The following is a 144,179-nucleotide window of genomic DNA, read 5'->3' as shown; positions in this document are numbered from 1 at the left end:
GGTTGGTTGGCATCACCAACTCAGTGGACATGAGTTTGAGCAAGCTCCAGGAGTTGGTGATGGACAGAGAGGCCTGGCGTGCTGCAGTCCATGGGGTCGTGAAGAGTAGAACATGGCTGAACGACTGAACTGAACTGAACAGCAAAGGATGAAGAAACAAGAACAAGTACATGAAGAATTTCCTCCTTCTCACTGGTGAATGGTAAACTGTTACCCGTAGTTGTAGCGAGACCACATATCACTTCTCTCATGCTGTTCTTACAAAGTGATTGACACTCTTCCACCCAGGATGGGATATGTGTCCCCTCCTCTGGAATCTGGTTATTGAGATGGGATCCGTGTTGTATAGAAAATGGTGGAAGCAAATTCTGTGTGATTTTAATGCTAGGTCTTAAAAACATTACAACTTTTGTCTGACTTTCTCTCTGTCACATTACCCAGCCATGGCACCCAATCACTGTGCTGGGGGAAGCCTGGACCAGCCTGTCAGGAGAGACCACATGGATAGGCACTGTGAATAAAAACTGAGGCCCTTATATGACAGGCAGTATCTATCACCACATTTGTCAGTAAATTATTCTTCCAAAAATTCTAGGCCCCAGTCTCTGGGGTTTCACTCGAGGCCACTAAGTGTGGAACAGAGGCAAGCTGTCACTTCTGTGCCCTGTCTGAAATACTGATCTCAGAATCAATGGCTGTTTTGTGCCAGTGATTTATATAATAATATGCTATAGAGCATTGGATGACTGGAGTAATATTTAATATTTTTAAAGAAGTTGGTGTATCTTAGAATAAGATACATAGTAGATCAGAATTTTTTTTTTTTCTGTTCATGAGATTTGGCCATAAAATTAACTTATATCTATATAGTTGAGTTTGCTTCCTGGTGACTCAGTGGTAAAGAATCTGCCTGCCAGTCAGAAGATGTATATTTGATACCTGGATTCTGAGGATCCCCTGGAGAAGGAAATGGTAAACTACTCCAGTATTCTTGCCTAGAGAATCCCATGGACAGAGGAGCCTGGCAGGCTACAGTCCATGGGGTCGCAGAGTCAGACATGACTTAGTGACTGAATAACGATAATTAGTCTTTATGTCACTAAATAGAATAAACCATTTAATTCAGTTTTATTGTTAGCATTTCTAAATTGGTCTTAGTAGTTGAATTACCAGTGAGAAACCAGGTAGTAGAGTTTGCCCATTCCTGATCACATGAGCTGATAAGAGGGACCACAGTTAAGGGTTTTAGCCTTGTTTGGTTATCTTTGTTTGGGTTGGCAGTTTCTTCCTATTTCGGTGTTTTACCGAGATCACCAATCCCCTCTGATTATGATTAGTTGGAGTCATGGTAGTAAAGTCACAGTCTAGGACCCTGAAATCCTCACTTTCCGGGAAGAGGGTGGCTGCTTTGTGAAAGCAAATTCGCTGTAATTGGAAAGAGGGAAGACAGAAATGGGAAGTTGAGCCTGCTTTGTTCTTTAGACTTATTTTGGTTTTAATGTTCCTCCAGTGGGAAAGTGAAAATATGCACAAACTAGTTCAAATACTTGAAGCCTCAGAGAAAGCATCTTTCTTTTCCTGTTAATAGTTTTGTGATTCAAAGCCATTTATTTCACATATCTGAACATGCATATTTATTTCATGTGGTTAGTAAATCAATTGTACAGAGATGTTATTGATTAATAAATGAGATTGTAAATGTAAAGTATCTAAGACAGTACAAAACTCGAATATATACGCACGTGTGTACACCCACACGTCTACGTGTGTGTATATGTATATATACGTGTGTGTGATTGAATGAACTAGCTGCAAATAATAACCCAGGGTGCACTCATTCCCTCTTCTCTGCATCTTTGCCTTTCTTTGGGAGATCTCATCTAGTCCTTCAGGTCTCATCTGTATGGTAAATTTATACCTGTATCCCAGAATTATTAGACAAAGGCAAGAGAGTGTGCTAGAAACAGTGATGATATATCTTAGCTGAATACAGTAAAGAGTGAAGAGAAAGAGAAGCTTGGACATAAAAATGATAGAGGATTCCATTGTCTTGCAAATAGGGCTTTGGAAAAACAAAATTCTGGGCATGAAAAGTGTTGCAAGTTACTTAGGAGCAGCAGTTTTAAAGGGCAAGTCAGTGGATTTGTATTAGAAAAGAAAAGCATTATGGTAGGATAGGAAGGGAAAGCAAAGCACCATAAACAGAAGAATGCAATGGGGAAAATTCTTGCCAAGGGAAAATGGTGCTGAAGTAAATAGAGATGTGAAGCCTGGTGAATTTGGTGCTGTCATCACCTGGAGCCTGGTGAGTGTTCGTGACTCAAGAGTGCGCAGACAAGGCCTGTGGTCTAGGGACAATTCTCTAGTATGGGTTGGTGTTCCTTGTCACTCTGGTTACAGTGGTGGGTACTCCTAACCACAGGTGGCAGCCAGTGTCGGGCCACGAGAATTTTGTGGCTTGGCGCAGGGAGTTCAGGTGCTACAAGGCAGCAGCTGTGTTGTGTGTCACATGTGGATGAGTGACAGAGTACCATGGTTGTGCTTGAGAAGATTCAGTTTTAGAACTATTTAGGAAGATAGCTTGCATGTATAGTTTGTTTTGCAGATGGAATAACACCTACCCTTTAGGGTTTGATTTCTGGTAGAACTGCAGCATGGTCATGGAAGATGGCAGAGTTTAACCTCACACTCATGAACATAAGTGGCTCCATCTTCCTATTATAGAGAGTGTGGAAAAGAGAACAAATGACATTGTAGTTTGAAAATTGGGTAGCTTACATCTGGTCATACCTAGAAACAGTGGGTGGTGAGATGGGAGGAAAAGAGGTGGAGAAACTCAGAGGAAGACATTGAAGTGGAGCTTCAGATCTAACAGGAGAGGGTGAGTCAAGACCTTTAAAATATTGTCACTTTTTAAAAAATCTTAGGCTAGTTTGGAGCAGAAATATGGGTAAGTAACATCAACAAATATTTGTTTCCAATTTATTCTTAAGATTTGCAACCCATCCTACAGTTTCTGTTTATGTATTTTTTTATGCTTGTTTCTTCTTTTTCTCTAATCATCTTTTTCTCATTAATCTGTGTCTACAGTAGAAAATAAAACAATTTCCTTTTGCAATGAATGTTAGTTTTCTATTTATTAAAAGCTTTCTTGAGATTTCTCCCATTCTAGTTATGTAGCCAATTTGCATGTTAATCTTCTTCCTTTTAATTATTCATAGCTAATATTTGAGGTTGTTTTAAATTATTCTCAAAAATTTTCTACATTGTTTGTGTGTGTATGTTTCCTATAGAGTGGTAATTTCTCAACTCTGGCTATAGGTTGTGGGAATATCTGTGAGTAGTATTTAACCCCATCCTCAGAAATATGATTTATTTAGGAGATCTAATTTCTGACAGTCTTGAAAGCTCCACTAAGTGGTTTTAATATCATTTTAATGTACAGTGATGAGAATCATGGAATTAGATTCTTCTTATTTCTGAGAAGTTTTACAGGCCCCCTAAGTGATTTAAATACAGCTTTAATGTTCAGATAGGGATAAGAATCGTTCAATTAGAATATTTGATTGGAAGTTAGACATTATCTTAGACACTACACTTTTTATACAGATGAAAATTTCTGCAGTGGAATTTAGCCAGCACTCTTGCAAGTTTCACTGAAGGAGGTGTCATGAGGATGCCAACATCTGACCATGCTTGTCACATGGTCACAGCATTTCATGTATAAGGCACTTAGCAACAGCGTGTCAGAACTTTGTATGGCTTCTAACATCCTAAAAATTCTGTTCTGCATTAGGCAATCCATCTATGTATTTTGAGTGATGAGTCATAGGCAGCTTCTTCTTGAGCTATTTCATCACTAAATGCAGGTTCTTGTCTCAGTAAGAATTCCTGGGATTAAAATGAATCTCGTGCACTTAGGCACCTGGTAGGGCTGATGAAAATCTTGGTTGTTTTGTTTATATGTAGTTATCGAAATGATCTTTGTATATAAATAGTCACAGGTGGCCACATTTATTGTGTGTAAACATCTGGAGCAGTTGCTAGGAAAATCTTATTTATAATTTGATTTATTTCTGCATTTATTTAACACACCATCTGCTGATGGATAACATTAATAAATTTTTCCTTATAATGTGGTTTGAGAATAATTAAATCTGTTTACTATTCCCAGCAAAAGCCATCCTGAACATTTGAATATTGTTGCTTTCAATTGATATATTTTAGAAAGTTACAATATCTTTTCACTCTTTCAGGGTTATAATTCCTGTTTGTTTTGTTACTGCTTCATTTCTCCCTTTAACAATACTCACTATGCAGATAGAGCCATGCAAGGTGCTACAAAGCATTTCTCTGATAGCTCAAAGATGTCAGATCTATTCTGCCCGTACAATGTTTGCAAACTCCACGCTGACTCTCCCAGACTGGTAAAGTGTCAGGTGCAGATTTATTCACTATAGAAAGGAGGCATTTGTGTTCATGACAGCCTGTGTGCCTTGAGTTGATGTCCAGATACGAAAGTTGCAGCTAGTTAACTGAGATATAGCTGATACACAAGGGAAGTTGTATGAAGGAAAGAGTACCTATTTTCACTGTTTTGTAGTCAAATAAATATAAAGACGAATTCTGTTGCTAGCTTTAATATGGAGAAGGCAATGGCAACCCACTCCAGTACTCTTGCCTGGAAAATCCCATGGGCAGAGGAGCCTGGTAGGCTGCAGCCCATGGGGTTGTGAAGAGTCAGACACGACTGAGCGACTTCACTTTGAATTTTCACTTTCATACATTGGAGAAGGAAATGGCAACCCACTCCAGTGTTCTTGCCTGGAGAATCCCAGGGACGGGGGAGCCTGGTGGGCTGCCGTCTATGGGGTCGCACAGAGTTGGACAAGACTGAAGTGACTTAGCAGCAGTAGCAGCAGCAGCAGCTTTAATATGCTGACTGGCAGTAGATGTGGCATTAATTCTTTCTAAACCTAAATGGTAGAGTTGTTTTGAGGATTAGATCTAGCAGTTTATTGAAATTTTCCAGTACAGTGCTCAGTAATAACAACTGATGTTAGAAATATCTCTTGGTGGTGTTATTGGTATTAAAGGATAATCTACATATGTTTTTCCATTGGATGTTTTTGCTCAAGTAAATATCCTGTCTTTGGACTTGGTAAACTGAACTGAATTTTTATTAATATTTTGTTTTTTCTTTTACCATAGACAAAGGAGTGTAAGCTCACACTCCAATCTCTTTCTTCCTCTCTGTAGGCTCAACATTGATTAGATCTCTTTGATTTCAGATTTTGACTTTAGATTTGAGAGAAGGAAAAGTCACTTCATATCTATTATTAATTGCACATTTTTTCATTTCAACTATATTTAGACCTTCCATTTAAACTGTGTTCCTCTGTGATTCCGAAATCTATACTTCAGTTTGCTCTTGACTCGCAAAAGAGAAAGATGACTTACGCTCCACCTCCCCTGAGTAAAGAAGTGCTGAGGAGTTCTTCACTTCTGTAGTTGGTAGGACTTCTGCAAACCACAAGCTCTGGAAAAAAGCATAGGAACCGCAAAGAGGACTGGTCCTGAAAAGCACTGTGAAATAAGCAGGAGAATTAAGTAAACAGAAGACCAGTTCTCAGTTTAAGATTTTGGTCTCATCTCCAGTCACAGAGGTGAGAAGTGTTGTTTGACAGAAAAAAATGTAAGTTAAATCCTCTTTGGTGAAATAAAACTATTTGGGGAGAAAAACTAGAACAGGATAAAACTATTTACAGGATAAATAAAACTATTTGGGCAGAAAAACTATATGAGGCTAATTCATAATTTACTTAATACCAGACTTTTTTTTTTACAGTTTTCTGTGATGACTCCTTCACAGTCAAGATTTAGAAGCTGTAGGACCCTTACTGACACCTGTCTTAAAGCTCTCTACCTTCAGTGTAGTAGTCTGAAAGAAGGTTCCCCAGTATAAGGTCTTACTTTTAACTTGAAAAGCCTCTGCAATAAATAGACAATATGGAAAGAGAAACCAGGACATTTTTTCTTTAGGTTTGAGAGTTTTTAAAATTTTTTTACAAAACCTTTTTTATTTTGTATTGCGATGTAACTGATTAACGATGTTGTGATCGTTTCAAGTGAACAGCAAAGGAACTCAGCCATTCACACACATGTATCCATTCTCCCCAACTCCCCTCCCATCTAGGCTGCCACGTAACATTGAGCGGAGTTCCCCGTGCTGTACAGTAGGTCCTTGTTGGTTAGCCATTTTAAATATAGCAGTGTGTACATGTCCGTCCCAAACTCCCCAACTATCCCCTCCTCCATCCTTACCCCCAGCAACCATAAGCTCATTCTCTAAGTCTATAATCTTTCTGTTTTGTAAGTTCATTTGTATCATTTCTTTTTAGATTCCACATATAAGGGATGTTGCTGTTTCCCAGGTGGCATAATGGTAAAGAATCCACCCTCCAATGTAGGAGATACAAGAGACGTGGGTTCGATCCCTGGTTGGGAAGATCCCCTGAGTAGGAATGGCAACCCACTCCAGTGTTCTTGCCTGGAAAATTTCATGGACAGAGAAGCCTGGCAGGCTACAGTTCAGAGGGTGGCAAAGAGTCGCACATGACTGAGCACACACGCACCCTTCTTGGGAGGAATAGCAAGGGATGTGCACACATGTTGATTTCTCACAAACCCTAGTGGTTTTTCTGACATGTCTTCAGTACTGATTCTGCTAAGTTTATCTTTTGAGAGCTCAACAGGAGCACTTGAAAGGAAGACTTTACAATTCTCATTTATGTTATATATTATTAATAGTTCATTTACATTAGATAAGTGGACTATTTTCATTATAGTCAGCATGGAATGTTCTTCTATGCAGAAGTAATATTTGTTGTATTTTGTTCCAGAATTCAGAGGAGCTAACACATGAATTCCAAAGAAGCAGACTTCATTTAGGTAAGAAGAAATAAGCACTGGATAGTATATCAACATAAAAACATTCATTTATAAGTGCTCTATTTTACAAAATTACTTAAGTATTCAGTCAATCAAATTCTGGACTTGCTTCCTAGAAATCTACATCATTACCCCTGCTTTCTAAAATCCTGATTCACTAGTGGAAGGAGGAATAGAATAGAAAGTTGTATTTTGCATAAATATCTTTGAGACTAGTTTATGTTTATGGAAACCCACTTCTTATTATTTCTTTAAGACTAAAAAAGATAACCAGCCATATAAAAAATGTTTTTTCAAAATATTTCATTTTTTCATTATTTGGAAAAGGTCCTTGGTGGGTTTGTTTGATAATATCTAACGTATTCATTTGAGACTTCCCTGGTAGCACAGTGGTGGGGTCACAGAAGAGTCAGACAAGACTTAGCAACTAAACAACAACAGTGAATTCATTTTGCTGACTTTATCATTAATAAGTTCCTTTAGAATGATAGTTACAAAGCCTAGAACTCCTAGCTTTTAATTAGCAATACATTGTTACCAACATGTTCCTTTGGCCATCTGAATTTTTAGTAAATTGGCCACTTATTTTTTTAAACTCATCAGTATTTGCAAACAACATGTGCATGTGTGAATGTTAAGTGTTAAGTCAGTTTAGTCATGTCCAACTCTTTCCGACCGTATAGTCTATGGTCTGCCAAGCTCCTCTGACTATGGAATTTTCCAGGCAAGAATACTGGACTGGTTGCTGTGCTTTCCTTCAGGAGATCTTCCTGATCTAGGGATCAAACCAGCATCTCTTCCGTATCCTGTATTGGCAGGCAAGTTCTTTTTTTTTTTTTTTTTTTAATATTAATTGTATGGCAACAAAGGTCTGTTTAGTCAAGGCTATGGTTTTCCCAGTGGTCACGTATGCATGTGAGAGTTGGACTGTGAAAAAAGCTGAGCCCAGAAGAATTGATGCTTTGAACTGTGGTGTTGGAGAAGACTCTTGAGAGTCCCTTGGACTGCAAAGAGATCCAACCAGTCCATTCTGAAGGAGATCAGCCCTGGGATTTCTTTGGAAGGAATGATGCTAAAGCTGAAACTCCAGTAGTTTGGCCATCTCGTGTGAAGAGTTGACTCATTGGAAACGACTCTGATTCTGGGAGGGATTTGGGGCAGGAGGAAAAGGGGACGACAGAGGATGAGATGGCTGATGGCATCACTGACTCGATGGACGTGAGTTTGAATGAACTCCGGGAGTTGGTGATGGACAGGGAGGCCTGGCATGCTACAATTCATGGGGTTGCAAAGAGTCAGAAACGACTGAGTGACTGAACTGAACTGAACTGAATTACTTCAAAATATTGTGGTAGTTTTTGCCATACATTGACATGAATCAGCCATGGGTGTACATGTGTTCCCCATCCTGAAGCCCCCTCCGACCTTCCTCCCCATCCCATCCTTCTGAGTCATCCCATTGTACCAGCCCTGAGCACCATGTCTCATGCATTGAACCTGGACTGGAGATCTGTTTCACATATGATAATATACATGTTTCAATGCTATTCTCTCAAATCATCCATCCTTGCCTTCTCCCACAGTGTCCAAAAGTCTGTTCCTTACATCTGTGTCTCTTTTGCTGTCTCACATATAGGGTCATCATTACCATCTTTCTAAATTCCATATATATGCATTAATATACTGTATTGGTGTTTTTCTTTCTGACTTATTTGCTCTTTATAACAGGATCCAGTTTCATCCACCTCATTCATTAGAACTGATTCAAATGCATTCTTTTTAATAGCTGAGTAATATTCCATTGTGTAGTTCTTTAACCACTAACACCTTAGGTATGACACCCCTAGGCAATATTTATAAAATGTAATCCCATTTACCTCCTCAGTTCAGTTCAGTCACTCAGTCGTGTCCGACTCTTTGCAACCCCATGAATCGCAGTATGCCAGGCCTCCCTGTCCATCACCATCTCCCAGAATTCACTCAAACTCACGTCCATCGAGTCTCTGTTGCCATCCAGCCATCTCATCCTCTGTCGTCCCCTTCTCCTCCTGCCCCCAATCCCTCCCATTATCAGAGGCTTTTCCAATGAGTCAAACTCTTCATGTGAGGTGGCCAAAGTACTGGAGTTTGAGCTTTAGCATCATTCCTTCCAGAGAACACCCAGGGCTGATCTCCTTTAGAATGGACTGGTTGGATCTCCTTGCAGTCCAAGGGACTCTCAAGAGTTTTCTCCAACACCACAGTTCAAAAGCATCAATTCTTTGGCACTCAACTTTCTTCACAGTCCAAATCCAGCATGCATACATGACCACAGGAAAAAACATAACCTTGACTAGACGGACCTTTGTTGGCAAAGTAATGTCTCTGCTTTTCAATATTCTTTATTATTATTTTTTTTGCAGTTGTTTGTTATTCTTTTATTTTTTTTTAATTTTTATTTTTACTTTATTTTACCTTACAATACTGTTTTGGTTTAGGTTGGTCATAACTTTTCTTCCAGGGAGTAAGCGTCTTTTAATTTCATGGCTGCAATCACCATCTGCAGTGACTTTGAAGCACCGCCCCCCCCCGAAAAAAAAAAAGTCTGACACTGTTTCCACTGTTTCCCCATCTATTCCCCATGTAGTGATGGGACTAGATGCCATGGTCTTCGTTTTCTGAATGTTGAGCTTTAAGCCAACTTTTTCACTCTCCTCTTTCACTTTCATCAAGAGGCTTTTTAGTTCCTCTTCACTTTCTGCCATAAGGGTGGTATCATCTGCATATCTAAGGTTATTGATATTTCTCATGGCAATCTTGATTCCAGCTTGTGCTTCTTCCAGCCCAGCGTTTCTCATGATGTACTCTGCATAGAAGTTAAATAAGCAGGGTGACAATATACAGCCTTGATGTACTCCTTTTCCTATTTGGAACCAGTCTGTTGTTCCATGTCCAGTTCTAACTGTTGCTTCCTGACCTGCATATAGGTTTCTCAAGAGGCAGGTCAGGTGGTCTGGTATTCCCATCTCTTTCAGCATTTTCCACAGTTTATTGTGATCCACAGAGTCAAAGGCTTTGGCATAGTCAAGAAAGCAGAAATAGATGTTTTTCTGGAACTCTCTTGCTTTTTTGATCATCCAGTGGATGTTGGCAATTTGATCTCTGGTTCCTCTGCCTTTTCTAAAACCAGCTTGAACATCTGGAATTTCACAGTTCACTTATTGCTGAAGTCTGGCTTGGAGAATTTTGAGCATTGCTTTACTAGTGTGTGAGATGAGTGCAATTGTGTGGTAGTTTGAGCATTCTTTGGCATTGCCTTTCTTTGGGATTGGAATGAAAACTGACCATTTCCAGTCCTGTGGCCACTGCTGAGTTTTCCAAATTTGCTGGCATATTGAGTGTAGCATTTTCACAGCATGTTTCAGGATTTGAAATAGCTCAACTGGAATTCCATCACCTCCACTAGCTTTGTTTGTAATGATGCTTTCTATGGCCCACTTGACTTCACACTCCAGGATGTCTGGCTCTAGGTGAGTGGTCATACTATCGTGGTTATCTTAATCATGAAGATTTTTTTTGTACAGATCCTCTGTGTCTTCTTGCCACCTCTTCTTAATCTCTTCTGCTTCTGTTAGGTCCATACCATTTCTGTCCTTTATCAAGCATATCTTAGCATGATATGTTCCCTTGGTATCTCTAATTTTCCTGAAGAGATCTCTATTCTTTCCCATTCTGTTGTTTTTCTCTATTTCTTTGCATTTGTGGGCGGCTGGACAGCACAAAAGCAAGGGCGGCTGCGAAGGCACACAAGCGCGGCCGAGAGGAGCTACCCCACGTTTGAGGTCAGGGGCAGAAGCTGGGAGGACCCCATGCCCAAGGGGCGGCAGTCAAGAGGAGGTACCCCACATCCGAGATCAGGGGCAGCGGCCGAGAGTGCCAGGCTTCGACGGTGCAAGAACGCCAGAGAGGAGCTACCCTTATTCAAGTTTAGGGGCAGCCACCAGGAGGAGCTAACCCTTGTCCGAGGTCAGGCACGGTGGCCAAGAGGAGCTACCCCTTGTCTGATGTCAGGGGTGGCACCCGAGAGGAGCTACTCCTTTCCCGAGGCCAGGGGCTGCAGCCGAGAGGAACAACCCCATGTCCAAGGAGTGGTGGCTGCATGGGCGCAGGAGCGCCTAGAGGAGCTATTCCACATTTAAGGTCAGGAGCAGCGGCAGTGAGGAGATACCCCTCATCCAAGGTAAGGAGCAGTGGCTGTGCTTTGCTGGAGCAGCCGTGAAGAGATACCCCACATCCAAGGTAAGAGAAACCCAAGTAAGACAGTAGGTGTTGCAAGAGGGCATCAGAGGGCAGACACACTGAAACCATAATCACAGAAAACTAGTCAATCTAATCACACTAGGACCACAGCATTGTCTAACTCAATGAAACCAAGCCATGCCTGTGGCGCCACCCAAACCAGGTGGGCATGGTGGAGAGGTCTGACAGAATGTGTTCCACTGGAGAAGGGAATGGCAAACCACTTCATTATTCTTGCCTTGAGAACCCCATGAACAGTATGAAAAGGCAAAATGATAGGATACTAAAAGGAACTCCCCAACTCGGTAGGTGCCCAATACGCTACTGGAGGTCAGTGGAGAAATAACTCCAATAAGAATGAAGGGATGGAGCCAAAGCAAAAACAATACCCAGTTGTGGACGTGACTTGTGATAGAAGCAAAGTCTGATGCTGTAAAGAGGAATATTGCATAGGAACCTGGAATGATAGGTCCATGAATCAAGGCAAATTGGAAGTGGTCAAACAGGAGGTGGCAAGAGTGAACATTGACATGCTGGGAATCAGCGAACTAAAATGGACTGGAATGGGTGAATTTAACTACTGTGGGCAGGAATCCCTTAGAAGAAATGGAGTAGCCATCATGGTTAACAAAAGAGTCTGAAATGCAATACTTGGATGCAATCTAAAAAATGACTGAATGATCTCTGTTTGTTTCCAAGGTAAACCATTCAATATCACAGCAATCCAAGTCTATGCCCCAACCAGTAACACTGAAGAAGCTGAAGTTGAATTGTTCTTTGAAGACCTACAAGACCTTTTAGAACTAACACCCAAAACAGTTGTGCTTTTCATTATCAGTTCAATTCAGTTTAGTTGCTCAGTCGTTCCGACTCTTTGCAACCTCATGAGTCACAGCAGGCCAGGCCTACCTGTCCATCACCAACTCCGGGAGTTCACTCAGACTCAGTGATGCCATCCAGCCATCTCGTCCTTTGTAGTCCCCTTTTCCTTCTGCCCCCAATCCCTCCCAGCATCAGAGTCTTTTCCAATGAGTCAACATGAGGTGGCCCAGGTACTGGAGTTTCAGCTTTAGCATCATTCCTTCCAAAGAACACCCAGGACTGATCTCCTTTAGGATGGACTGGTTGTATCTCCCTACAGTCCAAGGGACTCTCAAGAGTCTTCTCCAACACCACAGTTCAAAGGCATCAATTCTTCGGTGTTAAACTTACTTCACAGTCCAACTCTCACATCCATACATGACCACTGGAAAAACCATAGCCTTGACTAGACGGACTTTTGTTGGCAAAGTAATGTCTCTGCTTTCCAATATGCTGTCTAGGTTGGTCATGACTTTTCTTCCAAGGAGTAAGTGACTTTTAATTTCATGGCTGCAGTCACCATCTGCAGTGATTTTGGAGCTCCCCAAAATAAAGTCTGACAGTGTTTCCACTGTTTCCCCATCTATTTCCCATGAAGTGATAGCACCAGATGCCATGATGTTAGTTTTCTGAAATTTGAGCCATTATAGGGGACTGGAATGCAAAAGTAGGAAGTCAAGGAACACCTGGAGTAACAGGCAAATTTGGCCTTGGAATACAGAATGAAGCAGGGCAAAGGCTAATAAAATTTTGCCAAGAGAATGCACTCGTCATAGCAAACACCTTTTTCCAACAACACAAGAGAAGATTTTACACATGGACATCACCAGATGGTCAACACCAAAATCAGGTTGATTATATTACTTGCAGTAAAAGATGGAGAAGCTCTATAGAGTCAGCAAAAACAAGACCAGGAGCTGACTGTGGCTCAGATCATGAGCTCCTTATTGCCAAATTCAGACTTAAATTGAAGAAAGTAGGGAAAACCACTAGACCATTCAGATATGACCTAAATCAAATCCCTTATGATTATAGAGTGGAAGTGAGAAATAGATTTAAGGGCCTAGATCTGATAGAGTGCCTGATGAACTATGGAATGAGGTTCGTAACATTGTACAGGAGACAGGGATCAAGACCATCCTCATGAAAAACAAATGCAAAAAAGCAAAATGGCTGTCTGGACAGGACTTACAAATTGCTGTGAAAAGAAAAGAGGCAAAAAGCAAAGCAGAAAAGGAAAGATATAAGCATTTACCTCCTACTATTATAGAATGAGCTTCCCTGATGTTTCAGACAGTAAAGAATCTGCCTTCTGCAGGAGACCCAGGTTTAGTCTCTGGATTGGGATGATCCCCTGGTGAAGGGAATGGCTACCCACTCCAGTATTCCTGCCTGGAGAATCCCATGGACAGAGGAGCTTGGCAGGCTAAAGGCCATGGGGTCACAATGAGTCGGACATGACTGAGTGACTAAAACACACACTTTCACACTATAGAAAATCTATGCTGCTAAGTCACTTCAGTCGTGTCCGACTCTGTGTGATCCCGTAGATGGCAGCCCATCAAGCTCTGCCATCCCTGGGATTCTCCAGGCAAGAGTACTGGAGTGGGGTGCCATGTACATAATCCAAAACAAACTTATCTAACGAACAACTAATGGGTAGTATGGAATTACAAAATTACAGCATATAAAAATGGAAGAATTTGTTAACACAATTTTTCACAAAAAATTTTCTGAATATCTGCTATAGAGCTATGTACCCATGTCAATGTATGGCAAAACCAATACAGTATTGCAAAGTAAAATAAAGTAAAAATAAAAATTAAAAAAATTAAAAAAAAGAATATGCATTTTACAACATTAACAAATGGTACGTGTCAGTTGTACTCTATAATAAAAGTTGAAAAATCATCATATATTAATCACAATTAAGAGTTAACCAATAAAATATTCTAGAGTTATGTAACCTAACAGCAAATAAATAAAGTCATTCCCAGCCTTCACAGAACACTTAAAATTCTCCGGTTCTTTGGCTCTAAAAAGATATGTAATAAAGAGCAATTTGTAAATTTATCAACTAGGGTCAGACACAATGTTGATTAGCATAAACTGGAGATGAAGAAGATACAAGATGTGATGCAAATTAGTATTATAATAAACATGACAGAATATTAATATAACTATTTCTAAAAAGTAACTTTTCAGGTTTCCGTGGTGGCTCAGTGGTGAACAATCTGCCTGCCAATGCAAGAGATGTGGGTTTCACCCCTGATCCAGGAAGACTCCACATTCCTCAGAGCAACTAGTCCGTGTGCCACAACTATTGAACCTGTGCTCTAGAGCCTGGAAGCTGCGACTACCAAAGCTTGCACTGCCTAGAGCCCTGCTCCACAACAAGAGAAGCCGCAACATGAGAGGGCCGCACACAGCAGCTAGAGAGCGGCCCCCGCCCTGAGAACAAGCACAGGAAGCAATGAGCAGTCAGCACAGCCAGAAACAAATACATAATTTTTTAAAAGCAATTTTCAATCATGATTATAAAACATGCGAGAGTCTAAGCCATCAAAGAACACTGATTTGTTTCAAAAGGCTTGTTTTTAAAGTTTTAAAAGGCATGAGGTAAATCAACACACGTTTTCAAATCACAGGTTTGACTCACAGATTTCTATGCATGACCACAATTGATACAGAAAGTACTGAGAGACACAGGATTTGAACCAGAACTTTCAAATAATAACAACATATTCTAAAGGATGACTGCTCACCCCAGCAGTACAGATTACAAAATATTAAAACAAATACCAGGAGTTGAAAAAGAGTATTCCAAGGGAGACACAAAAGAAGTCAGCCATGTAACTAATAATGTTATTTAGCCACCCTTCCTGAAAATGGTTTTTTTTAAGTCTTCACAGCTACACATAGTGATTTTGGTCGTGTCATGAGAATGTCGTACAACAGAAAAAGAGGGACCATTTTTACACTGAGTGATGTGGAAGGTAGAGTGATGAGTGAAGGAATGCTGGGGAAACTGGGATGAAAATAATGATTTAAATATGCGAGCAAATGACAGTCTTCCCATCCACATAAAAGCAACATGTGAAGAAAGGTCCAGAATGAGAAATGGCATGAGTGGAGCAAAAGGTATATGCATTTGTGGGAGCACAGCTAGTGATTGTATATCTAGATGAACATAACTGTACCAGAGAGCAGCTAAGATGGTGGAGCAGATGTATCCTATGCTCACTTCCTCTCATGAGCACAATCATCTCACTTTCTGTCCTGAGCACCAAAATCACAATAATCTGCATTATGACCATCACTGACAAAGACTAAAATCTACCAGAAAATATCTGCTACAACTAAAGCCATAAAGAAAGAACCACAACAACACAGGAGGGATGGGGCAGACCCATGATACAATCAAAGCTCATACTTTGTGTGGGTGACAGACAAACTGGAGAATGATTACATACGCAGTTTCTCCCACAGAAGCCCCACATCAGACCCGCCAAACCAGGGGTCCGACATCAGGAAGAGGAGAATGTGAGTAAAGTTGTCCTGGAATAAACTCCTACATCGTTTCCTCTGGCTTATAGAGGATGGTCAGTAGTATCTGGAAACAAGATTGACACCATGTCCTTGAGATGGGCTTTCATGACAGTCCTCAAAGCCAAGAAAAGAAAAGAAAAAAAAAAAAAAAAACAGTGGGGAAAGACTCATCAGTGAGGCTCTCATGGTACTTTCTATCTCGTATCCTACAACATGCTGACCAATCTACTAAGTAGCTTCAAGTGGTGACTTAGTACACAGTAGGAAAATATTAAAACACTTAAGGAAAAGCATTTTCCATCAAAAACTTTCTGTTAGGAAATTCACCCCACAGAGAGTCCATCTGGAGCTGTCTATGACAAGTGGATTATCACAGTAACAAAACTGGATAAATTATAGACTCTAGGAATATCTATCTCAAAAGCAAGTTTCACACTCAAGATTATAAACTTTTCTACTTGAAGGCAAGAATGTGCTAGTTTTTATATTTCTCCCAGAGCCTAATGAAAGCCAATAAAATAATTAATCTATTTATTTATTGTTTATTTAATCACACACACAAAACCCCTCAAGTTTCAAACGGTAAAATTCATGCAAAGGTAGAAGAATATGGAATCAGGAAAATATACTGATTAGGTACAGCCATAGAAGAGCCATAAAGGAGTAGAAAAAATACAAAATTTGGTGAAGAGATGAAACCATGCACTCAACCCAAGATGCCAAACCAATAGCTTGAAAGATACACATATTTCCCTCATGAGGAACTAGGAAGTGAAAGAAGAGGATCTCTGTCCACTGTCCTTGTAGTTTTGCCATGTAAGAATTAAGCAAGACCCAATCTACCTCCCTGTTTCACACATCCCTGAAGTGTGTGGCAAAAATCAGAACAGAAGAAATGGCTGCAAAATCTAAGCAAGGGGAGGGGGCTTGAGACAACAGCTCCCTGAAGGTGCCACATGGAATCAAAAAGCATGTGCTTTTGATTTTGATCAAAAGGCATTTTGATCAATACCTTCCCATCTTCTGATTAGATCTTTTAAGAACGCAAATGGGGATGAAAGAGAGAAAAGCCCAGGGAGTGAGTCTAGAAGCATCAACTTTTATTTATATAGACTGAGAACTGAGCCTCCAATGAAATTGAGTCCAGAGAGAGAAGTGAAAGGGGGTAAAAGACCCTTTTAAAGCAGCCCTCTTCATGGTACTCAAAGTCAACCAACAACTAGTTCACAGGGACTTGGGTAGGTATCTGTATTTTAATACAATCTAAGCACTCTACCAAACTTATTCTTCAGAAATTAAACAAAAGAATTAACAAATGTTTAAATCAAGAATAATCAGATTAGAAGTTATTTTATTGCCAAGAAATTGACTAACAAAGAACCCAGCATTGATATTTTAAGGTCCTACGGTAAAAATGGCATTATCTGTTTATAATTAGCATAAGAAACTCATCCATATACTGATGTTCTTTATAAGCAATTTCAAGGGGATTACTATCAAAATTCAATTTTGAAATGTTTTTGTTAACTTATTAATGAAAGGATTTCAATTTGTTTCCCCTGAGGAGGTCAGAAACACTGGTAGGATGTTAGATCCAAGAGTTGTAATGTTTTACGATGGTTTTATTTTCAAAGCACTGTGTGCCAAATTAAACCTTGGAAGGAAGTTGATGTACCATTTGATTCTATAATTACTGACTTGGCCATGGACAAGCTGCTTACTCTAGATAGTTACAACTGAAAGTAGATTGCCCAGCTGTTACAGACTTTAAGGGACTGTATAACAGAACAGTATTTTCAACCTTCATCTCAGGTTCTCTATTCTAAACAAATATGATAGCTTGATGACATTTTTTTTAACTTTTTTCAACAGTCTATGAGGAAATTCCTAAATATATGTTTAATAATGCATTTATATTGAAAATTCAGTTCAGTTCAGTCACTCAGTCGTGTCTGACTCTTTGCAACCCCATGAATTGCAGCACTTTAGGCCTCCCTGTCCATCACCAACTCCCAGAGTTCACTCAAACTCATCCATCGAGTCAGTAATGCCATTCAGCCATCTCATCCTCTGTCGTCCCCTTCTCCTTCTGCCCCCAATCCCTCCCAGCATCAGAGTCTTTTCCAGTGAGTCAACTCTTCACATGAGGTGGCCAAAGTACTGGAGTTTCAGCTTTAGCATCATTCCTTCCAAAGAAATCCCAGGGCTGATCTCCTTCAGAATGGACTGGTTGGATCTCCTTGCAGTCCAAGGGACTCTCAAGAGTCTTCTCCAACACCACAGTTCAAAAGCATCAATTCTTCAGCGCTCAGCTTTCTTCACAGCCCAACTCTCACATCCATACATGACTACTGGAAAAACCATAGCCTTGACTAGATGGACCTTTGTTGACCAAGTAATGTCTCTGCTTTTCAATATGCTCTCTAGGTTGGTCATAACCCTCCTTCTAAGGAATAAGCATCTTTTAATTTCATGGCTGCAATCACCATCTGCAGTGATTCTGGAGCCCCCAAAGATAAAGTCTGACAGTGTTTCCACTGTTTCCCCATCTATTTCCCATGAAGTGATGGAACCAGATGCCATGATCTTCGTTTTCTGAATGTTGAGCTTTAAGCCAACTTTTTCACTCTCCTCTTTCACTTTCATCAAGAGGCTTTTTAATTCCTCTTCACTTTCCGCCATAAGGGTGGTATCATCTGCACATCTGAGGTTATTGATATTTCTCCTGGCAATCTTGATTGCAGCTTGTGCTTCTTCCAGCCCAGCGTTTCTCATGATGTACTGTGCATATGTTAAATATTCAAAATTAGGCACTGCTAATTAAAATAATAAAATAGAGTATGAAAGTGAAAGTGAAGTCGCTCAGTCATGTCCAACTCTTTGTGACCCCATGAACTATAGCCTACCAGGCTCTTCGGTCTATGGAATTTTCCAGGCAAGAGTGCTGGAGTGGGTTGCCATTTCCTTCTCTAGGGTAATCTTCCCAACCCAGGGATCGAACCCGGTCTCCTGCATTGCAGGCAGACGCTTTACCATCTGAACCACCAGGGAAGGCGGTTAAAATAGAGCATACTACTTCAAAATAAGAAATTCAAGGTTATTTCAGACTTCCTATTGTAATAGCATATATTTAAAGTATCAAGTTATCAAAAATGATTGATTTATATGTGAAGGAACTAAAAAGCAATCATGGTAAAATTAACTGAAGTAAATATTCCTTAAGTTTAGCTTTTATGATTCATTTATATGACTGTGGTAAATTTCTCACACTGATCTTCTCAAGTGGAAGCTGAACTGTAATGAAGTAGTTAAAAGAAATTAAATTTGAAGTATTATTGTATCTAATGACATAGCAACTTGAGGATTGTATCACACTGAAGAATTTAAAAGTTCATCTTGTGTTATTTTGAGACTTAATATCAGTTATTCATTTAGAGTATCCTTTACATTTGGTTGTTTCAGTTAGCTCTTGCTGTGTAATAAACTACCTAATGGTTTTAAACAATGCATTTGGCTTCAAATTTTGTGACTGTAATTTGGGTTGACATAGGTGGGTACTTCTGTTCGCCTCTGTTGATTCACCTGTGTATGGATTTACTGTCAACTACCAATCAGCTGGGAAAGTTAACACTGTCCAGGGAATTTTGAAATCTGGCTAGGCATGTGTTACAAGGTCTGCTTCTCTGGTAACAAAGAATTATCTTCATTAGGCCTAGATTTTGCTCCCTGGAAGTGTCAGCTGTTACTTGTAACAACTTGCTTTGGTAAAGCAAGAGAATAATATGATACTTTCTCACAGGCTTTACAGAGCCCAGAAGAATATGCCTCACTAACATATGATTTAGATATTCAAATATTTTGGAATTGAAATTACAATTTTTTATGATGTTGAGACCATTTGGAATTCAATATATCTTAAATGTCATTTTCTTAGTAAGGATTGACATTTTCAATTTGGCTTTTATTTAATTTTGTCTTTACAACAAGAGAGCTCCTAAATTCTTGACAGAAGTCTCTGAAGACAGAGGCAGCTTTGATTCCCGTCTGTTTATGAAACTTTTTGAGAAATGTATTCATGAGTTGGCAGAGACAGAGCCCTTAAAGCCAGGCATATCTGATTATCATGTCATAGCACAGGAAGAGAACCCTAATGCATTAAGAATTCTCAGACATTAGTAGTGGTTTTCCCTAAAGGTAGTTAAGTAAACTGACAGTTTAGTAAAGTAGCACATCTTCTTGATTATCCTTTCACTGACTGACTCTGAAATCTCATCACAAATGCAAAGTATTCTCACTTCCTCACTGTTAGATTTAAAGTTCCAGGTTTCTGTTTTATATAGAAAAATGTACAGAGTGTGGGCCAATGATAACATGCTTTTTATTGTACCTCAAATAATAAAATTCAGTTCAGTTCAGTTGCTCAGTCGTGTCCGACTCTGCAACACCATGAATCGCAGCACACCAGGCCTCCCTGTCCATCACCAACTCCCGGATTCACTCAGACTCACGTCCATCGAGTCAGTGATGCCATCCAGCCATCTCATCCTCGGTCGTCCCTTCTCCTCCTGCCCCCAATCCCTCCCAGCATCACAGTCTTTTCCAATGAGTCAACTCTTCACATGAGGTGGCCAAAGTACTGGAGATTCAGCTTTAGCATCATTCCTTCCAAAGAAATCACAGGGTTGATCTCCTTCAGAATGGACTTGTTGGATCTCCTTGCAGTCCAAGGGACTCTCAAGAGTCTTCTCTAACACCACAGTTCAAAAGCTTCAGTTCTTCGGCGCTCAACCTTCTTCACAGTCCAACTCTCACATCCATAATAACCACTGGAAAAACAATAGCCTTGCCTAGACGGACCTTAGTCAGCAAAGTAATGTCTCTGCTTTTGAATATACTATCTAGATTGGTCATAATTTCTCTTCCAGGGAGTAAGCGTCTTTTAATTTCATGGCTGCAATCACCATCCGCAGTGATTCTGGAGCCCCAAAAAATAAAGTCTGACACTGTTTCCACTGTTTCCCCATCTATTTCCCATGAAGTGATGGGACCGGATGCCATGATCTTCATTTTCTGAATGTTGAGCTTTAAGCCAACTTTTTCACTCTCCTCTTTCACTTTCATCAAGAGGCTTTTTAGTTCCTCTTCACTTTCTGCCATAAGGGTGGTGTCATCTGCATATCTGAGGTTATTGATATTTCTCATGGCAATCTTGATTCCAGCTTGTGTTTCTTCCAGTCCAGCGTTTCTCATGATGTACTCTGCATAGAAGTTAAATAAGCGGGGTGACAATATACAGCCTTGACGTACTCCTTTTCCTACTTGGAACTAGTCTATTGTTCCATGTCCAGTTCTAACTGTTGCTTCCTGGCCTGCATACGGATTTCTCAAGAAGCACGTCAGGTGGTCTGGTATTCCCATCTCTCTGAGAATTTTCAGCAGTTTATTGTGATCCACATAGCCAAAGGCTTTGGCATAGTCAATAAAGCAGAAATAGATGTTTTTCTGGAACTCTTGCTTTTTGCATGATCCAGCGGATGTTGGCAATTTGATCTCTGGTTCCTCTGCCTTTTTTAAAACCAGCTTGAACATCAGGGAGTTCACGGTTCACGTATTGCTGAAGCCTGGCTTGGAGAATTTTGAACGTTACTTTACTAGCATGTGAGATGAGTGCAATTGTGTGGTAGTTTGAGCATTCTTTGGCATTGCCTTTCCTTGGGATTGGAATGAAAACTGACCATTTCCAGTCCTGTGGCCACTGCTGAGTTTTCCAAATTTGCTGGCATATTGAGTGCAGCACTTTCACAGCATCATCTTTTAGGATTTGAAACAGCTCAACTGGAATTCCATCACTTCCACTAGCTTTGTTTGTAGTGATATTTTCTAAGGCCCACTTGACTTCACATTCCAAGATATCTGGCTCTAGATTAGTGATCACATCATCATGATTATCTGGATCATAAATCTCTTTTTTGTACAGTTCTTCTTTGTATTCTTGCCACCTCTTCTTAATATCTTCTGTTTCTGTTAGGTCCATACCATTTCTATCCTTGTTTATAGTTGTGAAAATATTGTGAAATGGGTGGTTTTATTTCTTCAAACTATCAGCTATTCAAATACCTATAATCTTGCTTGTAAGCATATAACTTTATTAGTTTTGAAAGTGTGAAAGTGAAAGTGAAGCTTGCTAAGTTGTGCCCAACTCTTGGTGACCCCATGGACTATACATTCCATGGAATTCTCCAGGCCAGAATACTGCAGTGGGTAGCCCTTCCCTTCTCTAGGGGATCTTCCTCACTGAGGGATCATACTCAGGTCTCCCACATTACAGGAAGATTCTTTACTAGCTGAGCCACAAGGGAAGCCCAAGAGTACTGTAGTGGGTAGCCTATACCTTCTCCAGAGGATCTTCCCAGCCCAGGGATTGAACTGGGGTCTCCTGCATTGCAAGCAGATTCTTTACCAACTGAGCTATGAGGGAAACCCAAAGTTATTAGTTAATGGCACCCCACTCCAGTACTCTCGCCTGGAAAACCCCATGGACGGAGGAGGCTGGTGCACTGCAGTCCATGGGGTCACGAAGAGTTGGACACGACTGAGCGACTTCACTTTGACTTTTCACTTTCATGCATTGGAGAAGGAAAAGGCAACCCACTCCAGTGTTCTTGCCTGGAGAATCTCAGGGACCGGGGAGCCTGGTGGGCTGCTGTCTATGGGGTTGCACAGAGTTGGACAAGACCGAAGCAACTTAGCAGCAGGCTTAGCAGCATCCTCTTTCAATAATTTGACTCATAAGCATTTTAGACAGACAATATTCTTACGAGTTGCCTCAGACATGAACATATTCCAACACATTGATCCATAATGTTTTTATAAGTTCAAACTTTTTTTGCAATGGCTTTGGCATACAAACCACAGACATACTGATCAAATTATCCCCAGAGTATGTTGGGTAGGTTGGATAACAGAGTCAAGTTTCAGATCAGTGTCTCTTGCTTAGCATAAATACCTGTATTAAAAGTAACATACCTGTGTACAAGATAGGAAGAGTATCACATATGATAGCATGTGTAAAATAGGTACATTTTGGTATACTGAAATACTCTTATTAACTTAAATGTAGATTAAAACAATGAGGTAGAAACAATAAAACAATCTTTGCTTCTACTTTCCATTTAAATTATTTCTTTAAACTCTTTATTTTCTTAATCCTAGAGGAAAACATAAGAGATTTCCTTAGATTCTGTTCAGGTAATATGGTGTCCACATATGCCCCCCTGACTTCCCATGGAATACAATGATAAGATCTGGTCAGAATGCATGGGGAATGTATTTGATGATTGAAAATAAATAGGGTGCGAACATGGCGCTGCACGGTGTGGAGTGTGCGGGCCTTGGTCAGCCTGCGGGCCATCTCGGCACCCAGCGCGCACTGCTCGCTGCAGCCCTGGGGCCCTGGGCCTACGAGCGGGTGCCGTCCGGGAGCTGCGCACCGGCCTTGCTCTGCTGTCGGTGCGGAAATTCACAGAAAAACACGAATGGGTAACAACAGAAAATGGTGTTGGAACAGTGGGAATCAGCAATTTTGCACAGGAAGCTTTGGGAGATGTTGTTTACTGTAGTCTGCCTGAAGTTGGGACAAAGTTGAACAAACAAGAGGAGTTTGGATGCTTTGGTAAAGTGTGGAAGCTGCTAGTGAACTCTATTCTCTATCAGGAGAAGTAACTGAAATTAATAAAGCTCTAGCAGAAAATCCAGGACTTGTCAACAAGTCTTGTTATGAAGATGGTTGGCTGATCAAGATGACATTCAGTAACCCTTCAGAACTAGATGAACTAATGAGTGAAGAAGCATATGAGAAATACATAAAATCTATTGGGGAGTGAAAATGGAACCCCTAAATAAACTACTTTGAAACAACTTAATCTAGCATAGTTGTCTTAAATTAGTGGTGGATAGATATTTAAAAAGCAACTTTTAGCAAAAGAAACTACTTGTAACAATGTTTCCTGAAGAAAATAGCGCTTAACTTTCTAATGACTTCAGATAAACACTGTGCATCTTTTCCACAGCATCCCGTGATTTTTAGGCTAGGCTCCAGTTATAATATTCAGAATTCCTGAAATTATCTCTCGTATAACTAATTTCAAAAATTATGTAATTCAAGGATAACATGGTTATCTTAAACTTTATATGACACTGTAACTTGCTTACAGCTATCCTTGGATTTGGGTCAAAATTATCTTCCCACTAGAAATAACTGCCAGTGGAGAAAAGTTTGTTAGTTGTATAGTGTCCAATGAAGAATATTACTGTCTTAATTTTGCAATATACTGTGTTTGCTGGTGCTATTTTTATACAGTGAAGTAACAGCCTTGCAGGAGAATAAACAATTTAATAATAAAATATTCAACTTCTTAATCATGAAAAAAAAAAAAGAAAATAAATAGGAACTGCTTGACCAGATTCTAAGTAACCTATGTGATCTGAATTTTTTTATTTTCCTCCCTGTTCCCTCTAGCCCCCACACATGAACTTAGCTTAGTGGTAAACCCGGATAGAGCATGATGGTGCAGACAGGAGAAGCTTTCTGTTTCTGACTTAAAGAGCAGGAACCTCAACTTCTAAAGCTAACAGTAAGTTTAAAAAACCCTATAATTTGTTTTTTCTTTTGTATTTTTCTGTTCTCTCTATGCCCTGGACCATAGATAGTTCACTGGCATTGGTAACTGCAGTGGCAGCAGAGAGAGAAACAATGCATTACCTTTAGGGTAACAATGATTCAGATGTTAGAAATTAATAATTAATCTTTAATTAATAATTAGAAATTTCTCACCAGAAACCATGGAAGAAGGAACTTGCACAACATATTTAAAGTATTGAGAAAAAAGAGCTGTCAAGTGGTAAATTTTATAGCCAGTGAAAATATCTTTCTGAAATGAAGATGAAGTGAAGACATTTTCAGATGAAGAGAAACTAAGAAAATTCATAACCAACAAATAAGCTCTAAAATTATTGCTAAAATTTCTTCAGGTATAAAGGAGATGATACTAGCAGGAAACCTAGAACACTGAAATATCAGGAAGGATGAACAACAGAAGTGATATATATTTAAGTCAATATTTGCAATTGTTTGGCAATTGATTACACACACACACACACATTGTATACATACAAGCACATACTTGCTAAACATGCTTTAAGAACTTTAGAGGATAGTTTATACTATATGTGTATAGTTTATGTATGTGTGTGTGTGTGTGTATGTATATAATTTCCCTTGAAGTAGAAAGATATTGATTTTAAATAGCCTGTGGAAAGTATGCATTTTAAATCCTAGGGTTTTTTTTTTCTTTTTTTGCAAAGAGATATAGTTAAAATTACAATTGATACATTAAGCTGGAACATAATATTCAAATAACCCAACATAAAAGAGAGAAAGGGAAATGAAAAACAGGAAAGAAGACAGCAAAAAAGAATAATCCGAATCAGTCAATAACTACATTTCTGGAAGTTTATTTTAAAGCATCTATTAAAAAATATAGCTTGTCAAAAGGTATTAAGAAAACAATACAACTACATGCTGTCCATAAGAAACTCGCTTCAAAATTAATGATATAGATTGGTTAAAATCAAAAGGGTGGAAAAAGTTATGCTCTGCAGAAGCTAATCAAAGAAGGTTTGAGTGGCTATGTTACTCTCTGAAGTAGATCTCAAAGCAAATTACCCAAGGATGAAAGAAGGTATTATATATTGATAAAAGGGTCAGTTCACCAAGGAGAAATAACAATCTTAAATGTTTGTATACTTAAAAATAGAACCTTAAAGTACACAAAGCAGAAACTCAAAGAAATGAAAGTACCCTGGAAGCTCACCCATCCTTAATTGCATCTGCCACCTCTGTCTCTTGCAGTCACATCGTTTTTTTTTTTTTTTAATTTCACTTGTGCTTTCCCATTGTTATCCACATATGCTGTCTTAGCCCCACCTCAATTAAAACAATATTTTCCTGACCTCCCATCACTGTAGAAACTATCATTTTTTTTTCCTTTTCCAGTAAAAACTTGGAAGTTGTCTGTGTTCCCCCTGTCTTCACCTGCACTCCTCTCACTGCATATTAAACACACTTTATATGCCCATAATTCCATAAAAATTGCAGTTCTCAAGGTCATGAATGCCTCGACAGTGCCTAATCCAATGGTCATTCTTCCTTTCTCACCTTCCTGAACTTTTGGCAGCATTTGACAGCGCTGATCATTCCCTCTGTGGAGTGTTTTCAAACTCCGTCCTTTGACCGCACTGGCTGTTTTTATCCGCTGTTTTGCATCCACTTCAGGTAACTGACCTGTGAACAAGGAAAGACTCTACCCACCTCCCTAGTAGCAGCTTTTTGTAAAATTGGTCAATTTGCTCTATCTTCTAGTTGCTCAAGCCAAAACGAACAAACAGAAAAGCACAAGTTTATCCTGAATGTCTGTTCATCTTTCACATGAAATCCATTAGCAGATCTAGTTTGAAATACTTTCTGAATCTTACAACTTTTGAATAACTCCACTGTTTAGCCTGTGTTCATAGCACTGTCATCTTCACTTAGATTTTTGCGTTGACCTCCAAGAAGTCTCCCTTTTCTTATCCTTGTTTCCATATGCACCCACTGTATTTTCCACACTAATGTGAGATTGATCTTTCTGAATGTGAAGTTAGATCATGTCATATCGCTGTGGTTCCACTCTCTCAAGAAAAGCCAAGGACTTTTTATGTGCAACAGGGCTCTGCATAGTCTTCCCCTCCTGATAAGCCATCCTCAATTCCTTCTCCTAGCTCACTCACTCAACACCATCCAGCCACTTTGACCTCATTCTTTTTTCAGTGCACAGAAAATGTTTTGTAGGTCATCTGTAACTGCTTCTCTACAATCTTACTGAGCTGTTCCTCAGTTATATCTATGGCTTTTACTAGCAATTCTATTATAAATACTGTATCTCTTATCACTTTATGACCCTTAACCTGTTTTTTTCCCCCCTCATTCTTAGTTCTTTCTACCACTTGCCATAATGTGTATTTATTTGTATCTGTTTTATTTCCTGTTTTCCACTTAAAAGTGAGTGATTCAAAAACAGGCCTTTTCTCTTTTAAAAATTTTAATTGACCTATAATTGATATCATATTAATTTCAGGTATAACATGATTCATTATTTGTACATATTATGAAATAATCGCTACAGTGTCTAGCTACATTCTTTACTATACCTAGTTAAAAATTTTTTTTTTAATTGTCGTAATAAGAACCTTTAAGATCTGCTCTGAAAGCAAGGTTCAAATACACAACACAGTATTGTTAGCTATAATCCTCATGCAGTACTTTACATCCTATGACTTACTTATTTTATAACTAGCAGTTTGTATCTTTTGACCACCTCACATTTTTTATTGGCAGTGTTTCTATCAGTGAAAGTAAAGACTGGCACATAATAGCTACTCAGTAAACATTTGACAGCTGACTGGTGGAATGTAAAGGCGACCATTGTGCCTGACAGAGAATGATGATCAGGAGGAAGACTGGATAACCTATGAAAGAAAACCAAGGACACCGAGGAGCCACTCTGTGGCTTGAAGAAGAAAATTCATAGTACTTGCATTGGAATAGTGAGTGATCACTGTGTCTGCTGTGGCAAGAATGGATTTTAGGGAAACAGAATTTAGGAAGGTAGGTGCGTAGTGAACAGTCTGAGAGAGAATTGTGGCCTAGGCATGTACAGTAGGGTATTCCAGCATTAGCCACAGAGTGGGTGGTGGTGATGTGACCACTGTAACCAGGATGTTTTCAAGCATCCAGAAGGCCGTTTAACATGGGCATCTAAAGATTGCTGACGGTATGTAAGTGGGAGGCCACATCACCGTAGGTGAAAAGAGGGACTAGATGAGATTATTTAGATAAGAATAGATGCATGCACAATGTAGTCCAACAAATACATTTAGGTATTTGAACAGGGCTCAGAGAACAACAACAAAAAATAAAAAGAGAAGCCAATATCATGAGGTTAAGCCCATATTATAATGGTATGAACTAGGAGAGAGTGGTGAGCCTAAAGAAGCCAATAGTAGTATAAAATGTTTCAAAATGAAAACGATAGTTAATGGTGCCAAGTATTCCAGACAGAGAGTATGTAGGTTGAAAATATATAGGCCTAATATTCAAAAGCAGAGACATTACTTTGCTGACTAAGGTCCGTCTAGTCAAGGCTATGATTTTTCCTGTGGTCATGTACGGATGTGAGAGTTGGACTGTGAAGAAGGCTGAGCACCCAAGAATTGATGCTTTTGAACTGTGGTGTTGGAGAAGACTCTTGAGAGTCTCTTGGACCACAAAGAGATCCAAACAGTCCATTCTGAAGGAAATCAGTCCTGGGTGTTCTTTGGAAGGAATGATGCTAAAGCTGAAACTCCAGTACTTTGGCCACCTCATGCAAAGAGTTGACTCACTGGAAAAGACTCTGATGCTGGGAGGGATTGGAGGCAGGAGGAGAAGGGGACGACCGAGGATGAGATGGCTGGGTGGCATCACTGACTCGATGGAAGTGAGTCTGAGTGAACTCCAAGAGTTGGTGATGGACAGGGAGGCCTGGCATGCTGCAATTCATGGGGTCAAAAAGAGTTGGACACTACTGAGTGACTGAACTGAACTGAACTGAACTGAATATTATCTAATATAGGCTATTAGATAAGCAATGTGAAATTCCATAAGGTTCATAGAATTCATTCATTCAACAGCAACAACGACATGTAGCAGAACAGTGTTTTTGGAATGGCACTAAATTTTATCAAAGAAGACAGAATTACAGTGTTAATATTCTAGTAGTTTACACTGGCATTAAGTAATTGATAGCAAATCACTTTTTAATTTTATTTTTAAACATGCCATTATATAATCATTTTCCCTAGTAATTTTCATTCATGGAGTTGATTCCAGGTTTATTTGTACATACAAAAAGTAATATATGCAGGGTTATTTATTGCATTATTGCTGATTGTACCACTATTTCTCATGGCAAAATAATGTTGAAATAAGGTACTCATTCATTTACTGATAGATAAATAAGAAATGATATAGCAGTAAGGCTTCTGTGTAGCTGAACTGTGAATGAAGAATGGGTTTATGCACTGATATAAATTGACCACTGAGAGATACAGTTGTAAATATATGATGTATATAAGCATAAGAAATTGTTGAACATTGTTAATACTATAATGCTATTAGTGTAAAAAAATCAGAAAAAAACTAATACATGTGTTATCTTGAATAAGCATGCAGTATTTTCAGAATTTTCTGTAAGATGCTGTTTTTTATCCCTCATTTAGGTACAGAGCTACTTATTTGAGGTACAGGGATGGAAACTAGACTTGTATAGTGTACTGTTTTGTGAATTTTAGGTTTAGAAACAAATGTTATGCTATATAAAGTAAACATTTAAAAAGAAGACTTCTGAAAAGGTGTTTGCACCTTTTAAAAAAGTGATTAGTGTTCATTTCTTTTCATTGTTGATTTTATTTTTATTTGTTTTATCAGTGATCTAAAACATATACATAGAAGGAAACCCCAGTGGGAAATGAAAGAGGACACTTTGTCATGTTCCAGATGATTTATAGTTAATCTCTGGTCAGTGACGTTGATGTAGGAGAAAAAACAGTTGCAATAGTTAGGCTCATAAACATCTTTGAAATAAAATACAAATCACTTCCTAAAGAAAAGTCAGTGTCAGTAATTATTACATCAGTTCGTTTAAGTCTCTGAGTCATGCCTGACTCTTTGCAACCACATGGACCATAGCACGACAGGCCTCCCTGTCCATCACAAACTCCCGGAGTTTACCCAAACTCATGTCAGTTGAGTCAGTGGTGCCATCCAACCATCTCATCCTCTCTCATCCCTTTCAAATGAGTCAGCTCTTCTCATTAGGTGGCCAAACTGTAGAAGTTACAGCTTCAGCATCAGTCCTTCCAATGAATATTCAGGACTGATCTCCTTTAGGATGGACTGGTTAGATTTCCTTGCACTTCAAGTGAGTCTCAAGAATCTTCTCAAACACCACAGTTCAAAAACATCAATTCTTCGGTGCTCACCTTTTTTCATAGTCCAACACTCACATCCATACATGACTACTGGAAAAACCATAGCCTTGACTAGATGGACCTTTGTTGGCAAAGGAATGTCTCTGCTTTTTAATATGCTGTCTAGTTCAGTCATAAATTTCCTTCTAAGGAGTAAGCATCTTTTAATTTCATGGCGGCAGTCTCAATCTGCAGTGATTTTGAGCACCAAAAAATAAAGCCTGCCGCTGTTTCCATTGTTTCCCAATCTTTTTGGCATGAAGTGATGGGATCAGATGCCATGATCTTGGTTTTCTGAATGTTGAGCTTTAAGTCAACTTTTTGACTCTCTCACTTGCATCAAGAGGGTCTTTAGTTCTTCTTCCCTTTCTGTCATAAGGATTGTGTCATCTGCATATCTGAGGTTATTGATATTTTTCCTGGCAATCTTGATTCCAGCTTGTGCTTTCTCCATCCCAGTGTTTCTCATGGTGTACTCTGCATATAAGATAAATAAGCAGGGTGACAATATACAGCCTTGATGTATTAATTTTCCTAGTTGGAACAAGTCTGCTATTCCATGTCCAGTTCTAACTATTGCTTCCTGACTTGCATACAGATTTCTCAAGAGGCAGGTCAGGTGGTCTAGTATCCCCATCTCTTTCAGAACTTTCCACAGTTTATTGAGATCCACACAGTCAAAGGCTTTGGCATAGTCAATAAAGCAGAAATAGAAGTTTTTTGGAACTCTTTTTTTCCATGATCCAGCAGATGCTGGCAGTTTGATCTCTGGTTCTTCTGGCTTTTCAAAACCAGCTTGAACATCTGGAAGTTCAGGTTCACATTCTGTTGAACCTGGCTTGGAGAATTTTGAGCGTTACTTCTTTACTAGCATGTGCGATGAGTGCAAATGTGCAGTAGTTTGAGCATTCTTAGGCATTGCCTTTCTTAGGGATTGGAATGAAAACTGACCTTTTCCAGTCCTGTGGCCACTGCTGAGTTTTCCAAATTTGCTGGCATATTGAGTGCAGCATTTTCATAGCATCATCTTTTAGGATTTGAAATAGCTCAACTGGAATTCCATCACCTCCATTAGTTATGTTCATAGTGATGCTTTCTAAGGCCCACTTGATTTCACATTCCAGGATGTCTTGGCTCTAGGTGAGTGATTACACCATTGTGATTATCTAGGTCATGAATGTCTGTTTTATACAGTTCTTCTGTGTATTCTTGCCACCTTTTCTTAATATCTTCTGATCCTGTTAGGTCCATACCATTTCTGTTCTTTATTGAGCCCATCTCTGCATTCCCTTGGTATTTCTAATTTTCTTGAAAAGATCTCTAGTCTTTCCCATTATATTGTTTTCCTCTATTTCTTTGCACCAATCAATAAGGAAGGCTTTCTTAACTCTCCTTGGTATTCTTTGGACCTGTGCATTCAAATGAGTATATCTTTCCTTTTCTCCTTTGCTTTTTGCTTCTCTTCTATTCACAGCTATTTGTAAGGCCTCCTTAGACAGTCATTTTGCATTTTTGCATTTCTTTTTCTTGGCGATGGTCTTGATCCCTGTCTCCTATACAGTGTCATGAACCTCATTCCATAGTTTATCAGGCACTCTGTCTATCAGATCTAGTCCCTTAAATCTATTTCTCACTTCCACTGTATAATCATAAGGGACTTGATTTAGGTCATACCTGAATGGTCTAGTGGTTTTCCCTACCTTCTTCAATTTAAGTCTGGATTTGGCAATAAGGAGTCCATGATATGAGCCATAGTCAGCTCCTGGTCTTGTTTTTGCTGACTGCATAGAGCTTAACCATTTTTGGCTGCAAAGAATATACTCAATCTGATTTCAGTGTTTACCATCTGGTGATGTCCATGTGTGGAGTCTTCTCTTGTGTTGTTGGAAGAGGGTGTTTGCTATGACCAGTGCATTCTCTTGGCAAAACTCTATTAGCCTTTGCCCTGCTTCATTCCATATTCCAAGGCCAGATTTGCCTGTTACTCCAGTTGTTTCTTAACTTCCTACTTTTGCATTCCAGCCCCTATAATGAAAAGGACATCTTTTTTGAGTGTTAGTTCTACATGGTCTTGCAGGTCTTCATAGAACCATTTAACTTCAGCTTCTTGAGCATTACTGGTTGGGGCATAGACTTGGATTACCATGATTTTGAATGGTTTGCCTTGGAAACAAACAGAGATCATTCTCTTGTTTTTGAGATAGTATTGAAGTACTGCATTTCAGATTCTTTTGTTGACTCTGATGGCTACTCCATTTCTTTTAAGGGATTCTTGCCCATAGTAGTAAATATAAGGGTCCTCTGAGTTAAATTCACCCATTCTAGTCCATTTTAGTTCGCTGATTCTTAAAATGTCACTCTTTCCATCTCCTGTTGACCACTTTCACGTTACTCTCATTCATGGACCTAACATTCAGTGAGTCGGCACTTCACATCAGGTGGCCAAAATATTGGAGCTGAGCTTCAGCATCAGTCCTTGAAATGAATGTTTAGGATTGATTTCCTTCAGGATTTACTGGTTTGATCTACTTACAGTCCTAGGGACTCTCAAGAGTCTTCTCTTACACCGTAGTTCAAAAGCATCAATTCTTCTGCATCAGCCATCTTCATGGCCCAACACTCACATACATACATGACTGCTGAAAAAACCATAGCTTTGAATATGCAGACCTTTGTTGGCCGAGTAATGTCTCTGCTTTTTAATACACCGTCTAGGTTTGTCATAGCTTTTCTTCCTAGGAGCAAGCATCTTTTAATCTCATGGCTACAGTCATATCTGCAGTGAATTTGGAGCCCAAGAAAATAGTCTGTTATTAGTTTCAATTTTTTCCCCCATTTATTTGCCATGAAGTGTTGGGACTAGGTGCTGTAGTCTTAGTTCATTATTGTTTTTAATAATGAGTTTTAAACAAGCTTTTCCACTCTGTTCTTTAACCTTCATCAAGAGGCTCTTTTAGTTCCTCTTTACTTTCTGCCATTAGGGTGTTGTCATCTGCATATCTGAGAAAATCTTGATTCCAAGAAATCTTTATTCCAACCTGTGCTTCATCCAACCTGGAATTTTGAATGAAGTATTCTGCATTTCAGTTAAAAAAAAGAGGGTGACAGTATATAGCCTTGACACACTCCTTTCCCAGTTTAGAACCAGTCTGTTGTGTTGTTTCATGTCTGGTTCCATGTGTTGTTCCATGTTGCTTCTTGACCTGCATGCAGATTTCTCAAAAGGTAGGTAAGTTGGTCTGTTAGCCATATCTCTTGAAGAATTTTCCATAGTTTGTTGTTATCCACACAGTCAGAGGCTTTAGTGTAGTCGATGATTCAGAAGTAGATGTTTCTCTGGAACTCGCTTGCTTTTTCTAGGAGCCAACGGATGTTGGCAATTTGATCTCTGTTTCTTCTGCCTTTTCTAAATATAGCTTGTACATCGGGAAGTTCTTCGTTCACATGCTGTTGAAGCCAAGATTGAAGGATTTTGAGCTAACATGTGAAGTGAATGAAGTGAGCACAATTGTACATTAGTTTGAACATTCTTTGGCATTGCCCTCCTTTGGGATTGGAATGAAAACTGACCTTTTCCAGTCCTGTAGCCACTGCTGAGTTTTCCAAGTTTGCTGGTATATTGAGTGAAGCACTTTGACAGCATCATCCTTTAGGGCATGAAATAGCTCAGCTGGAATTCCATCATCTCCACTAGCCTTGTTTATAATAATGCTTCATAAGGTCCACTTGATTTCACACTCCAGGCTATCTGGCTCTAGATGAGTGATCATACCATCATGGTTATCAGGGTCATTAAGACTTTTTTTGTACAGTTTCCCTGTGTATTCTTGTCAGCTCTTCTTAATATCTTCTGTTTATATCAGGTTAATAGTGTTTCTGTCCTTTATTGTGCCCTTCTTTGCATGAAATATTCCCTTGGTGCCTGTCATTTTCTTGGACATCTCCAGTCTTTCTTATTCTATTGTTTTCCTCTATTTCTTTGCATTGTTCACCGTGATATATGGGAATTAACAGTTGGTCAACTCTTCACAGAGTGGTTGTAAGAAAACCTAAGTTTTGGTTTTGAGCTGCTAGGTGTAGAGGTGGTCAATTAGGAGAAGGAACCAAAGTGAAAATAAGAACCAAGACTTTATTCATTTACTACAACCTTGTAGGCAGGAAGGCAAAACAGGAGGCAGGAATGTTGCATTTTCCCCTGGATTGGTATCAGGCAGTGTCAGCCTGATGACACAGCACAAGTGGCGTAATCCTCTCACAACCAAGGAGCCTTGAATGAAAGTCTCCTGATGTTTTAGGTACCCAGGGAGCTTGGTGGTTAGAGTGAGGGAAGGGGTAGGAGTAGAAAAGTACTGAGTGGAGAATTATCTTAGTCAAACTCTGCACCCCTGAAAGGAGTTGTCAGCAGGAACTCCTGAAAAGTGCTTCACCCTAAACTTGCATCCCCTTCACTGGGAGGCCTCTGACTGAGGGCACTTAGGCCGGGAATAGAGGCAGGCCTGGAGCATGGCTGGCAGGGAGGGAGGAACTCTGAAGGGACCAGTGGGCCTGTGTTTACATCTCTCTCCAGAAAACTGACACACTGGCTGTGCAGTCAGTGTGGTGCACGGAGGGCCACTGTCTCCTGTGAGACTTGGCAGGTAAAGCCGTGTGCTCACCTGTGGTCAGGATCAAAAGATCACACACAGAACTTGGGCCTGGAGCCAGACTTTTTAATAAGCTATGTGAATGTGTTTCTAAAGCTATAAAGTATTATTTATATTTAAGACATACATATTATTAATGCTTTTTATGAATTAGACTTCCCGGGTGGCTCAGACGGTAAAGCGTCTGTCTAAAATGCAGGAGACCTGGGTTCGATCCCTAGGTCGGGATGATCTCCTGGAGAAGGAAATGGCAATCCACTCCAGTACTGTTGCCTGGAAAATCCCATAGACAGAGGAGTCTGGTAGGCTACAGTCCATGGGGTCGCAAAGAGCTGAACACGACTGAGTGATTTCACTTTCACTTTTAATATTAATGCAATTAAAAGTATGAGGGCACAAGCAGTATTGCCTTATACAGAGAAAATAATTCTATAAAATATTTAAATTTAAGACAAATGTCACGTTACTCTACCCTTGCTCTAATCCCTTGTTGTAGTTGACTACTGGGAAGAAATTGTTAATATGATAATTTAAAATATTTTGAGAAAGAATAATTATACTGATTAAAATGCAAAGAAAACTTTTCCTTGTTGGAAACAATGGATATTGGGTTGTGAAAATATGATTTAAGATCCAAGTATCCTGAGAAATTTGAAGTGACTCCATGAGCAGGTTGTACATAATGATATTGATGAATATATTAACATTTTAGATATTTCTGATAGAATTTGGTTTAGATTGATTTTATCTTTACTGTATTATGGATGTCTGAGTCTAGTTGGAAATAGTGTTTGGCCTCCTTATACACAACAGATGCACTATTTGCATAACTAAGATGTTATATGTGGGCTTGTTTTTTGGCTGCCTCTAGATTTATGACACCAAATTATGTTTTGTGCATACGGAAGAAAATCTGATGAGGCAATGGATGTCAGTGGAAAGAAGAGTTAATTTAGTTCCTCTTACAAATAGTAGGGGCTTCCCTGGTGACTCAGACGGTAAAGCGTATGCCTGCAATGCAGGAGACCTGGGTTCCATCCCTGCATCAGGAAGATCCCCTGGAGAAGGCAATGGCAACCTACTCCAGTACTCTTGCCTGGAAAATCCTATGGATGGAGGAGCCTGGTAGGCTACAGTCCATGGGATCAGAAACAGTTGGACACAACTGAGCAACTTCATTTCATAAATATTAAATAATTTTAAAGTCACTCTGATATAATTTTGGGTATGTGAATTAATTGCTTCATTCATGGATGTATATATCTTAATAGAAGGTTTTTAAAGTTAAAAAATGGCTATAATGTTTAGAAATAATCTGTATCTTTATTTCTAATTGTATTGCTTGAATAATATATTTGAACTCTTTAGTAACTATGTATTATTTTTCACTAAGATTTTGGATTTTATCTGCCAACTCTACAATTATATATCAGTTTAAATAATTTAAGCATAATGACATTTAAATCTTTTTAGAATGTGTAATAATCATATATTTAGATATGAAAATGCTTTCAGAGGATAAAAGTTAAAAAACAACTTCTTGTTTAAAATATGATACTGATTCATTTTTCTTATGACTTCATCTCATTTAATTCTGATACATCAGTTAGAAACATGTAACATTGTGAAATAAGCATTAGCTTATTTAGCTCAAGTATCCTTAGGTTCAAATCTGCTCTCTATTATATAGCTAAACAGAGACAAATTAATGAGCTCAGTTTCCTCAGTGGCATTTATATGGGTAATAAAACTATCACACACTAATGTTGAAACATATTAAAGTATATAATCATGTAGGTATACAGAGGTATTTATGTGTGATTATATACACACACACGTAAAACATTTTTAATATTGTATGTGACTATAGACATGTATTTGTGTATTCTTATTTGTATATTCAGTAGCTGAGATATATAAATTATCTACCCTTCAAATAGTTTATAATCTGATGATGGAGATAGGGAAAAGTAAGTATATAGAAATGTAGGGTACCATGGAGCTGAGAGTAGAGGCAGCCTGAGCTGAGTGAAGGATATATTTGGGAAAAAAAAAAAAAAAAAAAAACAACAACAGGATTGAATATGGTTAGGCTTTCTAGAAACAAGTGAGAAATTAAAAATAAAATGAAAAATAAAATTTAAGGAAAAAAGGAACATGGTCATTCATGTAGGAAGCATAAAGAGAGACACAAAAGAATAAAATAAAGTTGTTTAAGAAAACACTTTTTAATTATTGATGATGCTTAAGCAAGAAGGGAATAGGTAAGATGAGAGTGTAAATGAATGGCAGATTTTGTGTATTATGGAAGAAACTTTGGACTTTATTTGGTGACACAGTATATTAATCTAATAATTAAATAATTCCTTAAAAGATCCATCTGACAGACTAGTGGATAATGGATTGGTTAGGTTAAGTTTGAAATAGGAAGATGAGGTAGGTGATTACTGGCATTTTTGTTTTTGTTTTTTTTACCATGGACAGGGTGGAATTCTGAGCAAAGTATAAAATATAGATAGAAAAAAAAATAGAAAGCATCAGTAAGCCAGTTCAGTTGCTCAGTCATGTCTGACTCTTGCGACCCCATGGACTAGAATACCAGACTTCCCTGTCCATCACCAACACCCAGAGCTTGCTCAAACTCATGTCCATTGAGTTGGTGATGCCATCCATCTCATTCTCTGTCAACCCCTTCTCCTTCTGCCTTCAGTCTTTCTCAGCATCAGGGTCTTTTCTAATGAGTCAGTTGTTTGCATCAGGTGGCCAAAGTATTGGAGTTTCAGCTTTAACATCAGTCCTTCCAATGAATATTCAGGACTGATTTCCTTTAGGATGAACTGTTTGGATCTACTTGCAGTCCAAGGGACTCTCAAGAGTCTTCTCCAACACCATAGTTCAAAAGCATCAATTCTTTGGCACTCAGCTTTCTTTATAGTCCAACTCTCACATTCACATGTGACTATTGAAAAAAACCATAGCTTGGACTAGCTAGACATTTGTTGTCAAAGTAATGTCTCTGCTTTTTAATATACTGTCTATGTTTGTCATAGCTTTTCTTCCAAGGAGCAAGCATATTTTAATTTCATGCTGCAGTCACCATCTGCAGTGATTTTGAAGCCCAAGAAAATAAAATTTGCCACTATTTCCATTGTTTCCCCATCTGCCATGATGTGATGGGACCAGATGGTATGATCTTAGTTTTCTGAATGTTGAGTTTTAAGCCAACTTATAAACTCTCCTATTTCACTTTCATTAACAGGTTCTTTAGTTCTTTGCTTTCTGCCATAAGGCTGGCATCATCTGTGCATCTGAGGTTATTGATGTTTCTTATGGCTATTTTGATTCCAGCTTGTGCTTCATCCAGCCTGGCATTTTGCGTGATGTACTTTGCATATAAGTTAAATAATCAGGGTGACAAAATACAACCTTGATGTACTCCTTTCCCGATTTGGAACCAGTCTGTTGTTACATGTCTGGTTCTAACTATTGCTTCTTGACCTGCATACAGATTTCTCAGAAGGCAGGTCAGGTGGTCTGGTATTCCCATCTCTTGAAGAATTCTCCATAGTTTGTTGTGATCTAAACAGTCAATAAATTTTTAAAATATTATAAAATGCATATTTTAATATTTTTTAAAATCCCACATTCTTTTAATTTTGTTAGACATTTCAAAGTAGATATGACCAAATAAACTGAAGGAATCTCAGTTTTAGAAGTATAGTGTACAGATCGATAGCGAGATGGATCTGGGTACACATGCACATATGCAGTATTCATTTGTATATGTCTGTATCAATTTCAATTGAGTAGACTGAACATGCATGCTAGAACACAAGCTCATGCTCACAGTTGAGCCTGCAGTACAGAAAAATAGTGGAAATAGGGAAATTTACATCAGAGTTATTCAGTCATTTCAGGTCAAAGACACATTTTATTCAAAGTTATTGTTGGAGGATAAATATAGCTTCAAATTTTATGTTTTGAAAAGTTCCAAGGCACTTTTAATTCCAAGTTGCATAAGCTGCTTTCAGGAGAAAATAGAACTTAGTTACATAAGACAGAAAGCACATTAAGGTTTTGATCTTGGTGTAGGGAGCAAAGGTTTAGCTCTAGGTGAAAAACACATCCAGTTAACTGTACCTTCAGAGATATTTAAAAAATAAGTACAGTTTATGAGCCATCATTGTCCCCAAAGTAACCATGTTTCCCTGACTCCTGTGATCATTTAAAAATATTTGTCATTCTGTGATGTCTATATATATTTAAAGCTTTGTGATTCTAAGGGGTAAAAAGTTTCTGTATTAAAATATTTTAGTGGAGAAAAGTCTTTGTTGTTTGATTAAATGCAAAAAAATGCAGCAGAGATGTTTGTGATTTATGGTAGAGTACTAAGCCAGATTTACATTTTTATTCATCTAAAAATTTATTAAAACATTTCAAAGACATACAAGAAAAAATACTAAGAGAATACCATGGAGGTCTAGTAGTTAGGACTCAGTGCTTCCACTACAGGGGACACAGTTTGATCCCTGGTCAGGAAACTAAGATCCCACATGCCTTACTGTGGGGCCAAAAAGAAAAAAAGGTAATAAAAAATTAAAAAATAAGAGTGAATAAAGAACTTTAAAAAAGAAAAAATATTAAAAAGGTATCCATAAACTCATTCCTTAAATATAGCCGGTTTCAAACTATGTCATATTTGTTTTATATGTTTTAATTATTAAAGGAAAAAATAGAGAGCTAGATGAAGGAGATTAAGAGGTACAAACTTCCAGTTACAAAATACATGTGTCCTGGATATTAAGTGTACAATGTGTAATACAAATGTACAGTGTGGAATATAATCAACAATACTGTAATAACTTTGTATAATAAAAGATGGTAACTAGACTTACCTTGTTGATCATTTGATGATATACAGAAATATATCATTTCATTGTATACCAAGAAATAACAAAATGTTTTAGGTCAATTATATATCAGAAACAAATAAACCATTCATAGAGATCAGCTTTGTGAGTACCAGAGGGAGAGGGAAAAGAGGATAGAATGCAGCGATAAGGTACAAACTTACAGTTATAAGAAACTAGTACGAGGGGTGTAACAAACAACCTGATAAAGATAATTAACAATGCTCTATGTTATATATCGCAGAAGGAACTGGCAACCCACTCCAGTATTCTTGCCTGGAGAAACTCAGAGACGGAGGAGCCTGGTGGGCTGCCGTCTATGGGGTCGCACAGAGTCGGACATGACTGAAGCGACTTAGCAGCATGTTATATATAGACACAAATGGTGTTATATATATCGGTTCAGTTCAGTCACGTCCAACTCTTTGTGAACCCATGGACCGCAGCATGCCTGGCCTCCCTGTCCATTACCAACTCCCCGAGTTTATCCAAACTTGTCTCCATTAAGTCGGTGATGCCATCCAACCATTTCATCCTCTGTCTTCCCCTTCTCCTCCTGCCTTCAGTCTTTCCCAGCATCAGGGTCTTTTCCAGTGAGTCAGCTCTACGCATCAGGTGGCCAAAGTATTGGAGTTTCAGCTTCAACATCACTCCTTCCAATGAACACTCAGGACTGATCTTCTTTAGGATGGACTAGTTGGATCTCCTTGCAGTCCAAGGGACCCTCAAGAGTCTTCTCCAATGCCACAGTTCAAAAGCATCAATTCTTTGGTGCTCAGGTTTCTTTAAAGTCCAACTCTCACATCCAGACATGACTACTGGAAACACCATAGCCTTGACTAGATGGACCTTTGTTGACAAAGGAATGTCTCTGCTTTTTAATATGCTGTCTAGTTTGGTCATAACTTTCCTTCCAAGGAGTAAGCATCTTTTAATTTCATGGCTGCAATCACCATCTGCAGTGATTTTGGAGCCCAAAAATATAAAGTCAGCTGCTGTTTCCATTGTTTCCCCATCTATTTCCCATGAAGTGATGAGAACGGATGCCATGATGTTAGTTTTCTGAATGTTGAGTTTTAAGCCATCTTTTTTACTTTCCTCTTTCATGGTCATCAAGAGGCTCTTTAGTTCTTCTTCACTTTCTGCAATAAGGATGGTGTCATCTGCATATATATATATATATATATATATATAGTGATTGCAGCCATGAAATTAAAAGATGCTAACTCCTTGGATGAAATGTTATGACCAACCTAGACAGCATATTAAAAAGCAGAGACATTCCTTTGCCAGGAAAGGTCCATCTAGTCAAGGCTATGATTTTTCCAGTAGTCATGTATAGATGTGAGAGTTGGACTATAAAGGAAGCTGAGTGCTGAAGAATTAATGCTTTTGAACTGTGGTATTGGAGAAGACTCTTGAGAGTCCCTTGGACTGCAAGGAGATCCAACTAGTCCAGTCCATTTCAAAGGAAATCAGTCCTGAGTGTTCATCAGAAGGACTGATGTTGAAGGTAAAACTCCAATATATTGGCCACCTGATGTGAAGAGCTGATTCATTTGAAAGGACCCTGATGCTGGGAAAGACTGAAGGAAGGAAGGAAGATAAGGGGACAACAGAGGATGAGATGGTTGGATTGCATCACTGACTCAATGGAGACAAGTTTAGGTAAACTCGGGGAGTTGGTGATGGACAGGGAGGCCTGGCGTGCTGCAGTCCATGTGGTCGCAAAGAGTCAGACACAACTGAGTGACTGAACTGAACTGATGTTATATGTGAATACTGTTAAGAGTAAATCCTAAGAGGTCTCCTCACAAGGGAGATTTTTTTTTTAAATTTTCAGTCTATCTATGAATGTTCACTATTGTGGTAATCATTCCATGATTCATGTGAATCAAAGCATAATCATGTACACCTCAAACTTATGCAGTTGTATGTGAATCATATCTCAATAAAATGGGAGGAAAAACAAAGTTAAAAAAAAAAACATACACAGAGAAAGTGAAAGCACTCTGTCCCTCTTTACTCTTTCCTTGCTCTTTCCTATTTTCATCAGACTTATTTTATAACTTTTTCATTTCTTGATTTGAAAACAGATTGTTTTGCAATATTTTTATTTTTTTTAATTATTTTTTTATTTTTTAAATTTTAAAATCTTTAATTCTTACAAGCGTTCCCAAACATGAACCCCCCTCCCACCTCCCTCCCCACAACATCTCTCTGGGTCATCCCCATGCACCAGCCCCAAGCAAGCTGCACCCTACGTCAGACATGGACTGGCGATTCAATTCTTACATGACAGTATACATGTTAGAATTCCCATTCTCCCAAATCATCCCACCCTCTCCCTCTCCCTCTGAGTCCAAAAGTCCATTATACACATCTGTGTCTTTTTTCCTGTCTTGCATACAGGGTCGTCATTGCCATCTTCCTAAATTCCATATATATGTGTTAGTATACTGTATTGGTGTTTTTCTTTCTGGCTTACTTCACTCTGTATAATTGGCTCCAGTTTCACCCATCTCATCAGAACTGATTCAAATGAATTCTTTTTAACGCCTGAGTAATACTCCATTGTGTATATGTACCACAGCTTTCTTATCCATTCATCTGCTGATGGACATCTAGGTTGTTTCCATGTCCTGGCTATTATAAACAGTGCTGCGATGAACATTGGGGTACATGTGTCTCTTTCAATTCTGGTTTCCTCGGTGTGTATGCCCAGCAGTGGGATTGCTGGGTCATAAGGTAGTTCTATTTGCAATTTTTTAAGGAATCTCCACACTGTTCTCCATAGTGGCTGTACTAGTTTGCATTCCCACCAACAGTGTAGGAGGGTTCCCTTTTCTCCACACCCTCTCCAGCATTTATTGCTTGCAGATTTTTGGATCGCAGCCATTCTGACTGGTGTGAAGTGGTACCTCATTGTGGTTTTGATTTGCATTTCTCTAATAATGAGTGATGTTGAGCATCTTTTCGTGTGTTTGTTAGCCATCTGTATGTCTTCTTTGGAGAAATGTCTGTTTAGTTCTTTGGCCCATTTTTTGATTGGGTCGTTTATTTTTCTGGAATTGAGCTGCAGAAGTTGCTTGTATATTTTTGAGATTAGTTGTTTGTCAGTTGCTTCATTTGCTATTATTTTCTCCCATTCAGAAGGCTGTCTTTTCACCTTGCTTATATTTTCCTTTGTTGTGCAGAAGCTTTTAATTTTAATTAGATCCCATTTGTTTATTTTTGCTTTTATTTCCAGAATTCTGGGAGGTGGATCATAGAGGATCCTGCTGTGATTTATGTCTGGAGAGTGTTTTGCCTATGTTCTCCTCTAGGAGTTTTATAGTTTCTGATCTTACATTTAGATCTTTAATCCATTTTGAGTTTATTTTTGTGTGCGGTGTTAGAAAGTGATCTAGTTTCATTCTTTTACAAGTGGTAGACCAGTTTTCCCAGCACCACTTGTTAAAGAGATTGTCTTTACTCTATTGTATATTCTTGCCTCCTTTGTCAAAGATAAGGTGTCCATATGTGTGTGGATTTATCTCTGGGCTTTCTATTTTGTTCCATTGATCTATATGTCTGTCTTTGTGCCAGTACCATACTGTCTTGATGACTGTGGCTTTGTAGTAGAGCCTGAAGTCAGGCAAGTTGATTCATCCAGTTCCATTCTTCTTTTTCAAGATTGCTTTGGCTATTCGAGGTTTTTTGTATTTCCATACAAATCTTGAAATTATTTGTTCTAGTTCTGTGAAAAATGTGGCTGGTAGCTTGATAGGGATTGCATTGAATTTGTAAATTGCTTTGGGTAGTATACTCATTTTCACTATATTGATTCTTCCGATCCATGAACATGGTATATTTCTCCATCTATTAGTGTCCTCTTTGATTTCTTTCATCAGTGTTTTATAGTTTTCTATATATAGGTCTTTAGTTTCTTTAGGTAGATATATTCCTAAGTATTTTATTCTTTTCGTTGCAATGGTGAATGGAATTGTTTCCTTAATTTCTTTTTCTACTTTCTCATTATTCGTGTATAGGAATGCAAGGGATTTCTGTGTGTTGATTTTATATCCTGCAACTTTACTATATTCATTGATTAGCTCTAGTAATTTTCTGGTGGAGTCTTTAGGGTTTTCCATGTAGAGGATCATGTCATCTGCAAACAGTGAGAGTTTTACTTCTTCTTTTCCAATTTGGATTCCTTTTATTTCTTTTTCTGCTCTGATTGCTGTGGCCAAAACTTCCAGAACTATGTTGAATAGTAGCAGTGAAAGTGGACACCCTTGTCTTGTTCCTGACTTTAGGGGAAATGCTTTCAATTTTTCACCATTGAGGATAATGTTTGCTGTGGGTTTGTCATATATAGCTTTTATTATGTTGAGGTATGTTCCTTCTAGTCCTGCTTTCTGGAGAGTTTTTATCATAAATGGATGTTGAATTTTGTCAAAGGCCTTCTCTGCATCTATTGAGATAATCATATGGTTTTTATTTTTCAATTTGTTAATGTGGTGAATTACATTGATTGATTTGCGGATATTGAAGAATCCTTGCATCCCTGGGATAAAGCCCACTTGGTCATGGTGTATGATCTTTTTAATGTGTTGTTGGATTCTGATTGCTAGAATTTTGTTGAGGATTTTTGCATCTATGTTCATCAGTGATATTGGCCTGTAGTTTTCCTTTTTTTGTGACATCTTTGTCAGGTTTTGGTATTAGGGTGATGGTGGCCTCATAGAATGAGTTTGGAAGTTTACCTTCCTCTGCAATTTTCTGGAAGAGTTTGAGTAGGATAGGTGTTAGCTCTTCTCGAAATTTTTGGTAGAATTCATCTGTGAAGCCGTCTGGACCTGGGCTTTTGTTTGCTGGAAAATTTCTGATTACCGTTTCAATTTCCGTGCTTGTGATGGGTCTGTTAAGATTTTCTATTTCTTCCTGGTTCAGTTTTGGAAAATTGTACTTTTCTAAGAATTTGTCCATTTCTTCCACGTTGTCCATTTTATTGGCATACAACTGCTGATAGTAGTCTCTTATGATCCTTTGTATTTCTGTGTTGTCTGTTGTGATCTCTCCATTTTGCAATATTTTTAAATGTCTTTACTAAACTTCAAGATTTCATATCAGCACTCAGAAGACTTGATACAGCTTTTTCATGATTATTATTACTTTGCATGTTTCACTTAAAGCCCTTTACAGACTATGATCATAGTCATATATTTATAACGCCAGTAGACATTTATATTATCTTTCAATCATAATTTTATTGTATATAGAATACCAGGAGAAAGTTTTAAGAAACCAAAATTCTGCATCTCTATTTCTGCATGTTGAGTAAACCCGTAAAATCAGCACACAGATAAAGAGAACATTAGCACACCCTTGAAGGTCCCTTGTGTTTCTCCTTCCAGCCATTGTTCCCTCTGGTATAACTACTATCCTAATTCCTAATAATTTTCCTCATTGTTTAATTTTTGATAAAAAGGAATTATATAATCTGTATCCCTTAATGACTGGCTTCCTGCCTGTAATGCTGTGCATTTGATACCTATCCACTTTGTTGTGTTGGATAGATTTTACTCAGTTGCTGTATATTAAGTTGTATGAATATACTTCAGTTATACATGAAGAACCAGAAAATAAGAATGTCCTTTTAGCAAAGTAATGCTGTAGATGTACGGGTAGTAAAACTTACTTTTCTCTTGGGTTATTCTAGATTCTTCCTCAGAAGCAATTTTTATTTTAGATATGACTTGTTAAAACCAAGACCATTAGGTATTGAAATTTTGATTGTGTGGTCTATCTAAGTTAAATAGTACAGTAGAAAGAAATAAAAGTAGCTGCTAGAATTAGGTACATTGAGAGTATGAAGTAGTGAAAGTCTGGCCTAATAGAGAGAGGAGGGCAGAAAAACTGTATGGAACAAAACAAAGTTCTGGCATTTAATGATATTTCAGTACCTTTTTGAATCTCTCATCCTTTGGTGTTGCTAGACTGGTGAGTTATTTACTCTCTTTTCTTTAGGCTAGTCAAAGTCCATTATGAAGATACATTCATTGTAAGCTTGTTATGAAATCAGTATCATTTTTAATTTTATATAAGAGATGAATAACAAGTTAAAGACACTAAGAATTGGTATTTTCTTGAAGAGTGAGACAGAGAGGAAGAATAGAGCAGGGAAATGAGATTGAGGGAAGAAAAGGGCATTCCTGGCAGGAAAATGGCTAAGCAAAGGCACAGGGGTGAGAATGAGAATGAGTCAGTGAAGTGGAGGGAGATGAAGTGTCAGTCTTTCCACGGAAGACCTTCAGTGTTAAGCTAAGTAGTTTGCAGACTTTTCATTATGTGCAGTGAGAAGTCTGCATATGTCAGCTGATGTGTGATAAATTGTATTTCAAGAAGATAAATCTTTGCTTTTTTTTTTTTTCTCAGACTACTTATTTTTGTCTTCTGGTCCCCCCTCCCATTTTTTGTTAATAACCTATTATTTACACCAAAAGTTTATGACTGTCTCATCAGATCCAGCCCAACATAATTATGTCAGTTTTACTGCTTATTTCCACCTTTTTAATATCACTGCTCTAGTTCATGCCCTGCTTATCTCCTTCTAAGACGATTGCCGTAGGTTTCCTGTTTTCCCTGCTTTCATTCTTAATGCCACTCCTCCATTTTATCTGCTCTTCAAAATGCTCTCTATATAATAGAAAATGAAAATCTGAGCATATCTTCCTCTTGTTTAAGTGGCTTTTCATCCTCTGTGGGATAATGCCAAGACCAAATAACGTAGGGTGCCAAATAGGGCTCCTTTATAAGACCTGATTTATAGCTTCCTTTTTTACATTGCCTGCTTACTTGTGGCTTTCATAATGCTAATGTGTTATCTCTTGTGTACTCCAAGGACTGTTAACTCTTCTTTAAGCAGTAATACTTACATAAATAAATAATAAATAAATTTGAGTAGAATACCCTTTCCATCTTTTTGCCTGGATGATACTTAAAACTCAGTGGGAAGTTGAAGCATGTAGTAAAAACTTCAAACTGTATAGGAAAACTCAGGGGAAAAAAATCATGTTTTAATACTATTACCTAGCAATAAGCTGGAGAAGGCAATGGCACCCCACTCCAGTACTCTTGCCTAGAAAATCCCATGGCTGGATGAGCCTGATGGGCCAGAGTCCATGGGGTCGCTAAGAGTCAGACACGACTGAGCAACTTCACGACTTCACTTTCATGTATTGGAGAAGGAAATGGCAACCTACTCCAGTCTTCTTGCCTGGAGAATCCCAGGGACGGGGGAGCCTCGTGGGCTGCTTCTGTGGGGTTGCACAGAGTCAGACAGGACTGAAATGACTTAGCAGCAGCATACATATCTAAATAATTGTCAGTGGACACATAATTTTACTTCTGCATAAAGTAGAAGTATGCTTCTATACACACTAGAAAGATGAGTGTCTTTCAGGATTAGTGCTACTAAGAATATCTTCAACATGAATATTGATGCACATGTGAATGTATGTCCACCTTGAAGCAAAAATACTACACAGTTTTGTTTGCAGATGTTTTGTTGTAGTTGTTCAGTTGCTCAGTGATGTCCAACTCTTTGCAACCCTGTGGACTGCAGCACTCTGGCTTCCCTGTCCTTCAGTATCTCCCATAGTTTGTTCAAACTCGTGTCCATTGAGTTGATGACACCATCCAGCCATCTCATCCTGTGTCATCCCCTTCTCCTCCTATCCTCATTCTTTCCCAGCATCAGGGTCTTTTCCAATGAGTCAGATCTTTGCGTCAGATGGCCAAAGTATTGAAGCTTCAGCATCAATCTTCCCAATAAGTATTCAGGGTTGATTTCCTTTAGGATTGACTGGTTTGACCTCCTTGCTGTCCGAGGGACTGTCAAGAGTTTTCTCCAAAACCTGTTTGAAAGCATCGATTCTTCAGTGCTCACCCTTCTTTATGGTTCAACTCTCACATCCATACATGACTACTGAAAAACCACAGCTTTGAATATAAGGAGCTTTGTTGGCAAGGTGATGTCTCTGCTTTTTAATATGTTGTCTAGGTTTGTCACAGCTTTTCTTCCAAGGAACAAGTGTTTTTTAACGTCATGGCTGCAGACATGGTCCATAGTGATTTTGGAGCTCAAGAAAATAAAATCTGTCACTCTTTCCATTTTTTCCCCATCTCTTTGCCATGAAGTGTTGGGAACAGATGGCATGATCTTAGATTTCTGAATGTTGAGTTTTTTTTTTTTTAATTTTAATATCTTTAATTCTTACATGCGTTCCCAAACATGAACCCCCCCTCCCACCTCCCTCCCCATAACATCTCTAGGGTCATCCCCATGCACCAGCCCCAAGCATGCTGTATCCTGCGTCAGACATAGACTGGCGATTCGATTCTTACATGATAGTATACATGTTAGAATGCCATTCTCCCAAATCATCCCACCCTCTCCCTCTCCCTCTGAGTCCAAAAGTCCGTTATACACATCTGTGTCTTTTTTCCTGTCTTTAAGCCAGCCTTTTCACTCTTCTCTTTCACTTGCATATACGTTAAACAAGCAGGGTGACAATATAAAGACTTGATGTACTCCTTTCCCAATTTGGAACCAGTCCATTGTTCCGTGTCCAGTTCTGACTGTTGCTTCTTGACCTGCATACAGGTTTTCCGGGAGGCAGGAAAGGTGGTCTGGTATTCTCATCTCTTTAAACATTTTTGACAGTTTGTTGTGAACCACACAGTCAAAGGGTTTAGTGGAGTCAATGAAGCAATTGAAGGATTTTGAGCATTTCTTTGCTAGCATGTGAAATGAGTGCAATTGTGTGGCAGTTTGAGGATTCTTTGGCATTGCCTTTCTTTGGGATTGGAATAAAAACTGATCTTTTCTAGTCCTGTGGCCACTGCTGAGTTTTCCCAATTTGCTGGCATATTGAGTGTAGCATGTTAACAGTATCATCTTTTAGGATTTGAAATAACTCAGCTGGAATTCCATCACCTCCACTAGCTTTGTTCATCATAATGCTGCTAAGGCCCACTTGACTTTGCACTCCATTGCGTCTGACTCTAGGTGAGTGACCACACCACTGTGGTTATCTGGGTCATTAAGACCTTTTTTGTGCAGTTCTTCTGTGTATTCTTGCCACCTCTTCTTAATCTCTTCTGCTTCTGTTAGGTCCTTGCTGTTGCTGTCCTTTTCTATGTCCATCTTTGCATGAAATATCCCCCTGGTATCTCTAATTTTCTTGAAGAGGTCTCTGCTTTTTCCCATCTATTGTTTTCTTTACTTTCTTTGCACTGTTCTCTTAAGAAGGCTTTTTTTTTTTTTTTAATCTCTCCTTGCTATTCTTTGGAACTCTGCATTCAGATAGGTATATCTTTCCTTTTCTTCTTTGCTTGCACTTCTCTTCTTTTCTCAGCTATTTGTAAGACCTCATAACACAACCATTTTGCCTTGTTGCATTTCTTTTTCTTGTGGATGGTTTTGGTCACTGCCTCCTGTATTGTCATAAATCTCTGTCCATAGTTCTTCAGGCTCTCTGTCTATCATATCTAATCCCTTGAATCTATGTGTCACTTCCACTGTATAATCATGAGGGATTTGATTGATGTCATACCTGAATGTCTAGTGGTTTCCCTGTTTCATACAGTCCTATTGCAAATGTTTGGTCTGAGTTAATTATTACTAACTGGTTTTCTAAAGGATGTGTGTCAGTTTATCCTTTCATCTTCTCATCAAAATGTAGTGTTGTCTGTATTTTCGTTTTAACCACTCTAATATGCTATAGTGATGCAGAGATTTAAATTTCTATTTCCATGATATTAGGGTATTTAAAAATATCTTGACATATTTACCTGCCATTTGGTGATACTTCATTACGAAGCGCCTACCCAATTCTTACTCATTTTTTTCTTTTTTTGTGTGTGTATAAATATTTATGTATATATATCTCCTGTATACAATCTTCTTTTTGATATATACATATTTAAAATATTGTCTCTCACTATGTGATTTACCTTTTCATTGTCTTATGGTTTCTTTTTGAATAACAAGCTTATAATCTTATCAAATTTATCAATATATTTCCTTTATGATTAGCACTTTTGTGTCCTATTTTATAAAATCTTTGCTTACAATAAGAGAAATAATTTATTGTTTAAATAATTTACTTTCCTAGTTTAATATACAATTTGTTAAGAATTAATGTTTGTGTGTTAAATTAATATTTAATTTATCCATATGTACAATTAGCTGACCCAAGCAAAAGAATTGCAAAGACCATCTGCTCACTGCACTGAAATGTGTTCAGCTAACTGTGCATGGAGTTCGGTTTTGAGATTTTTCTATTCTGTTCTAGTCTGCTACCTTGGCATGTTTACCACCTTCTTTTAGTTTCTACAGGTTTTTTGAGGGTTTTTCTTTTAGTAGCTCTTCATAACTGATAGAAGAAATCATGCATCATTATGCTATTTCAAGACTGACTTTGACATTTTTGAACTTTTTCATTTTTATATAAATTTTTACCATTTTTTTTAATCAGAGAAAGAACATGCACTGTTGGTATTTTGGCAGGGAACACATTAACAGTATTGACATCTTTAAAATGTGAAAAGTTCCCACCAGAAATATGGTGTATCCTTCCACTTACTTGGTTTTCTGTTCACTATTGTCAAAATGTTCCTTTAGGGTGATACATTCACTGATAATGATAATATATTTTTTAAATGCTGTCAGCATGACTTTGATATGAATGCCAGTGAAAAATTTTATTTGCAGTATAATCTCTATTTCTCCTAGAATTTTAGAGTGTTAATACCTATGATATGATATTTATCTCTATTAATGTAGTGGTAAATTAAATGGGAAATGAAATAAATTTAATGATATCACCAGATATTCTCAATAGTGAACTGTTTTGTCTTCCTAGACCTTGACATTCTATATTCAAGCCAAATATATTTTAAAAATTGAAATGATAAATATTATGAAATACTACTAAAACAGTCCCATGATCATAGTGAAAGTAAATGACATACAGACTAAAAAAGCAATAGAAAAGATTGATGAAACTAGGAGCTGTTTCTTTGAAAAGATAGACAAAATGGAAAAACCTTTAGTCATACTCATCAAGAAAAAGAGAGAGAAAACCCAACTAAATAAAATCAAAAATGAAACAGGAAAATTTACAACTGACACTGCAGAAATACAAAGGATCATATAAGATTACTAGAAATTATTATATGCAAACAAATTATATAACCTAAAAGAAAAGAGATAAATTCCTGGAAGCATAATTTTCTAACATGGATTCAGGAAGAGAAAATTGGACAAGACTGATCATTAGTAATGAAATTGAATCAGTAATAAAACTTTCCCAACAAACACAAGTCCAGGACATCACAGAATTTTCACAGGGAAATTCTAGCAAATATTTAAAGAAGAATTTAAACCTATTCATTTTAAACTGTTCTAAAAATTTAAAAATTGAAGAAGAAATAAACACTTCCACACTCCATTCCAGGAAGCCATCATTACCCTGATAGCAAAACCAGATGCAAACTGTGAAATAATAAAATTACAGGCCAGTAACCACAATAAAGATAAATGCAAAAATTCTGAACCCAACTAGAAAATTGAGTTCAACAATGCATTAAAATGATTATAATCAAGAGGGATTTATTCCAGGGATACATGAATGGTGAAGTATCCAAAAATTAAACTGTATGGTACACTAATTTAGAAAATACACAAAAATCACATGATCATTTCAATAGATGTGGCAAAAGCATTTGGCAAAGTTTAATATCCATTTATGATAAAGCTCTCAACAAAAGTGAGTATAGAGGGAACATACCTCAACATAATAAAGACTGTATATAACAAGCCCGCAGCTAACATAGTCACAGTGCTGAAAAGCTAAAATATTTTCTGCTAAGATCAGAAGACAAGTATATCCACTGTTGTCTCTATTATTCAATATGGTATTGGAAGTCCTGGTCACAGCAATCAGACAAGAAAAAAGATGGACAGCAGAGCGGAGCTTGTGCGGTTAGGGTAAAATAGGTAAAGGGGATTAAGAGGTGCAAAATGCTAGTTATAAGCAAGTCAGGGTTGATGTAATGTATAGTGTACAGAATATAGTTACTACTTAATAACATTGTATAGTGACAGATCATTTCTAGACTTATGGTGAACAGTGTATAGTAACTAAATGAAATCACTATGTTGGACACTGAAACTAAACGATAAGTCAAATACATTTCAACTGAAAAAAATCCCCTGTTATGAAGGTCTGAGGAATCTGTGTCAGCTCTTTAGAAATGCTAGACCTGCAGGGATGCACATCAACACATGTGGATGTGGAAGAAAATTCAGTGACAGAGCATTTTTCTTCAGGCCAAAGCAGACCACTAACCATAAACACATGTTATCAGAAGTTAACACCTGTGTTTGTCTCAGACCTAGACTTTCCAGATGATATGATTTCTTGAGGCATTTGTGAAAGATGTAATGGACTTAAGCAGTGGCAGCTGCACAGTGCTGGAGAGACTGTGAGGAGATACCCCACATCCAAGGACAGAGAAGCCCCAGCAAGACTGTAGGCACTGGAGTGGCAGCTGTGCAGCACTGGAGTGACTTTGAGAAGATACCCAGCATCCAACGGTAAAGGAGAAGCCACCAACAAGATGGTAGGAGGGGCAAAATTGCGTTTAAAATCACACCTCATACCAGCCAGAGATGCTCAGAGGGCTCAAACAAACCTTGTGTGCACCAGAACCTAGAGACACCACGGAGACTGAGACAGAACTGTGTTTGAGTGTCTCATGTGGAGGTAAAGGTCAACAGTGGACTGTTGCTGGGGTAGGGGCTCTGGGAGCAGCAGACCTGGGTATGGCATAAGCCCTCTTGGAGGAGGTCACCATTAACCCTACCACAGAACTGCCAGAACTTACACAGGACTGGGGAAACAGATTCTTGGAGGGCACACACACACACACACACACAAAACCTTGAGTGCACCAGCACCCAGGAGAAAGGAGCAGTGACCCCACAAGAGACTGATCCGGACTTGCCTATGTGTGTCCAGGAGTCCCTGGTGGAGGAAAGGTTCAGCGGTGGGCTGCTGCAGGGTCGGGGGCACTGAGTGTAGCAGTGCCTGCATAGGACCTTTTGAAGGTCCATCTTCATTACCTCCACCATAGTTTGGCACCAGGTAAATAACAGGGAGGGAACACAGCCTGACCTGTCAACATAAAATTGGATAAAGATTTACTGAGCATGGCCCCACCCATCAGAACAAGACCCAGTTTCCCCCTGAGTCAGTCTCTCCCATCAGGAAGCTTCCATAAGCCTCTTATCCTTCTCCATCAGAGGGCAGACAGACTGAAAACCACAATCACAGAAAACTAACCAATCTGATCACATGGACCACAGTCTTCTCTAACTCAGTGAAACTAAGAGCCATGCCACGTAGGGCCACCCAAGACAGATGGGTTGGTGGAGAGTTCTGGCAAAATGTGGTCCACTGGAGAAGGAAATGGCAAACCACTTCAGTTTTCTTGCCTTGAGAACCCTATTAAAAATATGAAAAGGCAGAAAGTTAGGACATTGAAAGATGAACTCCCCAGGTCAGTAGGTACCCAATATGCTAATGGAGATCAGTGGAGAAATAACTCCAGAAAGAATGAAGAGACAGAGCCAAAGGAAAAACAATACCCAGTTGTGGATGTGACTGGTAATGGAAATAAACTCCAATGCTGTAAAGAGCAATATTGCATAGGAACTGGAAATATTAGGTCCATGAATCAAGGTAACTTGGAAGTGGTCAAACAGTAGATGGCAATAGTGAACATTGACATTTTAGGAATCAGCAAACTAAAGTGGACTGGAATGGGTGAATTTAACTCAGATGACAATCATATCTACTACCGTTGGCAAGAATTCCTTAGAAGAAATGGAGTACCCATCGTAGTCAACAAACAAATCAAAAAATGCAGCACTTGGATGCAGTCTCAAAAACGACAGAATGATCTTTATTCATTTCCAAGGCAAACCGTTCATTATCATGATAATCCAAGTCTATGCCCCAACCAATAATGCTGAAAAAGATGAAGTTGAATGGTTCTATGAAGACCTACAAGACCTTTTAGAACTAACACCCAAAAAAGTTTCATTATAAGGGACTGGAATGCAAAAGTAGGAAGGCAAGAAATACCTGGAGTAACAGGAAAATTTGGCCTTGGAGTACAAAATGAAGCAGGGCAACGACTAATAGAGGTTTGCCAAGAAAATGCACTGGTCATAGCAAACACCCTCTTCCACCAACACAAGAGAAGACTCTACACATGAACATCACCAGATAGTCAACACTGAAATCAGATTGATTATATTCTTTGCAGCCAAAGATGGAGAAGCTCTATACAGCCAGCAAAAACAAGACTGGGAGATGACTGTGGCTCAGATTGTGAACTCCTTATTGCCAAATTCAGACTTAATTTGAAGAAAGTAGGGAAAACCACTAGACCATTGAGGTATGATCTAAATCAAACCCCTTATAATTATAGAGTGGAAGTGGCAAATAGATTCAAAGGATTAGATCTGATCGACAGAGTGCCTGAAAATCTATGGATGGAGGTTCTTGACATTGTACAAGAGGCTGGGATCAAAATCATCCCCAAGAAAAAGAAATGTAGAAAGGAAAAATGGTTGTTTGATGAGGTATTACAAATAGCTATGAAAAGAAGAGAAGCAAAAAGCAAAGGAGAAAAGGAAAGCTATACCCATTTGAATGCAGAGTTCCAAAGAATTGCAAGGAGAGATAAGAAAGCCTTCTTCAGTGATCAGTGCAAAAAAATAGAGGAAAACAATAGAATGAGAAAGAGTAGAGAGCTTTCCAAGAAAATTAGATATACCAAGGGAAATTTTCATGCAAAAATGGGTTCATTAAAGGACAGAAATTGTATGGACCTAACAGAATCAGAAGATATTAAGAAGAGGTGGTAAGAATACACAGAAGAGCTACACAGAAAAGATCTTCTTGACTCAAATAATCACAATAGTGTGATCAGTCACCTAAAGCCAGACATCCTGGAATGCAAAGTGAGGTGGGTCTTAGAAAGCATCACTACAAACAAGGCTAGTGGAGGTGATGGAATTCCATTTGAGCTATTTCAAATCCTAAAAGATGATGCTGAGAATGTGCTGCACTCAATATGCCAGCAAATTTGGAAAACTCTGCAGTGGCCACAGGACTGGAAAAGGTCAGTTTTTATTCCAATCCTAAAGAAAGGCTATGCCAGAGAATCCTCAGACTACCGCACAATTGCACTCATCTCACAACCTAGCAAAGTAATGCTCAAAATTCTCCAAGCCAGGCTTCAACAGTATGTGAAATGTAAACTTCTAGATGTTCAAGCTGGATTTTGACAAGGCGGAGAAACTAGAGGTCAAATTGCCAACATCCCTTGGATCATAGAAAAGGCAAGAAAATTCCAGATCATCTACTTCTGCTTTATTGACTATGCCAAAGCCTTTGACTGTGAGTATCGCAACAAAGTATGATAAATTGTTAAAGAGATGGAAGTACAAGACCACCTGACCTGCCTCTTGAGAAATCTGTATGCAAGTCAGGAAGCAACAGTTAGACCTGGACATGGAAAAACAGACTGATTCTAAATAGGGAAAGAAGTACTTCAAGACTGTATATTGTATCCCTGCTTATTTAACTTATATGCAGAGTACATCATGAGAAACGCTGGGCTAGATGAAGCAGAAGCTGGAACCAAGATTGCCAGGAGAGATACCAATAACCTCAGATATGCAAATGACACCATCCTTATGGCAGAAAGTGAAGAACAACTAAGGAGCCTCTTGATGAAAGTGAAAGAGAAGAGTGAAAAATTTGGCTTAAAACTCAACATTCAGAAAACTTAGATCATGACATGTGGTCGCATCACTTTATGGCAAATAGATGGGGAAACAATGGAAACAGTGACAAACTTTATATTTTTGGGCTTCAAAGTCATTGCAGATAGTGACTGAAGCCATGAAATTAACAGGTGCTTGCTCCTTGGAAGAAAAGTTATGATCAACCTAGACAGCATATTAAAAAGCAGAGACATAAATTTGCCAACAAATGTCAGCTAGTGAAATCTGTAGTTTTTCCAGTAGTCATGTATTAATGTGAACATTGGATTATACAGAAAACCAAGCACCAAAGAATTGATGCTTTTGAACTGTGGTGTTGAAGAAGACTCTTGAGAGTCCCTTGGACTACAAGGAGATCCAGCCAGTCCATCCTAAAGGAAATTAGTCCTGAATGCTCATTGGAAGGACGATGTTGAAGCTGAAACTCTGTACTTTGGCCACCTGATGTGAAGAACTGAATCATTTGAAAAGACTCTGATGCTGGGAAAGATTGAAGGCGGGAGGAGAAGGGGAAGACAAAAGATGAGATGGCTGGATGCCTTCACTAATTCAATAATCATGAGTTTGAGTAAACTCCGGGAGTTCATTATATTCACGGAGGCCTGGTGTCCTGCAGTCCATGGGGTCACAAAGAATTTAACATGACTGACCCACTGAACTGAACTAGCAATGGTAAAGAATAAATATTTCTTGCTAGAATATAAACAATCTGCCTGGGTTTGAATGAAATACAAATGTAGAAGCTGAATCTTACTAGGAAAAAACTCAAAAACTCTAACCCTAAATTATTTAACTATATGTTGACTATTAGACTGTATTCAAACACAGTATGGTTGAAGGTCTATAACAGTGACCCACAGTGGGCCTGTATGTTACCAGCATTTCCACAGTCACCGTTAACTTGGAGGGATAAGTCACAAAGCGTGTGTTTGATAAACTTTTTCAGCAGCAACTTGGTTTTTTGATGGAAAAAGTACATCTTCATACATACCATCTTCTTACTCTCAGGAAGAAGATAAATTGCTGTGGATATTGATGATTGAAGGGAAGAAGAAAGCAATGAGGATCACCAAGGATTTTAAGGTAGGTATCTATCACCTCAAAGTTTCAAAAATTTTTTATTTCTCTGTTTCATATAAAATGCAGAGAAGGCAATGGCACCCCACTCCAGTACTCTTGCCTGGAAAATCCTATGGATGGAGGAGCCTGGTAGGCTGCTGTCCATGGGGTCGCGTAGAGTCAGACATGACTGAGCGACTTCACTTTCACTTTTCACTTTCACGCTTTGGAGAAGGAAATGGCAACCCACTCCAGTGTTCTTGCCTGGAGAATCCCAGGGATGGGGGAGCCTGGTGGGCTGCCGCCTATGGGGTCACACAGAGTCAGACACAACTAAAATGATATAGCAGCAGCAGCAGCAGCATACAAAATGAGTATGTCATATATTATACTTCTGTCTGAATTACGAAAAATGAAGGCAGTATCAAAGCATATAGTTGTTATCACTGACATTTTACTGTATCTGTATTCACAGTTACAAATTGACACCATTTTTTTAAAAATATCTTTTAAGAAACTATTAAAAGGTAACATTAAAGCATGTTACTTGTCTAATCGGCTTAACTATGAAGTCAATATGTTTTAAAATGACTTAGTTTTTATAAATTAAAATTCTTATATGTGGCAATCAGATTTTTTTGGATGGCCAATTATGCTATTTATTTTTGTCATATTATTTTAGAACTCTGAACATTAGCTTAAGCAGGGAAAGAGAGGCTACACAAAAACACATTTGTACAGCTATAAACTTGATTTAATTTGACTTTCCAAATTTATGAAACACTCTGTGGGTACACATATGGAAAGCATTGTGCTGTATTTAAATTACATTATGTTTCTCATCGTGTAAAATTGCTCCATGCAAATACAGAAAGACAAATATTTGGAGATGTTTAATATTTTTAATTGTTTGTATTGCATATTGAATCATAGTTTATTATTAAAATATAAACAAAAGTGGCCTACAGTTATTTTACTTCTAAATCAAACCCGTGGATGGCCTTATGTCTTTTACATTATATGCTGGTTACTCCCAAATGAAAACAGATACTCAGTTCCTAGTCTTAATTGTGTACAGCTTTTTCAGTTTTAGAGAATATCTAGGATCAAACTGGAGAAAAATATGATATTTTGCTAAAGATGTATTTTTTACTTTCAAGTATTGAATATCTCCCGAATACTAGTGACATGAATTCCTTTGTTAAATAAGTTAAGAATACACTAAATTCTATCAATCGAGTGTACAAAATGAAAAAATTTCATATACCATGCAGTATTTTACTTTCACCCTTTCAAAATAATAGAAAGTAATTCATAATAGTTATCTTCAAGTTTCTGTTTAGTTACTTTTGAAATCTGTTATTGTATATGCAGCCAAATTAAAGGTTCAGATTCATCATGTATAGGGAAAAAAACTGGTATACATAATTATTATGTCCAGTATTTCCATTTCAAAATGTTATTTTGAAAACTTTAAAAAATGTTATTCACATGCTTTTATTCGCCAAAATGTTAGAATACGGTATTTTGGTCATTAATGAGTTTTGTGCACATGCAGCTGTATTCACAGTGGACAGTGCCTTTGCGATCTTGATGGGAAGCCCTTTCTTAAGAGTGTACGGTGGGAAAAGCCATTAAGCACACTTGGGAGGAATTGACCTAGGGTCACTTACTTGGCACCCCACGCCAGTACTCTTGCCTGGAAAGTCCCATGGATGGAGGAGCCTGGTGGGCTGCAGCCCATGGGGTCGCAAAGAGTCAGACATGACTGAGCAACTTTACTTTCACTTTTTACTTTCATGCATTGGAGAAGGAAATGGCAACCCACTCCAGTGTTCTTGCCTGGGGAATCCCAAGGACGGAGGAGCCTGATAGGCTGCCATCTATGGGGTCGCACAGAGTTGGACACGACTGAAGCAACTTAGCAGCAGCAGCAGCACTTACTTTATCACCTGCTCATCATTAGCTGGAAATACACCTTTTAAATTACATAAAGACTGAAATGATATTTTAAATTATTTGAGCTTTGATCACATTCTTAATTGAAATAATTCTAATTATTTGATCTAACTCTAAATCTCAGATTGTGCTAATAGAGTTAGTCCTTAGGTTGATTAGAAATCCAGGGAGTCCAAGGAGGAGCAGAAAGGTGTCTGGGGCTCTTGAGGAGGAGAAAAGGGCAAACTTTATTTATTTATTTATTTTTTCTCTCTACATTCCTTCATATTAGTCACATAAGAGGGTGGCATATTGATGGATGGTAGATGAATGGATGGATAGATGGATAGCAGGAAAGTAAATAGATCGATCAGATTGCATGTGCCACAGTGAAGATGTCCTTTAGTTTTATTTAACACAGGGTTTTAGAGGAGGTAATGCTTTGGGGGAAAATGTACAATTCTTGCTGTGTTCTAGAAACTGTATGAAGGATAGAATTTGAATACAAAACTATGGTAATCTGATGAGTCAGAAACCCATTGCATATATCAGACAAAAAGGATAAGTTAAAACTAAAATACAGTAGGAAGAGAAAAAAGAAAAACTTGAAGAAAGATTTGTGTTGTATATTGGAAGAACATGTCAGTGATTGTGTGGATGAGGTTTGTAATAAAAAGTTAAACTCTGTTATGACATTTGGTTGCAAATTACTTTTAAGCCTCACATCTGGCTTTTCCTATGCTTCTCACCTGGGCACAATGAGAAAGAAGCCCAGGTGTTGCACCTTTAGTATGTGTAGGAGATTCAAACCACCCAACCATCTCAGTTCCTATGGGAATCCTCACTCAGGCCCACCCCTAACCACAATGAAAGCCTGAACCCAGACTGCTCTCTTTGTTTTCTCATGCCATTTTGGACCTGCTTGAGACAGCACGGCTCATCCTGGAGCTCTCAATTATGTAAGTCATAACTCTTTTCCTACCTTCTTGGTTTATGCTTGTCATCATCTGTCACCACATTCAAACCAAGTTTTGGGTGGAGGTTCTTTCTGTTTTGATAAAATGGCCTGGGTACAACAATGTTGAAAAGAATTTCATGGAGTGGAACATGCAGATTTTTACTGTAGGTTTCTAGGCATTGTTTCTTTTTTTCATTCTCAAAAAAAGAAAAGAAAAAATCAGAGGGGATAGGTCATTATGAACTTCATTAGGGGTCATGATTTTTCACTTTTATGTTTATTGAATTTAAGGTTCCTGTTGATGTTGTTTAGTCCAATTTTGGCTTGGGAAATTAAAAGAGACTGTAGAAATCAGTCATTCTAATATAAGGAACAGTTGAAAGCATGTGAAATGAATAGTTGAAAATGATGTTCAGCATTAGCTTAAAAGAAATTGCAGCAACAGATAAATTTTCTTATAAATATAGCACTTTTAATGCCTTTTAAGTTTTAAAAAGACTTCCGAACTAAACCATCAGCTTCTAGTAGTTTCAGAAGCAGACTTCTACCACATGTGTGCTTGTTTGGGGAGTTTGTGTTTTCCTCGGTTCTGTGTCGTTGCAACAAAAATTTGAAGTGACGGAACAGTATTGGAGCCCTTGGACGGACCAGTGTTGGAGCCCTTGGACAGACCAGTGTTACAGCCCTCGAATGGACCAGTGTTACAGCTCCGTGCTATGGCTCAGTTTTATTTAGAAAGTAAAGGAAAATACATACTCGATGTGTGAGGGCATGCCGACCCAAAAGATATGAAGAGAAGAGAAGCCCTCAGCCCAATGTTGGCTTCTCTTTTTATATGTTTTTTCTTCTCCCACTGGGCTTGCCTTATGTAAACTGGGCTAGCCAGGAGTGCTGTTCGTTTTACCTGAGGTCCTCACTCCAGTCCTCAGACCTTCCTTTGTTCTATTTTTGTGGGCTTTTCCCTTCCTTGTCTTTTAGCTCCACCATTCTGGACTCGTTTTTGCTATTCTAACTACCTAACATCCCTGCCTCAAGAGATGGGAGGCCCCATTTTTGAGAATAGGGGTGTTGAGGTCTCTCTGGCTACTTCTTGCTGAAATGGGAGGGCGAGGGGCATTGGGCCTCCCCCTCTTGCTAGTCTCAAGCCTCAGAGTCCTTATAGCAGTGTCCATCCAAGGTTAAGTGATATTTTACATGGTCAGCTGAAATTTTATATATCCTTGTTGAACTGGAATTGCATATTGTAGCTTTTGACCTGGGCAGAGACAAAATGGGTTAGACAATTGATAATACATGAATCAATCATAGGCAGAATCAATCATAGGCCGAATCAATATGGTATAACAAGGACTAGTGGGGGCATTATCCAACTCCAAATTCCCCCTCACCAGGAGAATCCCCTAAAGAGAGATTGTAACCATCCTGAGAACTCTCAGTTTGTTCTTTGAGATCCTGTAGGGTCTGAATGTTTTTCTTGAGGACTGTGACACTTTCTTTAACTTAGCTGGAGGTATTTACCCAGAAGTAACACATCTCATTCAGGATGGTTCAGTTCCTCCTTGTTCAGGGATCAGGAGATCTATCTCCTGTCTGTTTTGGAATAGAACCCTTGCCAAGCTGTGTTGACACTTTAGAGCTGTCCTGAGAAATCTTATTCTCAGAAACTTAATTTTGGGGGTGTTCATTAGAATGACAATCATTTTTAGTTCTGAATAGTTATCTGAGATCTCCCAGGGGCTCACAGGTGTATTGAGTGTCCTCTTCTGTTTTCTTCCATGACTTGACTCCTGAGTAGTGAATCCAGGAGTCACTACTGGTATTCTTACAGTGTAGGGGCCCTTCCATGTGGGCTGGAGTTGAGCCTTTGGGGACCCATCTTTCCAGACTTTAATTAGGACCTGATTCCCTGGAGCATATAGTGATGACTCCTTAGAATTTTTGGGTCCTGGTTGACACCCCACAAGCATATATCCTATTGGAATTGCCCAGTGACCATGGTATAAGACAGAGAGGTCATTGACATAAACAAAAGGTCTCCCATATAGCATCTCATAAGGACTAAGACAAACCTGTTCCTTAGGGGCAATACAGGTGTGAAGGAAAGCTGTCGGTAAAGCCTCCTTCCATCCCAGAAAGGTCTCTCCTGGGTCATCTTTTTTATCACTAATTTTAAGAATTGGTTGGCTCTTTCTCCTTTTCCTAAAGACTGAGGCCTCCAGGCACAATGGAGATAATAAGTAATGCCCAATGCTTTAGAGACCCCTTGGGTGACCTTAGAAGTAAATGATGTTCCACTGTCACTTTGCAATGACCTGGACAGACCAAATCTCAGAATGATTTCATGGACCACTCTTTGTTTGTTTGTTTGTTTGTTTTTTTAAGCACCTCCTCAAGTCTTCTCAGTGCAGGTGGGAAAGCCTTCAATCAATCCTGTGAATGTATCTATCATGACTAATAGGTAGTTATACCCTTGAAAAACTGGCATCTGGGTGAAGTCCATTGGCCAGTCCTCTCCTGGGTAGGTCCCATGTTGTTGGGCGGGCTGAGCCAGCTGGGGCCTTTGAACTTCTTAGGGGTTGTTTAATTGTCAAGTTGAACAAGAGAAGACCACTTGCTTTATAGTCATTTGGAGGCTTGCTCCACTGAAGGACCTTTCTAGTAATCTTTGGAGGGCCTTTTCCCCTAAATGACTGGTGGCATGTAACGAGTTAACCAACTTCCATTGGAGCTTTCCAGGCAGAAAAAGGAGTCCCTCCTTTGGGAACCACCCCATATGATCTTCTTGAAAGCGCTCATGCTTAGCTTTAAGAGTCTCACCTTCAGTGTATGAAGGAGTTCCTGGCAAATTAGTCTGTGGAACTAAGGTGGCAACCCCTCTTATGTCATTGTTCTGTAATGCTGCTCTCTTAGCTGCCTGATCAGCGTCTTGGTTCCCTCGTGCCACTTCTATGCTCCCTTTTTGGTGTCCTTTACAGTGGGAGAGTGAAACCTCAGCGGGCAGATGACTGCCTCCAAGAGTCTAAGGATCTGATCACCATATTTGATTGGGGATCCTAGGGTGGTCAAGTGGCCTCTTTCTTTCCAAATAGCAGCATGTGCATGTAGCACCAGAAAGGCATACTCAGAGTCAGGGTAAATGGCTACTCTTTTTCCTTTTCCCAACTCTAAAGCTCGAGTCAGGGCTTCAGCTAATTGGGCTGAAGTACCTGGTGGCAAAGGTTTAGCCACTACGGTCTAAATATTGAAGAGTACTACATATCCAGCTCTTTTTCCATCCAAGACAAAGCTGCTTCCATCAGTGTACCAGATTCCTTCGGGATTGGTCAGAGGATCTTCTGACAATCCCTCTCAGGGTTTTGTCCAGCGGTCCAAGGTTTCGAGGCAAGAGTAAAAGGGGAGAGAGCCCTCGGGGGTCGGCAGGAGGGTGGCTGGGATAAGAACCTCACAAGGGGATGTGGTGGTTTTTCCATCAGTACTGCTAGATATCTGATGATTCTTTGATCAGACATCCATAAGTGGCCTCTCCCATTTAAGAGTTGTTTCACTTGGTGGCTGGTAAAAATAGTTAGTTTGCCCCCAAAAGAGAGTTTAAAAACATCTTCTAACAGGACTGCAATAGCTGCAAGATTTTGAAGGCAGGGAATCCAGCCTCGGGCGGTTGGATCGAGCCTCTTGGATAAGTAAGCTACATGCTGGGGCTCAGGTCCCAACCTTTGTGTTAACACTCCCAAGGCTATTCCTTCTTTTACATGGACATAAAGTTGGAATGCTTTTTCTGGGTCTGGCAACCTCAAGGCAGGTGATTTAGTGAAGGCTTGTTTTAGTGTAGCCTCTGCTTTCTTGAGAGTCCCTTAGACTGTAAGGAGATCCAACCAGTCCATTCTAAAGGAAATTGGTCCTGGGTGTTCTTTGGAAGGAATGATGCTAAAGCTGAAACTCCAGTACTTTGGCCACCTCATGCAAAGAGTTGACTCATTGGAAAAGACTCTGATGCTGAGAGGGATTGAGGGCAGGAGGAGAAGGGGATGACAGAGGATGAGATGGCTGGATGGCATCACTGACTCGATGGACATGAGTTTGAGTGAACTCTGAGGGTTGGTGATGGACAGGGAGGCCTGGAGTGCTGCAATTCATGGGGTCGCAAAAAGTCAGACAGGACTGAGCGACTGAACTGAACTGAACTGCTTTCTTTTGAGGAATTCCCCTCATCAATGGAATTGAATCATCCTGTCCCTTCAAGCTTTCATATAAGGGCTGGGCAATTAAATATAGTTGGGTATCCAGATTCTACAATACTCAGCCCCAGGAAAGTTTGCAACTGTTTTTGAGTCTTGTAGGGCAATTGGAGGATTTCTGTACCCGTTCAAAGGACAGCCTCCTGGACCCGTGTGTAACCTGAACCCCCTGGTAGGTGACCTTTGTCTTGACCATCTGTGCCTTAGCACAGGGGACTTTATATCCCCTCTCTGCCAAAATGTTGAAAACCTGAATTGCATAATGTTGGACATTTTTCTCATCTGGAGAGCGTTTTAGTAGGTTATCCACATATTGTAATATTTTCCCATTAGGTCCCAGGTCCAGACCTAGGAGATCCTGGCTAAGAGCCTGCCCAAACTGGTCAGGGCTATCTCTGAACCCCTGAGGTAATATGGTCTAAGAAGCAAAAAGGTATTGGGATTCTTTAGCCAGTGGTATGCACAAGAATGCATCTTTGAGATCAAAGACTGTAAACCACTTGGCACTGGGCAGAATTTCTCCCAAGATTACATAGGGATTGGGTACTGTGGGATGGAGGGGGACTACAGCTTCATTTATGATCTGGAGATCGTGAACCATTCACCAGGTTCCGTTCTTTTTCTTTACAGGGAGGATTGGGGTGTTACCAGACTAATTGGTGGGGACCAATAGCCCACAGGCAAGGAATTTATTTGTTAAAGGCTGTAGTCTTTCCTGAGCTTCTCTTCTGAGGGGATATTGTTTCTGGTTAGGAAGTTGAGTGGGATCTCGGAGGACAGTGATGACTGGTTCAGCTTGGTGGGCTCATCTAGGAGTTCCCTGCTCCACACCTAGGGGTTAATTTTGTCCTCCCCTAGTTTTTGGTCTCTCTCTATTGGAGAAAGTGCATTGGATTGTTCAGTAGTAACCAGAAGCTGTAGGGTTCTAGGGGCTGAAAAGCTTCTCATCACAAAGGTGGTCCCCAGTTTAGTAAGTATATCTCATCCCAGTAAGGGAATAGGACACTCAGGGACCACCAGAAACTGGTGGGAAAATATTGGTCCATCCCACAAACAAAGCACCACTCGGGTGAATCTTTAAGTAATTGTTTTTCCTGTAGCACACAAAATGGTACAGGTTTGGGATTAGAAGGCTCTTGAGTAGGAGGTCAGGACAGAGTAGGTAGCCCCTGTGTCAACCAAGAAATTCTTGGACTTACCTGCCACATCCAGTTGCACCCTTGGCTCCAACCCCATGATGGTTATCTGTGACAGGTGGGCTCGCTGGAGTGGGCAGCTTCAGTCCTGTTGAACCATCATGAGGAAAAGCATGGCTCTTGACCTTGAGGCTCTTGGGTCCCAAAGGCAGAGTGCCACCCAATGTCCCAGTTGATGGCATTTGTAGCAAGCCATTTGAGGAGACTTGTCACAGTTTGGACACTCTGGCCCAATGCCTTTCCTGTCTAGAGATAAGGCATTTGCCTCCTGCCTAATCCTTCAAGGACTTGAGATTTGCCACAGCGCTTCCCTGGAGGGGAGCCAGCATCTGGGATGCCTTATCTCTTTCCTTTCCTCCCTCTTCTGGGCCTTGGCCTTCTTCTCCTGTTTTCTGTTATAAAAGGTATTGGTGGCTGCCTGGACCATCTCATCTAAAGAGGCAGCAGTGTCCTGCTGCTGTAGCTGCTGTAACTTTATTCTGATGTCTAATGAACATTGAAAGAGGAATTTTTCCCTTAAAATCACCTGTCCCTCCTAAGAGTCTAAGTCCAAAGTGGCAAACTCTTAGAGGGCCTCTTCTAGCCTTTCGAGAAAGGCAATGGTGTTCTCGTTGGGCTCCTGAGTTATTGCTGAGACCTGGGCATAGCTGATTACTTTTTGCTGGGCTGCTTTCAGTCCTGCCTTCACACAGATCAGAAAATAATCTCTTTCCTAGATGTGCTCAGGGTCATTATAATTCCAATTAGGATCGGAGGAGGGGACTGCAGTTTCCCCACTTATCACTTGACATGTGAAGCCCTGTAGCATACTTTTGGGCTTCCTTAAAGGCTCTAGCATGCTCAAGGTCAGATAAAGTTTGACTAAATATGACCATGATGTCCTTCAACATCAAGTCAAAGGTCAAGGTAATCTGTTTGGAATGTATCTATATATTTGCCTGGGTCATCTGTATAGCTTCACAAGTCTTGTTTGATCTGTCTTAGTTCTAAGAGGGAGAGGGGCTTATGGACCCAGGTTGGTCTGAAATCTCCTCTAGTTTCAACTAAGGGTCTTTTGTGGAGGAGGTGCTCCCAGATACGGGGTCACGTTTGGATACAAAGAAGGAGCTTCAGGCAACTCAGGAGCCATGGGAGGTGAGCCTTCACGGGGAGGTTCCTTCTCTTGTTGTCTGTACCTAACACCATTTGCCTAGTAGTCCCACTTTTAGGGCATACAATAATCCCATACTTAAGACAGAGTTCCTTCATATCTCTTAGTTGGAAGAAAATTTGGATGTAGGGGATCTCTGTCCATTTCCTTTGTCTTTTGCAGAATAATTCTAGCTGTAATTTTAAACTCCTATCCTCAGGCCAGTGTTCCTTTCCCCAAGAGGATACCATGGCAAGGCAGTGGCACAAAATAATTTTAAGCAATGTTTCCTTAGAGTTAGAGGATCTAAGAGCTTCCCGTTATCAAGGATGCATCTCAAGGGTTTCTGTCGGCAAGTGGATTGGTTATTTCCTATCTGAAAGACAGTGATGACAGGGAGGAAAAGAAAAAAGAAAAAACTAATAGGCCTCCTTCAATTTCCATGGGTGGACTTCCTTAGGAATGAATCTTTCTGAAGCTTATCCTACCCAGTACTGTTGCAGCCTGAAAGCCAGGCATCCCCAGGTCAGGGTGCAGATTCCCAGGCAGGCTGAGGTGTGACAGCCTCCTGGAGATTGAATCCCCAGGCAGGTCAAGGCATGTCGACCTTCTGGGACCCCTGGACTCGCGGATCCCTGAGCAGGTTGAGGCATGACAACCTTTTGAGGATCCTGGAACCCCTGGACTGGAGTTGGATATCCCCAAGGTCTCTAGTGTGACCAGTGCTGGGTAGGATTAAGGGGTTATAATTTTAACTCATTGCCAGTTTGTTCACTGCAGATGGGAATAGATAATCATGATGTAAAGCAATCCAAGCCTGTGCCCAGAGACTGGGAACCTGGAGAAGCAGCCATAAGCCTTATCCTCTTACTGCTCTGAGGGAATGTAAGTCACTGATTTCCTCCCCTAGTCCTCTATAAGAGCTGGTTAGTTTGTCTCCAATGGTAGACATTTCATTGTCATAGACCCACTTTAGGTAATATCAGAAGTAATGACAAAGGAATAGGTTATCTGGTCCTGCTAGGGGTATTAAAAGTTTTTTAATAATAATTGGGGTGGATCAATGTTCCCTGCAAGGGGGCAGGATCGTGGTTGTAGGACTTAGTGAGTGGCTTAAGAACAAATTGATAAGAGGCAACAGATGTTCCATAGAAGTGAGGTGGAGATTTGATCCTAGGGTATGTTTGTAACTTTAGGAGAAGGGTGGTAAGCGTTTGGGCCCAAATGGCCTGCAGGACTAAATCCCAAAGTGGCAAACATTATCCCTGGAAGCCCAACTGTGTTTGAAGGGATGCCAACATATGGACTTCTAGCAGGCATTTTGTGCCTGTCACCTGCCCCAGTGGGTCCACTGAGATATACTGTTCTTACACATGTTGTAGGAAACATGGAAGATGAAGGCCTTAATATCTAGAGGGATTGGGTATTATACAATAGTTCCCTCCTAAGGGCCGGTTATTTTATGGTTGTCCCTGCAGAAGATTGTAGAGGCAAGATTGTGGGTCCGTATGGGGTTCAGGAAAGAGCATGAAACAGGAGGGAAGGGGGCAGGGCACAACTTTTGAAAGAATGACATACCCCTAGGGCATAACATAAACTGATTAAAATAAAATGTGTCCAAGATGACAAGTCAAATTCAACTAAACCGTGATCCCCAATCTGCAAGCTAAATGACACACCCAGAGGTGGCAGGACAATTCCAAGGCACTGTCAAAGGAAGGAGGAGTGTGTGGTTCCTGGATGGTTGGGGTGATCCTCCCACTCATTAGCATATGAGTTCACCTAGCTGGAAAAAGCTAGCCACACCACATTCCACAGCCAAAGCACTTGCCCTCTGTGCTGGCCCGCACCCTGTGGAGTGTGCTGCTGTCTGAATCCTAACAAGTCCACCTCTTACCTACGGCTGAATCACCTATGGCTCACCTCACTGAACTGCATCTTCCAGTACACTGGGCTTCTTGTCTCTTCCACTGCACTGGCTTTTCTTCTCACTCTGCTTCCACTGTGGGAGCTTCCACTGTGGGAGCTTCCACTGTGGGAGCTTCCACTGTAGGAGCTTTCACTGTGGGAGCTTTCACTGTGGGAGCTTCCACTGTGGGAGCTTCCACTGTGGGAGCTTCCACTGAGTTGGGTCCTGCTGTGCTTGGCCTCCTTCTTGTTGGGGGCCGAGCTGAGGTTGTTTCAGCCGTGTTAAAAGTCACCGCACCAGAGATGTCGGGGGAGTTAATCATTTCCTCGGTTCTGTCTCGTTTCAACAAAATTTGAAGTGGCAAACCAGCATTGCAGCCCCTGGACGGGTCGACCAGTGTTACAGCTCTCAGATGGACCAGTGTTACAGTCCTTGAACAGACCAGTCTTACAGCTCAGTTTTATTTAGAAAGTAAAGGAAAATACATCCTTGAGGCATGAAAGCATGCTGACCCAAAAGACGTGAAGAGAAGAGAGGCCCCCCAGCCCAATTTTGGCTCCTCTTTTTCTGTTTTCATTTCTCCTTCCCCTGGGCCTGCCCTATGTAAATTGGGCTAGCCAGGAGTGTTGTTTATTCTACCTGAGGTCCTCACTCTGGTCCTCGGACCTTCCTTTGTTCTGTTTTCGTGGGCTTTTCCCTTCCTTTTCTTTTAGCCACTGCCATTCTGGACTCCTTTTTCCTATTCTAACTGCCCAACATGGTAATTATAAGTACTTTATCACTTAAAATGTCTGAATAGATGAACTTATGCACAGTTAGTTTTCTCACAAATTCATGTAAAGACACAGCCATTGTTGACATAAAATAAGACAAAAGTCACTGGAGACTCTTTCCTGATTCATGCCTACTGGACTCCTTATTTCACCAAACCATATTAAAAGGTAGAAGATATACAGGCTTTTAAAACTTTCAGGTAAAGCTTTCTTCCCAGACATTGCTTTCCTATGTAAGACTAAATACGTTTAGAACAGAGAGCCTTCTTCCTTGTTGTGTGAACCTCTGTTCAGCTGATTTTATTCTTCTGTAATTATTTTGGTCACTGATTTGTTACCATTATTTCAGCTACTTGATACCAGAGCACACCATCTTTTAGACATTATTATACTTGATTTGAGTAACCCAGAATTCTATGCTCTAATTAAGTTATTCAGATGGATAGATAATTTTATTTCTTTGGGCAATGAGGTCCTTTCAATCAACCAGGGAAGCACAGACAGCCATTGAAGTTAACTTTTAATTTTGTTACTTTTTAATGAACATTTATAAAGAACATGAAAATGTAAAATTCATTTACTCTGAGGGAAAAAATGTGAAACTTTAAACTTAATTCCTATTATCATTAAACATTTAGATTTATTAAAATTCTTTTATAATTAAATGACTCACTTCTCCTGTACTTATAATATTAACATTCATATTTCTGTACATCTTATTTGTCTTGAAGTTCAGAAATAGATTCCCTATTCTTTCTTCCTCCTTTTCAACTCACTTTCTTAATTTTTATGAACTCACTCTACGTTCATGCTTAGTCATACCCAACTCTTTTCAACCTCCATCCATGGGATTTTCAGACAAGAATACTGGAGCAGGTTGCCATTTCCTTCTTCAGGGGATCTTCCCAACTCAGAGATTGAACCTATGTCTCCTACATAGCAGGCAGATTCTTTACTGCTGAGTCATCAGGGAAGCCCATTATAAACCTACCACCTCTATTTAATCTGAATATTTAGGATCAAATTTTTCAAATTTTGTATATAAATTTAGCCAATTGTTGGGAACATTGAAGTTTGACCTAATCAAACACAGTCCTTCACTGTTTCCACCTGGAACTGTGTAATCTCTGTGACACTACAAGGCTCTATATCTAAGCCATTACTCACTTTGGTATATGAGATTAAAAATACTTGTTCAGTTATCAAGACCATGTGCCTGTTAATTCAGAATAAATGAACAGAGTTAGTATATCAGTTGCTGTCCCAGGGACACTGGCACATGTATTCTATCCGATTTGGATTTTAAAAAGCAACAGCTTCAGAAACCATTGTATAACATTATAACTGAAATCAACTGGCAATACATTTAGGAAAAAACATCACAATACAATTTAGTTCAGTCGCTCAGTCGTGTTCGACTCTGTGCAACCCCATGAACTGCAGCATGCCAGGCCTCCCTGTCCATCACCAACTCCTGGAGTTTACTCAAATTCATGTCCATCGAGTCGGTGATGCCATCCAGCCATCTCATTCTCTGTTGTCCCCTTCTCCTCCTGCCCTCAACCTTTCCCAGCATCAGGGTCTTTCCCAGTGAGTCAGCTCTTCACGTTAGGTGGCCACAGTATTGGAATTTCAGCTTCAGCATCAGTCCTTCCAATGAACACCCAGGACTGATCTCATTTAGGATGGGCTAGTTGGTTCTCCTTGCAGTCCAAGGGACTCTTGAGAGTCTTCTCCATCACCACAGTTCAAAAGCATCAATCTTTGGCTCTCAGTTTTCCTTATAGTCCAACTGTCACATCCATACATGACCACTGGAAAAAACATAGCCTTGACTAGATGGACCTTTGTTGAAAAAGTAACGTCTTTGCTTTTCAATATGCTGTCTACGCTGGTCATAACTTTCCTTCCAAGGAGTAAGTGTCTTTTAATTTCATGGCTGCAATCACCGTCTGCAGTGATTTTGGAGCCCAGAAATAAAGTCTGCCACTGTTTCCACTGTTTCCCCATCTATTTGCCATGAAGTGATGGAACTGGATGCCATGATCTTAGTTTCCTGAATGTTAAGCCTTAAGCCAACTTTTTCACTCTCCTCTTTCACTTTCATCAAGAGGCTCTTTAGTTCTTCACTTTCTGCCATAAGGGTGGTGTAATCTGCATATCTGAGGTTATTGATATTTCTCCCTGCAATCTTGATTCCAGCTGGTGCTTCCTCCAGCCCAACGTTACTCATGATGTACTCTGCATATAAGTTAAATAAGCTGGGTGACAATATACAGCCTAGACATACTCCTTTTCCTATTTGGAACCAGTCTGTTGTTCAATGTCCAATTCTAACTGTTGCTTCCTGATCTGCATACAGGTTTCTCAAGAGGCAGGTCAGGTGGTCTGGTATTCCTATCTCTTTCAGAATTTTCCACAGTCTATTGTGATCCACACAGTGAAAGGCGTTGGCATAGTCAATAAAGCAGAAATAAATGTTTTTCTGGAACTCTCTTGCTTTTTCGATGATCCAGCAGGTGTTGGCAATTTGATCTCTGGTTCCTCTGCCTTTTTTAAAACCAGCTTGAACATCTGGAAGTTCACGGTTCACGTATTGCTGAAGTCTGGCTTGGAGAATTTTGAGCATTGCTTTGCTAGCATGTGAGATGAGTGCAGTTCAAACATAGCTTAAATACATTGTCTTTCTTCTAGATATTTTGATTCTCCTGAATGTAGACTTGTTGAAGAGAACAGAGTGTTGTTCTCTTGGGTTTCAGAAGGGCTCCTTTCTGCCTTTCCCTGCTGGAAGTGTGAGGTGATTTTAGTGTAACAGTTACCGTGAGAACATGGTGGCACTCTTGGGAATGAACAGCAGAAACTTGTTTAGGTTCCTGTGCCTGGGTTCCCTTGGGGTTTTACATTGGTTTGCCTACACTGAGCCACCAACAGTGTGTCAGTTATAGTTCAGGAGTTCCTACCCTGGCGCAGGTTACCGCCATGAACTCTACCATGCTCTCAGAAAAATAACAGAAAATAACCTCTCATGCTTCCAGCAGGGGTGAGAAAGGGCAAACTTTTTGAAGTACATCAGAACACACCATTCTCCTTAAGGAGGCCTGACCTCAGGAGAAACTAACCAGAGCCTAACCTTTTGAATTTTCTCAGAGTCTAATTGAATCGAGGGAAGGGATATTTCTAACTCCAGCCTGCCCTACCCAATATGTCCCACCTATAGGAGGAGGAAAAAATTAACCATTGTGGAGCTTTTGAACCTGAGACATAGGCTTACCAACAGACTGAGACCTAATCAAAGAACTATAATATGCTTCCCCTCTCCCAACTCCTCAGCACCCCATTACTAAAGGTGCGTTTGCAGCAGTTCCTTTTACCAGGTAGATCATGTATGGATATCAAGAAATAATTATAAGGCATAATGAAAGGCAAAGAAAAAAAAATAAAACACTGCCCCCCCCCCCCACCAAAAAAAAATCTGAAGAGACAGCACTGGAACCAAACATGGCAAAGATGCTGAAATTATAATATTGGGCATTTAAAGTACTGTTATTAATTAGGTCTATGAGAGAAGGGCTCTAATGGATAAGTAGATAGCATGCAGGAGCAAAAGGGGATTGTAAACAGACATGGAAATCCTAAAAAAAATAATAATTAGAAGCAAAACACTGTAACAGCAAAAGGAATTGCGTCATTTTTTATAATTCACTGGATGTAACTGATGAATCTCTGAATTTGAAGATACATCAATAGAAACCTCTTCTACTGAAAAGCAGGCTTCTCAAGTGGCTCAGAGGTAAAGAATCAGCCTGTCAATGCAGGAAACTCTGGTTCAACACCTGTGTTGGAGAGATCCCCTGGAGAAGGAAATGGCAACATACTCCAGTATTGTTGCCTGGAAAATTCTGTGGACAGAGGAAACAAATAGGGTCATGATAGAGTTGGACAGGTCTTAGTGACTAAACAACGATAACTTAACTACAGGTTCAGGGGTCGCAAAGAGTCAGACACGACTGAGCGAATGAACTGAACTGAACTGAACAGGGGGATCAGAGAAAACCAAGCAATATAAATGGCAACAAATCTACACTTAGGCATATCACTTTTTAACCATCGAAAATCAAAAATAAAGACGAAATACTGGGTGCTAAAAAGCCAGGGTTTGGTGGGGGAAGGGTACTTCTTATAGAAACAAAGATAAGAGTTGCAATCTGACTTCTCTTTGGAAACAATGCAAGCAAGAGAGTGGAATTAACTATTTTAAATGGTCAGAGAAAGACCAAACAGCCTGGAATTGGAAAAATTCCAGGACAATTCCAGGGAAATTCCTGGAAATTATCTTTCAAAAATGAGGGGAAGAAGACTCTTTCAGACAAACAAAAATTTAGGTAATTTGTTGTCAGTAGATTGGCCTTGTTTAAATGTTTAAATGTTTAAAGTAGCTCTTTAAAGAAATCTTTATAGATAAGAGGAATAATACAGGTCAGAAACTTGGAACTCTATTATAAGAAAGTAGCATCAAAGAAGGGATAATGAAAGTAATATACATTTATCTTTCTTGTTGATCAAGCAGATAAGTTCAAAATAATAGCAATGTATTTGATTATGTGCTTATTATACAACTTATGTGTGTATATATCTGCTTGGGTATGAATATAAGTGAACTGAATGAAGCAGTGCCAAAAGGGGTAGCAGGAAGGAATTAGGGTGTTTTTTGGTGGTGTTATTTTAAGGTACTCTTTTCTACTCCTGTAGTAGTATAGTGTTATTTGAAGGTAGACTAGGATTAGCTATAAATGTGTATTTCCAGATTCGAGGGCAACTATTGAAAAGTAAATAATATCTCTATACACACATTATACAAAAATCATGTATAGGCACACATGTGCACATGTGTGTGTGTGTGTGTGTGTGTGTGTGTGTGTGTGTATTGATGCTTTTGAACTGTGGTGTAGGAGAAGACTTGTAAGAGTCCCTTGGACACCAAGGAGGCCAAATCAGTCAATCCTAAAGGAAATCAGTCCTGAATATTCATTGGAAGGACTGATACTGAAGCTCCAATACTTTGACCACCTGATGCAAAGAACTGACTCATTGGAAAAGACCCTGGTGCTGGGAAAGATTGAAGGCAGGAGGATAGAGGATGACAGAAGATGAGATGGTTGGATGGAATCACCAACTTGATGGACATGAGTTTGAGCAAGTTCCAGGAGTTGGTGATGGACAGGGAAGCCTGTTGTGGGACAGTCCATGTGGTCACAAAGACTCAGACATGACTGAGTGACTGAACTGGGTATGTATATCCAATATACTTACGGAGAAAATGGGATCATATATAATATTCCTTTATAATCACTAAAGGTAAAAAGAGTGAAAAAAAAGGAACAAAACAGAAAACAGTAATAGATATGTGAAATAATATTCTAGCTGTACCAATAAAGACTTTGAATATCAATGGTCTAAATGCACCAATTAAGAGACAGGGATTGTCAGAATGAGTCCCAGGTACATGCTGCTTACAAGAAACTCATTTTATACATCCACACACACACAGACACACATAGGAACATACTCCCAGGGATGCTGAGATGCACATACCCCCAGAGACTCAGAAATGTACAAATTGAGAGACACCCAGAATAACCCAAGCGGAGAAATAGAGATACACACAAAGACATGTACAGATACAGAAATGACACACCCCCAGAGATACTCAGACACATCCCCAACAAACCCCCAGAGATATCCTGAGACAACCACACCTATCCAGGGCCATAGAGACCCAGATACCCACATACACCCACACAAACTATAATTAAATGGGTTTGAGATACACCATGCTAAGTGTAATTTTACAACCGAGAAGTAGCTATATTAATTTCAGACAGTCCCAACTTCCAATAAGGAAAGTTTTCAGCTACATAATGATAAGCAGGCCAGTTTTCCAACAAGACATCACAATCCTTAACATGGGTACACCTAACAACAGTGTATGTGATGGAAAAACTAATAGAGCTTCATAGAGAAATAGATTAATCCACTATCCTCGTCTGATGTTTCAATACCTTCTATTCAAAATGAACATACCTGGAAGGCAGAAAGTCAGGACTTGATGTTTATTATCCAAAATACATAAAGAACTCTTAATAAGAAAACAAGTAACCTAACTAAAAACTAGTCCAAAGACAGACAGACAGACATATCACTGTGCTGTGGGATGCTGATAACAAAGGTACCTCTGTATATGGGGGTTAGGGTCTATATGGGAAATCTGTGGACCTCCCTCTCAATTTCCTTTTGAAGAAAAGCTAGTCTAAAAATAGTCTTAATAGAAGAAACAATTTTGAAAATGCCTACTCATGGTATTTCAAAGCAGCTTAACTTTTTGTGGAATCAAATAGGTACACCATATAGATTATGCCCTCAAGAAATAGCTGATAAAATTGTGGCTTAGCCCAAAACTGCCATTTCAAAGTAGAAGGATTTTTTCTCCCCCGAATATTGTAACTTGGTATTATTTGAAGAAACTTTAAAACAGGCTGTTCTGTATTCCGTGGTGGGGGAAGTTATGAAATTTTGTCCCTTTTCTTAGGCATTGTAAGCCTGACACCTTTGATAATTGGGCTGTCAAGAAGCATCGAAACACATACATTACCATATGGAAAATAGACAGAAGTTACTGTATAGAACAGGGAGCTCAACCCACTGCTCTGTGACAATCTAGAGGAGTGGGATGGGGGTCGAGTGAGAGGGAGGTTCAAGAAGGAGGGGATGTATGTATATATACGGCTGATTCATGTTGTTGTGCAGCAGAAACCAGCATAACATTGTAAAGCGATTATCTTCCAATTAAAAATGTAAAAAGAGCTACATAGCCCAGTGGAACAATGAGAAAGGTCCTCAGAGGTAGACAAGCATCTCACCATGCAGTGTCACCATGAAGGAAGTGTTTCATTCCTGAGTGAGACCTGCTTCTTGCTAAGTCATACAAGAGGGCTTAACGTTTTTCCTCAAGGTATAAGTTCAGTTCAGTCTTAGTGCTGCCTTAATTGCACACTCATTGAGATTCAGAGAGGGCACTGGAAATATGTTATGTGAAGTCTATACTGGAGAACCATCAGAAGTAAATACTGATCTTGCTCAGGGTATGAAGTTTTTGTAGATACTTGGGCCATCCCAGTGAACTGTGTGGAAGAAGACCAGGCTTGAATATTATGAGCAAAGGAAATTAAAAGATTGTGATCAAACCTTTTAAAAGAGTAGAATATTTGAGGGCCACAAATTTATATTGTGCAACCTGTATCTTGAGTTAGTAGAGACATTTCTTTTACCTTTCAGAAATTTTATGTATGGGGGACAAAAGAAAGTTCAACTCTGGTGTGCAGCTGAATACAGAGTTTGATTACACTATTACAAATTTTACTAAATTTGTATATGTATTTAGATAGTCATTTTTGTGCTGCTGATTACACATTTGCATAGGTTTGAGTGATACCTAACTCTATTTTCTTACATGCATAATTTTATAGAAAATTATATACCCATGATTAAAATGCTTCGAAAATAATTTTTGAACAATGACCAGTCACTCAGTTGTGTCCAACTCTGTGTGACCCCTTGGACTGCAGCATGCCAGGCTTCCTTGTCCATCACCAACTCCTGGAGCTTGCTCACACTCATGTCCATCGAGTTGGTGATGGCATCCAATCATCTCATCGTCTGTCGTCACATTCTCCTCCTGCCTTCAATCTTTCCCAGCATCAGGGTCTTTTCCAATGAGTCAGTTATTTGCATCAGGTGGCCAAAGTATTGGAACTTCGGCTTTAACATCAGTCCTTCCAATGAATATTCAGGACTTATCTCCTTTAGGATGGACTGGTTGGATCTCCTTGCAGTCCCAGGGACTCTCAAGAGTCTTCTCCAACACCACAGTTCAAAAGCATCAATTCTTCAGTGCTCAACTTTCTTTATAATCCAACTCTCACGTCCGTACATTACAACTGAAAAAATCATAGCTTTGATTAGCTGGACCTTTGTTGGCAAAATGATGTCTTTGCTTTTTAATATGCTGTCTAGGTTGATCATAGCTTTTCTTCCAAGGAGCAAGTGTCTTTTAATTTTATGACTTCAGTCGCCTTCTGCAGTGATTTTGGAGCCCAAGAAAATAAAGTCTCTCACTGTTTCAATTGTTTCCCATCTATTTGCCATGAGTAGTGGGACTGGACGCCAGGATCTTAGTTTTCTGAATGTTGAGTTTTAAGCCAACTTTTTCACTTTCCTCTTTCACTTTCATCAAAAGGCTCTTTAGTTCTTCTGCACTTTCTGCCATAAAGGTGGTGTCATCTGCATATCTGAGGTTATTGATATTTCTCCTGACAATCTTGATTCCAGCTTGTGCTTCATCCAGCCTGGCATTTCACATGGTGTTCTCTGCATATAAGTTAAATAAGCAGGGTGAAAATATACAGCCTTGATGTACTCCTTTCCCAACTTGGAACCAGTCTGTTGTTCCATGTCCAGTTCTAAATATTGCTTCTTGACCTGCATACAGATATCTCAGGAGGCAGGTGAAGTGGTCTGGTATTCCCATCTCTTGAAGAATTCTCCAAAGTTTGTTGTTATCCACATGGTTAAAGGCTTTGCTGTATTTAATAAAGCAGAAGTAGATGTGTTTTGAAACTCTCTTGCTTTTTCAATGATCCAGCAGATGTTGGCAATTTGATCTCTGGTTCCTCTGCCTTTCTAAATCCAGCTTGAACATCTGGAAGTTCACGGTTCAGGTACTGTTGGGAAGCCTGGCTTAGAATTTGGAGCATTACTTTGCTAGTGTGTGAGATGAGTACGATTGTGCAGTATTTGAACATTCTTTGGGATTGGAATGAAAACTGACATTTTCCAGTCTTGTGAACACTGCTGAGTTTTCCAAATTTGCTGGCATATTGAGTGCAGCACTTTCACAGCATCATCTTTTGGGATTTGAAATAGCTCAGCTGGAATTCCGTCACCTCCACTAGCTTTGTTTGTCGTGATGCTTCCTAGGCCCACTTCACTTCGCATTCCAGGGTATCTGGCTCTAGCTGAGTGATCACATGATCATGATTATCTGGGTCATGAAAATAGTTTTTGTACAGTTCTTCTGTGTATTCATGCCACCTCTTCTTAATATCTTCTGCTTCTGTTAGGTTCATACTATCCATCCTTTATTGTGCCCATCTTTGCATGAGATGTTCCCTTGATATCTCTAATTTTCTTGAAGAGATCTCTAGTCTATCCCATTCAACTTTTTCCCTCTTATTTCTTTGCACTGATCACTATGGTAGGCTTTCTTATATTTTCTTGCTATTTGGTACTCTTCATTCAAATAGGTGTATCTTTCCTTTCCTCCTTTGCTTTTCACTTCTCTTCTTTTTTCAGCTATTCGTAAGGCCTCCTCAGACAACCATTTTGCCTTTTTGCATTTCAGTTTCTTGAGGATGTTCTTGATCCCTGTCTCCTGTACAATATCACAAACCTCCATCCATAATTCTTCAAGTATTCTATCAGATCTAATCCCTTGAATCTATTTGTCACTAGCACTGTATAATCATAAGGGATTTTATTTAGGTCATACCTGAATTGTAGAGAACTTCCCTTGTGGCTCAGCTGGTAAAGAGTCTGCCTGCAATGTGGGAGACCTGGGTTTGATCCCTGGGTTGGGAAGATCCCCAGGAGAAGCCAAATGCTACCCACACCAGTGTTCTGGCATGGAGAATTCCATGAATTGTATACAGCACAATTGCACTCATCTCACATGCTAGGAAAATAATGCTCAAAATTCTCCAAGCCAGGCTTCAGCAGTACATGAACCATGAACTTCCAGGTGTTCAAGCTTGTGTTAGAAAAGGCAGAGGAACCAGAAATCAAATTGCCAACATCTGCTGGGTTATCAAAAAAGCAAAAGAGTTCCAGAAAAACATCTATTTCTGCTTTATTAACTATGCCAAAGCCTTTGACTGTGTGGATCACAAGAAACTGTGGAAAATTCTGAAAGAGATGGGAATACCAGACCACCTGACCTGCCTCTTGAGAAACCTATATGCAGGTCAGGAAGCAACAGTTAGAACTGGACATGGAACTATAGACTGGTTCCAAATAGGAAAAGGAGTACATCAAGGTTATATATTGTCACCCTGCTTATTTAACTTATATGCAGAGCACATCATGAGAAATGCTGGACTGGAAGAAACACAAGCTAGAATCAAGATTGCTGGGAGAAATATCAATAACATCAGATATGCAGATGACACCACCCTTATGACAGAAAGTTAAGAGGAGTTAAAGAGCTTCTTGATGAAAATGAAAGAGGAGAGTGAAAAAGTTGGCTTAAAGCTCAACATTCAGAAAATGAAGATCATGGCATCTGGTTCCATCATTTCATGGCAAATAGATGGGGAAACAGTGTCAGACTTTATTTTTCTGGGCTCCAAAATCACCGCAGATGGTGACTGTAGCCATGAAATTAAAAGACGTTTACTCCTTGGAAGGAAAGTTATGACCAACCTAGATAGCATATTCAAAAGCAGAGACATTACTTTGCCAACAAAGGTCCATCTAGTCAAGGCTATTGTTTTTCCTGTGGTCATGTATGGATGTGAGATTTGGACTGTGAAGAAAGCTGAGCTTCGAAGAATTGACGCTTTTGAACTGGGGTGTTGGAGAAGACTTGAGAGTCCCTTGGACTGCAAGGAGATCCAACCAGTCCATTCTGAAGGAGAGCTGCCCTGGGATTTCTTTGGAAGAAATGATGCTAAAGCTGAAACTCCAGTACTTTGGCCACCTCATGCAAAGTGTTGACTCATTGGAAAATACTCTGATGGTGGAAGGGATTGGGGTCAGGAGGAGAAGGGAACGACAGAGGATGAGATGGCTGGATGGCATCACTGACTCGATGGACGTGAGTCTTTGTGAACTCCGGGAGTTGGTGATGGACAGGAAGGCCTGGCATGCTGTGATTCATGGGGTTGCCAAGAGTCAGACACGATTGAGCAACTGAATTGAACCATAAATATATATGGTTATGTATAAACCATACATGTCCAGAGTATGTATGGACATTTAAATTTAAATCTTCAATTTAAATCTGAGTTTGGCAAAAAGGAGTTTATGAACTAAGCCATAGTCAGCTCCAGTTTGTTTGTTTGTTTGTTTGTTTGTTTTTGCTGATTATATAGAGCTTCTCCATCTTTGCCTGGAAAGAATATAACCAATCTGATTGTGGTATTAACCATCTGGTAATGTCCATGTGCAGAGTCTTCTCTTGTGTTGGAAGAGGGTGTTTGCTGTGACCAGCGTGACTTCTTGGCAAAACTCTGTTAGCTTTTGACCTTCTTCATTTTATACTGCAAGACCAAATTTGCCTGTTACTCATGGTATCTCTTGAATTCCCACTATAGCATTCTAATCCCCTATGATGAGAAGGACATCTTTTTGGGGGGTGTTAGTTCTAGAAGGTCTTGTAGGTCTTCAGAGAATGGTTCAATTTCAGCTTTTTCAGCATTACTGGTTTGGGGTATAGACTTGGATTACCGTGATATTGAATGGCTTGTCTTGGAAGTGAAGTGAGATCATTCTGTTGTTTTTGAGATTACAACCAAGTACTGCATTTTGGACTGTTTTGTTGACTGTGATGGCTACTCCATTTCTTCTAAGGGATTCTTACCCACAATAGTAGATATGATGGTCTTCTGAATTAAACTTAGCCTTTTCAGTCCATTTTAGTTCACTGATTCCTAAAATGTCGATGTTCACTCTTGCCATCTCCTGTTTGACTCATGGACCTCACATTCCAGGTTCCTATGCAATATTGTTCTTTACAACATCAGCCTTTGCTTCCATCACCAATCACATCCATAACTGGATGTTGTTTTTGCTTTGCCTCCATCTCTTCATTCTTTCTGGAGTTATTTCTCCACTCTTCTCCAGTAGTATATTGGGTACCTACCGACCTGGGGAGTTCATCTTTCAGTGTCCTATCTTTTTGCCTTTTCATACTATTGATGGGGTTCTGAAAGCAAGAATACTGAAGTGGTTTTCCATTCCTTTCTCCAGTGGATCATGTTTTGTTGGAGCTCTCCACCATCACCCATCCATCTTCGGTGGCCCTACATGGCAAGGCTCAGAGTTTCATTGAGTTAGAGAAGGCTGTGGTTCATTTGATCAGGTTGATTAGTTTTGTGTGATTGTGATTTTCATTCTGTCTGTCCTCTGAAAAATAAGGATAAGAGACAATGAAAGGTTCCTGATGGGAGAGACTGACTGTGGGGGAAACTAGGTCTTGTTCTGATGGGTGCGGCCATGCTCAGTAAATCTTTAATCCATATGTCAACTTTTAAATTGCCTTCTTGTGTGGGACAGATAATTTGTGTCTTGATATTTAACTCTGATACTTCATTAACATTTGAAGCAGAAAATACATCTATTTTGCATAAATTTACTTAATGGACATCTAGTAAAGCTAAAATAGATTTTAAAAAATTGCATATCAAATACTAAAGAGAATTTAGAAAATAAAGTGTTACCTGGATACCATCTTGCATTTTTGGTAACAGTTGTACAGTGTTAACACAATATATTCTTACATCAAGGAACAAAATTCTGTTTTTAAAGATTTACTTATTTTTGAAAACTATGTGATTTATATTTTAGGTCATGAAAGACAAAACTTTGAAATAATAGGCAAGATTACAGAACTCTGCAAGTTAGTAGAGGCTCACAATCCTAATAGTTACCCAAATATTGAAAAAAAAAAAAAGGAGATGTGTTGAAAACTAGCATAGAAGTAATAAGTAGTCAAAGTAAAAAGAGAAAGTCATTGCTTTTCAGCAAAGCTTTAACAAATGAATATAACCAAAAAAAAAAAAATGCTGCAACTTAGAAAGTAATTTGCTATTCTGCCATTGCCTTTCTAGTGTATAATAGGTTTTATGTCCTTTCTTCTTTGTAATATGTTCATTATACACCCAACTTAGAGCAAAATCAGCCAGAGTGTCTCTTAAAAATATGAAACAGGGATTTCCATAATCGTCAGTGGTTAAGACTCTGAACTTCCATTGCAGGAGACATGGGTTGGTCAGGGAACTAAGTTCCTGCATGCTGTGCAGCCAGAGGAGGGGCGGGGAAATACACACACACACACACACACACACACACACACACACACACACATACACACACACACACGTATAAGTATGTTAGAATATATATACATATGTAATAGGGTTATAGTTACATGATCTTTTGAACTACAGAAGCCTGGCTTTAGGTTATCTAAAGGATCATAATTCAATATTGATATAAAATGTGAGTAAGAATATTTAGTTCCCTGTTGAAGAAAAATTATTTTACCAACACTCAGTTTATTTCCCAACGGTTAAAGAAGATATGCTTTTTTTTTTTTTCCTGTGTGTATCACTCATCTGTCTAAAGTGGAAAGTGATAATACCACTCTGCAAGCCTCATCTCATGTTGCATACACTCCATCATATACTTGTTTGTGAGGAAATGAAACAAGCCCATCTATCAGTTAATCCCTATCAGTCAGATCTGAATGGTAGCTGTAGAATGTGTTCTTGTAACATGTGTTTCAAAAGATAGTTTTTCCTTTAGTCCAGCAAGAGCTGACTTGGATAACACAGATATGGTATCTGATTTAATTGAAGGATCTTTGTTTAATTAACAGTGACATACATAGGCCTGTTTAATGTTCATGGCTAGGAAGTAAAAAGCCACCATGAAGCCGTAGTCTTCTTCATCTGGGTTATAAAGTCTATTTTACTCTTTTGTCTATATCAAAATTTGGATTTGCTTCCCATCAGATTAACATTGCTTTTTAAAAAGATGACTTTTAAAAATCTTTTTCCACAACAGTTGTCAAATGCAGACTAAGCAGCACAAAGGAGCACTGAATATTCATAGGATTAATAAATGGATAAAAGTGCAAAATGAACATAGTGATGATAATTAGTTTGGGATGAAAAAGAATAAGATAAAATAATTCAAACTAAATATTTCACTTGCAATGCACATATTTTTATGATCTTTGGCTGAAAGAGACAAAAATAATTTTAATTATGAGTAAAAATATAAAATGATGAAGGGATAGCTTAAGAATAGGTTCCTTATTTTTATTTGAAATTTAAAATTTCCTTAACATTTTTTAATTTGATTCTTCAATGAAAAGTGTCAACAGTTTCTTCCCTTTATAATCTTTTTTCTAACTGCTTTGTATTAGAAATAAGTGTTCCCCACTCCTAGTCTCCATGCAGGAAGGTGATCCCTGAGGACGTTCTTTGACTCTTGATTTCTTTGTCCTTTTCTTCCCTCCACGAAGTGGAAGCAAGGGGCTCTGTCTTACCTGATTGTTAATCTCAAACGAGCAATAGTACCTGACAGGCTCATGTCCTCCTCTCTGGAGCCAGCCAAGCCCACCCCTCCATGCAGTCATCTGGGCAGGACTCCCTAAAACAGGATCCTCTCTGGTTGTTTATTATTTCTCACACTATCATCACATAGTGGTCTGTCATTACTTTGCTCTCAGCCCAAAGCACCTCTTTTATTCCGTTATTTCTTTGCATACTCTGAAATCTCTGCAAATTTTGGAAAACAGATTCTCACCCTAACTTCTCTCTTCTCTGTTCCCTTTATCAACTTGTACCAAAAGTGGAAATTTTCTGTTACCCCATTAGATGTGTGTGTGTGTGTGTGTGTGTGTGTGTGTGTGTGTGTTTGTCTTAGTCACTTAGTTGTGTCTGACTCTGCAACCCCATGGACTGTAGTCCACCATGCTCCTCTGACCATGGGATTTCCAAGGATACAAATTAGGATATAACATTACTTTAAAAAACTTTGCTTATAGATTTAATGTCTAACTTGAATTGTGAGAAAATACCACTTTGTAACAATCTCTAGCTTCACTACTAATATCCTTTTAGTTATTTTAAGTTCATGACTTAAAACTATTTCAAGGTCTGGTAAAACCTGAAATGACTTGTGTAATTCATAAGGCCACTTAACAGATCTATTTTAGGAAATTCTAGACATCTATGACACTCAAGGAGAATTTTTAAGACCATTATTGCTTTATTGAAACTGATGTTGTTCAGTTGGTCAGTCATGTCTGATACTTTGCCACCCCATGGACTTCTGCATGCAAGGCTTCCCTGTCCTTGACTATCTCCTAGAGTTCATGCAAAATCATGTCCGTTGAATTGGTGATGCCATCCAATCATCTCATCCTCTATCACAGTATTCTCCCCATGCCCACAATCTTTCACAGCATGAGGGTTTTATCCAATGAGTCTGCTCTTCCCGTCAGGTAGCCAAAGTATGGGAACTCCAGCTTCAGCATCAGTCTTCTCCAACAGGATAGTTTGAAGCATCAATTCTCTGGTGCTCAGCCTTCTTTATGGTCCAATTCTCCCATCTGTACATGACTACTGGAAAAACTTTAGCTTTGACTAGACAGACGTTTGTTGGCAAAGTGATGTCTCTGCTTTTTAATATGCATTGTAGCTTCATCATGGCTTTTTTTTCCCAAGGAGCAAGTGTCTTTTAATTTCATGGCTGCAGTCACCATCCACAGTGATTTTGGAGCCCAAGAAAATAAAGTTTTTCACAGTTTCCAGAGTTTCCCCATCTATTTTCACTCTGCTGTTTCACCTTTATCAAGAGACTCTTTAGTCCCTGTTCACTTTATGCCATTAAACTGGTATAATCAGCATATCAGAGGTTGTTGGTAATTCTTCCTGCAGTCTTGATTCCAGCTTGTCCTTCGTCCAGCCTGCCATTTCGATGATGTACTCTGCATATAAGTTAAATAAGCATGGAAACAATATACAGCATTTACCTACTAGTTTCTCAGTTTTGAACCAGTTTGTTGTTCTGTGTCTGGTTCTAACTTGCTTCTTAACCTGCATACAGGTTGCTCAAGAGGCAGGAAAGGTGGTCTGGTATTCCCATCTCTTGATGAATTTCCCAGTTTCCTGTGATACAAACAGTCAAAGGTTTAAATGCAGTCAATGAAGCAGAAGTAGTTTTTTTCTGGAATTCCCCTTCTTTGTTGCCAGAGTCCAGCTCCAGCAGCCAGGGAATCAGCCTGAAGGGATGGGTAGTGTCGATGAGTAACGATGCAGCCTCTCATTTAGTTTTCTTGGATTACATGTTTATTTCAAGTTTTAGGTTCTCTTTTATACTTTGACGAAAGCATTAGGTCAGAGGTTTGACATTTTCAGTTTCCCCTCACCCAGATTTATTGTCTCCATAAATCATTGTTGTCCTTCAAGCAGAGTTTCTGCTTCAGCAGTTCTCTCAGAATTGTGTTTATTTAAACTTGTGATTGTATTGTAACTCATGCTTATATCTGGGCTGCATACCACAAACCTCAGTTTATTTCTTATCTTTCTAAATCCTGTTTGCCTCTGGCATCCTGATCTCACTATCTCTCAGAAAGGCTTTGAGCTGTTAATATCTCTAAAATTCCTAATCTCTATAAGCTATAGTAAAATATGATAACATAGTCCTTAAATTAACATTCCTTAAATCTTTAGCTTCTAACTATTTTCAATTATTCCTAAGCCCTAAATTCAGCAAACTCCTTTACCATGACAATTTCCCTCACAGATAAGTTTCAGATAACAATCCCTCCCATGGCCTCAAGGTGTGGCCTATGTGCTCATCTTGGAACACTCTTTTGTAAAGATCCCTGAACAAATGCCAATGATTTACTTTATGAACAATTCTCTGAGCACAACTGCAGAAGACTTTGTGCCTTCTCATGCTCCTCTCAAGAACAATAAGCACCTTAATATTCTTTCAGCAGCCGAGGAAAGGAAAAAACAAGTCAGAATCACAAGACCTAACTCCTTCATCCCGGGCCTGTGCCTGCGGGACAAGGAGAGGGAGTTGGGGCCATGCCTCCATTTTGCCAGTAATGCCTAACGTGGCTCCCGACATTTGTGATCCAACAGATACTGGCAATTTGATCTCTGGTTCTTCTGAATTTTCTAAATCCAACTTGTGCATTTGGAAGTTCTTGGTTCACATATTGTTGAAGCTTCCATTCAGTTCAGTTCAGTCACTGAGTTGTGTCCAACTATTTGTGACCCCAAGGACTGCAGCACACCAGGCCTCCCTGCCCATCACCAACTCCAGTTTACTCAAACTCATGTCCATTGTGCCAGTGAGGACATCCAACCATCTTATACTCTGTTGTCCCCTTCCATTCCTGCCTTCAGTCTTTTCCAGCATCAGGGTCTTTTCCAATGAGTCAGCTCTTCACATCAGATGGCCAAAGTATTGGAGTTTCAGCTTCAGCATCAGTCCTCCCAGTGAATATTCAGGACTGATCTCCTTGCAGTCCAAGGGACTCTAGAGTCTTCTGCAACACCACAGTTCAAAAGCATCAATTCTTCGGCACTCAGCTTTCTTTATAATCCAACTCTCACATCCATGCATGACTACTGGAAGAATGATAGCTTTGACTACACGGGCCTTTTTGTGCAAAGTAATGTCTCTCCTTTTTAATATGCTGTCTAGGTTGGTCATAAATTTTTTATCAAGGAATAAACATCTTTTAATTTCATGGCTGCAGTCACCATCTACAGTGATTTTGGAGCCCAAGAAAATAAAGTCTCTCACTGTTCCACTGTTTCCCCATCTATTTGCCATGAAGTGATGGGACCAGATGCCATGATCTTAGTTTTCTGAATGTTGAGCTTTAAGCCAACTTTTTCACTCTCCTCTTTCACTTTCATCAAGAGGCTCTTTAGTTCCTCTTCACTTTCTGCCATAAGGGTGGTGTCATCTGCACATCTGAGGTTATTGATATTTCTCCCAGCAATCTTGATTCCAGATTGTGCTTCATCTAGCCCAGAGTTTCTCACAGTATACTCTGCATAGAAGTTAAATAAGCAGGGTGACAATATATAGCCTTGGTGTTCTCCTTTCCCTATTTGGAACCAGTCTGTTGTTCCATGTCCAGTTCTAACTGTTCCTTCCTGACATGCAGATTTCTCAGGAGACAGGTCATGTGGTCTAGTATTCCCATATCTTGAAGAATTTTCCAGTTTGTGGTGATCCTCACAGTCAACGGCTTTGGCATAGTCAATAAAGCAGAAATAGATGTTTTCCTGGAACTCTCTGCTTTTTTGATAATCCAGTGGATGTTGGCAACTTGATCTCTGGTTCCTCTGCCTTTTCTAAATCCAGCTTGAACATCTGGAAGTTCACAACTCATGTACTGCTGAAGCCTGGCTTGGAGAATTTTGAGCATTACTTTACTAGCATGTGAGATGAGTGCAATTGTGTGGTAGTTTGAGTATTTGTTGGCATTGCCTTCCTTTGGGATTGCAATGAAAACTGACATTTTCCAATCCTGTGGCCACTGCTGAGTTTTCCAAATTTTCTGGCATGTTGAGTGCAGCACTTTCACAGCATCAGCTTTCAGGATTTGAAACAGTTCAACTGGAATTCCATCACCTCCACTAGCTTTGTTCATAGTGATGCTTCCTAAGGCCCACTTGACTTTGCATTCCAGGATGTCTGGCTCACAATCACAGTTGTGATTATCTGGGTCATGAATATCTTTTTTTGTATAGTTTTCTGTGCATTCATGCCACCTCTTCTTAATATCATCTGCTTCTGTTAGGTCGATACCATTTCTGTCATTTATTGAGCCCGTCTTTGCATGAGATATTCCCTTGGTATTTCTAATTTTCTTGAAGAGATCTCTCGACTTTCCCATTATGTTGTTTTCCTCTATTTCTTTGCAAATGGAAGCCAGCAATTCACCTTTGTCCTTTTGCATTGAAATGCTGAATAATGTACATGTATAATACTGAATGTTTATTTTGTTTCTTTCCTAAGATAATTTCATTTAAATAAGACTAACGGTTCCTTCAAAAGTATATTCCTTACCCTGGATCAGATAACTTTGTTTATTTTAATATTGAATTTCTCACTTTTTAGATTGAATAATTTCACATGTTATTGTGTGGTATATATGCATTTTTAAATCAAGAAGTTACTTATTTTGAAATACTATTCTATTAGAATTATATATTTTACAAATAAATCAGTATATTTATCATATGCAGATTAAACCTCAAATGCATACACATATATAGGAAAGCTAAACCTGCCTTAATGAATATGATAATGACTTAATGATTCTACCTTTTATTTTGTAATATGAGCATTTTATATAAAATATTTGTGATAAGAGAAATATATATTGGATATATCTGTGATAAATAAGACTCCCCATACATCATTATTCATGTTAAGAATGAATTCCTAGCAAGGTATAACTGCTTTAAAAGCCATATATCAAAGGTATTAATGGCAAGTACTGTTAGAGGCTGAAGAACTCCAAGAACTTCTTTTCCCCTCCAATAACTGAATACTCAAAAATCTGAGAGTACTCAAGTAATGGTAAAGATATATTTTTGCTTTTCTATCCTTGAATTACATACCACCTTTAATCTATAAACCGTTAATAATATATAAGCTATGAACTGTGGCGTTGGAGAAGACTCGAGAGTCCCTTGGACTGCAAGGAGATTCAACCAGTCCATCCTAAAGGAGGTCAGTCCTGGGTGTTCATTGGAAGGACTGATGCTGAAGCTGAAACTCCAATACTTTGGCCACCTCATGCGAAGAGTTAACTCATTGGAAAAAACTCTGATGCTGGGAGGGACTGGGGGCAGGAGGAGAAGGGGACAACAGAGGATGAGATGGCTGGATGGCATCACCGATTCGATGGACATGAATTTGAGTGAACTCTGGGAGTTGGTGATGGACAGGGAGGCCTGGTGTACTGTGATTTATGGGGTCGCAAAAGTCAGAGCCAACAGAGTCAGAGGATTCCCTGGTGGCTCATATGGTAAAGCATCTGCCTGCATTTGGGAGATCCGGGTTCAATCCCTGGGTTGAGAAGATCCCCTGGAGAAAGAAATGACAACCCACTCCAGTATTCTTGCCTAGAAAATTCCATGGATGGAGGAGCTTGTTGGGCTACAGCCCATGGGGTTGCAAAGAGTCAGATATGACTGAGCAAGTAAACTGAACTGAAACTCATTTAAGTGTTCTTTGAATTTGCACATACAAAGGGCTCCCCTGGTGCCTCAAATAGTAAAGAATTAGTCTGCAATGCCAGAGATGTGGGATCGATCCCTGAGCTTGGAAGACTCCCCTGGATAAGGAAATGGCAACTCATTCCTGTATTTTTGCCTGGGAAATCGCATGGACACAGGAGCCTGGTGGGCTGCAGTCCATGGGGTCGCAGAGTCAAACAAGACTGAGCAACTGACACACAGAATTCACACCTTTTTAGTACTAAACATAGTAATGAATGGTGAATTACCTATACAGTTGCTTTATAAATACAACTACAGATAGTAGTATTTTTTAGTTTTTCAAGTTGAAACGAATGTAGTGCATAGTCAAGTGATTCAATGTTGGTGTAGAATCTTTTCTCAAAAGTTGGTGATATGAAAAATAATACATAAAATGATAGAATATCATTTCTAATAATATAAAAAAGTATATACATGTATACATATACATATATATATATGGATAATTAATAGAAAAGCATGACTGTACCACATGTCCTGGATCTTATTTGACACATTAGTGACTGGCTTAAATTATAATCCAAATATAATAAACAAATACAATATGCATATTGTTTGCAATTGACTTATTTTAATATATGGAATCTTCATTTTCAATATCTGGACGCTATAATTGAATGTGGTACAGAATTATACTTTACTTTTTATTAAGCATTTTGGAGTTTTATATTTAATTACCTAAAGTCCATCCTTCAGAGACAGCATGCCACTGTTTTACTGTGGGGGAAAAATTATATTAAAGATGTGACAATGAAATAGGAAGAGATGATGTCAGGCATGTACATTTTTTCAAAAGGGCTAGGTGCTGCAAATGGGATCTGAGTAAAACAAAATCAGAAAATTAAACTTTATCGTCAGAATTTTGGACTCATGAGGGATAATCTGAATAATCAGTTCACCTCAAATACAGCTCTCAGGAGAAGGCATTTTCATTTATATGACAAATAAAAAATCCAGAAGGAATATAGTGCCTTGATTCATCTCAATTTGGATATTACCATAAACACAAATGCATTTCATTTCCTGGTGATTGAAAGTGGATATCAGGTATACATATAGTTAAATGCGGAATATCTGTTTAAGAAAAATATTTTTCTTCTTCTTATATCTTAATATTATTAAGAAATATTTTTCTTAAATATTTCTGGTCCTAATTAAAAACCAAGGTGATTAACTTGCATTAATAAAATAATGTGAGGCAAGGTTTACCTCAAATACTTATATTGCTATTTTCAGGGTTTTCCTCCCTGTTTCTCAAAGGTAACTTTCTATTTTGGACACCAATGCATAGGCATATTCCAAGTATACTATTATTTAGGTATTAGATGTCTTTAAGAATAAAACAAACCCAACAGAAGAGAGCCTAGTAAAAATTCCTAGTAGTCCAATTAAATTTATATAATATCTTGAAAAAAATGCCCACAGAATACAGAAATAGAGTATATATGTCTCCTTTCTCAGATCTTATTTTACATATTTCAATATCATTTTATACCATACAGGATCATTTCAGAGGTCTTGATACTTTTCATTTATAAGTATTTCTAAGTATGATTTTTTGACTGAAATTCTCATTTTTATTTCTATGTACTATTCACTCAAGTAAGCAAAATCTGAATTTATAGATTGTTTTTATATCTAGCCACTTTGCCAAATTTTACAAGTTATCCCAACTTATATATATATATATATACAAAACTATTAGATTTGTTCATTGCCTAATTATTTTGTGTGTTTACATAAATTTTCCAGAAACATAGGCAATATTAAATAATGATGGTGATTTATGGTACCTATCTCTAGTAGAACAGTTTATAACTTTCTGTTGGTCTTTGGTAACCAGTTAAATATCGTTATATATGATTATACTCATTTTTTTTAGTGTTTACTAGACATTTACTTTAAAAATGCTGCCAGATATTATGTAATTTTTCAGTATATACTGATCTTGTTAAAAGTTCCTTAAGTTTTAGAATGATTTTATTTTACTTGATTCATTGCTAAATAAGATGTTATTTTTTGGATATTAGAACATTTTCTTTATTATTAGTTATTCCAACGAAAATTTCCCCTGTAATAAAAAGGTTAAGAAAACCTTGTGCCCTGAATAGGGTTGGCCTCATCTTACCTCCCGAGTTGATAGTATACAGGGTCCAGGCACTTGAACACCGAAGGAGCTACAACAGTCTTTTCTTCACTCCAGCCATCCTGATCCAGGCTATGCTGTTGGGAGAGTAAGTAATCTCCTCGGTTCTGTCTTACTGCAGCAAAGATTTGAAACAGTAGACAAGTGTTACAGCTCTGTTACAGCTCAGAGTTTTATTCAGCAAGCAAAGGATAGTGCACCCTCGAGGCATGAGATTGGGCCAACCCCAAAGAGAGGCCTCAATCCATCTTGGCTCCTCTTTTTGTACGTTTGTCTTCTCCCTCTGAGCCTGCCCTGTGTAAACTGGGCTAGCCAGGAGGGCTGTTTTTTTCACCTGAGGTTCTCACTCCATCCTACCACCATTTTGGACTCCTTTTTCCTATTCTAACTACCTAACAATACTATGGCCCTTACCTTAGATACCTGGTCAGGTCTCCATATTCTTAATTGAAAATCAGGCTCAGTACTGAATCTCAGTCTGCCTCTCTGGGTCCTCAATACTTTCAGGACCTGTGTGCTCTCCCAGGAAGCTGTGGTTTAAATCCTAAATCCCTCAACTACCACTCCTGATGTGATGATGGATTGCATCTAAATTATACCTTCAATAAGCCTCTTATCCTACCTCCCTAACCTGATAAAAAGACCATTATCTGCTCTGTCTTCATTGTGCCTTTCAGATCACATTACTTTTAACTGTCACTTGAACAAAATTAGCATCTTAGAGTTTCTACCTACTTGACCCAATTCATCTAGTCTTCCTTAACTTTTTCAGTAACAATGTTTCTGAGGTTTCCAAATGTTAGGTTAATGGTGAAAAGGAATTTCTATGAAAAGTAAAAATGAAGAATTTCTTGGATATAAAGGAATGCATAGATTTATTCAAGGGCTTCCCTTGTAGCCCAGCTGGTAAATAATCTGCCTGCAGTGCAGGAGACCTGGTTTCGATCCCCGGGTGGGGAAGATCCCCTGCAGAAAGGAAAGGCAAACTACTCCAGTATTCTGGCCTGGAGAATTCCATGGACAAGGGACCCTTGTGGGTTATAGTCCATGGGGTTGCAAAGAGTCAGACACAACTGAGTGACTAACACATAGGTTTGTTATTTTACCTAAACAGAATGTTAAAGTATTCCATTCCAAACGCATTGTAAAAAATCTAATTTATGATTTGCATATGTGTGCTTTTTATTAAGCACCTACCATGTATTTTGTAGTGTTACATGTTAGACACTTATGTTAGAGTAGTAAATATCTCCATCATGATACTTAAATTTGGGAATGGAAGACATAGACATGTAAATAGATAAATTGTCATGATTTCAGATAGTGAGAAATGCCATGAGGACAAGAAAGTGACAGTTACTGAGATTAGTTGGTTGATCTAATCAAAATTGTTTTCTTCAAAGGAGTAACCTAAGAGCTGGTACTTGACTGACAAAATAAAGTTAACCGCATGTAGATATGAGAGTAAAGAATTCCAAGAAGAATATCCAAGTTGAGGAAAACAATCAATAAGCTTATTGCATAGACACAAAATGAAGGCCAGGGGCTGAAATTTAGAAATGGAAAAAGGTAGGCCCACCCCATCAGAACATTTAGGTCAGTGTAGGGAGTGTAAATGTTTTTGTAAGTCTTAATAGGTATTCTTTAGCTACAAGGTATATGAGTCTTTTATATGTAAATACTCAACAACTTTATTTGGAGGAATACAATACAGCAAAATATCACATAAATTTTTCAATATTATGCTGTTTTTCAACAAGGAACGTTTTTATTGTAAACATCAGTTGTGTATTGAAAGTGAAATACAGTATTGAGGAGTAGACTTTATAGCATTGTCAAAGCAAAATAGTATTTCCTATTGTAATTAGAAAGTTATTGTGGAAAGGTTCATGCAAAACTTGCTACTTAATATTATTTCTAGAACATGCTTGAAAAGTTGAGACATCTCAAAAATATTCAAATAGTACATCAAAAATCTATCAGTAAACTGTAAAATTAGTCAAACTGAAGTCATTATATGGAATTTTATTCCTTCTTTACATGCCAGCTAGGAAAAACTGACAAACCTGATTTGGGGCAGATCTTCTGCCTGAAATGGTTTCTTGTTATCTATGAATAGGAGTGAATCTCCTGTGTGATTTAGGTCGTAGAATATACTTCACAATGCTAATATCTACTTGGAAATATTTAATACAGTTTAGAGTTTGTCAACATATATACTTAATTTCTATAATTTTAGACACTCTCTTGTGTCAGTATATAATTCAGTATATCATATCACTGAAACTTTCTGGAAAAGTGAAAAATCCTCTTTGGTGTTTTTTTTTTTTTTTAAACTTAGCAAAAACAGGTGTAAAGTGAACTTTAGAAAAGAGGAGATAACCTGTATAAATATGGAGCATCTACCACTTTATCTTTTGCCAGGTTTCAGTCTAAGTGAAGTGAGTGAAAGGATGGTATTCATTTATGTGTGTATGCATGTACCTATCTATATAAGTGTGCACACACACTGATGAACACATATGGATGAATATGTAGGTAAGAATGTATGTCTGATCCAAGTTCCCAAGCCTGAACATCAGTATCTATAAGGTATATCCAGTTGCTACCATTCCTCATGCCAAAAATCTAAAGATCTAAAGAAGGTAAATGAGGGAAATAGAAGATATTTCTCTTGGTTAAATCTAACTAGATTCTCTGAAATCTGTATTGGTAGCCTCTGTTTAGGCTACCAACAGCCTAAACAGATATGCCTCTGTTTGCAATGACAGGAAAAAATATTTTTTTTGTAAAATTAAGCTTGTGATTTGAAGCTGGATCAACCATCTTCAGGTTAAAAACGATTAATTCCTTCAACCCTGATTTTTGACATTATAGTAGAAGTTGCAGATAGGCAAGACAGACTTTGCCCTCAAGAAACTCATATTCAGTTATGTTTAAAAACAGTGAAGTTTCCTGGAATAGTAGTTTACCTTTCTAATTCCAGAAGATAGTCTAAAATTTCCTTTGGAAACAGCATTTATTGTTAATATCACATTTATTCTGAGTAGGAATGACCTCTCCCTTTCACATTTCTGAGTATAGCTCCCATTTCCTAAAACAACAAATGTATTGGATTCACTGAGCCACAATGGATCATTAAAGAATGCCTGTGTGAACTAAGTTGGTCCAATTTGAGTGAAGAAGCTCTATCTTTATAAGGGAGGTACAAATTCCTCTTTGCTTCGGGGCTTGTTGGCATAAGGCTGTAGATTTCAAACTGTCTTGTCTGTGAAAAATGGGCTTGGACCTCCTGGAAAGTCAGAAAGAAGCTAGCTTCAAGCCTATGGAGCTGATAATGAGTTTGGTTTAAAGATATCAACCTTCCACTGAAGTATTCATTTCTTGAACAAACAGATTTTCAGTGGACGGGTTTCTATCATGCATGTCTAAAAGATACTGACGAGATTTAATCAGATCTAGGACTACAGAAGTTAGACATAAAAAATAAGCAATTGAGTCACTTCACAAGTGGTAAAAAGTGAAGACTTGCATCCATAAGTGAATAGAAAATCTATATGCTATAATATAATAAACTGAAATTTGGACAGAAAACACTATCAAGATGTCTAGTAATTTTGGAGTTCCTGATCTGAAAACACCAATATATAAATAGGTAGCTAATGATCACAGCAACAAGATTTCCTGCCAATGGTGCTAAAAATAAGTAATAATGGTAGGCTAAAAAAAAAGAAAAAGAACTAGACCACACAGAAGAAGATCTACTAGAGAGCAAAATACTTTATTACAAGGTATTTCAATATCTATGATATAAAGGAAATTTAAAAATGTTCAGTTCAGTTCAATTCAGTAGCTCAGTCATGTCCGACTCTGCGACCCCATGAATAGCAGCATGCCAGACCGCCCTGTCCATCACCAACTCCCGGAGTTCACCCAGACTCATGTCCATCGAGTCAGTGATGCCATCCAGCCATCTTATCCTCTGTCGTCCCCTTCTCCTCCTGCCCCCAATCCCTCCCAGCATCAGAGTCTTTTCCACTGAGTCAACTCTTCGCATGAGGTGGCCAAAGTACTGGAGTTTCAGCTTCAGCATCATTCCTTCCAAAGAAATCCCAGGGCTGATCTCCTTCAGAAGGGACTGGTTGGATCTCCTTGCAGTCCAAGGGACTCACAAGAGTCTTCTCCAAAACCACAGTTCAAAAGCATCAATTCTTTGGTGCTGAGCTTTCTTCACAGTTCACCTCTCACATCCATACATGACCACAGGAAAAACCATAGCCTTGACTAGACGGACCTTTGTTGGCAAAGTAATGTCTCTGCTTTTGAATATGCTATCTAGATTGGTAATAACTTTTCTTCCAAGGAGTAAGTGTCTTAATTTCATGGCTGCAGTCACCATCTGCAGTTATTTTGAAGCCCAAAAAAATAGTCTGACACTGTTTCCACTGTTTCCCCCTCTATTTCCCATGAAGTGATGGGACCAGATGCCATGATCTTAATTTTCTGAATGTTGAGCTTTAAGCCAACTTTTTCACTCTCCACTTTCACTTTCATCAAGAGGCTTTTTAGTTCTTCTTCACTTTCTGCCATAAGGGTAATGTCATCTGCATATCTGAGGTTATTGATATTTCTCCTGGCAATCTTGATTCCAGCTTGTGCTTCTTCCAGCCCAGCATTTCTCATGATGTACACTGCATATAAGTTAAATAAGCAGGGTGACAATATACAGCTTTGACGTACTCCTTTTCCTATTTGGAACCAGTCTGTTGTTCCATGTCCAGTTCTAACTGTTGCTTCCTGACCTGCATATAGGTTTCTCAAGAGGCTTATAACATTTCAAATTTAGAAACAAGATTATGGAAAAAATTATACCAAGATAAATAACATATGGATGAGAAAAAAATAATTTGGCCCTCCAATTTTCTGGATTCATGGCTGAGATTCCCCTTCTAATAAAAGACAGATAAATGGAGAAAAATATGGGTTTAATAATATTTATACTTTCTGTATACATAGGAGATACCCAACAAAACTGAGTAACTCTTCAAAATAGCCTAAGACTCTACCATAAATATGAATTCCAGCTACAGATAAAAGAATGATATTGGGGATGGGGCAAAGGCCAGTTAAATGAAGTTACCAGGAAAAACACAGGAATATGGTTGTTATTCAGCTTTAAGTCATGTGCTTTCTCCATTGATAAGAGTTTCTAGAGTTTTATTCATTTTTCTCTGTGTGGTACAGAGAGGGAAAAACCCTTAAAAATTTAACTTTCCTTTATAAATGTAAATGGTTCATAAAAGAATAGTGTTCACTCTGTTTCAGAGCTTTTCTTGTATCGGCTTTTTTTTTTTTTCTCAATAACTTCAAAATAATTCTTTTTTATGATACAACGTCACATTGGGAGGTAGCATATTCTGCTCCATTTCAAACCTGCTCTAAAACTTCCAAAACATTTGAAAGTCTAGAAGCTGGGTTGGTAGATCTCTCCATTACTTCACTGAATAAGTCTCTTAGTTCTGAGAAGACATTTCAAGTAAACATCTGAGAATCATTTCAGAAGGTGGTGAAGCAGATTGGACACCAAAGTTAGGTCTGTGTGGTGCAAGCAATCAGTTGTTGGGTTTTGTTGTTGTTGTTTTCTGAGTTTTGTTGATTTAGGATGTTGTGGCAATTTTAGGTGTAAAGCAAAGTTAATCAGTAATCCAAATGCTTCTATCCACTCCTTCTTTAAGATTATTTCCCCATATAAGCAATTACAGAGTATTACATAGAGTTCCCTTTGCTATACTGTTGGTCTTTATTAGTTCCCTAATTTATATATAATAGTGTGTGTATATGTGTATATATATGTGAATCTCAATCTTCCAAGTTGTCCCTTCCCTTATTTACCCTCCTGGGAACTATAAGTTTGTTTTCTACATCTGCAAGTGTATTTTTGTTTTGTAGATAAGTTCATTTGTACCTGTTTGTTTGTTTGTTTTTCAGTTCAGTTCAGTTGCTCAGTCGTGTCGACTCTTTGTGACCCCATGGACTGCAGCACGCCAGGTTTTTCTGTCCATCACCAACTCCTGGAGCTTACTCAAACTCGAGTGCATTGAGTCGGTGATGCCATCCAACCATCTCATCCTCTGTTTTCCCCTTCTCTTCCTGCCTTCAATCTTTCCCAACATCAGGGTCTTTTCTAGTGCATCACTTCTTTGCATCAGGTGGCCAGTTGAAGTTTCAGCTTCAGTATCAGTCCTCTCAATGAATATTCAGGACTGATTTCCTTTAGGATGAACTGGTTGGATCTCCTTGCAGTCCAAGAGACTCTCAAGAGTCTTCTCCAATGCCACAGTTCAAAAGCATCAATTCTTTGAAGCTCAGCTTTCTTTACAGTCCAACTCTCACATCAATATATGACTACTAGAAAAACCATAGCTTTGACTAGATGGACATTTGTTGGCAATGTAATGTCTCTGCTTTTTAATATGCTGTCTAGGTTGGTAATAACTTTCCTTCCAAGGAGTAATCGTCTTTTAATTTCATGGCGGCAAGTCACCATCTGCAGTGACTTTGGAGCCCAAAAAAGAAAGTCTCTCACTGTTTCCATTGTTTCCCCATCTATTTGTCATGAAGTGAAGGGATCAGATGCCATGATCTTAGTTTTCTGAATGTTGACTTTTAAGCTAGCTTTTTCACTCTCCTGTTTCACTTTCATCAAGAGACTAGTTCTTCTTTGCTTTCTGCCATAAAGATGGTGTCATCTGCATATCTGAAGTTGCTGTATTTCTCTCAGAAATCTTGATTCCAGCTTGTGCTTCATCCAGCCCAGCATTTCTCATGATGTACTCTGCATATAAGTTAAGTATGCAAGGTGACAGTATACAGCCTTGATGTACTCCTTTCCCGATTTGAAACCAGTCTGCTTTCCCATGTCCAGTTCTAACTGTTGCTTCTTGACCTGCATACAGATTTCTCAGGAGGCCAGTCAGGTGGTCTGGTATTCCCGTATCATTCAGAATTTTCCACAGTTTGTTGTGATCCACACAGTCAAAGGCTTTGGTGTAGTCAATAAAGCAGAAGTAGTTGTTTTTCTGGAACTGTCTTGCTTTTTCGATGATCCAGCGGATGTTGGCAGTTTGATCTCTAGTTCTTCTGCCTTTTCCAAATCTAGCTTGAACATCTGGAATTTCATGGTTCACATACCACTGAAGCCTGGCTTGGAGAATTTTAAGCATTACTTTGTTTGGGGACTCCTGAGGAGGTACGGGTCAGCAGTGTACTGCTGCAGGGGCAGGAGCTCTGGGTGCAGTAGACCGGGGTATCGCATAAGCCCTCTTGGAGGAGGTCGCCATTAACCCACCATAGAGCTGCCAGAACTTACACCTGTTTTTCAGATTCGACATATAAGTGATATCATATGATATTTATATTTCTCTGCCTGGCTTATTTTCATTCAGTTTGACAGTCTCTAGGTTCACCCATGTTAATGCAAATCTCATTTGTTTTAATGGCTGAGTACTACTGCATTTTTATGTGTGGCATTTCTTGTTGATGGACATTTAGGTTATTTCCATGTACTGGCAATTGTATATAGTGCTACAAAGAACACTGGAGTGCATGTGTCTTTTTGAATTATGGTTTTCTCCTGATATGCTCAAGAGTGAGATTGCTGGATCATATGCTAGCTCTGTTTTTTAGTTTTTAAGGAACCTACATGCTATGTTCCATAGTGGCTGTACCAGTTTACATTCCCACTGACAGTGTAGGAGGGCTCCCTTTCCTTCACACCCTCTCCAGCCTTTATTCTTTGTAGATTTTTTGATGATGGTCATTCTGACTGCTGTGAGTTGGTATCTCATTGTAGCATTGATTTACATTTCTCTAATACAATGTTGAGCATCTTTTCATGTGCTTTATAGCCATCTGAATGTCATCTTCGGAGAAATATCTAATTATAACTTCTGCCATTTTGTGATTTTTTCTGTTTGTTTATTTATTTATTTTTTTATACTTAGCTTAATGAACAGTTTCTGTAGTTTGGAGTTTAATCCCTTGTCAGTTGCTTTGTTTGTAAATATTTTCTCCCATTTGGAGGGTTGCCTTTCCATTTTGTTTGTGGTTTCCTCTGCTGTGAAAAAGCTTGTAAGTATAATTAGGTCCAATTTGTTTATTTTTGTTTTATTTTCATTACTCTAGAAAGTATATATACAAAAAGATCTGGATGTAATTCATGTCACACAGTGTTCTGCCTATGTTTTCCTCTAAGAGTTTGTTAATATTCATGCTTACATTTAGGTCCTTAGTCTGTCTTGAGTTTATTGTTGAATAAGGTGTTAGGAAGTGTTCTCATTTCATTTGTTTCATATAGAAGGCCAGTTTTCCTAGCATCACTTATTGAAGAGACTATCTTTTCTCCATTTATATTGTTGCCTGCTTTTTCATAGGTTAGGTGACGATAGGCACATGGGTTTATCAATAGACTTTCTGTCCTATTCTGTTGAGCTATATTTCTGTTTTTGTGTCAGTACAATATTATTCTGATGACTATAGCTTTGTAGTATAGTCTGAAGTCAAGGAGCTTGATTCCTCCAGCTCCATTTGTCTTAAGATTGCTTTGGCTATTTGGGGTATTTGGTGGGCAGAAAGTGAAGAACTAAAGAGCTCTTGATGAAAGTGAAAGAGGAGAGTGAAAAAGTTGGCTTAAAGCTCAACATTCAGAAAACAAAGATCATGGCATCTGGTCCCATCACTTCATGGCAAATTGATGGGGAAACAGTGGAAACAGTGGCTGACTTTATTTTTCTGGGCTCCAAAATCACTGCAGATAGTGATTGCAGCCATGAAATTAAAAGACGCTTTCTCCTTGGAAGAAAGTTATGACCAACCAAGACAACATATTAAAAAGCAAAGACGTTACTTTGCCAACAAAGGTCCATTTAGTCAAGGCTATGGGTTTTCCAGTGGTCATGTATGGATGTGAGAGTTGGACTATAAAGAAAGCTGAATGCCGAAGAATTGATCCTTTTGAACTGTGGTGTTGGAGATGACTCTTGCGAATCCCTTGGACTGCAAGGAGATCCAACCAGTCCATTCTAAAGGAGATCAGTCCTGGGTGTTCTTTGGAAGGAATGATGCTGAAGCTGAAACTCCAATACTTTGGCCACCTCATGTGAAGAGCTGACTCATTAGAAAAGACCCTAATATTGGGGAAAATTGAGGGCAGGATGAGAAGGGGATGACAGAGGATGAGATGGTTGGATGGCATCACTGACTCGATGGACATGGGTTTGGGAGAACTCTGGGAGTTGGTGATGGACAAGGAGGCCTGGCGTGCTGCGGTTCATGGGGTTGCAAAGAGTCAGACATGACTGAATGACTGAACTGAACTATGTTTCCATATCTAATTCTGTCAAAACTGCCATTGGTAATTTGATAGGGATTGCATTGAATCTGTAATTTGCTTTGGTTTATATAGTCATTTTCACAATATTAATTCTTCCCACCTCACAATACAGTATATCTCTTCATCTGTTTGTGTCATCTTTGATTTCTTTCATTAGTATCCTATAGTTTTCTGAACATAAGTGTTTTACCTCCATTACTGAGTTTATTCATAGGTATTTTATTCTTTTTTATGCATTAGTAAATGAGATTGCTTGCTTGATTTCTCTTTCTGATCATTTGTTTTTAGTGTGTAGGAATACAAGAGATTTCTCTGTATTAATTTGTATCCTGCAAGTTTACCAAATTCATTGATGAGCTCTAATAGATTTCTGGTAGCATCTTTAGGATTTTTCCATGTATAGAATCATGTCATCTGTAAAGAGTGACAGTTTACTTCTTCTTTTCCAATTTGGATTCCTTTTATTTCTTTTTCTTCTCTGATTGCTACGCCTAGGCACTTTAAAAACCATGTTGTATAAAAGTGGCCAGAGTGTACCTCCCTGTCTTGATCTTACAGGAAATGCTTATAGTTTTTCACTGTTGATGTTTGCTGTTGGTTTGTTGCATATGGCCTTTATTATGGTGAGGTAGATTTCTGCTTTGCCCACATTCTGGAGAGATTTTATCATAAATGGATGTTGAATTTTGTTAAAAGCTTTTTCTGCATTTATTGAGATAATCATATTTTTTTGGATCTAATTTTTTATTCTTCTATTTGTTGATGTGATCTATCAAACTGATTGATTTGCAGATATTGATATATCCTTGCCTTTGTGGGGTAAATCACAATTGATCATGCTGTATGATCCTTTTAGGCTTCCCTGGTTGCTTAGTTGGTAAAGAATCTGCCTGCAATGCAGGAAACCTAAGTTCGATCCCTGGATGGGGAAGATCCCCTGGAGAAGGAAATGGCAACCCACTGCAGTATTCTTGCCTGGAAAATCCCATGGACAGAAGAGCCTGCTGGGCTACAGTCCATGGGGTTGCAAAGAATCAGACAGGACTGAATAACTAAACCACCACCACCATGATCCTTTTAATGTTTTGTTGAAATTGTTTTGCTAATATTTTGTTGAGCACATTGCCATCTATGGTCATTGGTGTTATTTGTCTGTAATTTTCTGTGTGTGTGATATCTTTGTCTGCTTTTGATATCAATGTGATAGTGGCTTCCTAGTATGAGCCTGGGAGTGTTTCTTTCTCTAGACTTTTTGGGAAGAGTTTCAGAAGGTTAGGTGTTCAGTTCGGTTCAGTTCAGTCACTCAGTTGTGTCTGACTCTTTGCAACCCCATGAATAGCATCACGCCAGGCCTACCTGTCCATCACCAACTCCCAGATTTCACTCAGACTCATATCCATTGAGTCGGTGATGCCATCCAGCCATCTCATCCTCTGTCATCCCCTTCTCCTCCTGCCCCCAATCCCTCCCAGCATCAGGGTCTTTTCCAATGATTCAGCTTTTCACATGAGGTGGCCAAAGTACTGGAGTTTCAGCTTTAGCATCATTCCTTCCAAAAAACACCCAGAGCTGATCTCCTTTAGAATGGACTGGTTGGATCTCCTTGCAGTCCAAGGGACTCTCAAGAGTCTTCTCGAACACCACGGTTCAAAAGCATCAATTCTTTGGTGCTGAGCTTTCTTCACAGTCCACCTCTCACATCCATACATGACCACTGGAAAAACCATAGCCTTGACTAGACGGACCTTTGTTGGCAAAGTAATGTCTCTGCTTTTCAAGATTTTTAATCACAGTTTTAATTTTAGAATTTGCAATTGGTGTGTTCATATTTTATATTTCTTCCTGATTCAGAGTTGGAAGATCATATTTTTCTAACTTACTCTGTTTTCATATTTTCTTGATGCTGTCCATTTTATTGGTGAATAGTTGTTTGTAGTAGTCTTTTATGATCCTTTGTATTTCAGAAGTGTTTCTTCTAACTTATCCTTTTTAATTTCTCATTTTATTGCTTTCAGCCCTCTCCCTTTTTTTCCTGATGAGTCTGGCTAAAAGTTTATCATTATCCTCACAAAGAACCAGCTTTTAGTTTCATTGATCTTTGCTATTATTTTCTTTGTCTCTATTTGTTTCTGCTCTGATCTTTATGATTTCTTTCCCTCTAATAACTTTTGGGTTTTGTTTTTTCTTTCTCTAGTTGCTTTAGGTGTAACATTAGGTTTTATTTGGAATTTTTCTTGTTTCTTAAGATAAGATTGTATCTCCATAAACTTCCCTCTTTGAATGCTTTTGCTACATCCCATGTAGCTTCCCTTATAGCTCAGTTGGTAAAGAATCTACCTGCAATGCAGGATACCTGGGTTCAATTCCTGGGTCAGGAAGATCCCCTGGAGAAGGAAATGGCAAACCCACTCTAGTATTCTTGTCTGGAGAATCCCATGGACAGGCTTGGTAGACCAGTAGGCTAGTCTATGGGGTCACAAGAGTTGGAAATGACTAACTAAGAACACAATAGGTCTTGGATCATTGTGTTTTTGTTGTCCTTTGTCTCTAGGTATTTTTTTGCTTTCTTCCTTGATTTCTTCAGTGATCCGCTATTTATTTAGTAACATATTGTTTAGCATCTATGTGTTTATTTCTTACAATTTTTCCTGTAATAATTGGTTTCTAATTTCATAGTGTTGTGGTTGGAAAAGATGCTGCATATGATTTCAATTTTCTTAAATTTACTTTGGCTTGATTTGTGACCCAAGATGTGCTCTATTCTGGAGAATGTCCCATGTGCACTTGAGAAAAAAGTGTATTCTGATGCTTTGGATGAAATTTCCAATAAATATCAATTAAGTCTATCAGGTCTAAAATGTCACTTAAGGCTTGTGTTTCTTTATTAATTCTCTGTCTGGATGATCTGTCCATTTGTGTAAGAGGGGTGTTAACCCCCTACTTTTATTCTGTTACTGTCGATTTCTTCTTTTATGGCTGTTAGCATTTGCCCTATATATTAGGGTGTTCCTATGTTGCCTGAATATGTATTTACTGCTGTTTTGTCTTTTTCTTGGACTGACCCCTTGATCATTATGTAGTGTCCTTCCTTTTCTCTTATAATAGTCCTCATTTTAAAGTCTATATTGTCTATTATAAATATTGCTACTCCAACTTTCTTTTAGTTTCTGTTTGCATGGGATATCTTTCCCCATCCTTTCACTTTCAGTCTGTATGTGTACCTAGATCTGAAGTAGGGCTCTTGTGACAGCATATAATATACAGGTCTTGTTTTTGTCTCCATTCAGCCAGTCCATATCTTTTGGTTGGAGCATTTAATCTATTTACATTTAAATATTTATATTATCCATATGTATGTTCTTATTGCCATTTTCTTAGTTATTGTGGATTTGTTTCTCTTTTGCTATCTTCTCTTGTGTTTGCTGCCTAAGAACCTCTTTATCATTTTTTGTAAAGCTAGTTTAGTGGTGCTGAATTCTCTTAGGTTTACTTGCTTGTAAAGGTTTTGATTTTTCTATTAAATTTGAATGAGAGCCTTGATGGGTCTTGTTCTTGGTTGTAGGTGTTTCAGTTTCATCATTTTAAATACATAAATATATCATGCCTTTCCTTTCTGGCCTGCAGAGTTTCTGCTGAAAAATCATCTGACAACTTCATAAAGATTACTTTGTATGTTATTTGTTGATTTTCTCTTGTTGATCTTTCTGCAGGCTGCAGGATCATTGTTTCTTGCTTCTGGTGTCTGCCCTCTGGTAGCTGAGGTTGTTCCAGAGGCTGTACCATTATCGCCTTAATCGAGGGTTTAAAGAGCCTGCTCTAGATATTGGGCGGGGCCTCCCCTTTGCTCTGTGATTGTTGTCACCTTGTCAGGGGCAGGGTCTACTCGCTAATTGGAGTAGAGGCCTCCAGATCTATTTCTTAGTTGTGTTTCTGATCTGTGGTTTGAAGTAGGCAGGATTGAAGCACTTCCACTGGGGGAGAAACCACTGAGTGTCCCTTCTCTGGAGCTGTTCCCTGTGGATATACTCTGTTTGTCCCCTTCTGCTGTTTGTGTGGACTCACAAAGTACACTGTTGTTGGCACTGCTTTCAATCCCACCTTACCCCTGGGTATTCTGGCAGTTGGCCATGCTGACTTCTCAGGTGTCATTTTCACTGGGCCACCAACACTCATCCACTGAGCTCAGGCCCCAGAACTGCAGTTTTATTCACCTGGACCCTCTGTGGGAGCTATGGAGACAGTTCAGACTCTGACCTGGCCCAGCTCTTATGTGCACATGTCCACAAAGCCTACAGTTACTAAAGCCAGACGCATCCCAGCTGCAGGATCACTTGTTACCCTTTCAGATGTTTCCCAGGCACTGAATTTGGGAAGCGGTCAGCAGAGGTATAACTCCATGGTTTGTGCAGCTACTAGGATATTTTTCAGCTCTTCTTCATCAGTCACAGGGCCCTTGGTGCTCAGCTGTTGTTGTAGCCTCACCTCTGTGTGTATTCCTCCCAATGAGTCTGCTCTAGAGGTTGCCAGAGCACACCAGCCTATCAGGCAGGAAGAGCCTAAGGCTGCGATTGGGGCGCCCAGGTGGGATGGTTCTTGGGTACGGTTGGAACCCATTAGGTGGTGAGCAGACAAGTGTCACCCAGACTGGGATGGGGTTGGTGATGGCAGGGGCACATGAGACAGCTCCAGGAGGAGCCCTCCCTAGTGTCCGTGAAGGCAGGAGCCTGTGCCTGAGGAAAGAAGCTTCAGTGGCAGCCCTGGCCTTTGCACATCACTCAGTAATGGCACTTTGCTTCTGTGGTGGTCCAGGCTTCTTCCACAAGCATTTGCACTTGTGGAGCTCATCATCTCCACCCCCTCAGGCTGTCTCCTCACAGCCAACAGTGGTCCCCTCCCTGGGTTTGTGTTCCCACCCCCACGGTCCAGCATCCAGCCCTGATCTGCACTGATGGACTCTTGGTAGAGGCTGGGGCACACGGGGCTGTGGCATGAACCGCCTGTGTAGGTGTCATTCTGTGCTGCCTGTCCTCAAGGCTCATCCTCTGTCCCCACTGATCTCCCTTCTGGTGAGGGGGCTTCCCCAGATGCAGGAGCCAGTCCTCACCTTCAGTTCCTCCCCAGGGATGTATGTCCCTCCCATCCAACTTCCTCTCCTCTTTTTCCTTCTTTCCCCACCCCTTTGGTCTTACCCAGTTCTGTGGGGATCTTTCTTGTCCTTCTAGGTGTCCGAGGTCCTCTTCTAGTGTTCAGTGGGTGCCCTGTAGAATTGTTCCATTTATAGATGTGCTCTTGATGTGTTTGTGGGGAGAGAGAAACTCCACATCCTCCTATTCCTATGCCTTCTTGAAAAGTCCACAATCAGGTGCTTAATAAGAGGCATTTCTTTGAAAACAAAAGAATAACAAAGGTTAATGGTTGGAGCAAATTATAACCCCAGTTTCTGAGTTCTGAGGGAAGCCAGATGTCTTACTTGATGACATCTTCAAATGGAGTAAGTGGCAATCTGACAGATTTATTTTTCTGGTTTGCAATTTGAATGTCTCTGGTGACATTTTTGAGTGGCCCACATAGCAACAAGCAGAAAGGTTGTACACAAAGGTGCTGTGATTTCTGTGAAGTGCCTATTAAGTTGTTCATGTTCATTTTGCAGGGCCTTCTCAAAAGGGAAATTTTGTTCTCTGTGATTCTAGGTTATAAGGGTAGTTTTAAGTTGAAACATTACCATGGAGAGTTGTAGCTAGATATTGGAGGAAACTAGAACTCAGGATCCAGTCCATTTTGCATGTAGATTAAAAAATTTGAAAGACAATTAATAACACTAAAATCTGCTATCCACAAAGTTGTGCTAATGAAACATAACTTTTTCTCTCTATGATCACTTTCATTTTTACCAAAGGTAATTATAATAAAACTAATTTAATTGCATTAAGGTTGACCTGACTATTTGTGTAAGTGCAGCAAGAATAATGATTTATAAGCTCTTTAAAGTTTGCTTTGCTAGAATCTTTATAAGGAATCTCATATTGGACTTTTAAAAGCCTCATGAAGCTAGGAAACCAATTCAAAAATCACTATTAGACTTCACCTGCAATACCTATAAATTTTGATAAATTTCACTTTTCTCAAAGTCCCCAAAATTTTCTAAGTTTCCTGCACCTGCCAGAACATGACTTTCTTTACCTTGTAAGGCTGTTGGCAATCTTGTAAGCAAGGTATTAGACTGTGTGCCTTTTTCCCCAAGTGACTTTATTGGCTCCATAAAGTCAACGTTTGTTTCTTAGGATTGTTTTATCATATTAGATTCTGTGTACATCATTCTCAAATTGGACATTCCAGTCAAAACCTTGGTAATATAGTCAATATTTCCCATTATGTCTTGGAGAACAGTTGTTTTTGTTTTTGTTTTTTTACTGAATTTATAAAAATAATTATTTGCCATGAAAATAAGAATACCCACTAAATTTTTGAATGCTGGAATGATGAAATATGAAATAAAGTAATTGTTTGTTAACCAAAAATATGCTTTAACAAGTTGCTATAAGTCATAGATAGCCTAAGAGAAAAGATTTTCTTAAATCTGAAAAAACAACACAGTGAAAAACCAGCCATGTTTTAATTAAATGTCATAAAAATTATGATCATCATTGATTCACTCAGTCCCATGGAATTCTTATTTTGATATTTTGTTAGTTTTATAAAAGCATCAGTTTCTATATTAGAGCTCTGTAAATTCTTACCCAGTCCAAAAATAAAATATGAAAGTTATCAGAAACCTCTTCTTGTCAGTTTTGTTTGTCAAATCCTTTGAAGATGAAGAAATTTTACAAAAGCAACAAAGTAAAACAGTAGCTTTCTTTAAATGACAAGCACTTTTAAAAGGCCAAGCTTAAAGAACTGATAAGAGTTCACGATAAAGCAGTTGAAAAGGTAATTTGGTTATTTCTATGACAAATATGTTAGGATAAGTAAAATTACAATTGAATTTTATAAAACTTCTAAATTAATTACCTATATCCATGTCTTGGTGGCTCAAAGTGTAAAGAATCTGCCTGCAATGTAGGAGACCCAGTTTCAGACCCTGAGTTGGGAAGATCCCCTGGAGTAGGGGGTGGCTATCCATTTCAGTATTCTTGCCTGGAGAATTCCATGGACAGAAGAACCTGAGGGCTATAGTCCATGGGACCACAAAGAGTCAGACATGACTGAGAAACTAATACACACACACATACAAATACAACCTAAAAAGTTTAGCATCACTTTCTATTCGACAATATTTCTCATGTAATTTATCACATCAAATAGACATAATTAATGTATTGCCTCTTTTTATGAGAAGAAAGAACATTCTTCTGAGATGTCACAGCAGAGCTCTAATATTGTCATTGTTGTTTAGTTGCCAAGTCATGTCTGACTCTATGTGACCCCATGGACTGTAGCCTGCCAGGCTCCTCTGTCCATGGAAATTTCCAGGCAAGAATACTGGGGTGGATTGCCATTCCCTTCTCTAGGGGATCTTCCCAACCCACACCTCCTGCATTTGCAGGCAGATTCTTTACCACTGAGCCACCAGGGAAGCCAATCTCAAAGTTGGTTCTAGTTTTAAGACTATTTAGACTTTGTTCATTGAAAACTTGTCAAATATCAAAACATTTTGGAATCTTGACTAAATAGTATCAAAAATCATTATGAATAATATATATTTCATAAAAATAACAATCAAAGCAAATACAAATATGTTGCATGGTTGTGAGTAGAACTTAGGTCTTGTAATATTGAGAGTATATGATTTTCTTAAGTTGTTAAAACAGTAGGTTCAAATGAACTTGCTTATGCTAAGACCCATGTCACAAATTGAAGACTCAGTTACACTTTTGTTCCTTTGAAAAGTGAAATCTTAAATCAACTGGAATTGTCTGATCAGCACTAGTTAGCATGATACACTCCTGCCATCAACTACCAGAAAGTAACTTCAGAATAAGCATACATTTTATCTAGTGTAATTTCCTTGTTTCTACACAAAGTCTTATTTTGAACAACTTGGAGTGCCTTTCTGCCTTTTATATTGTTTGCTTCCAATTTTAATCATTTTTCTCAAATAAAGTTTTAAAATATTTAATAAATCTCAGTTTATATTTTGACATAGTAATCAAAGACTTAATACAGTCAACATGAAACATAGGGTATTGCTTTAGTTGAAAAAGATTTTATATTGAAGTATGCCTACAATGAGGAGACCTGGGTTCAATCCCTGGGTCGGGAAGGTCTCCTAGAAAAGAAAATGGCAACCCACTCCAGTATTCTTGCCTGGGAAATCCCATGGAAAGTGGAGCCTGGTAGGCTACAGTCCATAGGGTCACAAAGAGTCAGACACGACTGAGTGACTTCACTTTTTTTTCACTAAATTTCTATTCTTCTAAAAACTTGATTTGCAAAATGAAGACAATTGCTTTTAATTTCTGAAAGAACTGGATTGCAGTCTGATTGATATCAAGGAGCATATCTGCCCATCCAACTCTATTTTCTTCAATTTGCCTTTTTATATCAGGAGATGACATCAAATTAAGATGGAAATCTAAAGATTCCTATGCTATAGGGTTTAATGCAGCATGCCTTTGTAAAGTCTGTAAAAGTGCTATAAATGTTCTCTGACTGTACAATTCAAACTTTGACAAATTCACCTTTGGGAGAAAAGCCTCTGCTGTTGCTTCCATTAGCTCCTGAACATCGTCATCCAACTGATCCATTACCTGATCATTTAATAGAGTCTGGGAGAAATTCTGGTCATCTCTTTCCTCTTTCAGGGAGATTTTCCCCAGGGCACCTGGCTTGTCTGATCAATACAGTATAATCGTGGGTGAGAACATCTCTAAGCAGCAAGTCAGGGTCCCTGTGAGTAGAATTTTTGATGTCCACTGATCTTTATAACTTCTCTCTACATTAGGTAGCATCTTCCTAAAGTGGAGGCAAAGGGCTTTGTAATTTGTTTTAAAGCAGTCCCTAAGGATAGCCACTAAACTCTTTTGTATTCTTTTTTCAATTTGGTCTTCCCATGGGTGCCCATAAGAAAGTTGTTTAGAATGAGAACTCTAAAATTTTTTAAAAAGTGGAATTTTTCCCGATTCAAAGCCTATATGGCTATTGGCAAGTAGGATCGTCAATGGTGTATTTTGTCTCAGTGATCACTTAAAGAATAAGCCTTTTAATGACTTAAACATGTATGCAAGAGGCATCCTTAAGGAAGATATAATACATACAACCCTATGAGATCTAGAAAGTTCATTCCCAGTTTTAACCTATGAAAGCAAAGACCTTTGTTGTCACAAGATGTAAGTATGATGTTAGTTAAAAACAAACAAATAAAAAAGCAGTGTCTTTGGTTTCCTACAAGAATGTGAAATGCTGCCAGTTAAGACCCAGTCGTGTATGACACCAGGCAGGCACTGTTGGAATGGGACTTTGTCATCACTAATGGGGCAATGAAGTCTAAGACAAAAAAGGCTTCTTATGGACTGTGACCCCTTGATACAAATTCCCCTGGGAGATGGCACAGTTGGACAAAGAGAATGTTGCTTGTTACTTCATTGTCTTCAGCGCACAGCATGTTCAGCTGGCTGCCACTTATGAGCAAACACTTGCACGTCATATGGCTAGCAGAAGCCAGAAAGATGATTCTCAGTGGTCACAGAGCCAAGCTCTCAAGACATGGAATGTGATGAAAGGAAAACCTCATCATGCATGGCTCAGATAGTAAAGAATCTGCCTGCAATGTGGGCAACATAGGTTTGATCCTTTAGTCAGGAAGATTCCCTAGAGAAGGATATGGCTACCCCTTCCAGTATTCTTGTCTAGAGTATCCCATGGGCAGAGGAGCCTAGCTTGCTATGTTCCATGGGATCGCAAAGATTCAGACATGACTGATCAACTAACATTTTCTTTTACTTTTTCTTTTCTTTTTATGACAGATGACACAGAAGATTAGTGACCATCTCTAGGAAAGGGATCAATAGAAAACAAGAATTCTTACAGCAAAATTTTTACCAGAGTTGCTATACACAAGAAATAACTTTACACAAATATTTTCTTCTAAGAACCTCAATTTAGAAAGGAAGGAACAAGAATTTTTTACATTCCCATCTTTTCTGTCATTACAGAGAGGAATCTAGTAGAACTAACTTGGATAAGAAGTCTTACCCTTTGTTGGCTTCTGCCAGTTTTTCAGAATCCCTTCTGCAGGCTCCAAATTGAATATGGTGTCTCTAATGGTCCCATTGTGGGTTGTCAAGCTGTTAGAGAGGCAAAATGATTTTTACTGTTAAAGTTCTTTTGAGGGCCCCTGTAATAAAAAGATGGATGAATAGGAGAAAAATAAACAAAGATTCAATAAGTTGTATAGCTTCTGTATACATGGTGAATACACAGAAAAAGTGAATAACTTCATGAAAAGATCCAAGCAATCCCCTAACTACCACCTCAAATTAAAGACAAGAGAAAAATGTTGAAAAAGACCAAAATTCTGTAACTATTTATGGTGATAGAGGTTAACTAGATTTCTTGTGGTGATAATTTTACAATATATACAAGTACTGAGTTATATTGTACACCTGAAACTAATAAAATATTCTATGTCAGTTGAGTTCAATTCAGTCACTCAGTCATGTCCAACTCTTTGTGACCCCATGAACTGCAGCATGCCAGGCCTCTCTGTCCATCACCAACTCCCACAGTTTACTCAAACTCATGTCCATTGAGTCGGTGATGCCATCTAACCATCTCATCCTCTGTCATCCCCTTCTCCCACCTTCAATTTTTCCCAACAACAGGGTCTTTTGAAATGAGTCAGTTCTTTGCATCAGGTGGCCAAAGTATTGGAGTTTCAGCTTCAGCATCAGTCCTTCCAATGTATATTCAGGACTGACTTCCTTCAGGATGGATTGGTTGGATCTCCTTGCAGTTCAAGGGACTCTCAAGAGTCTTCTTCAACACCACAGTTCAAAAGCATCAATTCTTTGGCACTCAGCTTTCTTTGTAGTACAACTCTCACATCCACACATGACCACTGGAAAAATCACAGATTTGACTAGACGGACCTTCATTTGCAATGTAACGTCTCTGCTTTTTAATATGCTGTCTAGGTTGGTCATAACTTTCCTTCCAAGGAGCAGGTATCTTTTAATTTTATGGCTGCAGTCCCCATCTGCAGTGATTTTGGAATCCCTCCTCCCAAAAACTAAAGTCAGCCACTGTTTCCACTGTTTCCCCATGTATTTGCCATGAAGTGATGGGACCAGATGCCATCATCTTTGTTTTCTGAATGTTGATTTCTAAGTCAACTTTTTCACTCTCCTCTTTCCCTTTCATCAGAGGCTCTTTAGTTCCTCTTCACTTTCTGCCATAAGGGTGGTGTCATCTGCATATCTGAGGTTATTGATATTTCTCATGGCAATCTTGATTCCAGCTCGTGCTTCTTCCAGCCCAGCGTTTCTCATGATGTGCTCTGCATATAAGTTAAATAAGCAGTGTGACAATATACAGCCTTGACGTACTCCTTTCCCAATTTGGAACCAGTCTGTTCTATGTCCAGTTCTAACTGTTGCTTCCTGATCTGCATACAGATTTCTCAAGAAGCAGGTCAGCTGGTCTGGCATTCCCATCTCTTTAGGAATTTTCCACAGTTTTTTTCTGATTCACAGTCAAACGCTTTGCATAGTCAATAAAGCAGAAGTAGATGATTTTCTGGAACTCTTTTGCTTTTTCAGTGATCCAACAGATCTTGGCAATTTGATCTCTAGTTCCTCTGCCTTTTCTAAATCCAGCTTGAACCTCTGAAATTTCATGGTTCACATACTGTTGAAGCCTGGCTTGAAGAATTTTGAGCATTACTTTACTAGCATGTGAGATGAGTGCAATTGTGTGGTAGTTTGAGCATTCTTTGGCATTGCCTTTCTTTTGGATAGGAATGAAAACTGACCCTTTCCAGTCCTGTGGCCACTGCTGAGTTTTCCAAATTTGCTCGCATATTGAATGCAGCATCATCCTTTAAGGTTTGAAATAGCTCAACTGGAATTCCAGCACCTCCACTATCTTTGTTCATAGTGATGCTTCTTAAGGCCCACTTGACTTCACATTCCAGGATGTCTGGCTCTAGGTGAGTGATCATACCATTGTGATTATCTGGGTCGTGAAGATCTTTATATGTCCATTATACCTCAATTTTGAGTTGGTGAGAGCCAGTTACATGAGTAAATGAAAAGCACAGTAAACAGTGTATGCTTATCATGCTGATTTAAGTACATGCCTTCTCCATTGATTAGAGTCTCTAGAGTTTTAGTGATTCTTCTCTTTCTGGTTCAGAGAAGATTACTGTTGTTCAGTCCCTAAGTCATGTCCGACTTTTTGTGACCCCATGGATTGTAGCACGCCAAGCTCCACTGTCCTTCACTGTCTCCTGGAGTTTGCTCAAATTTGTGGCCATTGAGTTGATAATGCAATCTAATCATCTCATCCTGTCACCCCATTCTCCTTTTGCCTTCATTCTCTTCCTCCATCACGATCTTTTCCAAATAGTTGGTTCTTCACATCAGGTGGCCAGAGTATTAGAACTTCAGTAACATTTCTTTCAATGAATATTCAGGCTTGACTGCCTTTAGGATTGAGTAGAGAGAGGGAGATGTTTCTATATTCATAAGGGATATCTACAAATAGAGATTTTCTTTATAAATGTAGTTGTTCCTTACACAGAATAACTTATACTCTGAGAGTTTTCCTGTGTCTACTGTTTCTTGAAAATAACAAGCTCAAAATATTCTCTATGCCATAGAAACATTTTGGGTTGGCAAATTTTGTTCTCCTTCATATATTTAGAATAATCATTTGAAATATGAAGACATTTAATGATATATTTGATAGGAGTCCATTTTATATAACAAATTTAAATGGAACAATTATATTTACAGCTTTATTTTGAGGTTACTAAAGTGTAGTTCAGGTGTTTGTTTATAGTCTACATATTTAACAAAAGAAGGACGCGATGAACTCTATTCCCTAAAGAATTAAATATGAGAGTTTTTGAGGTGCTTCTGAAGTCTTAAAGAGAAGGATATCATTATTTGAGTTAACAACTAAAGAGAGATGTACAGACTGTATGTAATTGTGTGTGCTTGTATTTATGGGAGTCGTTATCCATTTGAAGGATGAGCTTTTAATTGCTTATGGGTGAAATCCTGAAAGAATGAAAGATGAAGATAAAATAGCCACATGAGAAGATAGCAGTACTGAAGAAAAGAGTATAGGGAAAATATACAAGTGAAATGGGAAATACCAGAACTTGAAATGTAGGATAGAGTGCTTCATCCAGATGCTGGTTAACATATATTCTTATTCAGTTTTAAAAATGGGAACATTAATGTGAGGATATGGCATATATTTCTGTTTACTGAGATAGAGATAGTTATGATAATTCTGATGTAAAATCTCTTCTAGAATTTTTAAAAGAGAAATGTTGATTCAGAAATATATAAAAAAAGTTATATTTGATGCAAAACATATGGGCATTGCATGATATTTAATTCAAGGCATCTGGTTATTAGTTACAATAAAATGTTTCTATTAGCAGATTTACTTCAAGAGTTAGTTGTGTTTCATATTTTAAAAGCATGGTTTTATATGTATCTGGCACTATGAATGGTAAATGTATACTTTTTTTGGCATTTTAAATTTAGGTTTGTTTTATTTAAGTTTAATGTTAATCTATGCTATGTTTCAGTAAGAACAATGCAGATTCTGTATCTGTGGCTCCAGTAAGATATCCAGTAGTACAAATTAGGTTCAAGTTACACATACTTAACAAAAGAGGTTGAGCCAGCGAAGGAGGAGAGGGGCGGGGCCCAGGGGGAGAGGGGAGGAGAAGAAACAAAGAATTGAACACACATGCAGGCTTTTCCACACCACCTTCAATGCTAACCTGCTTGAGAGGGAGAGTAAAAGTAGGCAAGAATGAGCAGCCACGGATTGTTGAACTGTTACCAGCACCACGCTTTTCAGCAACATTTCAGCAGAGTTTGAAACACTTTTTTACAGCAAAACCATTACAACAAACTCTCCAAAAAACCTTTTACCACCTCAAGCTAACATCCAATTAAGTTTAAACATTGGTATAAAATTCAATTTAAACAATTAGAAAAAGGGAAAATGATACCACATACACCAATATAGTGTGATTAACCTTTCTCTTAGATGCTTGCATCATGTAAAATTCTAACGGCTTTCGAATGTAATTTCCTTTTCTAATGGTGATCTTGCCACATCTGGCAGGAGACAATACAGTAATGCTGAAAAAGCCTCTGTGCAGTCCTGTTAGTGTTCTTAAAGAACCTAAAAGCTGGGGCCAGTAAAATCCACAGAAATTCACTCTTGCCTTTAAGAACTTTTGAAAACTGTTAAAAAAAAAAAAAAAAAAAGACAGGAACCTAAATTCTGAGACCAAATGTAAAAGTCAGATTTGGTGGTTCTCAGTGACAATGGGGGAATTTCCAAGAGGGGTGGGATGGGAAGGTCTAGGGTGGTCAGAGATGCTTTCTCTTGTTGGCTTTTATGTCTCACTGATTTTCATCTTCCACATCCTGCAGCGCTTCTTTATTCTGCTCTTCACCATCACCCTGCATGTCTGAAGTCCATAGTGTCAGATTATCACATAACAACTGCATGATAAGTGTAGAGTCCTTATAGCTTTCTTCACTCAGCGTGTCCAGTTCTGCAATTGCATCATCAAAAGCTGCTTTTGCCAACCTGCAGGCACGGTCAGGGGAATTAAGAATTTCATAGTAGAATACAGAAAAATTGAGAGCAAGACCTAAGCGAATGGGATGTGTTGGTGGAAGTTCTGTCATTGCAATATCACTAGCAGCTTTATAAGCCACTAGGCTGTTCTCCGCAGCCTCCTTCCTGTCATTCCCTGTGGCAAATTCAGCCAGATACCTGTGGTAGTTCCCTTTCATTTTATAATAGAAAACCTTGGACTGGCCAGTGTTAGCTGCTGGAATGAGGTTTTTGTCCAGTACATCCAGAATGTCACAACAGATTAACTTTAGCTCAGTCTCAACCATTTGCCAATATTCCCCAATCATTTTTAGTTTGTCTTCTCCTCCCTTGTTTTCTTCTTTCTGTTCAATGCTGCTGATTATTCTCCAGGAAGCTCTTCTAGCTCCAATCACTTTTTTATATGCAACAGATAGGAGGTTTCTTTCTTCAACTGTCAACTCCACATCCATCCCTGCTACTTTCTTCATTGACTCCACCATTTCGTCCTATCGCTCAGCCTGCTCGGCCAGCTTCGCCTGGTACGCCAGATCCTCCCGATCATCCATAGCGGCAGGGGCTCCGGCAGGGTCTGCGCGACGGATGGAAGTGGATAGCGTCTCCGACTCTCAGCCTAAATGTATACTTTAAAAATAATTTTGAGGAGTTAAATACATTTTTAATTTGTACTTTACCAATCTTGCCTACCATCTGGAGGGCAATTTTGATTTTTTTTAAATTGTGGTAAAAACAAGTAACATGAAATCACATTAACATATATACGTGTGTTTACTTCTGGGCTCTTCATTTTGCCACATTGGTCTCTCTCTGTATAATATCTACACACACATACACATGCATATCTGTTTTAAGCAAATAATATACTCTTTTGATTACTGTAACTCTGTAATATGTTTTAGAATTAGGAAGCATGAGGCCTTCAACTTTGTTCTTTTTCAAGACTATTTTGGCTACTCAGTTTTCAAAGATTCCTAAAGAATTTTAGAATGGATTTTTCTGTTGCTCAAAAAAAAAAAAAAAAAAAAAGTTAAAGTGACTATTCTATGCAAAGTGATCTACAGAATCAAAGAAATCACCAAATGCCAATGCATTTTTTAAGGGTTTTCTTCATAGATTATGTCATCTCTGAACAGAAAAAGTTTAATTCTTTTCCAGTTTGAATATATTTTATTTCTTGGTACTGCCTAATTTCTCTCTTTGGGAATTTTCATAGTAGATGGAATAGAACTGGCAAGAGTGAGCATCCTTGTCTTGTTTCTGATCTTAGACAAAAACCTTTCAGTGTTTCACCATTGAGTATTGTGTTAGCTGTGAGATATTCATATTGGAGATATTTATTATGTTGTGGTCATTTTCTTCGGTCATATTTTGTTGTGTGTTTTTATTCTGAAAGTGCTGAACTCTAATACATTTTCTGTATCAATTGACATGCTCTTACTATCTTGCCTTTTGTTCTGTTCATATGGTATATTACATTTATTTATTTTTACCTGTTGAATTACCTTGCATACCAGGAATAAATCCTTCTTGGTTATGGCTTTATAATCCTTTTAATGTGCTATAGAATTCGGCTTGTTTGTGTTTTTATGGGGGATTTTTGCATATCCATATAAGTATTTGCATCAATGCTTATTAAGCTATTGGTCTGTAGTCTTTTCTTGTGGTGTCATTGTCTGGTTTTGATATCAGGATAATACTGAACTCATAAAAAAGAGTGAAAAATGTTCCCTCATTTTCAGCTTTTTGAAAGAGTTTGAGAAGGATTGGGACTATTCCTGTATGTTTTATAGAATTCTTCACTGGTGTTATCTCTTTTGCTCTGGGGTTTCCTTTTTGGGAAGTTTTTACTTACTGATTCAATCTCCCTACTTGTAATTCTACCTAGACTTTCTTTTTGTTCATCATTCAACCTTGGTGAAAGTGTTAGTTGCTCACTCCTTTCTGACTCTTTGTGACCCTTATGGACTGTAGCGCACCAGGCTTCTCTGTCCATGGAATTCTCCAGGCAAGAATACTGGAGTGGGTAGCCATTCCATTTTCAAGGGGATCTTCTCAACTCAGGGATTGAACCAGGGTTTCCTGCATTGCAGGTGGATTCTTTAACATCTGAGCCACCAGGGAAGCTTTTGATTACTGATTCAGTTTCCCTACTTATAATTCTGCTGAGACTTTCTTTTTCTTCATCACTCAATCTTGGTGGAGTGGAGTGTTAGTTGCTCATTCATGTCTGACTCTTTGTGACCCCGTGCACTGTAGCCGACCAGGCTCCTCTGTCCATGGGATTTTTCCAGGCAGAAATACTGACGTGGATTACCATCCTTTTTTATTTTTCTGTGTTATCCAATTAGATGGCATATAATTGTTCATGGTCATTTTGTAATTTTATTTCTAAGGCATCTATTGTAATGCCTCATCTTTAATTTCTGATTTCAGTTGTCTTTATTTTTATTAGTTAGCCAGCTAAAGGCTGATTAATTCTGTTTTTTTTTTATCTCAAAAGAATCAACTCTTACTTTTAATGATATTTTTCCTTCTGTTTTTCTATTCTCTATGTTAATTATATTTCTCAAATCTGTATTATTTCCTTCCTCTGCTAAATTCAGATTTAGGTTTCTTTTTGTTTTTTGAGATGTACATTTTGCTTGTTGATTTGAGAAACTTTCTGTTTTCTAAATGCAGACATTTACCACTATAAATTTCCCTTATTACTGCTTTCATTACTTGCCATAAATTTTGGTATAATGTTCACTTTCATATATCTCAAAATATTTTCTAATTGCTTTTTGATTTCTTATTTGACCCAATGGTGTTTAATTTCCATACATTTTTATATTTTTGTTTTCCTTTTGTGATTGATACCATTTCATTCCATTGAGGTTGGAGAAAGTACTTTGTATAATCAGTTTCCTTAAATTTGGTAAGACATTTTTGTGTTCTAATCAGGCAGTGTCTTGCAAAATCTTACTATGTATTTAAGAATGTGTATTCTGTTGTGGATGGAGTATTCTGTATATGCCCATTAGGTACAATTGGTATAATATTGTTCAAGTCCTCTCTTTACTTCCTGACACTTCTACCTGGTTGTTCTATCCATTATTAAAAATGAGATATTGGAGTCTCCTAGTATTATTAGTATTATCCCCTAGTGTGTGTGCTATATGTATGTCTGTGTTAGTCATTCAGTCATGACCAACTCTGCAACCCCATGGACTAGAGCCCACCAGGCTCCTCTGTCTATGGGATTCTCCAGGCAAGAATGCTGGAATGGGTTGCCATGCCCTCCTCCAGGGGATCTTCCCATCCCAGGTCTCCTGCATTGTAGGTAGATGCTCTACCATTTGAACCACCAGGGAAACCCCTAATACTTATTTCTCTTTACAGTCTGTCAATATTTGCTAAATATGTTTGAGTGTATTGATGATAGATGAATATATATTTTAAATTGTCATGATTTTTGCATTTAACATGAAATAATGCTGTCTCTTGAGTCAGAAGTAACTATTAACACATTGTTGTGCTATGTTTCTCTTTATTTCTGAAAACTTATGCCCCATAAAATCAATTTCATCTTATTAAAAACTGCTTGGCATGCCATAATACTAACTTTACCAGAGCATCAGATACAGTGTTGGTATTGAACAAAACATGCATCAGCAGATAAATTAAATAGTTTTATTGAGAAAACAACTGTTAGTCAGGATTTAACCTTCTGATCTTGATTCAGTATTGAATGAAAATTGTGAATGTAAAGATGTTGATGCCATCTTCTTAACAAAATAATTTACCATGCATGTAGATGAGAGATGAAAAATACCAAGAGCCAGAGAAATAATATGTAGTGTACAACATGTTTTGTTGACATTGATAACACAAGTACATTTCTATGATTATGTGTGCTTACTTAGGTATCATATTTCAGAGATATAAGCAGGGTTTGAATATCCTAAACTTAAAATTTGGGGACTAAAGTATGTTTTTAGAAGATTTAATTAAGAATAACATAACTCCTTAAAGCATAATTGTTGTGTAAATAGCTCAAGTACTAAGAATTCAAAATATGGGTTCCAATATTTAATGATTTGTTTTATTCCATCAGAAAGATAAAGTCATGGTTATGGTTGTTTTAATCAACTTTCAAATGTTTCAATATGTATGAAGAAATAAATTACAGAGTTCAATTAAAAATATATGATGAGAATCCATTTGCCACTGACTCTAAGAATGAAAAATGCAGTTTCAACTCAAGAGTAATAGACTTGTTAATTTAGCTTCTAAGATGCTGAAAGTAATCTTCAATAAGAAACTGCTCCATCATCTCTGTATTCATATTCAGTTTACAGACATATAATTTATCACTTTTCAAACACTTTCCAGCATTATTATGGCATACAATTATAAGTTAGAATATTCTAATTTAATAGAAATAATTGTTGAAAAAAAAGTCAATGGTTGTAGAGTCTCTTGGGTCTTTTTAAATGTCACAAACCAGATTTACTTGTCTGCTGAAGGATTGCAAACACATCTATTCCTCCTCCTTATATAAAAGGTTTTATTTTTAAATGATTTAAACCTTTATAAATTTCATAAAATTATTAGCCTAGAGGGAACATCAATTCCAGTTGAGTGTTCTATGGATGCCATAAGCTAAGGAATTAATACATTATTTTTGTGAATTACATTACCTGAGGATAACAGGTGTCATATTTTTCATCTTGCAAAATGTACTGATAACAGTATTTTTTAGCATATAATACTTTTTATACGCTTGAATAAATCTACCTGAAATGACTAAAATCTAATAAGGTGATGAAAGACTGAGACATTTCTCCAAAAATCTAAATAAAATAATACTTCAGTAAAATGTTAATTTCCATAGACAGAAGGTTAGTCTGTGTCTCACACAGGGAAAAAAAGTTTTCAACTGGCTTTAGGTGAAGTTGGTAAATGTAAGTGTCAAACTGAAGCAGATATAGAAAGACAAGTGATACCATTATTTGTTGGAGACATATAATCTAATTTAGGCTAGCCTGAATGACATTCCCAAAGGCTTATTTTTGTATAGGAAAAATGTCATGGTTGAAAAGGGAACACTTTAATTTTAAAAAATCAAATTGAGGCATTAAAATTCCACATTAAAAACCCTCAATGCTAGGGATTGAGGCTCAGGTCAGTAAAGATTGCTGGCAGCCAATGACTTTAGCATGCTCATGCCCACTTCTGACCAAGACATTAAGCCAGCACATACCTTTTACTGGTAGAATTAGGAATCCACATCTTAGCAGTTTACCTAGCTATGACACCTGAAAGCACTGATTATACTCTGCATCCTCAGAAGGAATGTTAAATGAATAATCCAAAAACTCTATCTGACCCTGATACGTTATAACAAATATTTTCAGTGAAGTACTTCAATAAACCAAGGGAATAATTCAGGTATACATCAAATTTTAAATTATTTGAGTAAATATGTATAGGAAAAGGAGTACGTCGAGGCTGTATATTGTCACCCTACTTATTTAACTTCTATGCAGAGTACATCATGAGAAACGCTGGACTGGAAGAAACACAAGCTGGAATCAAGATTGCAAGGAGAAATATCAATAACCTCAGATCTGCAGATGAAACCACTCTTATGGCAGAAAGTGAAGAGGAACTAAAGAGCCTCTTGATGAAAGTGAATGAGGAGAGTGAAAAAGTTGGCTTAAAGCTCAACATTCAGAAAATGAAGATCATGGCATCTGGTCCCATCACTTCATGGGAAATAGATGGGGAAACAGTGGAAACAGTGGCAGACTTTATTTTTGGGGAGCTCTAAAACCACTGCAGATGGTGATTGCAGCCATGAAATTAAAAGACGCTTACTCCTTGGAAGGAAAGTTATGAGCAACCTAGACAGTATATTCAAAAGCAGAGATATTACTTTGCTAACAAAGGTCCATCTAGTCAAGGCTATAGTTTTTCCATTGGTCATGTATGCATGTGAGAGTTGGACTGTGAATAAAGCTGAGCACTGAAGAATTGATACTTTTGTACTGTGGTGTTGGAAAGACTCTTGAGAGTCCCTTGGACTGCAAGGAGATCCAACCAGTCCATCCTAAAGGAGACCAGTCCTGGGTGTTGATTGGAAGGACTGATGCTGAGGCTGAAACTCCAATACTCTGGCCACCTCATGTGAAGAGTTGACTCATTGGAAAAGACTCTGCTGCTGGGAGGGATTAGGGGCAGGAAGAGAATGGGTCGAGAGAGGGTGAGATGGCTGGATGGCATCCGACTCGATGGACCTGAATCTGAGTGAACTCCGGGAGTTGGTGATGGACAGGGAGGCCTGGTGTTCTGTGATTCATGGGGTTGCAAAGAGTTAGACACAACTGAGTAACTGAGATGAACTGAACTGAATTCAGGTATACATCAAATTTTAAATTATTTGAATAAATATGTATTTTATAAATATAATAAAACATAAAAAGAGAATATAGCACTATAAATTACTTATGACACACAAAAGTAAAAGTGTTACAAGTTCTTTAATTCTAAAAGAATAACAATTTATTTAATTCTGAAAGAATAACATTATCACTGCAAAGCAAAATGAAATATAAAGGTAGGTGGAGGAAATAATGTAGTACACCTGAGCTTAAACCATATGGGATTGAATTGTGTGGGTCTACTTTATATGTTGAATTTTTTCAGTAAATGTGTACTACCTCTCTACATGATCAATGGTTGGTTGAATCTGCAGATGCGGATACTAGGGATTGAGTGTAAAGTTACACACAGATTTTTGACTGTGTGGAAGATTGCTGTTTTTAGTCCCAGACTTGCTCAAGGATTACCTGTAATATCCACTCAACCTGAAAGCAGTCTCATTGCACTCCCTCCCTCCTATGTATCAAGCAAATACATTTTTAACAAAGCAATCCAAACAAATGATAAAATTGAGTCAAGAAAGAAAGGAAAAGTAAATTTGCCTAACACCATGCACTTAGCTTCCCTGATGGCTCAGTTGGTAAAGAATCTGCCTGCAATGCAGGAGACACCAGTTTGATTCCTGGGTTGGGAAGATCCCCTGGAGAAGGGATGGGCTACCACTCCAGTATTCTTGAGCTTCCCTTATGGCTTAGCTAGTAAAGAAATCACCTCCAATGCGGGAGACCTAGGTGTGATACCTGGGTTGGGAAGATCCCCTGTAGAAGGGGAAGGCTACCCACTCTAGTACTCTGGCCTGGAGAATTCCATGGACTACATACATAGTCCATGGGGTCTCAAAGAGTTGGACAGGACTGAGCAACTTTCACTTTCATGCACTTAGCAGAGCTGGGTTGTAAATCTGGGCAGTTCATCTCCAGAATTCATGTTCATCATGTAAACCTAACTTATCTGTATAGCTGAACAATATTTCTGAGTCTGGTATATACTTTATATTTTAACAGTTAATAGAAAGATGCAATTCCTTCAGAAACTCCTATGTCTTTTCCTCATGCATCCCTTGATGTGGTCTATTAAAAATATCAGTCTGGAAGGTTTGTCTTTAAACACATTATTGACTTGGATATTTTTGCAGAAACTAACACCTGCGACCAGTTATTTGCTATGTAAGTGAACAGTGTAAGATCTCAAGTCAATAATCAGTAACAAAGACACATTTATATATGGTCAATAAAGAGTTAATAGACTTTGAGCATTGAAAATTCATAGAATTTAAGACAACTCAATAGAAAAAAATTACAGAAAAAATGTTAGGAATGGATAATTCTTTCACAAATTTAAATGGCTAGAGTACATATTTGAAGATACTCTGATGAAAACTGAAACCATCATAAGACTTTTGTTCTATTGGTTTAGTGAAAAAAAAAAAAAAAGAAAGGATCTATTACACTGTTGTCTCTGGAACTACATACTCATATCAGGCTGAGTGCCTGACATCTCTTCTAGGATGTGAAACAAGCCTTCAGATTTATCATTTCATCATTAAATCTGTGGTTTCTCCCCACAACATAATCCACATGCCATCTTACTCATTTCAGTCGGATCCACAATTTCCCAGTGTCACAGGCACCTGTAGCCGTCTTTGACACTCTTTTTCATGCCACTCACCCATCAGAAATCCCCTTGCCCAACTTCAAACTATTTTAATTATCTAATCCCTGTATGGAGAAGGCAATGGCAACCCACTCCAGTACTCTTGCCTGGAAACTCCCATGGACGGAGGAGCCTGATAGGCTGCAGTCCATGGGGTCGCTGAGGGTCAGACATGACTGAGCGACTTCACTTGCACTTTTCACTTTCATGCATTGGAGAAGGAAATGGCAACCCTATATACTACCTCTTCTGTTATCACCCCAAGTCTGCTCTAATCAGGTTTACTGTTACAGCTTCCTAATAGATATTTCTGCTGCTACACCTGATCTCTCACAGGTTTTCCCTCAAAAGAATAGGGTGACTGTTTGAAAATACCAGTTTGAGTTTGTTATCCCTCTGCTTAAACTTTGCCATGAGTCTCCTTTTCACTAAGACTAAAAGCCAAAGTCCATACCGTGGCCTGCAGGTTTCGTATTTTCAGTTTAAGCAAACTCTCTGACCTGCTCTGGATCCTCTCCTTCATTCACTCACCTGGTTCTAGACTTGCTGTTACTCTTGCTCTGTACAAACAACCTAGGCAAGCTCTTGACCTTATTTCCCTGCTCTGGCTATTATTTTTTCTATAGGGTTTGTGGCTTTCCAGTAAAATACGTAATTTATCAGTTAATTATACTTCTGAAAGCCTTTGAGGAGGGAGGTGGGAATGTATGGCAAAGCTTCTCCTAGATAGCATGCATAATTTAGGTACTGTTAAATTTTTTTTTTTTTTTTTGATCATGCCCTGTGGCTAGTGGAATCTTAGTTCCCAGACCAAGGGTTGAGCCTGAGCTGTGGCTGAGAAAGCACCAAGTCCTAACCACTGAACCACCAGGAAAATCCACTGTTAGACTTTCTTAATGTCAGATTACTTGATGTAAGAAAAACAGTTGTTAAATATTGCCACACTTATAAGGCTTAAATTGTCTTATATGTACAATTGAATAAGCACCTCACCTCTGAATAGTCACAGCTCACAACCTTTTTTCCCCCTCTTGCCAAAGAAATTCTGTGTGTGCCCACTCTCTCTGTAACTTTAAACACCTTTTCATCCCACCATGCTTCCGTGCCTTTTCTACTTCTCTGTGTTAGATAAGGATTTGAGGTATGAGATGCCTTAAACAGGTAAAAACCAGGGTGAAGGAGGTAAAGTAACAGAATTTCAGAATTGAGAAGAAAAGGCTTAACCCCAAGTGTACAAGCAATTATAATTATCACACCAATAAAAAGAAGGAGATATAGTCTTACAATTTGAAGATGAAAAGAAAATGTACTTTGTTTCAGAGAGGAAAAAAGAACTGCCAAGTGTGGCTAATAACATTTTTTTTAATTTAACTTTTATATTGGAATACAATTGATTTGCCATGTTTTATTACAGTGTTGTTCAAGGGGTACAGCAAAGGGAATCGGTTATACATATCTCCATTCTTTCCCCATATAGGTTTTTATAGAATACTGAGGGGTGTTGCCTGGGCTACATTGTAGCCCTTGCTCCTTATCTGTTTCATATATAGCAGTGTGTATCTGTTAATCCCAGACTCTTAATTTATCCTACCCTCCCACTTTCCCCCTTTAGTAACTGTAAGTTTATTTTTAAAGTGAGTCTGTTTATGGCTTGTAAATAAATTTGTTTGTACCCTACTTTAGATTCCACATACAAGTGATATCATATAGTATTTGTCTTTCTGTCTGACTTCACTTAGTATGATAATCTGTAAGTCCATCCATATTGTTACAGATGGCAAAATTTCATTCTTTCTTAGGGCTGACTAGTATCTGATTATGTATATACACCACATCTTCTTTAACCATGCATCTGATAATAAACATTTAGACTGCTTCCATGTTCTGGCTATTGAAAATAGTGCTGCTATGAACCGGTGGGTGCATCTGTCTTTGAATTTAAAAAAAAAAATACTATTGACTAAGGATTTGGATCAATTTCAAGGAGTTCTTAAAATACAAGTTTAGGATTATAGAATTTTAGCATAATTTTTTCTGTTATCTTGAATGTAGACAGATAAGCTCACTTTATATTTAATGAAAATATCATCAGTGGTCAGTACAGGAGTCCATTCAAGTTTTATTTATTTGCTATTAACTTTAATCATTTTAGTCATAATGCATATATACAGAAATCCTTCCCTTTCATCACATATGTACTTAAAAGAAGGAACAAGTTGACTTGTATTACAAAGATGTTATTTTGTATGTATGGCCACTACATAGCTGAAGAATAGCATGCGGCCATATAATCTCTTTATATCATATACATTATATGTATACATATACTACTCTAATATTTTATATGTAGCTTTGAATAGACTTATGAAACCTGTAGTGATGTTTTATATATATATTTTAAGTAATATAGACTAGATCGGTTCTCAATATGTGGTAATGACTATTAATATGTTCCCCCAGTGTCATGTCAATTGATACTTTATAAGATAAAAAATAATACTTAGAAAAATTAAAGAAGACATTAAAATCCCAGCCTTTTATTATTGGATATGATACACATGAAAATACATTTTATCAAATTAATTCAGATAAACATAGCACAAGGAAAAGATAATTTCAATACTGTACATGCTGTCTATTGAAAGTGAAATTGAGTCAATATTAACTCCCTATATTATATGCCTTTGTGGACACTTTGGGTACCATATTATCAGTTTCCTCATTTTCTTTCATTTTCTCAGGTATATTATTAAGTCTATTCTTTTAATTTTTTTTTTTTTTTGTAAGATGGGTTTTTCCTTCAGTCTTTTTCTCTGAGTTTGATCAAAACTAGATCCATTCTGGTTTGTTCCTTTTTGTATTTAGGTTTAAAATCTGTTGTTTTGTTTTCATCAACTGAAATGTTATGATATGCATTTATTGAACTGTTATGCATTTCTATTCTCTTAAGTTAGTGTGTAATATTTTTTTCCTATTGCTGTGCCTTTGGGGAACAGACTTTAATATTCGAATGCCTTTTGCATCTCTGTAATGAGGAACAATTGCTTTATTAAATAAAGTTAGTGGTAGGTGGTGGTGAGAGAGTGGCTTGGCCTGTGCGTTTCTTTTTCCTTTGTATTTCTGCAGGATGTGTACATTCCCTTTATCCTTCATTGCCATTCCTTTTCTATCTGTGTTTTTATCCCCAGAATCAATGTTTCTATTAGGCTGCCACCTTCATTCCAGTGCACTAGCAAGTGTCTTTCCTGTACTACCAAGTCACAAGTGGGCCTTAGAAAGCATCACTATGAACAAAGCTAGTAGAGGTGATGAAATTCCAGTAGAGCTATTTCAAATCCTGAAAGATGATGCTGTGAAAGTGCTGCACTCAGTAGAACAGCACATTTGGAAAACTCAGCAGTGGCCACAGGACTGGAAAAGGTCAGTTTTCATTCCAATCCCAAAGAAAGGCAATGCCAAAGAATGCTCAAACTACCGCACAATTGCACTCATCTCACCTGCTAGTAAAGTAATGCTCAAAATTCTCCAAGCCAGGCTTCAGCAATACGTGAACCGTGAACTCCCTGACGTTCAAGCTGGTTTTAGAAAAAGCAGAGGAACCAGAGATCAAATTGCCAACATCTGCTGGATCATGGAAAAAGCAAGAGAGTTCCAGAAAAACATCTATTTCTGCTTTATTGACTATGCCAAAGACTTTGACTGTGTGGATCACAATAAACTGTGGAAAATTCTGAAAGAGATGGGAATACAAGACCACCTGACCTGCTTCTTGAGAAATCTGTATGCAGGCCAGGAAGCAACAGTTAGAACTGGACATGGAACAATAGACTGGTTCCAAATAAGAAAAGGAGTACGTCAATGCTGTATATTGTCACCCTGCTTATTTCACTTATATGCAGAGTACATCATGAGAAACACTGGACTGGAAGAAGCACAAGCTGGAATCAAGATTGCCGGGAGAAATATCAATAACCTCAGATATGCAGATGACACCACTCTTATGGCCGAAAGTGAAGAGGAACTAAAAAGCCTCTTGATGAAAGTGACAGAGGAGAGTGAAAAAGTTGGCATAAAACTCAACATTCAGAAAATGAAGATCATGGCATCTGGTCCCATCACTTCATGGGAAATAGATGGGGAAACAGTGGAAACAGTGGCAGATTTTATTTTCGGGGGACTCCAAAATCACTGCAGATGATGATTGCAACCATGAAATTAAAAGACCCTTACTCCTTGGAAGGAAAGTTATGACCAAGCTAGATAGCATATTCAAAAGCAGAGACATTACTTTGCCGACTAAGGTCCATCTACTCAAGGCTATGGTTTTCCCAGGGGTCATGTATGGGTGTGAGAGTTGGACTGTGAAGAAAGCTGAGCACTGAAGAATTGATGCTTTTGAACTGTGGTGTTGGAGAAGACTCTTGAGAGTCCCTTGGACTGCAAGGAGATCCAACCAATCCATTCTGAAGGAGATCAGCCCTGGGATTTCTTTGGAAGGAATGATGCTAAAGCTGAAACTCCAGTACTTGAGCCACCTCATGTGAAGAGTTGACTCATTGGAAAAGATTCTGATTCTGGGAGGTATTGGGGTCAGGAGGAGAAGGGGACAACACAGGCTGAGATGGCTGGATGGCATCACTGACTCGATGGACGTGAGTCTGAGTGAACTCTAGGAGTTGGTGATGGACAGGGAGGCCTGGCGTGCTGCGATTCATGGGGTCTCAAGGAGTCGGACACGACTGAGTGACTGAACTGAACTGAACTGACCAAGTCACAGTGTTATTATTTGACATTTAGTCCTGAACGTTGTTTTTTCTGGAGGTAGTTTTTCCTGTCCTTTTGAATTTATTCTTTAACCCCAACACTCTCTCTAAAAAAAAACAACTGAGCCTGTTAAGGCTCCCCTTCTCCACCCACCGTATAGTAAGAGCAAGAGCTCAGATGGAATTTAGGGTCATTTCTCCCCATACAGTTAAGTTTTGGGGTAGTCTGTCTCCTAGTAATGTTGAAGTCATAAGTCATGTATACGCTTATTTTTACTAGTCTCAAATTTAGATATTGAGAAATGATGTATAGGGTTTAAGCCACCTAGTACCACATATGTCAGTATTTAAATGTTAAATATGTCACTATTATCCATTGTAAATTTGGTTGACAGCTTGACATGACAAGATAATACATATTGTTACTTCCTGACTTTGTCCCTCTAAAATGCTTAATTCTGTATATTGAAGCCCTAATGTCTGATGTGGTTATATATGGAGGTGGTGCCTCTAAGGAAATAAGTGTAAAAGAGATGAAAAGGGGGAGAGGCCTGATATGACAGGAATAATATCCTTAGAAGTAGAGATATCAAAGTTTTGCATACTCTCACTCACTCTGCACATGAACCAAGAAAAGGACATATGAAGACATAGCAAGAAGGTGGCTACAAATCAAGAAGTATTCTCATGAAAATGTAATTAGCCAGAGCATTAATATTGGACTTCTAGACTCCAGAGCTTAAGTTTCTGTAGTTTAACCAACAGGGTTTGGTTATAAAAGTCCTAGCAACTAATATAATATCTGAATCACTTCTGTTTGATTTTAAACCACCTTTGGGAAATACTTCTCAGAGAGGTATATTGATGTGAAGAAAAGATTTAAGAAAATTCAGCAAGATCAAGATACTAATTTTTACATTATTATCCAGAATAGAATGTGATGCCATATTTCAACAATCATCTGCAATCATTACTCTTTACTTCTAAAAATTAATCTTCTAAAGGTATAAGTGAAGTGAAGTCACTCAGTCGTGTCCGACTCTTTGTGATCCCATGGACTGTAGCCTACCAGGCTTCTCCATCCATGGGATTCTCCAGGCAAGAATACTGGAGTGGGTTACATTTCCAAAGTATATGACAATTCAACAAAATAGCTCCAAATTCAAAGAATTTTAATGTATGAGTTTTCAGAGAGAAAATAAATTTTTATTTCCATACAAGGCTGTATATTGACACCCTGCTTATTTAACTTATATGCAGAATACATCATGAGAAATGCTGGGCTAGATGAAGCACAAGCTGAAATCAAGATTGCCAGAAGAAATATCAATAACCTCAGATATGCAGATGATACCACCCTTATGGCAGAAAGTGAAGAGGAATTAAAGAGCCTCTTGCTGAAAGTGAATGAGGAGAGTGAAAAAGTTGGCTTAAAGCTCAACATTCAGAAAACGAAGATCATGGCATCTGGTCCCATCACTTCATGGGAAATAGATGGGGAAACAGTGGCTGACTTTATTTTGGGGGGCTCCAAAATCACTGCAGATGGTGACCACAGCCATGAAATTAAAAGATGCTTACTCCTTGGAAGGAAAGTTAATGACCAACCTAGACAGCATATTAAAAAGCAGAGACATTACTTTGCCAACAAAGGTCTGTCTAGTCAACTCTATGGTTTTTCCGGTAGTCATGTATGGATGCAAGTGTTGGATTATAAGGAAAGCTAAGTGCCAAAGAATTGATGCTTTTGAACTGTGGTTGGGGAAGACTCTTGAGAGTCCCTTGGACTGCAAGGAGATCCAACCAGTCCATCCTAAAGGAGATCAGCCCTGAATATTCATTGGAAGGACTGATGTTGAAACTGAAACTCCAATACTTTGGCCACCTCATGCGAAGAGCAGACTCATTTGAAAATACCCTGACACTGGGAAGAATTGAAGGCAGGAGGAGAAGGGGACGACAGAGGATGAGATGGTTGGATGGCATCACTAACTCAATAGACATGAGTTTGGGTAAACTTGGGGTGTTGGTGATGGACAAGGAGGCCTGGTGTGCTGTGCTCCATGGGGTTGCAAAGAGTTGGACACGACTGAGTGACTGAACTGTTCTGTACTGATGTTCTCATTTAATAAATCTGTAGGTAAGCAATATCAATATTGTCAACCTATATAATTGATAATTGGTGCTAAATTACAGAACATGTTAAATATAACATCAGCAGAAGTTAGAAGTACTTTTTCCAGGCTTTATTTATACTTTCTCCTGCAAAACTGTCTGGCATTAAAAAAAAAAAAAAGAATGTTGCATTATTTCCTGTCATTAATGGTAAAACTAATTATTTCAAATCTGGTTGCCCATATTACACTTTTTAATTTAAAAGTTGGAACCAACCTGGTTTCATATCCAGTATTATTGTTGTTCTGTCACTAAGTCCAACTCTGTGCAACTCTATGGACTGTAGCCCGTCAGGTTACTCCATCCATGGAGTTCTCCACAGAAAAATACTGGAGTGGTTTACCAATAGATACACCTAAAATTGAAGTATGACTTATAACGCTGAGAAAAATAAAATCAGTTATCTCTTAGCTGATTAGTTTATATAGTGTGAAGTGAAGTCGCTCAGTCATGTCCAACTCTTTGTGACCCAATGAACTGTAGCCCACCAGGCTCCTCCATCCATGGGATTTTCCAAGGGTACTGGAGGAAGAGTACTGGAGTGGGTTGCCATTTCTTTCTCCAGGAGATCTTCCTGACCCAGGGATTTGAACACGGGTCTCCCGCAATGCAGCCAGACGCTTTACCGTCTGAGCCACCAGGGAAATCCTTATATAGTATAGATGCATTTATTTATAAATTGTCATCATTTGACACATAATTCATACTGACTCTTGTAAGAAGGTAGAGGCTGTGAAAGTATATAGTAAATCAATACTTAATTATATAATTTCTAAGTCAAATACAAAATTTGCAGGTTTCATGAATAATCCAATATCATTTGAAAAACAAACTCAAGTTTATAATATTCTGAACTTGTTATAATTTATATATTCTTCTTTGCGTATATATATACACCTTGGTATATACACACTTGTCCTCTGCATTTAATCAATTCCATGGTTATATTTTCACATTATCTTTAAATTTATTTTAATTTTCAGTATATCATTTTAAATATATTCAACAGTCAGAGATCCCTTGAAGTAAATAGGAAGGTATTCTTCTCATTTCCAAAAGCTAGTGTTTGAATAACAATGTTCCTTCGATTTTATTTCTTACTGAACAGTGAGAGTTGGTTTTAGGCATCTTTACTATTTTTTATTTTGGTTGTTGGAAGAACATTGAATGAATCCTATAGGAGAGAATAATTTGAAATACAGTATTTATACCGGAAAAGGGATTTTAATGAATCTAAAATTGAAGCTTTCTTGTACCCTCTTGTTGTCTCAGCCTCATCCCTGGAACTTGCTTTCCCCTGCCGCCTCCAGTTGTGGTAAGAATACTGCTCAGTTTAGCTACTCCCCATCTCACTATCTGATCACCCTAACCCACTTTCTCCAAGAGTTCTAAGTTGGTTTTGTAGATGTCCCCCTACCCCTGCTATCTCCTCTTAGTAATTTTTCATTCACTGACTTTCTCACTATAGTTGTCTATAAATCTCCAACTGCCTTCGCTATATTTGGAGTTGAGCCTGATCTCTTGCATAAAGTCTTTCTTACTATTTTATAACTGGCAGAATAAGTTTTTTGCTAGCAATCTTTCTATCATTTTATTCTCAGCATCTATAATAATGCATGGCATGTAGAAAAACAGTGTGCATTTCCAGAAGGAATGAATGTATACTATGATTAATAATGGTATGTACACAAGGAAGTTAAAGTTTATACATATCTGTGCATATATAACATTTTGATACATACACATGTGAGATGGTATAACAAAGACCTCTGGACCTCAGGCTCTGGGGCTGGACTGTCAGAGTATGACTCCTGTAGTGTCTGATGTGTTGTGTAACTTTGGGTAAGTTATCAACTTCTTGAAGCTTCAGTTTGCTTATTTGTATAATGCAGTTAAGAAAAGTACCTGAATTATGGAGTTATAAGGCAACAATAAATGGGTTAATACATTTGAATCTTTGAAAAGTAAGATCACATATTGTCAATAGACAGTAGTTATTATCATCACTAAATGTATTGGCATTAGTAATACCACTGACCTGGTATGTAATTGCATGCATTAAAAGAACTATTCACACACATCCAATCTTAAAAATGTGTAGTCTATCCATTTGAAATTAAATGTTGGTTGCCTAATGGCTTCCATCTGCTCTGTTTGCTCTTACTATATCTTCGTGCTTACAATATAACCCAAGTTTCTAGCTGTTACCATTCTGTCACTGTGAAACAAGCAGGGATGAATACAACCATCCATCCCGATGCTGTAACTAGTAGAAAGTATAGAATATACTGTGTATTTTGACTCTCACACAAAACTCTACAAAGACAGGGATTTGGGTTTTATTCAATTTTATCTCTCCAAAGTTTAAGTGCAATCACAGAATTAAGTCATTTAGAAACGGTGTTTACATTATTACCATATTACTATTGATGGAGATGAAAAGTCTTCATTAGTGATTTAGTTATATATTACACAATGAAGTATATCTTTTAGAAACGAAAATAGTTATAGATTTAATTAAAGTATTAAATTACTGTAGAGATAAATCCTAAACAAAATTTAATTGAAGAAACTAAATCAGACTCTAATGTATTTTTTTCACTTCTAATCTTTTAGTGCACATTTGATATTTAAAATAACATTTCATGTGTAAATGGCATAATGATCTCCATTTTAGTTAATGTAGTATTTATTTAAGTGAATTTTGGGGCTAATTCAATGTTCATGTCCACTGTGCTAACATGTTTTATATTATCAACTGTTCTTTTTAAATCATTAGTCTATAAGATATTTTTCCAGGATATTACTAAATTTATGATCATGTATACAACTTATTATAGGTGCTATGCTTACTGCATCTTAGAAGATACAAAACATTGCTTACATTATTGGGGATATAGTTCTGTGTTAGAATATGCATTTGAGAGCTAAATCTATTGCTACTCTTGTTACAATTTGGGGAAATGAGAGAAATATATAGTACAGGAAAAAAGTGTGTTTCACTGGAAACTTTATCGTATTAGCAGTGTGTTTCTGGAAAGAAATGAGCAAAACTGTCACATGGGTAAAAATCTAATTGTCTTTATGTATCTTTAAGTTTTTTCTATTTTGAGTAGTACAGGAGATTAGAGAAATTGGGAAATTACCTTTACTACTTTTGTGTTCTGCCACTGAAGAAAATAATTTTCGCATAATTTTCTGTCACTAATGTTTTTAACTTATGCAGGAGTGTGCATAAGTTGTGCTTGAGACCAGATGTCTAAAAAGAGAAAAATTAAAAGTAGATTTAAGAATGCATTGCATTTTAAAACAAAAGATTAGAATGGAAATTCTGAATTTGGAATAATAGAATTCATAATAATAGTGATAAAATTGCTATATGAAATTTGAAAATTGATAGATCTATGCCCATTTTGATATAGCCACTGGGTATATCCACTACAGTTTTTTTTAAAATTTACAATTGCTATTGATACTGAGATAACTACCCTACAATGCTTTCTAAGTATTATGCTGTGCAATAAGTGAACCACTAGTCCCTTCCTTAGAGCCAATCTATTTCTGTCTCTAAATATTCTTGAAATTCAAACATTTTCTGGGGACCACATTTTTTGTTGCTGTCTACTTAGATGAAAAATGGTCACCAACCTCAGTCATTAATCATGTAGTCATAGAGATAGGTAGGGAGAATCTTTTAGTCCAGAGTCACTTAAGTTCATTTTTGAGGCTAAAATAACAACAAAAAAACTATATACCATATTCATCAATAGTTCATAATATTGTCAACATTTTCTTCAGTATATTCCCCATGGAATTATTGTAAATAAGTTTATCTAGGACATTCAGTTACAAAGCTTCCTTATTGATCATAGTTTTCCTTGTGCTAAGATAAATGGCATTTTAAATACTCAGTGTATCCCTTCTGGGGTTCCCTGGTAGCTCAGCTGGTAAAGAATCCACTTGCAATGTAGGAAACCCTGGTTCAATACCTGGGTTGGAAAGATTCACTGTAGAAGGGATAGTATCCAATTCAAGCAGAATTTTTCATATTTGTTAAACTCAGTTTCTGTGTTAATTATGTCTTAGTTTCTGGGTTATAAAAAGATTTCTATAAAGTATCAGTCAGTCTCACACTTCTCAGAAATAATCATGTTAAATAGCATCCTTTAATGCATTATGAGACAGTAGCTGCTAAAATGGGCTGCACAAAACCCTGAATTATATGTGACACTGAAAATACATGCCTATTAAGTCTCTGAATCATTTACTATTTCACTCTTTTTTTCCCCCCACTGGTGATTACACAGGAGAGCTATACCTTTTCCAAGATAATGCTTTAATTAATAATCATGGAGAATTCTGTCCTGGAGAAAAGGCAGTGTAGACCCAATTACTCTTTGAAATGCATGATTCTTACTGGATTGTATCTGCACAGTGTGATGCTCTAAGACTACCTAGAGGTTATATTTCTTCAGTTCTGCATAGTAGTAATGAACATTTAAATCAGCTTAATTCTTTCATATTTGCATATATTCAAACATGGGAGGAGAAACAAAACTAAAGCACTGGAAATGTGAAATTAATGTTTTTAATTAAAACATTTTGCCGTCCTCATACTAAAGCCTGGCATTATGATTATTATTCCTTCTACAGATGAATTCTCCCTATATTTTAAAGAGCTGGTATTACTTCAAAAACCACTCGTGAAGACTAGATTATATACCTTCACTACTAGAAGGAGATAATGAAAATATTTAAATGATACATAAATAAAATAAATATATGGACATTGCATGTTTATAGTGGTAGAAAATTAGTGAAGCAGAAATACTAGAATTATATTTCTTATAACAAAATCTATGAAAACACAGCCTGCTACTTGAATATAAAAACTGAAAGCTGGTATGGGTTATGTGAGAAGAAAAAGTTCTTGAAGCTTAGATAAAAGTTTTACAGGTAAAACTTATGGCTATATGGCAATAGTCTTGATGAATAGCTTTTTAGTTCTGTGAACAAAAGGAGTTATTAGTGGACAGATGGTTGTGTTCTAAACTTCCAGTTACAAGTCACATGTTACCTCTGATTTCCCACAGAAAGCACTCTTTGGCTAACAGCAAACACACACAGAGAAATATTCATTTGTAAAAGAAAATTTGGATTTTCTAATATTTCCAATGCACATTATTTTAAGATCATTTGTTACACTGTGTTTGATTCTTATTACTATTCTGTTTCATTTTCTAAAGCTATAGGCTTCAAAAATCTGGCTTGGAACACTCAAAAGACTGCAGACATAAGAATAAGTCATCATCGGTAACCAACGTTATTTTTCTTCTAGTTCATTCAGTAAAGATTCAACTAAATTTTCAATGCATGTATATCTTAATATCATATGACAGTCATTTTAAAAGAATTGTGAAATTGTTTTTGGCAGCCTTTCATGTTTACCAGCATACCTCGGTGGACCACCTTCCAAAGTCAATTAAATCACAGCATATTGCCTGAGAACTGAACCTCATGAGCTGCTTATGCCGAGGTGTTGCTTCTTTATTCATTTCTGGAATAAATATCAAAAGAGAATGTTATTATCACTCAGTCTACATTTCTAGTTCTCTCCTGTTCCCATTACCTATAATGTTTAGCCTATGTGTTTCTTCCTTTTTAGATGTCACTCATCTGTCATAACTTTCCTAAAGGCTCCCTCCTTTAAAAAAACAAACAAACAAAAAAAAAAAACCTCTACCCATTCTCCTCAGAAAGTGGAATTTTCCTCCTGTGAGCCACCATGTCATGTTGTATGTCCACTGTTTGTTCATTTATCATAATCTTGACTCTATCATCATTGATTTTATATTTAACAATTACTACTCAAATTGTATCTCTTAATAAAACTGAAAAACTAAACTGACATCATGTTCATAGCTCAGTTGGTAAGGAATCCACCTGCAATGAAGGAGACCTTGGTTAGATTCCTGAGTTGTGAAGATCCACTGGAGAAGAAACAGGCTATCCACTCCACTATTCTTGGGCTTCCCTGGTGGCTCAGCTGGTAAAGAATCTGCCTGTAACGCAGGAGACCTGGATTCCATCCCTGTGTTGGGAGTATCCCCTGGGTAAGGGAAAAGCTACCCACTCCAGTATTCTGGCCTGGAGAGTTCCATGGACTGTAGAGTCCTTGGGGATCAAGGGTTTGAACACTACTGAGCACCTTTCACTTTCATATCACTTTTCACTGGGTGGGCACAAATACAGTCTAGGGTAATATCTATAAACACTTGATGTGTATCTATGAAATGTTAAGATATTGTAAACAATATAAAACAATTAGTTTTCAAATATAGTTATAGTCATAACTCTGACAATGAAAAAAATAAAAACTGTTACAACAGTATTGACTGTCATTAGTGAATTTATATTCTATTGCTGTTATAACAAATTGCCACAAAGTTAGTGAAATGAAGAAAAAAAAATAGTTTAAGGAAGTTCTAAAAGACCAGGGTGCCAAAAGCAGAAGGTGAACAAGGAGAAGAGATCATTTCAAATTGAAGATGCATATTAATATATACAAATAAAGATATCAGATCAGAGTTTGATATGACAAGTTTGGGCTTGGAAGGAGAGTCAGAGATGGAGACAGACCCAGCAAAGGATTGATAGTACAAGCACTGAGACTGTGTGGAGAAGCCAGTGAGGCAAAAGAAGAAGCAGGGGAGGGTCATGTCTGGAAAGCCAAGTGCAAAAGGGTTTCAATACAGCTGTATTGATGTAGGTGGCTAACCAAAAAACTTAAAGGGGAATTTAAAAATAAACTTATTGTTTGATAAGGTAGATAAGAACCTTTATTTGGTTCATTAATGGAAGTAAAATGTAAGTGGGGAATGATTTTTTAAAAGAGCCTTGCTACCAGTTATAATTGTCATGTTCATGCCTAATGCAAGAGTGTGTATTTTCAAGTAGCTTTTCCAAACCATTTGTCTCAATGCAAAACCTTTTCCCTCTTTACAGTCATATTTGAACACTTTAGTTAGATACTTCAGTCATAAGTATAAGTGGCACAAATAAGTTTGGAAGTAAACATAATGATACTTGGTAGAAGCAGATATGTAAGGTTAGTAAATATTAAAGTACAGCCTACTAAGTATCCTGTGAGTTGTGACTGTCACTTTGTTTTACAGAAGGAATGGAGAGCATCAGTGAAATGAGTAGGTAGGTAAAAGGTAAGAGGAATTCAATACATACCAAAATGTTAAATGAATATATTGGGCATTAAAGGATACTTTAAAACAATTACATTCAGAAGACTGTCTTTTCACCTTGCTTATATTTTCCTTTGTTGTGCAGAAGCTTTTAATTTTAATTAGATCCCATTTGTTTATTTTTGCTTTTATTTCCAGAATTCTGGGAGGTGGATCATAGAGGATCCTGCTGTGATTTATGTCTGAGAGTGTTTTGCCTATGTTCTCCTCTAGGAGTTTTATAGTTTCTGACCTTACATTTAGATCTTTAATCCATTTTGAGTTTATTTTTGTGTACGGTGTTAGAAAGTGATCTAGTTTCATTCTTTTACAAGTGGTTGACCAGTTTTCCCAGCACCACTTGTTAAAGAGATTGTCTTTACTCCATTGTATATTCTTGCCTCCTTTGTCAAAGATAAGGTGTCCATATGTGTGTGCATTTATCTCTGGGCTTTCTATTTTGTTCCATTGATCTATATGTCTATCTTTGTGCCAGTACCATACTGTCTTGATGACTGTGGCTTTGTAGTAGAGCCTGAAGTCAGGCAAGTTGATTCCTCCAGTTCCATTCTTCTTTCTCAAGATTGCTTTGGCTATTCGAGGTTTTTTGTATTTCCGTACAAATAAAAGACAGCCTTCTGAATGGGAGAAAATAATAGCAAATGAAGCAACTGACAAACAACTAATCTCAAAAATATACAAGCAACTTATGCAGCTCAATTCCAGAAAAATAAACGACCCAATCAAAAAATGGGCCAAAGAACTAAATAGACATTTCTCCAAAGAAGACATACGGATGGCTAACAAACACATGAAAAGATGCTCAACATCACTCATTATTAGAGAAATGCAAATCAAAACCACAATGAGGTACCACTTCACACCAGTCAGAATGGCTGCAATCCAAAAATCTGCAAGCAATAAATGCTGGAGAGGGTGTGGAGAAAAGGGAACCCTCCTACACTGTTGGTGGGAATGCAAACTAGTACAGCCACTATGGAGAACAGTGTGGAGATTCCTTAAAAAATTGCAAATAGAACTACCTTATGACCCAGCAATCCCACTGCTGGGCATACACACCGAGGAAACCAGAATTGAAAGAGACACATGTACCCCAATGTTCATCGCAGCACTGTTTATAATAGCCAGGACATGGAAACAACCTAGATGTCCATCAGCAGATGAATGGATAAGAAAGCTGTGGTACATATACACAATGGAGTATTACTCAGCCGTTGAAAAGAATTCATTTGAATCAGTTCTGATGAGATGGATGAAACTGGAGCCAATTATACAGAGTGAAGTAAGCCAGAAAGAAAAACACCAATACAGTATACTAACACATATATATGGAATTTAGGAAGATGGCAATGACGACCCTGTAGGCAAGACAGGAAAAAAGACACAGATGTGTATAATGGACTTTTGGACTCAGAGGGAGAGGGAGAGGGTGGGATGATTTGGGAGAATGGGAATTCTAACATGTATACTATCATGTAAGAATTGAATCGCCAGTCCATGTCTGACACAGGGTGCAGCATGCTTGGGGCTGGTGCATGGGGATGACCCAGAGAGATGTTGTGGGGAGGGAGGTGGGAGGGGGGTTCATGTTTGGGAACGCATGTAAGAATTAAAGATTTTAAAATTTAAAAAGTAAAAAATAAAATTAAAAAAAATAAAACAATTACAGCTGACTCATAACCTAAACTTGTAAATCAAGTGGCAGTTTAAAAATGTGATCTTAAAAGACAGTCTTTATCCATTCATCTGTTGATGAACTTTTAGGTTGCTTCCATGTCTGGCTATTGTAAATAGTGCTGCAATGAACACTGGAGTGTATGAGTCTTTTTGAATTATATTTTTCTCAGGATATATGCCCAGTAGTTGGATCGCTGGGTCATTTGGTAGTTCTATTTCTAGCTTAAGAAATCTCCATACAGGCTATATCAATCTACATTCCCACCAACAGTATGGGAGGGCTCTTTTTACTCCACACCCTTTCTAGCATTTATTACTTGTGGATTTTTTTTTTTTTTTTGATGATGGCCATTCTGACCATGTGAGGTGACACACTGTAGTTCTGATCTGCATTTCTCTGATAATTATTAATGCTGAGCATCATTTTCATATGCTTTTTGGCCATCTGTATGTCTTCTTTGGAGAAATGTTGATATAGTTTTTCTGTCCATTTTTTGATGGGTTTTTTTTTGGGGGGGTAGTTTCGTGAGCTGTTTACTCAGCCATAAAAATGAATGAAATTGAGTCATTTGTAGAGATGTAGATGGACACAGTCTGTCATACAGAGGGAAATAAGTCAGAAAGAGAAAAATGAATATCATATATTAACACATACATGGAATCTAGAAAAACGGTAAACTCAAAATGGCTTAAAGACTTAAAAATATGACATGGCACCATAAAACTCCTAAAAGATAATATAGATAAAACATTCTCTGAAATATAGTACCAATGTTTGCTTAGGTCAGTCTCCCAAGGCAATGGACATCAAAGCAACAATAAACAAATGGGACCTAATTAAACTTAAAAGCTTTTGCATAGCAAAGGACACCATAAGCATATAGAAAAAGGTAACGCATGGGGAAAAAATGTTTGCAAACAATGAAACTGATAAGGAATTAATCTCCAAAATGTACAAATAGCTCAATCAAAAATGGGGAGGCATTTTTATGAAGAAGGTGGCCAATAGGCACGTGAAAAGATGCTCAAGCACTAATTATTAGGGAAATGCAAATCAAAATTACGATGAGGTACCACCTCACAACAGAATGGACATTATTAGAAGTCTATGACTAATAAATGCTGGAAAGAGTGTGGAGAAAAGGAAACCCTCCTACACTGCTGATGGCAATGTAAATTAGTACAGCTACTATGGAAAGTGGTATGAAGATTCAGTTCAGTTCAGTTCAGTCGCTCAGTCATGTCCGACTCTTTGCGACCCCATGAATCACAGCATGCCAGGCCTTCCTGTCCATCACTAACTCGCAGAGTTCACTCAGACTCAAGTCCATCGAGTCCGTGATGCCATCCAGCCATCTCAGCCTGTGTCGTCCCCTTCTCCTCCTGCCCCCAAACCCTCCCAGCATCAGAGTCTTTTCCAATGAGTCAACTCTTCCCAAGAGGTGGCCAAAGTACTGGAGTTTCAGCTTCAGCATTATTCCTTCCAAAGAAATCCCAGGGCTAATCTCCTTCAGAATGGACTGGTTGGATCTCCTTGCAGTCCAAGAAACTCTCAAGAGTCTTCTCCAACACCACAGTTCAAAAGCATCAATTCTTCGGCGCTCAGCCTTCTTCACAGTCCAACTCTCACACCCATACATGACCCCCGGGAAAACCATAGCCTTTACTAGAAGAACCTTAGTCGGCAAAGTAATGTCTCTGCTTTTGAATATGCTATCTAGGTTGATCATAACTTTTCTTCCAAGGAGTAAGCGTCTTTTAATTTCATGGCTGCAGTCACCATCTGCAGTGATTTTGGAGCCCCAAAAAATAAAGTCCAACACTGTTTCCACTGTTTCCCCATCTATTTCCCATGAAGTGATGGGACCAGTTGCCATGATCTTCGTTTTCTGAATGTTGAGCTTTAAGCCAACTTTTTCGCATTCCTCTTTCACTTTCATCAAGAGGCTGTTTAGTTCCTCTTCACTTTCTGCCATAAGAGTGGTGTCATCTGCATATCTGAGGTTATTGGTATATCTCCCAGCAATCTTGATTCCAGCTTGTGTTTCTTCTAGTCCAGCATTTCTCATGATGTACTCTGCATATAAGTTAAATAAGCAGGGTGACAATATACAGCCTTGACGCACTCCTTTTCCTATTTGGAACCAGTCTGTTGTTCCATGTCCAGTTCTAACTGTTGCTTCCTGACCTGCATGCAGATTTCTCAAGAGGCAGGTGAGGTGGTCTGGTATTCCCATCTCTCTCAGAATTTTCCACAGTTTATTGTGATCCACACAGTCAAAAGCTTTGGCATAGTCAATAAAGCAGAAATAGATTACTTAAAATCTAAAAATAGAGTTGTCATATATTCTAGCAGTCCCACTCTTGGGTATATATTTGGAGAAAACTTTAATTTGAAAAGACAGATGCACTCCATTGTTCACAGCAGCATTATTTACAGTCACCAAGACATGGCAAAAAATGTGTAAATGTCTACCTAAATGTCCATCAACAGATGAATGGACAAAGAGGATTCAAAACACAGTGGAATACTATTTAACCCTTAAAAAAGAATGGAATAATGATATTTGCACCACCATTGATGTACCTAGAGGTTCACACACTAAGTGAAGTAAGTCAGAAAGACAAATACTATATAATATCACATATATGTGGGATCTAAAATATGACACAAATAAACTTATGAAACAAAAAGGTTCACACACAAAAAAACACAAAAAACAGAAAACAAACGTATGGTTATCAAATGGGAAAGGCGATGGAGATGAGGGAAAATTAGGAGTTTGGAATTAGCAGATGTAAACTAATATATATAAAATAAACAAGGTCCTACTGTATAGCACATGGAAATATGTTTAATATCCTATAGTATACCATAATGAAAAAGAATATATATGAAATGAGTCCCTTTGCTGTATACCAGAAACTAACACCACATTGTAAATTCTCTATAGTTCAATAAAATATGTTCAACAGAAGAATTAAGTAAACTGCCCAAGTCTAATTTGGCAGAGTAACATAGTCAGTGTTTGAACACAAAGATGTGGAGCCCAAATTCAAACAGTTTTTCTACAAAATTTCTCTATATTAAATATAAATTTCACTTTAACATGAAATAATATTAAAAACATTTTTTATGATTTGAAAATCTTATTTTGAATCAGATTTAACATATTAAAGAATATATTAAATGATATAGTATTTATAATGAATCACCTCTGTGGAATGCAGTGTTCCATAGGCAACAAAGTCAGGTATTTGGCATGTATTAATGACTTCCTTTCTAATCTACTTCTATTAAATTATTTTCAGATATAAGTAATTTCATACTTTACACTTGTAAAACTGTAACTCATTTTTTAAGTTGGTACTTTTTTATTATTATTAAATGGCTATGCCACTACCATTTGATAAAGTTTTAACTGCAGACCAAAATGAATTGATAGCAGTTAGCAAGGAGAAAATCAACGAAGTAGAAAAAAACTATAAAGAATTTGAATCATGGGCAAACACATTTTCATTAAGAAAGTCATTATATTATAAAGAACTCTTTTTAATTTTCCTCTGCAAGATTTTCAAAGAACACTGAAGGTCATATGAAAATGTAGACTAGGTCCTTACATTTTTAATAAAAATTCATTTCAAACCCACTTCAAAAACCACGTTTCTTTCTCTTACAGCTCACATTTGTCCTGTAATCTCCCACTTTTCTTTTCTCTATGTTCTAATGCTCTTCTTTACTCTTTTCACTTGGTTACTGTGAGCTAGTGCTATAGTCAGAGAAGGCAATGGCACCCCACTCCAGTACTCTTGCCTGGAGAATCCCAGGGACGGGGAAGCCTAGTGGGCTGCCGTCTATGGGGTCGCACAGAGTCGGACACGGCTGAAGGGACTTAGCAGCAGCAGTGCTACAGTACCAACGCAGTTAAGCAAAATTCATCCTATTTCTTTAAGAATTTGTTTTGAATCTACTATAATTAGAGACTTCTTTCTTTATAGTTTCACTGATATAATCTACTATAACTAGAGATTTCTTTATAGTTTCAGTGATATAATCTATGTTTCAAGTATATACTCTTGACTGTGATGATGGCTTCATGTATATATAATTATATCAAGGCTTATTAGCATATGTCCCATGCTCAAATATGTCCTTGTTCCATTTATAACCCCTCCCTCCTGCCCTGCTCCTCATTCTATTCCCACAGACAACTGACCTTCTTTTTGTTATACTAGTTTTCATATTCTAGGATTTATGTAAACAGAAAGAGTATCTTACGTATTTCCTTCAGCATAATGATTTTGAGAATCATCCATGTCCCATGTCATAGTCTGTATCAAGATTTCATTGCTTTTTATTGCTGAGTAGTATATCTCATGATATGGATATATATCACAGTTTGTTTATTCATTCACATACCAACAAACACATAGGCATTTCTACTTTCTGATAGAAAACAGGTATTATGAAAATTTATATGAGTTTTTGTATGGACATACACTTTCAAATTTCTTGGTTAAATACCTAAGAACTAGTGGCTTGGTCATATAATGGACCTATACTTTATTAAAAAAAATTAATTGGAGGCTAATTACTTTACAATATACAATAGTGTAGTGGTTTTTCCCATACATACATGAATCCACCACGGGTGTACAAGTGTTCCCCATCCTGAATCCCCCTCCCACTTCCCATCCCTCAGGGTCATCCCAGTGCACAAGCTCTGAGCGCCCTGTCTCATGCGTCAAACCTGGACAGGTGACTGATTTCACAAATGATAATATAGATGTTTCAATGCTATTCTCTCAAATCATCCCACCCTCGCCTTCTCCCACAGAGTCCAAAAGTTTGTTCTTTACATCTGTGTCTCTTTTACTGTCTCGCATATAGGGTCATTGTTACCATCTTTCTAAATTCCATATATATGCATTAATATACATACTTTTTAAAGAAAATGACACTTTGTTAGATCAGCAAAGATTTCACAAACTAGCTAACTCTACAAGGGCTTACCTAAGGAAAAATAAGGGGAAAGAGAGAGACAGAACTAAGGAAAAGGGGTTAGGTGGGAAAGACAATGTGAGTGAGAGAGAAGGTCATAGGGAGCAACAAAGGGGCAGAGTGTTTAAATCTCAGAGTGGGGAGAACAAGGGGGTATATAGAAATTTAAAATTATATATAAGTTTAAATGGTGAGATATAATAATAATACATTTTCAAAATAGCATTAAATCTTAGTAATGATCATACAAGATTAGGCACATTCAAAGCAAACTCAGGCACATTCAAAGTAGTACAGTCATAG

The 144,179-nt window shown here is 38.3% G+C and overlaps 1 long non-coding RNA gene and 1 pseudogene across 2 annotated transcripts; one reads left to right on the top strand and one right to left on the bottom strand.

Moving 5' to 3' along the window:
- LOC108636201 lies at positions 51,441 to 135,849 on the top strand. The gene is made up of 3 exons (XR_001918167.1): positions 51,441 to 51,947; positions 56,220 to 56,294; positions 135,188 to 135,849. It is a non-coding gene; the product is annotated as an uncharacterized LOC108636201 (long non-coding RNA).
- On the bottom strand, positions 114,177 to 115,487 carry LOC102180117 (annotated as a pseudogene). Its single transcript, XR_001297581.2, has one exon. The product of XR_001297581.2 is annotated as a 14-3-3 protein epsilon pseudogene (transcript).

The sequence above is a fragment of the Capra hircus genome, chromosome 6, assembly GCF_001704415.2.
Source record: "Capra hircus breed San Clemente chromosome 6, ASM170441v1, whole genome shotgun sequence".
Classification (NCBI taxonomy): domain Eukaryota; kingdom Metazoa; phylum Chordata; class Mammalia; order Artiodactyla; family Bovidae; genus Capra; species Capra hircus.
Note: the sequence above shows the minus strand (reverse complement) of the source record. Positions and strands in the feature narration are given on the sequence as shown.